Genomic DNA, 144,179 nt, shown 5'->3' with positions numbered 1-144,179 from the left:
TTATTTGCATCTAGTACCATTTTGTGAGGAATTAGCAGGGGGACTTGCTACCGTTGTGTTTAGCTCTTAGTGGCACACATATCCACCTCAAACACCAAAGTGGGAAAATTTAGTAGGGGTTGGATTTCAATTAGGCACAGTCTGCCATTTTTCCTTTTTTATTTTACGTTTATTTTGTTTAATAACTCAGTGTCATCTCATCTGGCATAGTAGTGTGCTTTCATACTTGGCTAGAAAATAGCCATAGGAGAATCCAAACGGCTTACGCCTACAGTAGCGTTATATATTTGATTTCTGGTTGATCTGCTGGTGGCTGTACTTGCTGCAGTGCATCTACTAGCCAATTGTGAGCAATTTGTAGTGAGACTTGCGACCGCTGTGTTTTGCGCTTAGTGACGCACATATCCATTGCAAAGACCGAAGTGGGAAAATTTAGTAGGGGTTGGATTTCAATTAGGCACAGTCTGCCATTTGTCCTTTTTTATTTTACGTTTATTTTGTTTAATAACTCAGCGTCATCTCATCTGGCATAGTAGTGTGCTTTCATACTTGGCTAGAAAATAGCCATAGGAGAATCCAAACGGCTTACGCCTACAGTGGCGTTATATATTTGATTTCTGGTTGATCTGCTGGTGGCTGTACTTGCTGCAGTGCATCTACTAGCCAATTGTGAGCAATTTGTAGTGAGACTTGCGACCGCTGTGTTTTGCGCTTAGTGACGCACATATCCATTGCAAAGACTGAAGTGGGAAAATTTAGTAGGGGTTGGATTTCAATTAGGCACAGTCTGCCATTTGTCCTTTTTTATTTTACGTTTATTTTGTTTAATAACTCAGCGTCATCTCATCTGGCATAGTAGTGTGCTTTCATACTTGGCTAGAAAATAGCCATAGGAGAATCCAAACGGCTTACGCCTACAGTAGCGTTATATATTTGATTTCTGGTTGATCTGCTGGTGGCTGTACTTGCTGCAGTGCATCTACTAGCCAATTGTGAGCAATTTGTAGTGAGACTTGCGACCGCTGTGTTTTGCGCTTAGTGACGCACATATCCATTGCAAAGACCGAAGTGGGAAAATTTAGTAGGGGTTGGATTTCAATTAGGCACAGTCTGCCATTTGTCCTTTTTTATTTTACGTTTATTTTGTTTAATAACTCAGCGTCATCTCATCTGGCATAGTAGTGTGCTTTCATACTTGGCTAGAAAATAGCCATAGGAGAATCCAAACGGCTTACGCCTACAGTAGCGTTATATATTTGATTTCTGGTTGATCTGCTGGTGGCTGTACTTGCTGCAGTGCATGTACTAGCCAATTCTGAGCAATTTGTAGTGAGACTTGCGACCGCTGTGTTTTGCGCTTAGTGACGCACATATCCATAGCAAAGACCGAAGTGGGAAAATTTAGTAGGGGTTGGATTTCAATTAGGCACAGTCTGCCATTTGTCCTTTTTTATTTTACGTTTATTTTGTTTAATAACTCAGTGTCATCTCATCTGGCATAGTAGTGTGCTTTCATACTTGGCTAGAAAATAGCCATAGCAATAGGATAGCATCGTTTGGTTTTAAAAACTCAAAAACACAAAAAAAAACAAAAAAAACAAAAAAAAACAAAAAACACAAAAAAAAACAAAAAACACAAAAAAAAGTTAAAAAAAAATTAAAGTTATAACTCTCATTTTAAAAATGTTTAACCCGAGGGCTAGGGGTAGAGGACGAGGGCGGGGACGTGGGCGTCCAACTACTGCAGGGGTCAGAGGCTGTGGTCCTGGGCGGGGTGAGACACCACCTGCTTATGAGGGAGCAGGGGAACGCCGCAGAGCTACACTCCCTAGGTTCATGTCTGAAGTTACTGGGACTCGTGGTAGAGCACTGTTGAGGCCAGAACAGTGCGAACAGGTGATGTCGTGGATTGCTGACAATGCTTCGAGCAATTTGTCCACCAGTCAGTCTTCCACGCAGTCCACCCATGTCACCGAAATCGCCACTCCTCCAGCTCCTGCACCTCAGCCTCCTCCCCCCCAGTCTGCCCCCTCCCAGGAAAATTTGGCATTTGAACCGGCATACTCTGAGGAACTGTTTTCTGGACCCTTCCCACAGTCACAAACCACTTGTCCGGTTGCTGCTGAGCAATTTTCCGATGCCCAGGTTTTCCACCAGTCACAGTCTGTGGGTGATGATGACCTTCTTGACGTAGTGGAAGTGTGTAAAGAGGTGTCCGACGATGAGGAGACACGGTTGTCAGACAGTGGGGAAGTTGTTGTCAGGGCAGGAAGTCCGAGGGGGGAGCAGACTGAGGGATCGGAGGATGATGAGGTGACAGACCCAAGCTGGGTTGAGAGGCCGGGTGAACACAGTGCTTCTGAGACGGAGGAGAGTCCTCGACCAGAACAGGTTGGAAGAGGCAGTGGTGGGGCCAGGCGGAGAGGCAGGGCCAGAGCTGGTGCATCAGCGCCAAATGTGTCAACTAGTGAAGCTCCCGTGGTGAGGGCTCTTGCGGCGAGGGCTAGATCTTCAGAAGTCTGGAGGTTCTTTAAGGAAACACCGGATGACCGACGGACTGTGGTGTGCAACATTTGCCAAACCAGGCTCAGCAGGGGTTCCACCACTACTAGCTTAACTACCACCAGTATGCGCAGGCATATGAATGCTAAACACCCCACTCAGTGGCAACAAGCCCGTTCACCTCCGGCCGTGCACACCACTGCTCCTTCCCCTGTGTCAGCTGATAGTCAGCCCCCTGCCCAGGACCCTGCCACAAAAACCCCATCGTCGCCTCCACGATCCTCCACAGCATCCACCAGCGTTCAGCTCTCCATACCCCAGACGCTGGAGCGGAAACGCAAATATAGTGCAACCCACCCGCACGCCCAAGCCCTTAATGTGCACATCTCCAGATTGCTTAGCCTGGAGATGCTGCCCTATAGGCTAGTAGAGACCGAGGCCTTTCGCAACCTCATGGCGGCGGCCGCCCCTCGGTATTCGGTCCCCAGCCGCCACTACTTTTCCCGATGTGCCGTCCCAGCCCTGCACCAGCATGTGTCAGACAACATCACCCGTGCCCTGACCAACGCCGTTTCTGACAAGGTCCACCTGACCACGGACACGTGGACGAGTGCTGCCGGGCAGGGCCACTATATATCGCTGACGGCACATTGGGTTAACTTGGTGGAGGCTGGGACCGAGTCTGACCCTGGGGCTGGTCATATACTGCCGACGCCGAGGATTGCGGGGCCTACCTCGGTCCAGGTGTTTCAGGCCTACTATGCCTCCTCCTCCTCCCACCCCTCCTCCACCTCCTCCTCCGAACTACCATCCGTGGGCACGGCGCCATCAGTCGGTAGCTCTAGGCACAGCAGCAGTGCCGTCGCTAAGCGACAGCAGGCGGTGCTCAAACTGCTGAGCCTAGGCGACAAAAGGCACACCGCCCAAGAGCTATTACAGGGCATCACGGCGCAGACTGATCTGTGGCTGGCACCGCTGAACCTGAAGCCAGGCATGGTTGTGTGTGACAACGGCCGTAACCTGGTGGCGGCTCTGCAACTCGGCAGACTGACACATGTGCCATGCCTGGCCCATGTGTTAAATCTGATAGTTCAGCGTTTCCTCAAGACATACCCCAATCTGTCTGATTTGCTCACGAAGGTGCGCCGCATCTGTGCGCATTTCAGGAAGTCCAGCCCAGATGCTGCCACTCTCAGGGCAGCGCAGCGCCGCCTCCAACTGCCCGCTCACCGACTGTGCCCACGAGGTGGAATTCAACACTGACCATGTTATCCAGAGTTTACCAGCAGCGCAGAGCGATTGTAGACTGCCAGATGTCAACTTCCACCAGAAGTGGTAGTCAGGTCAGTCAGCTTCCTCAAGTCTACAATGAGGAGTGGACGTGGATGTCTGATATCTGTCAGGTGCTGAGTAACTTTGAGGAGTCAACACAGATGGTCAGTGGCGATGCCGCCATCATCAGCCTCACCATCCCGCTGCTTGGCCTGTTGAAAAACTCTCTGATCAGCATGAAGTCGGAAGCTTTGCGCTCGTCACAAGAGACGGGGGAAGAAGATTCCCTTGTTGATAGCCAAAGCACCCTCAGGTCTGTTTCTCAGCGCATATCGGAGGAGGTGGAGGTGGAGGAGGATGAGGAGGAAGAGGAGGAGAATGTTGGCGAGACACAAGAGGGGACCATTGTTGAGTCCTTCACTGTTCAGCGTGTATGGGCAGAAGAAGAGGAGTTGGAGGAGTTGGAGGAGGAGGAAATGGACAGTCAGGCCAGTGAGGGGAGTGAATTCTTACGCGTTGGTACTCTGGCGCATATGGCAGATTTCATGCTAGGCTGCCTATCCCGTGACCCTCGCGTTCAAAGAATTTATTCCAGCACCGATTACTGGGTGTTCACTCTCCTGGACCCACGGTACAAGCAAAATCTTTCCACTCTCATCCCTGCAGAGGAAAGGAGTGTGAGAATGCATGAATACCAGCAGGCCCTGGTGCACAAGCTGAAACAGTATTTCCCTTCTGACAGCGCTAGTGGCAGAGTGCGTAGTTCTGCGGGACAAGTAGCGAGGGAGAGTAGGCGAGCAGGCAGCTTGTCCAGCACTGGCAAGGGTACGCTTTACAAGGCTTTTGCCAGCTTTATGTCACCCCAGCAAGACACTGTCACCTGTCCCCAGTCTCGGCAGAGTAGGGCTGATCTTTACAGAAAGATGGTGAGGGAGTACGTAGCTGACCATACCATCGTCCTAAATGATCACACAGCTCCCTACAACTACTGGGTTTCAAAGCTGGACATGTGGCACGAACTGGCGCTGTACGCCTTGGAGGTTCTTGCCTGCCCTGCCGCTAGCGTGTTGTCCGAGCGGGTTTTCAGTGCAGCTGGTGGCATCATCACAGATAAGCGTACACGCCTGTCGACTGACAGCGCTGACGCTTATTAAAATGAATAAAGGCTGGATTTCTCAGAATTTCCAATCTCCACCAGGTGAAGGAAGCTCAACCTGAATAATTGATCCACTCCTCCTCCTCCTCATTTTCCTCCTTCTCCTCCTCTTTGTACAGTAAAGCAGAGGAAACTGGCTATTTTTTGACAGGGCCCACTGGCTCTTGCTATAGTACTTTATGCATTTAATTTTTCTGGAGGGCCACCTACCCGGTCCTCTGTTTGAAACAATTTTTGTGAGTGCCACATACAGGCACTCAATCTATTCCATTTTTCTGGAGGGCCACCTACCCGGTCCTCTGTTTTAAAAAAATTTTGGGACTGCCACATACAGGCACTCAATCTATTCCATTTTACTGGAGGGCCACCTACCTGCTCCTCTGGTTTGAAAAATTTTTGGGACTGCCACATACAGGCACTCAATCTATTCCATTTTTCTGGAGGGACACCTACCTGCTCCTCTGGTTTGAAAACTTTTTGGGACTGCCACATACAGGCACTCAATCTATTCCATTTTACTGGAGGGCCACCTACCTGCTCCTCTGGTTTGAAACATTTTTGGGACTGCCACATACAGGCACTCAATCTATTCCATTTTTCTGGAGGGACACCTACCTGCTCCTCTGGTTTGAAAACTTTTTGGGACTGCCACATACAGGCACTCAATCTATTCCATTTTTCTGGAGGGCCACCTACCTGCTCCTCTGGTTTGAAAACTTTTTGGGACTGCCACATACATGCACTCAATCTATTCCATTTTTCTGGAGGGACACCTACCTGCTCCTCTGGTTTGAAAACTTTTTGGGACTGCCACATACAGGCACTATCCAAATTAAATTGTCTCCATAGCAGCCTCCACACGTTGTCTCCATTGCTACCTCCAAAAGTCGTCCATATAGCTGCCTCCATACATCCTCCCCTTATCAAACGAGGTGTGTCAGGCAGAAATTTGGGTTGTTTTCATGGATTCCACATCAAAGTTGTTAACTTTGTCGCCACCCTGCTGTGTTATCCACAAAATATACTGGCAAACTTTTATGATTAACCGATATTATTTCAGCGCTTCTTGCGCAGCTGTTTACATTCCCCTCACCCGCCATATCCCAAACTTATAAGAACGCTACTACACTTGATCTTATACAAAAGGTTCTTAGAAGTGCTGTTTGGGGAGTAGCCTAGAGACAGGGGCTTGGATTGGCGAAAGCTCGCCTGGCTGCAGAGCGCCAGCTCCATCCCAAGATCCAACTAACATAGTTTTAACTGCAGCACCTTTAATCTACTACTAGTTCACTGCCTCCATAATAATAATAATAATAATCTTTATTTATATAGCGTCATCATATTCTGTAGCGCTTTACAAATCATAGGAAACAAATACAAATGTAATGTAACAGAGCACAACATTTGTATGGAACAACAGGAGTGAGGTCCCTGCTCGCCAGAGCTTACGGTTTATGAAGATGATGGGGTAACACGAGGTAAAAGAATATTTAATGGTCAAGCCATTCTTCTTAGGGAATAGAACAAAATATAATAAATGGAATTGCTGTCGCTTGAACCACTCAGCCGTCATCTTATATACCAGGTCCAGGGTGAATGGGACTGCAGAGAAGTCTGGTGCCTGTTGGTTGCTGGATAACAGATGGGAGGACGACACAGGACGGGTTAGTAGAAGAGTTAAAACTTCATGCAGTTAATGAGTGTTATAGGCTTGCCTAAAGAAATGGGTTTTAAGACCACGTTTGAAACTTTGGAGGTTAGGTATTAGTCTGATAGTCCGGGGCAGAGCATTCCATAGAATTGGTGCAGCTCTAGAGAAGTCTTGGAGACGCGAGTGGGAGGTCCGCACTAGGGTAGAGGTTAATCTAAGATCACTGGCGGATCTAAGAGCACGGGTTGGGCGATAGACTGAGATAAGAGAGGAGAGGTAGGGGGGTGCAGCATTATACAGAGCTTTATGGATGAGGGTTATTATTATTTTAAACTGTATTCGAAAGGAGACTGGCAGCCAGTGCAGCGACTGGCATGAACTGTAAGCATACATGGTCCCCTTATCAAACGAGCTGTGTCAGGCAGAATTTTGGGTTGTTTTCATGGCTTCCACAACAAACTTGTTAACTTTGTCGCCACCCTGCTGTGTAATCCACAAAAAATACTGGCAAACTTTTATCATTTACCGATATTATTTCAGCGCTTCTTGCGCAGCTGTTTACATTCCCCTCACCCGCCATATCCTAAACTTATAAGAACGCTACTACACTTGATCTTATACAAAAGGTTCTTAGAAGTGCTGTTTGGGGAGTAGCCTATAGACAAGGGCTTGGATTGGCGAAAGCTCGCCTGGCAGCGGAGCGCCAGCTCCATGCCAAGATCCAACTAACATAGTTTTAACTGCAGCACCTTTAATCTACTACTAGTTCACTGCCTCCATACATGGTCCCCTTATCAAACGAGCTGTGTCAGGCAGAATTTTGGGTTGTTTTCATGGCTTCCATGTTAACTTTGTCGCCACCCTGCTGTGTAATCCACAAAATATACTGGCAAACTTTTATCATGTACCGATATTATTTGAGCGCTTCTTGCTCACCTCCTTTGGTTCCTCTCTGCCACCCATTGGTTTGAAGCCTGAGTCCATTTAGGGTATGTCGCCATGACACTCTCTAGCCTGCTGCCGCTGCCTCTGCATGCCGTCCCCTATAGTGTCAGGGTCAATTATTGGATGTTTTAGATGCTATCTAGCTTCATTCTGTCACTCTGTCATGGCCATGCTGTTGCCCATAATTTTGGCATAATGTTGCGATTATGCAGCCTCAGAGGCATCCATGCATGCTGCCCCTGCTGTTTCCTGTCCATTTCCGTGGTGTTTTCATCCTTTTCTGAGGTTCCCAGGTGTTTGGCCAAGCTTCCCTGTGCAGAGCCTTGGTCCCCTTGAAAAATGCTCGAGTCTCCCATTGACTTCAATGGGGTTCGTTATTCGAGACGAGCACTCGAGCATCGGGAAAAGTTTGTCTCGAATAACGAGTACCCGAGCATTTTAGTGTTCGCTCATCTCTAATTATAATGTATAAATCAGATGTTACTGGGGTATTATTTGCTTGTTCAGTTGTGGGGTCTGATGTTGAAGTATCCCTTTATATGTGGTTTTTATCTGTCGGAAATTGAATGATAATAATAAAAACAAATATAAATATGTATTTCCATATATAGTTCAGGGGGCACACATACACTGTACATAAAATAAGACGTTACAGAGCTAAAGCATTATCAGATGAAAAAATAAGAATGAGGGCCCTGCTCACAAGAATTTATCTATAATAAAACTGTTGTTTGTTAGAAACTAAAGTACATACCCTGCCACCTATTCCCTCCTCAAAGTGATTGAAAGATTTTAGATTTTATTTAATTGGTTCAGGCTTTCAGTTTCTTGCATCTTCTATGTTTTGCATGTGTTCCTTAACTGGCTCAATTTTTTTTTTACAAAAACAGTCCACAAAAAATTGTGACCCTGAAAACTGTGCTGTTGTTTTCATTGAAAATAATCCAATGGATCAAAGTCCCTTACAAGGGCAACTAAACTCAAGGGGCAATATGATGAGCAGAATAGTATGTTTATGATCTGTGAGTAGTACTATATGTGTGGCACTATATGCAGCAAATTGAGAAATATTGGGCCAGATTTACTTACGCGGTCCTGTCGCGATCCAGCGGCGCGTTCTCTGAGGAGGAAAATCGGCACAAAACGGTAATATTCGGGTAACCCGACAGAAAAACGCGATTTGGGCCCTTAGTAAATGACCCCCATTATGTCACCGATTCATGGGGAAAACAAATGTTTGGAGTAGACGTTTAATGCACTTTAAATTATTATTTAGGTTATTTTACTTATATTATTTATTAATATTTTTGTTCCTCAAAATTCTCAGAAAAAAAATAAAAATAAATAAATATACATGTTACCTTTAACAAGACATCTCTATGATCACGTGTTCACCAGGATGTGAGGCAGTGGAGAGGAGACAGTGGATTTGTCGCTGTTTCTATTTTCTGAAGAAGCTTCTACCTTCTCTCCAGGGTCCTCAAAGTAAAAAGTTAAAAATTAGAGTTTCTGATTGGCTTCAATGTTATTATAATTGATTAAGGGAAGTCCATTAGGTTTAGGTTCTTTATGTATAAATTCAAGCAACTGATCCAGGCCAGAAATCTTTTTGCTCTACTTTTTTAACCAATTAGAATTTTATGTACACTTCAACGTATGTTCTTTTACTGTGTAACAAAGGATTATAAACCAGTATCTGGTATATTCCAGTGCTTCAAAATTTTTACTCTCTTGGTCCTCTGCATACACAACATCTAAATCCTTGCCAAATTGGATTAATGTAGAAGATGAAGGCACTCCAACACTGAGACATAAAAGCCTTCTCCTTGTAGGTTTTCTATTCATTTCAATATAGGTCACAGCCTCAGGGAAAACAGATATAAATATGTAAAATTCCTAATACAGTAATATTTACTAAAAATTTTCAATGTAAAACTAATGTTGTGTCATCAAAAAAATTATTTGAAACCTGGACCATGATATAGTGATATAGAGGAAGCTGAGCAGATTCAAATATTCTCTGTACTTGCAGAGAGCATGTTAAAGCATCTTTTTTTCACAAATCAATAGCTCTTGGAATGTAGTACAACTTTGCTTATTAATTTCCTAAAACATGTCCAAGATTTTCTTTGCTATCCTCCTCAGTTTAGCTCATTGTTGTCTCCTCTCTCTGTGGTGCCCTGTGCTGTGAGACAGTATATTTGTTTAAATAAGAAATTATGTGGATTCTAACTACCGTATATACTCGAGTATAAGCCGACCCGAGTATAAGCCGAGGCCCCTAATTTTACCACAAAAAATGGGAAAACCTATTGACTCGAGTATAAGCCGAGGGTGTAGTATACAGCCAGCTAGCCCCCTGTAGTATACAGCCTGTCCCAAGTAGTATACAATCAGCCTGCCCCCATGAAGTATACAGCCTGCCCCCATGAAGTATACAGCCTGCCCCCATGAAGTATACAGCCTGCCCCAATGAAGTATACAGCCTGCCCCCATGAAGTATACAGCCTGCCCCCATGAAGTATACAGCCTGCCCCAATGAAGTATACAGCCTGCCCCAATGAAGTATACAGCCTGCCCCCAAAAAGTATACAGCCTGCCCCCAAAAAGTATACAGCCTGCCCCAAAAAGTATACAGCCTGCCCCAAAAAGTATACAGCCTGCCCTCAGTATAATAAAAAAATAAACTTAATACTCACCCTCCGACGATACTCACCTTTGAATTGAAGTGGCGGCTCCCGGTCCTCGGCGGCGGCTCCTGGTCCTGGGCGGCGGCTCCCGGTCCTCGGCGGCAGCTCCCGATCCTCTGCGGCGCCTTCTATCTTCAATCTTCACGTGCCGGCAGTCGCGTCCATGCGACTTGCCAGCGGGCGCACAGTGCGATGCGGCGGTGTCGCCGCTGATGACGTCATCAGCGGCGACACCGCTACATCATATTGTGCGCCCGCCGGCAAGTCGCATAGACACGACTGCCGGCACGTGAAGATTGAAGATAGAAGGCGCCGCAGAGGATCGGGAGCTGCCGCCGAGGACCAGGAGCCGCCACCGAGGACCGGGAGCCGGATGGTGAGTATTAATTTTTTTTTTTATTAACTCATGTTTTTTTTTTTTTAATTAACTCGTGTATAAGCCGAGATTAGGTTTTTCAGCACATTTTTTGTGCTGAAAAACTCGGCTTATACACGAGTATATACGGTACTGGACGGAGAGGCTGCTTTTCTCTGCTCACTCTGGAGGGAGGAGGCATCATGTGATGTTCTTTGTGTAGCTCAAAGTAGAACCTTGTGTCTGGGTAACTCTATTGATGCAGAAGTTTCCTGTAATGACATGTCCTATCTTTTCCCGTGATATGACGCCGTGCGCTGTATCTTCCTATGGAGAGGGGCGGGGGTGAGCAGCGCTCATCCCCTGCTCCTCTCTGCAGCGCCGATGTATGCCCGCCGTACTACGGTATGGCAGGCATACATGGTGTGAATGTAGCCAAATGCTGTATTTTTGATAAAAGTGAATTAGAGTATGTTATTTTGTTATCCTGAGTGTATTTAAGAATTGTGCCTTCGTGGGAATATCCCTTTAAGGCAAAGAGAGGAAGAGGAAAATTCTGACAAGTTCAGAATAGAGACATTCCATAACTTTGGAAATATATAGGTAAGGATAACAATATGGAAATATTTTTTTTTTGGTTTTCAAAGGAGGAATCAAATATGAAAATGTGGTAAAAATATTTATAAATCTAGAGTTACATTTTAAGATGTCAATAAGGCGGGACACTATGGAAACCTCCTGGTGCTATGGGTGCAGTTTTATTTTTTTTTCACCTATATGCCAGATTTATTTTCCTCTTCTATCTGCTCCCATACATATTAGACCAGGGTTGCACAACTTTTTTGGTTAAATGATCACATTGTCATACCTTCTAGGGGCTGCATTGGTAGTCAGAACCCTAAAGCCACCAACTACCACACTAAAGCACAAAATGCTATCCCAGAAAATTGAAATAATACAGTACAGCACTAAATACCACCTCAGAAACCAATTAGTGCAAACTAACTAATAGACCCCAGTGTTGGTATTAATAAATAATACAGTTCCCTCACTAGACAATAAATTAATTGGCCAAACCAAACAACTAATAACCCCAAAGCAGACAAATAATAATAGAGATCCCTAGAGCAGACAGTTAAATGATCTTGTAGCTCCTCTTCTGCTCCGTGCACGACACTGGACCTTTGATATGATATGATGTGTCAGGACACAAGCAACTGGAGCAGAAAAGACCCAGAAGTGGTGAGTAAAGCTGGCAAATACTTACCACTCCTTTGTCCACTCATGCTTTGGTTCCAAATGGCAGTGCATACTTTTTGCTTTAGGAGGCAGAGCTGAGTAGCAGAAAATCCAAACCATCTGTATTTGTTCCTGTAACAATCTGTGCTTTTATTAGTGTTGAAAGTGCTTATTTGCTCCTTATACCTCTACTGCCAGGTGAGAGGGTGCGTGCGAAGCTTGTGCATCCCTGTATTACACAGTGTGGCACATTTACAAAGGCTCCACGGACCGCATTTCCGCCAGGTTTCCCAACTCTTTACGTTTTGTGCCGCATTTAACAGGGGGTTTTGGCACACGCGATCAGATTTTGGCGCAATCGTGCCTACTTTCATGGGACACAAATAGGGGGCGTGGCCGTCGGACAACTCGACTGATTCAGATTAAGTGAGGGATTTAAAATTAAAATTGTGTCGCAAGACATGCACTCCGGGAAGAAAAAGGTGAACTCTGGCGGACCTGAGCAGGGAAGCGACACATGCAGGATCTCGGGCGGACGATCTTGTTAAATTGCCGCAGACTTCATCCTCATTGGACAACGCACCTCAGGGATCGCGTAGGGACCGGGTAAGTAAATGTGCCCCAGTGTGTATGTCCAAACACAGGGAAAATGTAGCATTATTCAGTTTTCAAATATTTTATAGATTCTCTGTGTAATGAATAAACAGACATATTGGGACCTGCAGCAAGAGTAAATAAACACATTGGGGCACATTTACTTGCGCATTCCCCGAGCTGGAGTGTCCGATGAGAATGAACTCTGCTGTGATTCACTTACATCGTGCTCCCAATATCCTGCATGTGTTGCTCGCAGCTCAGGTCCGCCAGAGTTCACCATCTTCTTCCCAGTGCATGTAAGTACAAAGCTTGCAACACAACTTTAAAGTTACATCCAGCGCTCTGTCCAAATCAGTTGGATCGTACGATGGCCCGCCCCCGATTTCTGTTGCATGAAAGCCAAAAAAACATTAGGGCTAAGCAGGTCATAACCGTAAATTTCGAGTACACTATCTCAACCCTTCTGTTGTTAATGCCCATGATGGGTGCTGGCCCCCATCATAGGCATATTTAAATTCTGGTGGCCTCACTTGTCAACATTAACCTGCCGATGATGCAGGGTGCCTCCATTTTGGGAAAGATTGTTGCTTCCTGATGTCGCATAATGAGAACTAAAACTGGTTCGATCCCGGAATTTTATTCACTACTCAACATCCATTAATATCCATTTGTTCTAACACTAATAAGAATAAAATGCATGAAACTATACAGTCTATAATCAAAACCATAGTATTGTTAGAGTTTCACTCCAGGTCCACTTCTCAGGAACACTTCTTGTTGTGATTATAAGAGTAGGCTACACCAAGCTGCTTCATGTAAGGATTGAGGGAGGCTTTCATTTGTGGCTGGAGGTATGTATGACAGACAACATACTAAGCAACTAATTAAAAATGTCAGCCTATAGCAACAATTAATATGGTTTAGGCTAGCTTGCAGATTGCCCCTTAGCGAAATGATCACAGCATTCCTTTTTACAATGCATTATTTCATAGCTTTGATCGTCTTATAAAATAAATTGATCTGTCTTATCTATTATGCTTTTGAACTCAATTTTAAATGAGGGTATTAGCACCAATAATGGTTCCAGCCAGGGCACTTATCAGCAGACAGCAATTTCAGCAGCGAGACCTCCATCTTTATTAAAAACAATCTTAAGCACAGCTCTTAAGGAAATCTACATTTCATTCCCCTCTAGCTATGTCTGATTTACTCATGCTGGAGTCCTATAGGAAATGAAAAAGAATCAAAAATCTCTTCTTCCTGTGCTAAATTTTAATTATACTTGTTAAATCAGATAGACTGATAGCGACATATACTTAATTAAAGAGAGAATAAAATTTATTATTCGAGTGACAATTCCCCGCATGCGCGCAAACACTATGTAGAATAATCAGGATATTTCAATTACATTTTAACAGTGTCCTCATAGTTAAGTATCTGAGCTATGCAATAGGAAGATAAGTTTACTTACTGTCATTGGAACTAACATACAATATGTTAATTATTCAAATAATTTTATGGATGGGGGTATTTTTAAAGGGGGACCACTATACACATACATTTTCTTAACTGCATTGTATTACTCCTCTGTTCAAAATACATTATGAATACATTACAGAGGGTGTTACTTGTTGTTGGCGTGTCCTAAATATCAGTATCAAACTGTGACACATAGGTAACTATAGGGGTAGCAGCCAATAGCAGCTGCTATGGGACCTACAGTGTCAGGGAGCCCAGGCATCTGGGATATTTCATGTGAATATGCTGCATGTGTGTATTTTGGATGTGTATATGCTCTAAACGTGTATGTATATGTGATGTGTATATTCTCTTTGGATATGGTGTGTATACACTGTATGTATATTTTTTAAGGTGTAATAGGGGTCCCATTCAGAAGTTCACCATGGAGCCCTGCCTCTCCTAGTTAAACTGCCCAGGTCCAAAGAGGGTGATAACAAAACCCAGTTGTTATTTTACTCATACATTTCAACATTCACTAACAACAAAATACTGTTAGCAGAAAAGATGCTATAGAATTATGCCATGAGATATCTTATAAATTATCGTAATTATTATAATCATTATTTATTCATGCACCACCGTTCTGTGCGTTCGATATTGGGTTCACATCCATTACATTAAGAGGAGAAAAAAATGAAAGCACGAAAGACAGAACAGCATTAAACTGGTACAAGTGGAAGAAGGAACCTGTCTTTGATGGATCTATACAAGTATTTTCTATAAAAAAAGATTGTTTTAAGGCTACTAGTAAATAAGCTCACTGCATAAGGCAATAAATTCAGTTGGTTATGTCAAGCCATTTGCCATAGTCTGGTCATGCTCACCTATATCATTGTTGCCAATGCAATCTAAAATGTTCAGACCTAGTCTGAACTGTGGATTAGTAAGTCTTTTTAGTTTTGTGATACAGCATGTTCATGCTCTGCCCATCATATTTACTTTATTATGTTAGACTTCTATAAATAAATATAAATAAAATATATGGGTGCTGCTGTCTGCACAGAGTCTTGTCTGATACCTCATGTTTGCTCAGTTCAGCCACGCGTGGACATTTTCTAAATGGGTAAAGGGGAGAAAAATTTCACAAGACAGCTCTGCTGTGTCTTCTTTGCTCAAAAGCACAAAGATTAACAAAATCAGTATCCCCACTCTTTCTCTTTTTGCATCTTCTCCTGGTAGAGTCAATAGGTTCACATCCACATCTAATGATCAACCGATGAGTTGGCTGATATGTGTCACGGGTGGTCCCGCGATCCCCGTCGTGCCGTCGGTCCCCCGCCAGCGCACCGCAAGCGCTACTCACGGGTCCCGGCTCCTGCCCCTCCGTCGTCGGCTCCGTCCGCAGCTTCCTCGTCCCCTTCGGCTGTGCGCGCGCGCCCCCGACAGCTAGGGCGCGCGCGCGGCAAGTTCTGTAAATTTAAAGGGCCAGCGCGCCACTAATTGGCGCTGGCCTTTTCCCTTTAATTATTTAACCCTGCCTCTTCCTGTTACCCTTGCCGGATCTTTGTGCCTTGCGCCCTAGAGAAAGCTGTATTTTGATGCCTTGTGCTGTTCTTGAGATTTCCTGTTGTGACCCCAGTTCCGTTTCTGACTACGCTCCTTTGCCGCCTGTCCTGACCTGTTGCTACGACTCTGACTACGAACCCGTGCTGCCCGTCCTGACCTCCTGCCTGACCCCGACTACGAGATTGCCTGCCGATTCTGTACCTCGACCTTGGCTGCCACTGCGGACAAGTCACGCCTGTGGAACGACCTGGTGGTACCACGCCGCAGCAAGTCCAACCCGCTTTGCGGCGGGCTCTGGTGAAAACCGGGTGCCACTTAGACTCCGGTCCCAGGTAGTGGCTTGTGCCATTGTCCGCAGTGGTTCAGAGGATCCACAACCTCTAAGCCTGACAGTAAGATCCGGCCATGGATCCCGCTGAGGTGCCGCTTCCTACTCGGCCGACTCTGGCTGCCATCGTGGGTCAACAATCCCGAGAGATTGTCGCTCAACGCCAACACCTGGAACAGGTTACCGCCATGCTGCAGCAGCTGCTGGCCACCCAGCAGCAACAACAGGTTCCTGAGGCCGCTCCAGTGGCTCCCGCTATCCCGGCTTCTCTTCCCGCCGCTGAACCGAGGCTACGGCTGTCTATGCCCGGGAAGTATGATGGTGATCCCAAGTCTTGCAGGGGCTTCATAACCCAGTGCTCCCTGCATTTTGAGTTGATGCCGTCTCAATTCTCCACGGAACGATCCAAGGTGGCCTTCATTGTCAGCCTTCTCTCTGGTAAGGCCCTGGCCTGGGCTACTCCTCTCTGGGACAGAGACGACCCGGTCACAGACAATCTCACTGCATTTCTGGCGGAGTTCCGGTCCGTTTTTGAGGAACCTGCACGGGCCTCTTCTGCCGAGACTGGCTGTTGAATCTCCGCCAGGGGGGCTCATCCGTGGTAGAATATGTGGTCCAGTTCCGTACCTTGGCCACGGAACTCTCCTGGAACGATGCGGCCCTGTCCGCAACCTTTAAGAAGGGACTTGCCCCTCATATTAAAGACGCTCTGGCCGCTCGGGATCTGCCGTCTACCCTGGGTGGTCTTATCACCTTAGCCACCCGGATTGATGTGCGATTTAGAGAACGTGCTGAGGAATTACGCCTAGAGCAACCGCAAGTTCGCCCACGACGATTTCCTTGCCTGGCTCCAGCTTTTCAAAGACCGCTCCAGCCCCCTGATATACCACCCGTGGAGGAGCCTATGGAGGTGGACAGGCTCAGACTCTCTCCCCAGGAGCGTATCAGATGGCGTCAGGGAAACCTCTGCTTCTACTGTGCCAGTCCTGGACACTTCCTGGGGTCTTGCCCAATCCGTCCCCAACCTTCGGGAAACGCCAGCACCTAGGGTTCTTGGGAGAAGCGCCCCTAGGTATGAGCAAAGCTTCTCCACGTTTGATGATACCGGTGCTTCTCAGCGTGGGCACCGGCACCCAGATCCAGGTCTCTGCCTTCTTGGACTCAGGCTCCGCGGGGAACTTCGTGGATGCCGCCTTGGTCTCCCGGCATCACCTTCCTGTGGTCCGTCTTGAAAGGCCGTTGGTCATCTCCTCCGTCAGTGGACAAATCCTTTCTGACCCGGTCCACTACCGCACCAAGCCACTGTCTATGCAAGTCGGTGTGCTGCACAAGGAGAACCTGTCCTTTTATGTGCTTCCACGTTCCACATCCTCCATCCTGTTGGGTCTACCATGGTTGCAGTTCCACGCACCCGTTCTTGACTGGAAGACGGGGGAGATCCTTCGGTGGGGACCCGACTGCCAATCTCGTTGTGTGGATTTGCCTCGTCCTGTGCCAGTTCTGGTCTCTTCTGTGTCCCTTAAGGCCCTGGAGGGTCTTCCGGCATATTATAAGGACTTTCGTGATGTCTTCTCAAAGCTGAGACGTTGCCACCTCACCGTCCCTAAGATTGTCCTGTGGATCTGTTGCCGGGCACTTCTCCCCCACGGGGTCGTGTGTATCCGCTTTCTGTACCAGAAACCTCAGCCATGTCGGACTATATCCGAGAAAATCTGCAGAGGGGATTTATACGCAAGTCTTCCTCCCCGGCTGGTGCAGGTTTTTTCTTTGTGACCAAAAAGGACGGGTCACTCCGACCATGCATAGACTATCGCGGTCTTAACAAAATCACGGTTAAGAACCGTTATCCGTTGCCATTGGTCACTGAGTTGTTTGACCGCCTTCGTGGAGCTAAGATCTTCTCCAAGTTGGATCTTCGGGGGGCTTACAACCTCATTCGTATCCGCCAAGGGGATGAATGGAAGACCGCTTTTAATACCCGAGATGGACACTTCGAATATCTGGTGATGCCGTTCGGACTCTGTAATGCACCAGCCGTCTTTCAGGAGTTCGTGAATGACATCTTTAGAGACTTGCTTTATGTCTGTGTGTTGGTCTATCTGGACGATATCCTCGTGTTTTCTCCGGACCTTGAGACTCACCAAGTCCAAGTACGGCAAGTACTCAGTCGATTAAGGACCAATCGTCTCTATGCCAAGCTGGAAAAGTGTCTGTTCCATCAGCAGAGTATTCCATTTCTCGGCTACGTCATCTCGGACAAAGGCCTTCGTATGGATCCTGCCAAGCTGTCGCCGGTTCTTCAGTGGCCTCGCCCAGTGGGACTGCGCACTATACAGCGATTTCTGGGCTTTGCGAATTATTACCGCCAGTTCATTCCACGTTTTTCCTCTCTGGTGTCTCCAATTGTGGCACTTACCAAGAAGGGTGCCAATCCCCGACTCTGGCCTTCGGCAGCTGAGGAGGCCTTTAAGAACTTAAAATCTTTGTTTGCCTCGGCTCCAGTCCTGGTGCGTCCCGACGTTGAAAAGCCTTTTCATCTGGAAGTGGATGCCTCCTCTGTAGGGGCCGGAGCAGTGCTCACGCAGAAGGGTCCCAAAGGCCGCACAGTCACCTGTGGATTCTTCTCCAAGTCTTTTTCCTCCGCAGAGAGGAATTACGGGATAGGAGATCAAGAATTATTGGCGATCAAGCTTGCCCTAGAAGAGTGGCGTTATCTCCTGGAGGGAGCTCGGTTTCCGGTCAGCATCTATACAGACCACAAAAACCTCCTCTATCTCCAGACTGCTCAGCGACCCAACCCACGCCAAGCTCGTTGGTCACTCTTCTTCGCCCGGTTCAATTTTCTCATTCATTTTCGTCCGGCCGAGAAGAACATCAAGGCAGACGCCCTTTCTCGTGCTTCGGATCTCGTTGGGGAAGAACCGGTTCCTCGTCATGTTATCTCTCCTGACCGACTTGTACTGGCCGCGCCAGTGGATCTTCGTCTATTACCTCCTGGCAAGACATACGTACGACCTGCGCTACGGAGGAGAATTCTGTCTTGGGGACATTGCTCCCGTGTGGCTGGGCATCCTGGGGTGCAGCGTTCTATCGCCCTCATTACCCGATTCTACTGGTGGCCAGACCTGGCCAGAGATGTCCGGGATTTTGTGGGTGCCTGTACTTCCTGTGCCCGGAATAAGCCTTCACGTCTTAAGCCTGCTGGTCTTCTTCTGCCGTTGCCAATACCCAGCTGTCCATGGACTCATATTGCTATGGATTTCATCACGGATCTACCATCTTCTTCAGGCAATACTGTCATCTGGGTGGTGACTGACCGGTTCTCTAAGATGGCCCATTTTATTCCTCTGCCAGGTTTGCCAGCTGCTCCATGTCTTGCCGAACAGTTCTTTCACCACATCTTCCGACTCCATGGACTTCCACGACACTCCTCTGACCGTGGAGTACAGTTTGTCTCGAAATTTTGGCGTTCTCTCTGTAACCAACTACAGGTGAAGTTGGACTTCTCTTCTGCCTATCATCCCCAGTTGAACGGGCAGGTGGAGAGAGTTAACCAGACTTTGGGCTGCTATCTACGCCACTTTGTTTCTGCCCGTCAGGACGATTGGTCCCAATTGTTGCCTTGGGCGGAGTTCTCCTATAACTCCTTGGACTCTGCATCAGCGGGTTCCGCTCCATTTTTTGTCAACTATGGACTCCATACTCGCCCGCCTCTACCTCTACCCGTGGCTTCTGATCTTCCTGCTGTTGAGGAGTTGGTACAGGACTTAAAAACCATCTGGGAGCAGACCCGCCTTTCCTTATTACAGGCTTCGACGCAAACTAAGATTCAAGCCGATAAAAGACGCAGACCTTCCCCCGTCTTCTCTCCTGGTGACAAGGTTTGGCTGTCCTCCAAATACGTCCAGCTTAAAATTCCTGGCTACAAGCTCGGTCCTCGTTTCCTGGGTCCCTTCGAGGTGATGCATCGCATCAATCCAGTCTCATATAAGCTGCGCCTTCCTCCTACCATGCGCATCCCGAACTCCTTCCATGTATCCCTGCTCAAGCCTGTCATCTTGAACCGCTTCTCCCGACAGCTGTCTCCTCCTGCTCCAGTGGCCGACTCCTCTGACATCTATGAGGTAAAGGAGATCCTTGATGCTAAGACTGTAAGAGGTAAGCGGTTCTTCTTGGTTGACTGGAAGGGGTTCGGGCCTGAGGAGAGATCCTGGGAGCCCGAGGACAATATCCTGGACCAGGATCTCCTGCAGAGATTCCTCCAGCCCAGAAAGAGGGGGAGGCCGAAGGGGGGGGGGGTACTGTCACGGGTGGTCCCGCGATCCCCGTCACGGATCGCGGGCTCACCCGTGCCGTCGGTCCCCCGCCAGCGCACCGCAAGCGCTACTCACGGGTCCCGGCTCCTGCCCCTCCGGCGTCGGCTCCGTCCTCAGCTTCCTCGTCCCCTTCGTCTGTGCGCGCGCGTCCCCGACAGCTAGGGCGCGCGCGCGGCAAGTTCTGTAAATTTAAAGGGCCAGCGCGCCACTAATTGGCCTTTTCCCTTTAATTATTTAACCCTGCCTCTTCCTGTTACCCTTGCCGGATCTTTGTGCCTTGCGCCCTAGAGAAAGCTGTATTTTGATGCCTTGTGCTTGAGATTTCCTGTTGTGACCCCAGTTCCGTTTCTGACTACGCTCCTTTGCCGCCTGTCCTGACCTGTTGCTACAACTCTGACTACGAACCCGTGCTGCCCGTCCTGACCTCCTGCCTGACCCCGACTACGAGATTGCCTGCCGATTCTGTACCTCGACCTTGGCTGCCACTGCGGACAAGTCACGCCTGTGGAACGACCTGGTGGTACCACGCCGCAGCAAGTCCAACCCGCTTTGCGGCGGGCTCTGGTGAAAACCGGGTGCCACTTAGACTCCGGTCCCAGGTAGTGGCTTGTGCCATCGTCCGCAGTGGTTCAGAGGATCCACAACCTCTAAGCCTGACAATATGCATCTAATGTGCATCCCAAAAAATTGTTTTTATTTTCCTAGATACCATAGCTCAGTGGTGGCGAACCTACGGCATGAGTGCCAGAGGTTGCACTCAGAGCCCTCTATTTGGGCACCCAAGCCATCAACATAACACAGAGTTTGAAAGAAAGGACTCAAAGAATCATCCTGCTTTCCCAGGCAACTCCATAAATGCTGCTTTCAGTACTATTTTAAAGCAACACATGAAGAGGTAAAACGTGTGAAAAGGGGCGGATTATCTTTAGAGCTCCTCCTGGACCCACATTTATTCCTGTATAGGGGGACCATGGCAAATAGTCCAAATCAGAAGTTCTTTCAACTGTTGTTAAATTGTTGTCCTCAAGAGGCCGATATGATTGAAAGTTATGGTAGAACAGGTAGCAATTAGAGATGAGCGAACACTAAAATGCTCGGGTACTCGTTATTCGAGACGAACTTTTCCCGATGCTCGAGTGCTCGTCTCGAATAACGAACCCCATTGAAGTCAATGGGAGACTCGAGCATTTTTCAAGGGGACCAAGGCTCTGCACAGGGAAGCTTGGCCAAACACCTGGGAACCTCAGAAAAGGATGGAAACACCACGGAAATGGACAGGAAACAGCAGGGGCAGCATGCATGGATGCCTCTGAGGCTGCATAATCGCAACATTATGCCAAACTTATGGGCAACAGCATGGCCATGACAGAGTGACAGAATGAAGCTAGATAGCATCTAAAACATCCAATAATTGACCCTGACACTATAGGGGACGGCATGCAGAGGCAGCGGCAGCAGGCTAGAGAGTGTCATGGCGACATACCCTAAATGGACTAAGGCTTCAAACCAATGGGTGGCAGAGAGGAACCAAAGGAGGTGAGCAAGAAGCGCTCAAATAATATCGGTACATGATAAAAGTTTGCCAGTATATTTTGTGGATTACACAGCAGGGTGGCGACAAAGTTAACATGGAAGCCATGAAAACAACCCAAAATTCTGCCTGACACAGCTCGTTTGATAAGGGGACCATGTATGGAGGCAGTGAACTAGTAGTAGATTAAAGGTGCTGCAGTTAAAACTATGTTAGTTGGATCTTGGCATGGAGCTGGCGCTCCGCTGCCAGGCGAGCTTTCGCCAATCCAAGCCCCTGTCTATAGGCTACTCCCCAAACAGCACTTCTAAGAACCTTTTGTATAAGATCAAGTGTAGTAGCGTTCTTATAAGTTTGGGATATGGCGGGTGAGGGGAATGTAAACAGCTGCGCAAGAAGCGCTGAAATAATATCGGTTAATCATAAAAGTTTGCCAGTATATTTTGTGGATAACACAGCAGGGTGGCGACAAAGTTAACAACTTTGATGTGGAATCCATGAAAACAACCCAAATTTCTGCCTGACACACCTCGTTTGATAAGGGGAGGATGTATGGAGGCAGCTATATGGACGACTTTTGGAGGTAGCAATGGAGACAACGTGTGGAGGCTGCTATGGAGACAATTTAATTTGGATAGTGCCTGTATGTGGCAGTCCCAAAAAGTTTTCAAACCAGAGGAGCAGGTAGGTGTCCCTCCAGAAAAATAGAATAGATTGAGTGCATGTATGTGGCAGTCCCAAAAAGTTTTCAAACCAGAGGAGCAGGTAGGTGGCCCTCCAGAAAAATGGAATAGATTGAGTGCCTGTATGTGGCAGTCCCAAAAAGTTTTCAAACCAGAGGAGCAGGTAGGTGTCCCTCCAGAAAAATGGAATAGATTGAGTGCCTGTATGTGGCAGTCCCAAAAATGTTTCAAACCAGAGGAGCAGGTAGGTGGCCCTCCAGTAAAATGGAATAGATTGAGTGCCTGTATGTGGCAGTCCCAAAAAGTTTTCAAACCAGAGGAGCAGGTAGGTGTCCCTCCAGAAAAATGGAATAGATTGAGTGCCTGTATGTGGCAGTCCCAAAAATGTTTCAAACCAGAGGAGCAGGTAGGTGGCCCTCCAGTAAAATGGAATAGATTGAGTGCCTGTATGTGGCAGTCCCAAAAAGTTTTCAAACCAGAGGAGCAGGTAGGTGTCCCTCCAGAAAAATGGAATAGATTGAGTGCCTGTATGTGGCAGTCCCAAAAATTTTTCAAACCAGAGGAGCAGGTAGGTGGCCCTCCAGTAAAATGGAATAGATTGAGTGCCTGTATGTGGCAGTCCCAAAAATTTTTTAAAACAGAGGACCGGGTAGGTGGCCCTCCAGAAAAATGGAATAGATTGAGTGCCTGTATGTGGCACTCACAAAAATTGTTTCAAACAGAGGACCGGGTAGGTGGCCCTCCAGAAAAATTAAATGCATAAAGTACTATAGCAAGAGCCAGTGGGCCCTGTCAAAAAATAGCCAGTTTCCTCTGCTTTACTGTACAAAGAGGAGGAGAAGGAGGAAAATGAGGAGGAGGAGGAGTGGATCAATTATTCAGGTTGAGCTTCCTTCACCTGGTGGAGATTGGAAATTCTGAGAAATCCAGCCTTTATTCATTTTAATAAGCGTCAGCCTGTCAGCGCTGTCAGTCGACAGGCGTGTACGCTTATCTGTGATGATGCCACCAGCTGCACTGAAAACCCGCTCGGACAAGACGCTAGCGGCAGGGCAGGCAAGAACCTCCAAGGCGTACAGCGCCAGTTCGTGCCACATGTCCAGCTTTGAAACCCAGTAGTTGTAGGGAGCTGTGTGATCATTTAGGACGATGGTATGGTCAGCTACGTACTCCCTCACCATCTTTCTGTAAAGATCAGCCCTACTCTGCCGAGACTGGGGACAGGTGACAGTGTCTTGCTGGGGTGACATAAAGCTGGCAAAAGCCTTGTAAAGCGTACCCTTGCCAGTGCTGGACAAGCTGCCTGCTCGCCTACTCTCCCTTGCTACTTGTCCCGCAGAACTACGCACTCTGCCGCTAGCGCTGTCAGAAGGGAAATACTGTTTCAGCTTGTGCACCAGGGCCTGCTGGTATTCATGCATTCTCACACTCCTTTCCTCTGCAGGGATGAGAGTGGAAAGATTTTGCTTGTACCGTGGGTCCAGGAGAGTGAACACCCAGTAATCGGTGCTGGAATAAATTCTTTGAACGCGAGGGTCACGGGATAGGCAGCCTAGCATGAAATCTGCCATATGCGCCAGAGTACCAACGCGTAAGAATTCACTCCCCTCACTGGCCTGACTGTCCATTTCCTCCTCCTCCAACTCCTCCAACTCCTCTTCTTCTGCCCATACACGCTGAACAGTGAAGGACTCAACAATGGTCCCCTCTTGTGTCTCGCCAACATTCTCCTCCTCTTCCTCCTCATCCTCCTCCACCTCCACCTCCTCCGATATGCGCTGAGAAACAGACCTGAGGGTGCTTTGGCTATCAACAAGGGAATCTTCTTCCCCCGTCTCTTGTGACGAGCGCAAAGCTTCCGACTTCATGCTGATCAGAGAGTTTTTCAACAGGCCGAGCAGCGGGATGGTGAGGCTGATGATGGTGGCATCGCCACTGACCATCTGTGTTGACTCCTCAAAGTTACTCAGCACCTGACAGATATCAGACATCCACGTCCACTCCTCATTGTAGACTTGAGGAAGCTGACTGACCTGACTACCACTTCTGGTGGAAGTTGACATCTGGCAGTCTACAATCGCTCTGCGCTGCTGGTAAACTCTGGATAACATGGTCAGTGTTGAATTCCACCTCGTGGGCACGTCGCACAACAGTCGGTGAGCGGGCAGTTGGAGGCGGCGCTGCGCTGCCCTGAGAGTGGCAGCATCTGGGCTGGACTTCCTGAAATGCGCACAGATGCGGCGCACCTTCGTGAGCAAATCAGACAGATTGGGGTATGTCTTGAGGAAACGCTGAACTATCAGATTTAACACATGGGCCAGGCATGGCACATGTGTCAGTCTGCCGAGTTGCAGAGCCGCCACCAGGTTACGGCCGTTGTCACACACAACCATGCCTGGCTTCAGGTTCAGCGGTGCCAGCCACAGATCAGTCTGCGCCGTGATGCCCTGTAATAGCTCTTGGGCGGTGTGCCTTTTGTCGCCTAGGCTCAGCAGTTTGAGCACCGCCTGCTGTCGCTTAGCGACGGCACTGCTGCTGTGCCTAGAGCTACCGACTGATGGCGCCGTGCCCACGGATGGTAGTTCGGAGGAGGAGGTGGAGGAGGGGTGGGAGGAGGAGGAGGCATAGTAGGCCTGAAACACCTGGACCGAGGTAGGCCCCGCAATCCTCGGCGTCGGCAGTATATGACCAGCCCCAGGGTCAGACTCGGTCCCAGCCTCCACCAAGTTAACCCAATGTGCCGTCAGCGATATATAGTGGCCCTGCCCGGCAGCACTCGTCCACGTGTCCGTGGTCAGGTGGACCTTGTCAGAAACGGCGTTGGTCAGGGCACGGGTGATGTTGTCTGACACATGCTGGTGCAGGGCTGGGACGGCACATCGGGAAAAGTAGTGGCGGCTGGGGACCGAATACCGAGGGGCGGCCGCCGCCATGAGGTTGCGAAAGGCCTCGGTCTCTACTAGCCTATAGGGCAGCATCTCCAGGCTAAGCAATCTGGAGATGTGCACATTAAGGGCTTGGGCGTGCGGGTGGGTTGCACTATATTTGCGTTTCCGCTTCAGCGTCTGGGGTATGGAGAGCTGAACGCTGGTGGATGCTGTGGAGGATCGTGGAGGCGACGATGGGGTTTTTGTGGCAGGGTCCTGGGCAGGGGGCTGACTATCAGCTGACACAGGGGAAGGAGCAGTGGTGTGCACGGCCGGAGGTGAACGGGCTTGTTGCCACTGAGTGGGGTGTTTAGCATTCATATGCCTGCGCATACTGGTGGTAGTTAAGCTAGTAGTGGTGGAACCCCTGCTGAGCCTGGTTTGGCAAATGTTGCACACCACAGTCCGTCGGTCATCCGGTGTTTCCTTAAAGAACCTCCAGACTTCTGAAGATCTAGCCCTCGCCGCAAGAGCCCTCACCACGGGAGCTTCACTAGTTGACACATTTGGCGCTGATGCACCAGCTCTGGCCCTGCCTCTCCGTCTGGCCCCACCACTGCCTCTTCCAACCTGTTCTGGTCGAGGACTCTCCTCCGTCTCAGAAGCACTGTGTTCACCCGGCCTCTCAACCCAGCTTGGGTCTGTCACCTCATCATCCTCCGATCCCTCAGTCTGCTCCCCCCTCGGACTTCCTGCCCTGACAACAACTTCCCCACTGTCTGACAACCGTGTCTCCTCATCGTCGGACACCTCTTTACACACTTCCACTACGTCAAGAAGGTCATCATCACCCACAGACTGTGACTGGTGGAAAACCTGGGCATCGGAAAATTGCTCAGCAGCAACCGGACAAGTGGTTTGTGACTGTGGGAAGGGTCCAGAAAACAGTTCCTCAGAGTATGCCGGTTCAAATGCCAAATTTTCCTGGGAGGGGGCAGACTGGGGGGGAGGAGGCTGAGGTGCAGGAGCTGGAGGAGTGGCGATTTCGGTGACATGGGTGGACTGCGTGGAAGACTGACTGGTGGACAAATTGCTCGAAGCATTGTCAGCAATCCACGACATCACCTGTTCGCACTGTTCTGGCCTCAACAGTGCTCTACCACGAGTCCCAGTAACTTCAGACATGAACCTAGGGAGTGTAGCTCTGCGGCGTTCCCCTGCTCCCTCATAAGCAGGTGGTGTCTCACCCCGCCCAGGACCACGGCCTCTGACCCCTGCAGTAGTTGGACGCCCACGTCCCCGCCCTCGTCCTCTACCCCTAGCCCTCGGGTTAAACATTTTTAAAATGAGAGTTATAACTTTAATTTTTTTTTAACTTTTTTTTGTGTTTTTTGTTTTTTTTTTGTTTTTTTTGTTTTTTTTTGTGTTTTTGAGTTTTTAAAACCAAACGATGCTATCCTATTGCTATGGCTATTTTCTAGCCAAGTATGAAAGCACACTACTATGCCAGATGAGATGACACTGAGTTATTAAACAAAATAAACGTAAAATAAAAAAGGACAAATGGCAGACTGTGCCTAATTGAAATCCAACCCCTACTAAATTTTCCCACTTCGGTCTTTGCTATGGATATGTGCGTCACTAAGCGCAAAACACAGCGGTCGCAAGTCTCACTACAAATTGCTCAGAATTGGCTAGTACATGCACTGCAGCAAGTACAGCCACCAGCAGATCAACCAGAAATCAAATATATAGAACGCTACTGTAGGCGTAAGTAAGCTGTTTGGATTCTCCTATGGCTATTTTCTAGCCAAGTATCAAAGCACACTACTATGCCAGATGAGATGACACTGAGTTAGTGCCTAATTGAAATCCAACCCCTACTAAATTTTCCCACTTCGGTCTTTGCTATGGATATGTGCGTCACTAAGCGCAGAACACAGCGGTCGCAAGTCTCACTACAAATTGCTCAGAATTGCCTAGTACATGCACTGCAGCAAGTACAGCCACCAGCAGATCAACCAGAAATCAAATATATAGAACGCTACTGTAGGCGTAAGTAAGCTGTTTGGATTCTCCTATGGCTATTTTCTAGCCAAGTATCAAAGCGCACTACTATGCCAGATGAGATGACACTGAGTTATTAAACAAAATAAACGTAAAAAAAAAAGTTAATGGCAGACTGTGCCTAATTGAAATCAAACCCCTACTAAATTTTCCCACTTTGGTGTTTGAGGTGGATATGTGTGCCACTAAGAGCTAAACACAACGGTAGCAAGTCCCCCTGCTAATTCCTCACAAAATGGTACTAGATGCAAATAAAAAAAAAAAAAAGTAGAACGTTATTGTAGCCCTAAGAAGGGCTGTTGGGTTCTTGGAGAATCACTCCTGCCTAACAGTAAGCTAATAGAACACCCTAACGCTTTCCCTGACCAGCAGCAGCTCTCTCCCTAGCGGCATCCAGACACAGAATGATCCGAGCAGCGCGGGCAGCGGCTAGTCTATCCCAGGGTCACCTGATCTGGCCAGCCAACCACTGCTATCGACGTGTAAGGGTACCACGTCATGCTGGGTGGAGTGCAGAGTCTCCTGGCTTGTGATTGGCTCTGTTTCTGGCCGCCAAAAAGCAAAACGGCGGGAGCTGCCATTTTCTCGAGCGGGCGAAGTATTCGTCCGAGCAACGAGCAGTTTCGAGTACGCTAATGCTCGACCGAGCATCAAGCTCGGACGAGCATGTTCGCTCATCTCTAGTAGCAATAAATTACTAATTGACTTGTCATGCTGGCACTGTGAAATAAATAAGTGGGTTTTTGTTGTAGTTTGGGCACCAGGTCTCTAAAGGTTCGCCATCACTGCCATAGATATTTCTCAGAAGGGTATGAGGTCAAATGCATATAACTTATTCAATATATTCTATCTTGATGGCTTTGGTTTACTTGTGGCAGCACCTATTGTTTCTGGTGTTTTGACATAGACCACAATCTTGAATAATTAATTACATTTTGCTAATCTAAAAATGTCCTATTCTTAAAAAAATGGAAAATTACATTTTGTAGTTCCATGTTATGAAAAATAGGCTGTAATAATATGCTTAGTATTGAATAAATGAGAAGTAAAACTCGCATCACAAGAATATGTACCTATGTGAATATAAATGTTGGGTGTAGGTGTGTTTGCTGTCATTTCATGGATAACACATTGATCTATGAATTAAATTTGCAAAGTAAGAAAAACAGCAAAAATTACAAAAAAATGGTTGGCCCTCCCATCTATCAGAATTGGGTCAATATGTCAATTAAGATTTAAACACAATTTGGAAGAAGTTACTCATCCATGGAAAGAGTTGTTTGCATGATTATTTATGGAAGCAGGTTAAGTCAAGATATGTCTGCTAAAAATTGTACAGTGGGTACGGAAAGTACTCAGACCCCTTTAAATTTTTCACAGTTTGTTTCATTGTAGTCAATTGTAAGATCAAAAGCATTATTTCTTGTGCTTATTAATATACACTCTGCACCCTATTTTATCAGAAGTAAAAACAGAAATGTAGATGTTTTTGTTAATTTATTAAACAAGAAAAACTGAAATACCATGGCATTCAGACCCTTTGCTGATCCCCTTGAGATGGTTCTACTCCTTTATTCGAGTTCAGCTGTGTTTAATTAAACTCTTGCTTCTCGCCTCTCCCCGCTCCTGATTCAGGAAATGGCCAGTGTGCCATTAAATGGTGCTGGCCATTTCTCAGAAGGCTATTAAAATCTGCCTCTCCCATAACACACTGCCAGATCTTTATGCCTACACCTTAGAGCAGTGGTTCTCAACCTTTCTAATGCTGTGACCCCGCAATACGGTTCCTCATGCTGTGGTGATCCCAAACCATGCAACTCGCAGTAAAAACACAGTAAAATTGCGGCTCCTATGGCTTTAGGCAACTCCCGGTTTTGGTCGTTCGACCCCCGCTTGGGTCCCGACCCACAGGTTGAGAACCACTGCCTTAGAGAAAGTTCTCCTGCGATATTCCTGTGTTCCTGTGTGTTCCTGCTTCTTAGTTCCTGTGTTCCTGCATTCCTGTATTCCTGTGTCCCTGTGTTCCTGTGCTCCCGGTGTTCCTGCATTCCTGTTCCCGTGCTCCTGTGTGTTCCTGTCCATTCCTGTGTTCCCGTTGCCATCTGCCTGGGCCTCCCGTTGCTGACACCGGATTGGACTTGACCTTGCTTCTCTGCCGCCTTCCCTGACCCTGTGCCTGAACCTAACCACGAGACTGTCTCCTGCTAAGGTACCTCGACCTTGGCTGCCACCGCGGGCTAGTCGCGCTTGTGGAATAACCTGGTGGTACCCCGCTACAGCAAGACCATCCCGCTTTGCGGCGGGCACCAGGTGCCACTTAGATTCCAGTCCCAGGTGTCGGCTAGTACCACCTACCGCGGTGATCCAGGGGATCCATTGATCTTGAATCCTGACAGAAAGATCCGCCCATGGATCCTGCCAAGGTTCCGCTTCCCATGCTCACCAGGTATTGTGGTCCACGGGATCTCACAGATCTTCATCCTTGTTTGGGTCTGAGACTATTTCAAATAATTGTATGTTTATTTGTAGCATTTATTTGTTCAACTTCTGTGTCTGGGTATATCTGAGTTATGTTATGTGGTGCAGTACACATCACTGCCATTAGGAGCTGTGCTCCCTTTGTACTACTCTATATAATGCTGTGTACCCTTACCTGGGCTGTCCATGCATTGTCTCTTCTGGAATTTTTTAGTACATTTTAACAGTATTAACAGTCCGCACTGCATATTCGGATTGGTTACATGCAGTCGGGGAATTCTTCCCTGATTGGCTAGCACATGATGGGTATGTTCACGGGGAACCATGGTAACATACACATTACCTTTCATACATTCTTACGATATGGAGCATGCCATTATAACGATATGTAACACTCATTTCTTGACGGAATTGTTGAATATTTACACTAACATAAGGGTGTACGTATGTTTTAACGCTGTATATGTACCTATGATGTCACAATGTTACTCACATGCTGGTAATTACTTGACTATTATATAAGTCAGCTGACTAGTCACATGTTATGCTTGATAATGCCTTTATAGAAAAGGTGAAACGTTGCTGTTTGATGGTGGAATAGAAAAGTCATTTCTATCGCTTGCTACAAGTTCAATGAGGTTTGTGTCAGAACTCCTATGAAGACCTGCACCCAAAAGTCTACATTCACGGTGCTGCTCTACATTGTTTTTTGATCAACAGTAATAAATGTCGTGCAAACTCTGACTTTAGGTGCACATTTTTCTGTCTTGTCAGACACAGTGCAGCTGCAGACACTTTATAAATACATGTGCAAGCAGTTTGTATGATAATTTCAGTGCAAAGACAGAAAACTGGTGCAAACACTTTAATAAATGTAGGCCAGTGACTACTGCCTTTTCTACAATTCAAAGGAATGGGTTAACCTGAAAGGTGAGTGAAGTAGGTGCATCTCAGTGAGCTGTGAGGAGTAATACCTACTGTAATCCTCTACAGCTGTATTCTGAAGATTTGATTCTCTGTGTATATAAGGTCGATTGTAGCAGAGAACATTTTCTGAAGGGTACAGCATGCGCTCTCAAATCACTGCAGAGCCTGATGGATACTGAAGGGTCAGCTGAGTTATTTGACAAGTGTTATATCTGGTATAACAGGCAGAGACACAACCTTAACACTCATTTCTGCTGTGCCATTTTGAACCTCTCTCTTGTGGCAAATCCGCATATTTCTGTAATGTGAAGCATGATGGGTCCCTGCAGAAATATAAATTTCAAGTTGTGGAATAACAGTGAGGAAAAGGGATCAGTCGCCATCCTAAACACTTAGATAATCCCTCACTGAGCTCTGCTCTCTTGGGGATTAACAGCTCAGTGGGCGGGTAAAATGGGAATTAATAGAATAATATTAATATTTATATACCCTGCTGCTTTATACAAGCAATTGTTATTTCCAGGAAAAGCTTGTGTTCCCGGGTTCCAAGTACCTCTGTTCAGCGAAACAGCAAAAACATTTTTAGGCTTTTTAATTTTCCTCCATTTAAGTAAAAGATTATTTATTTATTTGGTTTTAATATTAGTATTAAAGTTATTACTATGATTACTATTACTAATAACTATCATAATCCCCAATGAAATAGAATGATATGAGTTTCTGTCCTTTCATTTTAAATATTTATCTGGTTATTAACTATTATAATCACTTTTTTAATATTCTGTGGATGGAAATAAATATAGCATCTTGACAAATAAAATAAAAATGTGAGTATACCTGAATTATACAAATTTACAGTAATTCCACAAAGCATTTTTTCTCTTAATAAGTAGGAAAATTTGGGAAAACTTTTTAGCAATTTCAGTAAAGCTTCAATCTTTTAGCAGTAGAAAATGACAAAATACATGGTTATGAGCGGACCCAAGCTTTGCCTAACCTAAGTTAGTTAAGCTTCGCACTTCAGCTGAGGCTGAAGATGCAGCAGATCAGGAGGAGGTTAGATGTAAATGACTGTTTATCCTAGACTGTGAAAAACAGACGTCCATTGTTCATGGGCGATATATATGCATCCCTTTGCAATTTGTTTTTTACACAATTTCTCCTGAACTTTAGTCCATGAGCATTCCATAAAAAAAAGTTCAGACATATTCTTCTTTTTGATGCACAGTCCATTGAAATAATTGACATGTGCATCGATATGTTAAAAGTACTGCATTTAGTGCATCCATGTGCCATCCATTTTTACAGCACATTACTGTTCATACTCTTGCGTGCATGTAATCTAAAGACCCTCATATTATGCCAACATTGATGATTTTAGAGTGGCCACCTGATGCAAATTTATCTAATGCAAAGCTGATCTAATTCAAATGTATTTTATTGTTTTGGTGAGCATGCAGACCTGACTTTGTGTTTTATTGATTAGGTGAGTTAGCAGAGCTTAGTGTGTCATTGTGTGTTATATGTATCTCATGGATCTCATCATCTCTATCTCATCTCTCTTTTTCTATGTGTTACATGTTAGTAAAACCTTCATAAATAAAAATGTAAATAAACCCTGTACAATGACAATCTAGTGACATCGTCACCACATAGCATCTCATAGCACAGAGGAATCATGAAATGTCGGCTAAGAGAGTCCATGCCCACACTCTGAAAATTTTAGACTGACCTGTCTAGGTAATGATTGAACCTAAAACAGCAAGACTTACTAAAACTGTAAAGTAAGGGGCTAAAAATTATCTTTATTGTGTAGATATCACTCGGGGATTAAAACCCCTTTAAGTTTCCATCGTAAAATTCATACATCGGTAAAGGTGTGGAATATGTTAATTCTAATCAATCTTCCATTGCTTTAGTGGATTATTACTTGCTGTATAATGGTTCAATAAATTATCCTTGTAGTGTCAACTATATTGATCCTTCTTATATTGGGCCTATATTGATTTTTCATATATTGGGCCATCTTTAAACTAAGATTTCCAGATTCCCTTAATTATTAAATGTTTGAAATAGAAAAGTTAGAAACAGAAAACTCTGACTACACACAACACTTGAATTTGGTCAAATTGCAAATTTCTGGCCCTGTTTAGTAAGAACTCTCTGTGCTACATTTGCTAGTCCTAATATTGGCAACATGAATTTTTCCCTCCGGCACAATGATGGCAACCAGTGCAAGGATTCCTTGACAAAAATGTGAATATTTATGCACATTTCAGTGCAAATTTACTTAACTGCTTTTCCCTGGTGAGGTTGAATAGTTGAAGCTTAGAAAATGTCACACTTGAGCTGCGATAATCACTTCAATTAAAGTAAAAAAATATGTTTCAGGGGATAGCCTATGAATATGATGAGCCTGTTCATAATGGGAGTCCAGGTTCATGTACTTATGATGGCAGAGTAAAAATTATAAATAGATGATATAAATATATTATAATATCATATACACAGTAAATAGTGTAAAATGTAAAGACATAAATACCACTGAAATGATGATGACCATGTAAAATCAATTCTATGTAGGTCACAGAACCAAAACTCCTAGGGATTGCTGTATGTTATTATACTATTATTTAAACCAATATTGTACTCTGTGTATTTTTCTCATAAACTTTATTAATATTGCACCATCATATTCTGTAAGGGACATATAAAAATAAAATACCTCATTACAGAGTACAAACAGTCAAATGGAACAATAAGAGTGAGGGCCCTGCTCGCAAGAGCTTACATTCTATGAGGACGAGGAGGTATAAGAGCTTGTATAATGGTCCAGACATTTTTATAAGGGAAAAGAATAAAATAATTTAATAAATAAAAATGCTTCTGCTTGAACCAGCCATCAGCTGCCATCTTATATAGAAAGTCGAAAGTCAACAGGACTGCAGAGAAGTCTGGAGCTTGTTGCATATCTTGTGTTTGCTGGATAACAGATGGGAGGAGGACCCAGGATGGTTGGTAAAGTGTCGAAATTTCATGCAGTTAGTATCATAGGCTTGTCTAAATAGATGGGTTTTAAGAGCATGTTTGAGACTTTGGAGGTTGGGTATTAGTCTGATAGTCTAAGGAAGTCCATTCCAAAGTATTGGTGCAGTTCCGGAGAAGTCCCAGAGACGTGTTTGAGAGGTTTGAATTAAAGTAGAGGTTAATCTAAGATCATTGGCAGATCAAAGAGCATGGGCTGGCGATAGACTTAGATGAGAGCAGAGTGGTAGGGATATGCAGCATTTGTGGATGAGGGTTATTATTTTAAACTGTACAGGCAGGCAACCAGTGCAGTGACTGGCAGAAACTAGAAGCATCCATGTAGCGTTTGGTCTGAAAGACAAGACTGGCTGCTATATTAAAGGAGTTATCCCAGGAAACAAGTTAGGCCACCACAGATCATGAGAACGATGAAGTATCTGATGGGGTCGAAAGATGATAAGAGAGAGATCTAGAAAAGGAGACACTGAAAGTGCGGTCAGAGATATAGGAAGAAAACCAAGAGAGTACATTGCCTTCAGGCCTATGTAGCGAAGCATCCTAAGGAGGAACTTGTGGTCTACAGTATCAAACGCTGCCGAGAGATCCAAAATAAAAGGGAAAGAATAGTCACCTTTGGATTTAGTAGTGAGGAGATTATTGGAGATTTTAGAAAGAGCAGTATCAGTGGAATGCATGGTGCAAAAACCAGATTGTAGTGGGTCAAGGAGGAAGTTAGCTGAGAGATAGTGTGTTAGGCCTTCCAGGAGTTTGGACAAGAAAGGAAGATTAGAGACTGGTCAGAAGTTAGTAGCACTGGATGGATCCAGGGAAAGTTCCTTTAGTAATAAGGAAACAACAGCATGCTTGAAAGAAATGACACCAGAAGAAAGAGAGAGAGGTTGAAGATTTTAGGGAGGCAAGCATAGTAAAGGAGCCTGGACACTATTCCTCCATGACAGGCTCAAATGAAAAGAGTGAACAGGGCGTGGTATCGGGGATTAATGGAGTGAGTGGATTTAGAAATTATTTCCTGATGTATGTGATCAATTTTATCAATCAATTTTACCAGATCTTCAGCCCCCAGGCCTGTGACAGGTGGCTGCAACTTTGGTGTTAGTATGAATGAAGAGTATCAAAGGGCCTTTTGGGATTGTTAGAGAGAGGATAATAGATTTGTAAAATAGACCTTTTTAGGAAGGTGAAGGGCTGAGTTATAGGTTCTGAGCATAAATTTGAGGTGTATAAATTCTGCAGAAATGTACATTTTCTCCACAGATGTTCAGCACTCCTGGGGCACTGCCAAAGGAACATGGTTTTCTCTGTGTACCAAGGTTGCCTTTGCCTGTGTTGAAAATTCCAGATGAGAGCAGTGCCATCTCATTATGATTATAATGGGTTGGACAGGTCAGGGAAAAAGTGAGAACTGCAAGGTTTCTGTGAGTCCATAAGAATCAATGGCACTTGGGCTCTGGCTCCAGTATGAACGATGGATGAAGAGAGTCTAAGAAGGTGAAGGCTTATTAAAAGTTTAAAAAGAAGGTTATGGTCTGAAAGTGGAAAGGAAGAATTTGTAAAATTAAATATTGAAGAAAGTTTGGATAATACCAGGTCGAGGAGGTTTCCCTTATTATGAGTGGGGGGAGCAGAGAGTTGTGAAAGACCTAGAGAGGTAGTTAGTGATAAGAGCTGAGAAGAAGGAGGGGAAATGGAAGTGTTAATAGGGATGGTTGGTTTATCACAGGAATGAAAGTAAGGAAACCAAAAAGTAAAGGAACTCAAGGAACTGGTAAGGCGATCTGGGAAAATGGTACACTACAGCCACACAGAGAAAAATGGGTAGAAAAGTCTCAGGGTGTGGACCTCAAAAGATGGAAAAGTGAGAGAGGATACAGTAGGAATGACCTGAAAAGTGCATCATGGAGAGAAGAGTATGCCAACTCCTCCCCCTGCCTATTCTCAGGTATGGTGAAGTAAAAAAAATTGTAATTCGCCATTAGACAAAGCAGCAAGGGTGGCAGTGTCATACTGCTGGATCCGTGTTTTAGTGATGGTCAGCAGGTCAAAGGACTTAGAAGGAAAGAGGTCATGAACTGATTCTACTTTATTGCACACATAGCAGGCATTTCATAGGGCACATTTAAAAGGAATTATGGGTAGAGGAGAAGAAGATTGAATTAATTGAATCTTGATAGGGTTAGCAGGTTTTCAGTGTTAAAATGAGCAGATGGTGGGCCTGGGTTAGAAGAGATGTCCCCTGCAGCAAGCAGGAGGAGAACTAAGAGAGCCAGAAGATGCTTCAGAGATATATAAGAAGTTATTTCTTACTTTACACATACTAACACAGTGATAAGTTAGTATGGCTACATAAAGTATAGAGTGTGTGAGTGGAGTACAAAGGTGAGTGAAGAAGTGAGGCATTGATGTGGATAGTTGGTACTGGTGGAATAGATGGATGATAGGCAAGTAAAACAACCATAGAAAACATTAGAGATAAAACAGAAAATATTTTTAGAAAACATAATTGTTTCTGCCTATGCCCTCGTTCCAGGTATGTGTGCGAAGACAGAGTCAGTCTTCGAAACACGTTGGAAAGTTTGTTCCCTTGGACTTACTTTAGCTTGGTGACGTCACCACATGGAAACCATCAGACTGTGTATGGAGTTTTAGCTGTTGGCCGGGGCTTCACTCGTGCAAATAGGCATCTTTCAAGTCTACAAACCTAGCGACTAGTGGATTGCCCCTGGATACAGAAACCCAGAGGAATTTCTATGTGGATCTACAATTAATTTTGTATCTTTGAACTCTGAACAGACAGTTTCTCATCACGGAGACGAGGTCTACTACAGCTTCTATACAGGTACCAACACATAATCTCACCGTCTATATATATCCAACAAAATGTGCAGCCAGTTTACCCATTTATAGCTTGGTTTTTATTTTATTTTGTCGTTGAGTTATATAAAAGGTATTTTTTCTGTATTTTCTATGTATATTCCATGTTTTTATGTTGGCGCAGGTACCTTTGTTTTTTATATTGATTGTTTTCTCATAGCTGTCTCCGGTCTACCTGCAACATGTAACAGCAGCATACTTTTCAGAATATTATACTTCTCAGAATATTATGCTATGCAAACAATCAAGCAAGCATCCTATGCTACCACTAAATTTATACTGAGAAAAAACAAGAGACCAGATCCACTTAACATATGTGGATCAAGTTTCAAGAAAAAAGCAGTTTCAGTAGAATGCATGGTGCAAAAACAGATTGTAGGGGGTCAAGGAGGAATTTAGCTGAGAGATAGCGGGTTAGTAGCATTGGATACAGCCAGGGAAGGTTCCTTTAGTAATAGGGAAACCACAGCATGCTTGAAATAAGAGGAAATGACACCAGAAGAAAGAGAGAGGGGTTGAATATTTTAGTGAGGTGAGAAGTGACTGCTGGTGAGAAGGACTGTACAAGATGTGAGAGGATGGGGTCATTGATGCAGATAGTGGGGCGAGCAGAGGAACGGAGCCTGGACACTTCTTCCTCTGTGACTGACTCAAATGAAAAGAGTGAACAGGTGTGGTACCGGGGATTAATGGAGTGAGTGGATTTCGAAATTATTTCCATGCGAATGTGATCAATTTTAATCATCAATTTTAATTAAGTGGCCACATACTGCAGCATACTTTTCAGAATATTATACTTCTCAGAATATTATTCTATGCAAACAATCAAGCAAGCATCCTATACTACCACTAAATTTATACCCAGAGAAGACAAGAGACCAGGCCCTCATTTAGATTGTAATACATTTAATCTAGGAGACTTGACACATGTGGATCAAGTTCTAAAGAGAGAAAAAGAAACTTATTATTATAGTTATGTCATGTATGTTATGTTTTATTAGAAAAAGATGAACTAACTAGAGAGAGGGATCCCATTAACAATAGATATATAGGGGCTTCAAAGTATGGTATAAATATCAGCTACAGTTTCCTAACCTGGACAAAAGGTATTTGTGGGTTTCGACTCCGTTCCCCCATTATAACTACTATCCACAAATCTATTAGTTACTATTGGAAGTTATACCCTATCAGCAACAAAGATGCATGTATGTGTGCACATGTATGTATGTATGCATATTTGTATTTATAAATGCATGGATGTGTGATAACATGTGTATGTATATTTCTCTCTATGCATCATTATGTAATTGTAAAGACTAGGTGATTTATTTGTGTATAGGTCATAGATGAACATTATTTATTACAGCTGTATAGCACTTCACCAATCTTTTCTGCTATACATAAAGGAAAGATATCAGATGGAAGCCACATGCATATAACCTTATGGTGAATGGAGACCATCCAGTAATACTATGAGGAATGGCGACCTTCGATACAGTTTCTGTTATTCTCTTAAAAATAGAAGAAAACAGAAACTATAAGCAATGAAGTGTACCGACATTTTATGACTGGTCAGGATCTAACATTCTCAAGAACAAGGTCTATACACACTGGACTAAAATGCTACCAAATTTCCACACACATATCCTGTGTAGAAAATCAGCAGCATTTTACAACAATTATAAGGATGAAATGTGTGGTATCACACATTTGAGGTGTATATTATGAGGTTCTGCAGCACTTAAGGTGTGGACTATGATGTTCTTCAGCAGCTGAGTTGATGCTATGATATGTTTCTGCATCAGTGTAGCTACAGCATTCTCTAGGTATGTTTGGTTCATAATGCATCAAATTAAATGGTAGATTTCCTTTAATATTCAACATCATTATGCTATCCGAAAAGCCTTTACCACCCACCCACAGGTCACAACATGCAGGAAGCCAGCATAAAAACAAGGTTTAACCCAAGTAGCTGGCTCATAGCTTCTATTTGTCCATCCATTTCTTCCTAAAGCTGGCTTCCTCATTCAATAGGATTGCATTGTGATTGCTTGGAGCAACTAATAGATCCATCCTTTCTACCCACTCACAAATATTGAAGGCCTTTCTTTGCATATAAAAGGTTAGTTGTATTTCTGTATGAATCCAGATCCAAGGTACAGTAAATAATATAATAATAGGCAGTCCCCTGGGTTACGTACAATATAGGCTCTGTAGGTTTGTTCTTAAGTTGAATTTGTATGTAATTTGGAACTGTATATTTTATAATTGTAACCCAAGACAATTTTTTTTTTGGTCCCTGTGACAATTGGATTTTAAACATGTTGGGTTGTCATAAGAACCAGGATTAACAATAAAGCTTAATATCAGACACCTTTGATAACTGGTATTGCTGTTTATTGTATCCTAAGGCTAAAGTACCGTAAATTACCAACATCCAGTTGTCCGTTTGTAACTGGGGAACCACCTGTATATATAACAGTCATATATTTAGATGTTACTTGGAGAAAATTATGCACAAAACTGCACCTATTTATGCTTTATGATCAGAAGCCCCGGAAGACGCCTGAAAAGGCGAAAACTGGGTCGGGCAAGGTGTTTGGCATCTCTGTTTTATAAATTTGATATGTGCGCTTTTTATGTTCTCTTGTCAGTATATAAAATAAACCATTTGCACCCTTTTATCCTGGCGTTCTAAACCATCTGTCCATAATCTACAACACATGGACGACGGTGAACCTCGGACATGAGAGAGGGACAGGGTGCACACTTCGATCCAATGAATGGAGACCGGGAGAGGAGCAGTGCACCAAGGAGACCTTTATTCCTAACCCAACAAAGGGGTGATGAGATTCTTCATTGCCTAATGTGAATAAGAGCTTGTTATGGAGTAGAGCACTGACATTTGCATTTTTGCATTATGATCAGAGTCTAAGGCATAGAGTAAAGCTCCTGGTAAGTAATGAACTTACCACGTAAGGTTCAAGTTTGGACTGAACTCCCGCTGGCACCGATCATTGGTGTTATCTCTATTAATGTTGCAGCAAAGCTGGTGTCTATGCGCCACAAGTACCCAGAGATCATCCCTCCCTGTGATGCTATTGAGAGTGACTTAGCCGGGGGCATTAAAAAATTTAACACCTGAGATCTGTGCCAGCACTGATGGTGGGGGGGTGAGCCAAACCTGAACCCAAACTTTTGACTGAAGTTTGGCTCGGGGGGACTGATTCCACAATGTTTGGCACAGATCGGAACATTGCAGGTTTGGGTCAGTATTAGTGATATATTCCTCTACAGCCATTTTGGATCAAGCGACCATTTTAGTATTAGCCGGGGTCATGCCCGGGGTCAAGCACTGTCCATGTGCTGTCATGATTCAAACTTCATTTTTATGTAACCTGTTTGCCTGCCTGCCAGCTTTTCCTTGACATTTAATGAGAGGCAGGTCTGTCCTTCACTCTTGTCCTATATTTTTGCTCTAGCACCTGCTTATCTTATGTTTTGGCTTGTCTTCTTCTCAGGGCAATTAGTATAAACAAGGACTCTGAGAAGAAATAGTTAACCTCTTCAGAGAATGTCCTGGTAAAATTCATTATGGCCAATAGCATTGTAGTATTCTATCTCCTTATCACAACCCCCGCATGCTGAAGACTCTGTATTTGATATATGCGGCTGAATGCTAATAAACTGGGGGGGTGGATTCTACATTTACTCAGAGAGTGGTGTGTCTTGCTTTTGTGCTCTCGTCCTGGGACTGGGCAGCCATGAAAGAGTTAATTTGAAAGTTACCTTTACAACTGATCAGGGCGGTTTAAGCCCTAGATTAAAATCTCGGACAGTCAGCTTATACTTACTCCTGGTTCAGCAACCTCCTTCCCCACTATACCATATACATATGTATAATCTTTGTATATATAAGATGAAAACATCATTCAATTTTGTCAGTAAAATCCCCCCATACCAGTGAGATTTTATGTCGCAGTCAAATTAGGAAACATTTATATTTTTAGGAGTGAAAATGTGACATATTTGTGAGTAATAGATTTTCTTCACTTTGTACATTTTATGATCTCTCTGTAACTTAGAAGCTCATACACACAAGGGAAATGAGTGAATGGTAAGTCTTGGTGTTGGGGCTTATCTTGTTAGTGTTGATGTTTGTTTCTCATAGTCCCAAATTGTATTACGTTAACATGAGCAACTATGATATGATGTTTCCAAGTAAATTCATAAAAAAGAATGTGATTGAACAATTACGGAAGAAAATAAATTCTTTTTTTCAGACCGTGTAAGGTATCTGATACAGCAAATCTCCAAGGGACCTTTGATATAGCTTTGTGTGCTCTATGCCAGCAGATAACGGAGACAGCCCATCACATTTCAACAGGAGAGGTCTTATTCCGACAGATGAAAGGAGAACAAGAAACATGCAAAACAGAGGACATAGCGCAGAGGAATTAACTTTACAATTTTACTCTAATGAAGAGAAATGTCAATTTTCTGTGCATTAAAATACTTGAAATCCTTCCAAAATACCAAAGATGACACTACGTCAACTGTTGGATGTCTATTGTTTAGCTTTGCCCAATTACCTTTCTGTAAAATTCTAGATCTTTATCACAATCACTCAGAGGCCTTGCTTTCAAGTGTTGAATGGGTGTCATAATTATGTAATGTAACCAGTCTGGAAACCAGATTAGTAATTAACTGAACCAAACTGATTGCTGTGACTCCCAGAATACGTCCCTTTAATGTTGAACATTTACTGCGAGCTTGAAGGATTTGTTTGCTCGCCCCTTGTGTGTGATGAGAGTTTTTCTCTAATTAGTTCCTAGGGGACTGCATATACGAACAGGAGAAGAATAATTGCAGGCCTATGAAATGTGAAATGGCTTAGGCTGCTTGGAGTAGCTGCTTAATTGTATGCAACAAGTTCCAGCATCTTTTTATTCTGTATCAAGATAGTTAAGACATTGCTTTCATATGGCAAGAGTGAAATTCTGTAAGAAGTGGTAACTCTGTGAAAGAACAAAAACAATCAGTTACAAGTAACACAAATAGAAACACCTCCTGGGGATGTGTTCAAGGATTAATATCTTATGTTTATGCATGAACTTAATGCAACACTTTGTATTTACAGGTCACTCAAGTCTTGCTCACTCGAAGAAGGTCACACACCTAATGTAGATGAAGTGTTCATACTACCGCAGCCTCTATCTGTAAGAAACATAGAGAATGATCAATAGAAATATGCAAATGACAAGAGAAAAAAAACTATGTCAACTTTACTGTTAGATTTTTTTTCTCAGTCACCAAAGCTGTTAAAATAATTACTAGAGTCCATTACATGCTGAAAGTCTTTTGTAGACCAAATGCTTAGAGCAGTTGTCCATCCTGGAGAATCCAGACATATGTTCCCATGGGCAAACTGCTTGTCAGGACAATCCAATGAGTATACAGGGGAACCTGTGTCTTAAACCCAGGACTCAGACTCTGGTTTTTGCAGCAGTTTCTGCTGTCTATACATTTGTCAATCCATGTGCAGCCACCACATATGTGACTGATGTAATGAAAAGAAAGGGAAGATTATTCAAAAACAATGCAAGACACTTTTCAAGGAGTCCGCAGCAGCGGACATTCTCCGTGAGCCGTAAGCCTATGCTGTCGGTAAGTGCTCCCCTCGCCATACAGCTGCACAGTAATCCCGGCAGGTATAGGACTTGCTCTATGTTTTCCGGCCGCCCGGCTCAGACATGGTGCGTTTTGACAAAAATTTGTGAGTGTGAGATATTTATATCTTGAAAATGTCATTTGCCAATTCAGGATTAACAAAGTGTCACCTTACTAGTACATTAAACAATCAACTATCATAACATGGCTGTGTGTTTTCTAAAATAAAATTAAACATACATAAAAACCACTAAAACCAATGTATTATCTGTGTAATTTAATACAGAAAAGGTCCTGAACAGTTCTAGAGGTTTTGTGTAATCTCACTCTGAGCAGCATGTATGAAAATGATCTTTTTAAACAATACAACCCATTAAAACGTAACTAAACTTTTGAAGTATTATTTTGTACTGCAGAAATAAAAGTGAAGGTCGCAATAGTAAACTGTTTAATAGACTTCATTAAGTAAAGCTGCTTCTCTGTTAAAAAGGTGAACTCTTTCCTAGAGAATATTTCCCTTGATCAAGCTCTCTGGGGTGAACTATCCAGGGACTGTGTATAAGGAGTTAAGTCATTAAACACTTTAACATGTTCCTTTTCTGTCAGCTGTCAGTGGAGAACAGGACAGAAAACTGATTTACATAAACTGCTTGCATAAGGAAAACAGGCAGGGGAAAAAACACAGGAATATGTTTCTTTAAGGAATTAACCCCTAGACGCACCTAGACATTATAGTACGTCCTGGTGAGTGCTTCATTAGCGCACCAGGGCGCACTATAACGTCCTGCTTCTGGCACCGGCTCACGAATGGAGCCGGCACCAGAAGCAGCGGCTGTCAGCTGTGTAGTACAGCTGATACCACGCTGTAACACTCATGGTCCGAGCTGACTCCGATCACGAGTGTTAACCCCTTACACACCGTGGTCAAGCCTGACCGCGGCGTGTAAGGGTCTTCCCCCTATGGATCTGATCCCCCGCGCCGCCTACTGGGGGATCCAATCCTCTTCTGGGCAGCCCCGAGGACTGCCAAGTGCCCCAGGACTGCCCGATGCTGGCAGCAGTCAGATGCCTTCCGGGTCTGACTGTAAAGTGTCTGAGCATGCGCGAGCATGCCAGACAGATTACACTGCTCTATAATGAAGAAGTATTTTAGAGCAGTGTATTGGACTTCAACCAGCGATCAGAGCCTCACTTGTTCAAGTTCAAGTATGTATAAGTTAAAAAAGTTCAAAACACAAAAGTTTAAAGATTAGAATAAATAAAAAATAAATACATAAAAATATAGGCTCCTAAAATGACACTTTCCCATAAAAACAGTATAAAAACACAAACACACAAAAAAAGCCTCATATTTGGTATTGCCGCGTCCATAACAATCTGTATAATAAAACAGAATTGTTACTGGACCCGCACGGTAAACGCCGGGAAAAGAAACGCAAAAAACTTCCCAAAAAAGATAATTTTTGATTAATACCTTTAAAAAATGCACTAAAAAGTGAAAAAAAATGTTACACACTCTAAAATGAGACCACTCTAAAATGAGACCACCAAAAGAACAACGCTTCTGGCAAAAAATAAGCCCCTAACCAGATTTGTCAGCCAAAAAATAAAAAAGTTATGCATTTGAAAAGAAGGTGATGCTTTAATGAACAAGATTTTCTCTAAATGAGTTTTTATTCTGTAAAATTGAATAAAATACACAAAACCCCCACATATTTGGTATCGCTGCGTCCGTAACAATCTGCATAATAAAACTGAATCATTATTAATCCGCAAAGTGAAACCCGTAAAAAAAACCCACAAAAAACACCCCCAAAAAAGATAATTTTTCTAAAATAAGAACATTAACAAGAACAATCCTTCTTACAAAAAATACGCTCTTAACCAGATTTGTCAGCCAAAAAATAAAAAAGTTATGCATATGAAAAGATGGTGATGCTAAAATTAACATTTTTGCCAAATAACTTTTTATTCAGTAAAAATGTGGGAAAAAAAGCTATAGATGCCCCAAAATTATGTACCAGAAAAGTGCATTTCATGTGGCAAAAAAATAAGCTCCTATAGGTCCACATTAAAAAAACAAAAAAATTATAGCCTGTACAATGTGACAATGCAAATCTGCTCTGGATGGCGCCTCCTTCCCTTCTATGCCCGGCCGTGCGCCCATGAAGCAGGATACCACCACATATAGGGTATCGGTGTATTCAGGAGAAATTGCGTATCAAACTTTGTGGAGCCTTTTTTCAATTAATCCATTGCAAATGTTTAATTTTACACCCAAAATGAGTGTATTGTGAAAAAATATTTCAATTTGTAGACCGCGCCTCCATTTTGTTTTAATCCCTATAAAACCCCTATAGGGTTAACAAACTTCTTAAAAGTGATTTTTCATACGTTGAGGGGTGTAGTTTCCATAATGGGGTAAATTGCGAGTCTCACTATTATTTAGGCCTCTCTGTGTCAATTAAAAGCTGAGCAGGTCCATCTAAATACAGGTTTTGCTGATTTTCCCAAAAATTTTAAAAATGGCACCTAAATTCTGAGCCTCATAACATTCTAGTAAAATATGTGGAATCTTAAAAAACCATGCCAACATAAAGCAAACATTTGGGAAAAGTAATTTATGAATTTATTTGGGTGCTATGACTGCATCAAAAGTAGAGAATTTAGAACTTTTTTTTCCAAATTTAGGTTTTTTTCTTAACTAAACACAAAAGATATCATCCAAATTTTTTAACTAATTTGAAGTGCAATGTGTCACGAGAAAAACAATCTCAAAATCCTCTGAATATCTTATAGCGTCCCAAAGCTATAAGCACTTATAGTGACAGAGGGCAGATTTGAAAAATGGGACCACGTCCTTAAGGCCAAAGTAGGGTGAGTCCTGTAGGGGTTAAATAACATCATCTCCTATATTTATTTACATTCCTTTCATTAATATTATTTTAAATACTGTTAAAGACATACATTATTAAAGGTCAGCCAGAGCTCCACTTAAGAAGCTCTTAAAGAAATTTCTGAAAAATATGTGGTCAGTTACACAAAGGTTTATTTGGGGTACCTGATATTTATAAATACTATCAGTCAGTACACTTAAACAGAGCAGTCAACTGGCATCATAATACAGATAATAAACTGTGGGTAAAGATGCACTAAAATTCCACTAAAAGCAGCATTCTGGCCAACTAGTAGAGGCAGAATATCCATTAATCTTGTGCTTGTTAAATTTTTTTTTAGATAAGTAATGCATAAAGTAGCCCCAAAACCTTCGCCCCTATTCCTAATTTTGGAGAACCCAGAATTTATCTCATGTGTGACAGATCCAAGTTTTGTCAATTGGAGAGAAGCAGGAATTTTTCATGCAATGGTGTTTATGATAGATAGGAAAGGGATGACACTGGAAGAGATTCAGCTAAAGCAAAAACCTTGTTCATAGAATTTTTCTAAAGTCTTTCCAGCGATACCATTTTATCCACAGTTTACCACAAGCTATTTCATAGAGAAAATACAGTTTTTGCCATGGATTGTGGATAAATGTTAATCGAATATGCATGTCAATTATTTGTATGAAAAATATTAAATAAAGAATTAATAAAAAAAAACTAGAACTTCACAAAGAGCAGTTCCTGGTATACACAAACTAGAGACCTAAATTACCCAGTTTCCTCTAACCCTTTCTATCCTTCCCAACAAGATTTTGAAAAATAAAAACTTTGAAAGAAACTTGATCTGGTAGGTATTTAGCTTTTTGACAACATACTGGCTGTGGTTTATTAGTTCACTTTCTGCTAACAGGCTCCCTTTATCTGCTTCCATATGTAGGGCTTGAGGTGCATAGTTGGACATTAGGTAGCAAAGAAGCTCAACAGTAAGTTCTTCTCCACTAGACTACTAAGATGATGGTTTAGAGTTAGAATAAAATCTATATAATCCACCTTCCTTTGTGTAGGATTCCTCTTCAAACTTCAATGTCTTCAAGCAAGACTTTGAAGTTAAGACTTTAAGAAACTTTATTCTTTTCTCATAGGACATGATCTGTTCCTGTTGATAACATTACACATTTTATGACATCAGTGCATATGCTGTTAAAGGCCTAGATAAATTCAGACCATGTTATGTGGCCACTTGCATTGGATCATAATTTGGACCGTATTTTATTAAAACAAAATAAAAAATGTTACCCGTAGTAACCAATCCCAATGCAAGTAATAAAGCTTAGCCCTGATTGTTTTTTGTCAGCAATGGTAACTGTGCCCTATTCCGCTTTTTAGAATAGTTCACCATATTGGGGCTCATTTACTAAGGGTCAGCGGATCGCATTTTTGTCGGGTTTCCCGACGATTTCCATTTTGCGCCTCATCACACTGGTGATTGTGTCATACACGATCGGATTTTGTCGCATCGGCACCGGCTTGCACGCAACACAAACGGGGGGGGGGGGGCGGTCCGTCGGACAACCCGACGGATTCGGAATACGTGCGGGATCAAAATTTTCAAGATCTCATTCTAAAAAGTCTTATGTCTTTTTGCAGTGGAAAGAAATATGTTCAGGGTCAAGTGTTGGACATGTAGGTGCACAAAAGAGCATAGTAGAGAAACAGGAAAAAAAACTTATATCTGACTACCCTTTAAACTGCATTCTGTATCTGTATCTGCTACCGTTATATATCACATCATGTTACCGTATGGGTTAAAATATTATCAGCTGGCTCAGTGTACTTCCGTTTTTAAGTATTGATTTTTCTTGAGGATGGAAATGACTATTAGCCAATATGCAACCACAAGCGTTTTATAACTCACTTTAATGCTCTGGTTGTTCAATCAAAATCTGAATACCGGTCAAACACCAGCAAACAGAGCACAGGAATTTGGGTTTAGCATCCTATTGTCAAGCAATCAGTAGGCAATATATTTGTATCCAACCACTAAATAACAAAGTGTTGGCAAATAATGAAAAGGCAATTACAGCACAGCTTTATTCACGTTACAGTACTCATTCTTCAGGCTCTGTAATTACTGCTAGGACTGACGGTTTACTCTAGCATGGCAGTGGCACCCGGGTGGAAAATAGGGTAGTATGGAGCATGGAAATTTCTAAATGTCATCGTTATAGTTATATGGTCTTGTTAAAGATTTCTATAGAGCAAAGATATGCTGTAATACAGGAAGAAAAAGTTTAAAGAACACAGTCAATGGACAGGTTCAGTGATAGCATCAGCATAAAGTCATCAATAGCATCTTGTTCCTGACTAAGATCACCAATGTCTCAATATCCAAATAAGAATTCCAACTTTTTTTGGAATAAAGTATTTTACATGTGAATTTTCATTATACTTTTTTGTGAAAAAAAATATAAATGATAAAAAGAAATAAAACTCCATAAATATAATATTATGTTATAATGTAGGCACAATGAATCCTGCAAATTTAGTAGATAAAGTACTAAACTAAAGGCAATATGTCATCAGAAATGTATCCTTTTTTGACTTTGCACATGTTTGGTTATTTTTGGTTATATTGTTGCAGTTTTCACTCTGTCCACTAGATCTAATAATATAATTACTAGAGATGAGCGAGCACTAAAATGCTCGAGTGCTCGTTATTCGAGACGAACTTTTCCAGATGCTCGAGTGCTCGTCTCGAATAACGAGCCCCATTGAAGTCAATGGGAGACTCGAGCATTTTTCAAAGGGACCATGGTTCGGGAATAAAATGTGTTAATTAATTGAAAAAGAATGTCTTCTGATAAGTTAGCAGATGTATGCAAACATCTGCAATCTATTCTTCACTGTTCCGCGCGTATATTATCTCCCGACAAGTTAGCAGATGTGAAGAACAGTGAAGAATAGGATCATTTAAGTGAAAAACACAGTGAAGAATAGATTGCAGATGTTCGGCACATCTGCTTACTTGTCGGGAGATACGCTGTCTCCGTGCCCCGCTGTCTCCGTGCCCCGCTGTCTCTGTGCCCCGCTGTCTCCGTGCCCCGCTGTCTCTGTGCCCCGCTGTCTCTGTGCCCCGCTGTCTCCGTGCCTCGCTGTCTCCGTGCCCCGATGTCTCCGTGCCCCGCTGTCTCCGTGCCCCGCTGTCTCCGTGCCCCGCTGTCTCCGTGCCCCGCTGTCTCCGTGCCCCGCTGTCTCCGTGCCCCGCTGTCTCCGTGCCCCGATGTCTCCGTGCCCCGATGTCTCCGTGCTGCTCCGTGCCGCTCCCCGATGTCTCCGTGCAACGATGTCTCCGTGCGGCTCCCCGCCGCTCCCCGATGTCTCCGTGCCCCGCTGTCTCCGTGCCCCGCTGTCTCCGTGCCCCGCTGTCTCCGTGCCCCGCTGTCTCCGTGCCCCGCTGTCTCCGTGCCCCGATGTCTCCGTGCCGCTCCGTGCCGCTGCCTGATGTCTCCATGCTGCCGCTGCCCCATGTCCCCGTGCTGCCGCTGCCCCATGTCTTCGTGCTGCCGCTGCCCCATGTCTTCGTGCTGCCGCTGCCCCATGTCTCCGTGCTGCTCCCCGGTGTCTCTGTGCTGCTCCCCGGTGTCTCTGTGCTGCTCCTCGTTGTCTCTGTCCTGCTCACCGTGTTCTGCAATGTGTTCTTCACACATATATATTGTTCTTCACATACTATTTTGTTCGCACCGTTCCGCGCGTATCTTCCGACAAGTAAGCAGATGTGCCGAACATCTGTAATCTATTCTTCACTGTGTTTTTCACTTAAATGATCCTGTGTTCACTGTTTTTATTCTATTCTTCATTGTTCTTCACTGTGTTTTTTTAATTAAATGCTCGATCTCGAGCAGGGGAAATACTCGTCCGAGCAACGAGCCGTTTCGAGTACCTTAATACTCGAACGAGCATCAAGCTCGGACGAGTATACTCGCTCATCTCTAATAATTACACTTCCTCTTCCCTGAAGAAGTTAAATATGTAGCCTTTAATTTGTAGGAATGCCCAGATCACATTGATTGTTAGCATCTATAAATAGATAACATAGAAACCACTGCTCCCACACGTAGACAAGAATTACAAAAGAAGTGAAGAGTGTCATATTGGGTGATAGCAGTCAGCAACAAAAGTATAAAATGGTTCTCAATTTATAAGATTGTGCTTGAACATCTTCTGAACTTGAAGTATCTTAGTCTATTCATGAGAAATCGCTGGTAGTCGCTGGTAAAAATAGAGTAAAATATGACTGTCCAATTTTACTAAGAGTCCATTCCTATTAATAAGTTCCTAAACTGTAGATCTTTTATTAACCCTTTAAGGACGCAGGGTTTTTTCGCTCATTTCTCGCTCTCCACCTTCAAAATTCCATAACTCTTTCATTTTTACATGTACAGATCTGTGTGATGGCTTATTTTGTGCGTAACAAATTTTAATTTCCTGTAATGTTATTTATTTTAACATGCCATGTACTGCGAAGCTTAAAAAATTGAAAAAAATTGCGTCACGTTCTTGTGGGCTCAGTTTTTACGACTTTCACTCTGCGCTCCAAATAACATCTCTACTTTATTCTTTGGTTCTGTATGATCACGGTGATACCATATTTATATAGGTTTTATTGTTTTTTAATACATTTCAAAAATTAAACGAATGTGTACAAAATAGAGAAAAAATTTTTTGCCATCTTCGTACACCAAAGTATGAAAAAGTTATTAGTGTCAGGAGCTGTGTGAGGTGTAATTTTTTGTGAAATGAGCCGACGTTTTCATTGCTACCATTTTGGGGTCTGTGCGACATTTTGATCACTTTTTATTCCATTTTTTATGTGATGTAAAATGGTCTAAAAGTCGCATTTCGGACATTTGGCCACCATTTCCCATTTCGGAGGTCACCGCTGGCGATAACCATTTTGATAGATCAGGCATTTTGGGATGCGGCGATACCCAATGTGTTTTTGTGATTTTTACTGTTTATTATGTTTTATATCAGTTCTAGGGAAAGGGGGTGATTTGAATGTTTTATTTTTTATTTTTTATTTTTTCACTATTTCTTAGACCCTCTAGGGTACATTAACCCTAGATAGTCAGATTGTTCCTACCATATACTGCAGTATATGGTGTTTTTCCATGTGATTCTTTACAATGAGCCACTGGCGAAGATTGGAAGAAAGATGGTGCCGCCAACTGCGGCATTAAAAGGGTTAATATCCGCGATCGATGCAAGCACCGACCGTGGTTATTAGCGGTAGGGGTTTGCTGCAATATGCAACAACTCCCACCCTTTTATGAAGAGGACTCAGCCCGTGAGCCCTCTTCACACACCCCGTGCACCTCTACGCCATAGAGCTATGGTGCTTAGCGTAAAGCGGTTAAAACATATAATATAAAACATAATAATAACACAAAATATAAACCAAACATTATATACAATATATACAAAATATTTACAACAACTTACCTGCTGGCACAGCCCCATTCACACCACAAATTTTTTTTTTTTTTTTAATGAAAAAAAACAGAACATATACACCAAAATAATTAACACAAATAACACCCCCCAACCAACAAATTTTTAACACATACATAAATAAATATGGTATATATATATATATATAGTTCCTAAACTGTAAGTATATTCTATGTCATATTTTGTCTTAAATGTCTTTGTGAGGCTTTCCTGCACAACATTGGGGCACATTTACTAAGGGTCCGAACTCCGCACTTTCGTCAGGTTTCCCGAATATTTCCGTTTTGTGTCGAATTGCCCCGGGTTTTTGGAGCACGCGATCGGATTGTGGCGCATCGCCGCTGGCTTTCACGTGACAGAAATCGGGGGGCGTGGCCGTCGGACAACCCGACGGATTCGGAAAGAACATGGAATTTAAAAGCTATTTGTGACGCAAGATACGCACTCACATGCACTGGGAAGAAGAACGTGAACTCCGGCGGACCTCAGCGCAACAGTGACACCTGCTGGATATCGGGCACACGACCTTAGTGAATCCCGGGAGACCTGAATCCACGTCGGACAACACGCCGCGGGATCGCGACTGGACCGGGTAAGTAAATGTGCCCCATTGACTTTACAGAATTCCATGGAATCCAAATGGTCCAGATTCTAACCTCAGCTGTAACTTGAGTGAGGGATAGCTGAACCAGTTAGCTGCTGCGGGCGGCATCCAGGAACTCCATTATATATCTGCCCAGTTCTCATTACAGATTTCTAGTTTTAATGGTCTTCCGGCACTTGTTCTCTGTGACTAGCACAGTCTGGGCAATCAGGCAGGGACCAGGGTTGTGGGGGAGCTTAGGGCTTGCACCCCTTTCGCTGTCATGGCACCTGCTTGGGATGAAAGAAGCACTGTAATATATCCATGATTAAAGACAAGACCCCATTTTTTAATTATTAATAAAATTAACTAGCCCCATAGAAATCTTTCCATTGACCTATTTATTTTGTACATCATGACTTAATATAATAACTATAACATAACTGTTAGTGTTTTTCTGCTGTTCTCCCAAGGGTTGAAATAATTTGGTTTCAGTGTAATTATCAGCTGCTCTAGTAAAGATGGCCGCCTTCTTAATGCTGAAAGAATAAAAGAGAAAAATCAGAAAATAAAAAGAGATTAAAAAAATAGAATCAGTATTTGCATTTGACAATTGTGAATAAAATTATAAATAAAGTGTATTCATTACATTTTGTAATGTGTCACGGGTGCTCCTGCAACCCACCTCCCGCACCTGTGCCCCTCTCCGCTGCTCTGGTCCCCCGGTGGCTCACTTACCTTGCCACAATCCAGCGCTGACGCCAGCGGTATGGCGCGTGTGTCCCCAACTCCTAGGGCACGCGCCAGCTTCTTTAGATTGAAAGGGTCAGCGTGCTGATAATTGGGTCTTGCCAGCCTCCCATTCTGTTTAAATTTCAGCTCTTCCTGTATCCCCTGCCAAATCTTTGTGCCTTAGAGAAAGCTTTGTCTCATGCCCTGCACTGTTATTGTGATTTCCCGTTGTGACACCGGTTCTGTTCCTGACCACGCTCCTCTGCTGCCTGCCTTGACCTATTGCTAGGTCCCTAACTCCAATCCCACGCTGCCCATCCTGACTTCCTGCCCGTCCCAAACTATAATTCTGCTTAACGTCAGTGTACCTCGCCTTGGCTGCCACCGTGGACAAAGTCGCACCTGTGGAATGACCTGGTGGTACCACACCGCAGCAAGTCTTTGCGGCGGGCTCTGGTGAAAAGCAGGTACCACTTAGATTCTGGTCCCATGTGACTATCTACTCTACAATTCATTTTCTTGTTACCACATGGCTTTTTAAACTCTCAGGTTGGGAATTTAATAGTGAATAGAAGACATCTGTAGTGCATTTTAAACATTCTTGAGACATGTTTGAAAAGATCATGAAGAAACACACTGTGTACAAATCTCCAGTCCACTCAGACCTCCTGAACCAGGCTCATTAATAGAACTACACTGACAGTATGCTACCTGCAAGCGGGCATGTCAAAGTGTAAAAGAAAATATGTTCAACAATGCCTTACTGTCAAGCAATAAGAATCAAGCTAAACTATGCTCAATACAGTTATGGCACAATGAAGAGGTTTTACCTGTTACCTGTTACCTATTAAAACATGTATAATAAATTGCATGAAGGAGACATGTAGCAATAGGACATTAATAGCTAGGAAAAGTATCTGTCCCATTATGTATTTAGTCCATTGTTTCAAATTTGTCACATCGAATAGTTCCTAGTCTTGCAACTTAACACGAAGGAAGGGTCTAATATAATGCCTGTCAGCATTAAGGACTGATAAGCACAATACACTGCAATTCAAGAGTCTGAGTATGATTCAAATTTTTTAAAGGAACCTACCATGAGGAATCTACAATCAGAAGTAGATCTGATGGTAGATTCATACTGTCTGCCTTTGCCCTAACCTGTACTTTAATCATCCTGGAAGCTAACCTAACTTGCTAAAAAATGTTATTTCAGTAATATGTAAATTAACTGAGAGGCTACTAGGGCGTGTAATAGCCTTAGAAAACAGTGCCTGACCAGGCTAGTACTCTCCCCATTAGCCTCTGCTGTTAATTTACATATTACTAAAATAGCTAGTTGGGTTAGTTTCCTGGATTATTAAAATACAGATTAGAATCTACCATCAAATCTACTTCTGATGGTATTTTCCTCATCGTAGGTTTCTTTAAAAAACTGAATAAACATTATGAGAAAAGTTTTCCATGGATGCTAAACTGAGCCATTGTTTTCAATGGGTAGTTTTACCATCGCTTTTTTTTCAAGGATCTGTTGTCCATGGAAAAATTTTGAAATCTGTACAATGTTTTTCACTGATTTGGGTCAGGAAGGCAATAGTAAGTCTATGTGCCCTCAAAGAAAACTGATAACAGTTCAGTTTTTCACTGATGAGATTAGGAAAGCAGGTGTTATATTTTCTAACCAATGTTAAACCATCATATTTTTTGCAGATGTGGAGACAAAACGGAAGCAAAAAAGAGACAAAATGCAAAGGACGCGCAATGGACATGCCCCACACCAGTATGAATCCACAGCCTAAGGGCTCTTTCATATTGCTAATTTTTCACATCAATGATTTTTCACTGAACCCATTTTGGCTTATGGGCACCTACAGATTGGCATTCACTAAGAACCACAGAATCAAGTTTAACAGAAACATGGTTTAACAGAATAGCAAAAAAATAAATAAGTCCAGCATTTTTTTAGAAGTTCTCTTTACCCTTGGGATGATTTCCTTTAGCTATATTGTGCTGTATTTTGCACAAATTTTTGTGCAAGTTCCAAAATTTGCACAATTTTTGGTGCAACCTATACTAAACGGTATTTTACACTTGGTGGGGTATTTTTCGCCTAAAATGTTGCAAAAAAAAAAATGTACAGTCGGTGATATATTATGTGGCAAATCTTCCACTAGGTACAGTTCAAAGAGAAATTTGGCAGAGATCAGGAATAGAGATGAGCGAACACTAAAATGCTCGGGTACTCGTTATTCGAGACGAACTTTTCCCGATGCTCGAGTGCTCGTCTCGAATAACGAACCCCATTGAAGTCAATGGGAGACTCGAGCATTTTTCAAGGGGACCAAGGCTCTGCACAGGGAAGCTTGGCCAAACACCTGGGAACCTCAGAAAAGGATGGAAACACCACGGAAATGGACAGGAAACAGCAGGGGCAGCATGCACGGATGCCTCTGAGGCTGCTTAAACGCACCATTATGCCAAAATTATGGGCAACAGCATGGCCATGACAGAGTGACAGAATGAAGCTAGATAGCATCTAAAACATGCAATAATTGACCCTGACACTATAGGGGACGGCATGCAGAGGCAGCGGCAGCAGGCTAGAGAGTGTCATGGCGACATACCCTAAATGGACTCAGGCTTCAAACCAATGGGTGGCAGAGAGGAACCAAAGGAGGTGAGCAAGAAGTGCTCAAATAATATCGGTACATGATAAAAGTTTGCCAGTATATTTTGTGGATTACACAGCAGGGTGGCGACAAAGTTAACATGGAAGCCATGAAAACAACCCAAAATTCTGCCTGACACAGCTCGTTTGATAAGGGGACCATGTATGGAGGCAGTGAACTAGTAGTAGATTAAAGGTGCTGCAGTTAAAACTATGTTAGTTGGATCTTGGCATGGAGCTGGCGCTCCGCTGCCAGGCGAGCTTTCGCCAATCCAAGCCCCTGTCTCTAGGCTACTCCCCAAACAGCACTTTTGTATAAGATCAAGTGTAGTAGCGTTCTTATAAGTTTAGGATATGCCGGGTGAGGGGAATGTAAACAGATACGCAAGAAGCGCATGATGCGCATGGAGCTGGCGCTCCGCTGCCAGGCGAGCTTTCGCCAATCCAAGCCCCTGTCTCTAGGCTACTCCCCAAACAGCACTTTTGTATAAGATCAAGTGTAGTAGCGTTCTTATAAGTTTAGGATATGCCGGGTGAGGGGAATGTAAACAGATGCGCAAGAAGCGCATGATGCGCATGGAGCTGGCGCTCCGCTGCCAGGCGAGCTTTCGCAAATCCAAGCCCCTGTCTCTAGGCTACTCCCCAAACAGCACTTTTGTATAAGATCAAGTGTAGTAGCGTTCTTATAAGTTTAGGATATGGCGGGTGAGGGGAATGTAAACAGATGCGCAAGAAGCGCTGAAATAATATCCCTAAATGGTAAAAGTTTGCAAGTATATTTTGTGGATTACACAGCAGGGTGGCGACAAAGTTAACAACTTTGATGTGGAATGCCCTGTAATAGCTCTTGGGCGGTGTGCCTTTTATCGCCTAGGCTCAGCAGTTTCAGCACCGCCTGCTGTCGCTTAGCGACGGCACTGCTGCTGTGCCTAGAGCTACCGACTGATGGCGCCATGCCCACGGATGGTAATTCGGAGGAGGAGGAGGTGGAGGAGGGGTGGGAGGAGGTATAGTAGGCCTTTGAGACCTGGACCGAGGTAGGCCCCGCAATTCTCTGCGTCGGCAGTATATGACCAGCCCCAGGGTCAGACTCGGTCCCAGCCTGCACCAAGTTAAGTGTAGTAGCGTTCTTATAAGTTTGGGATATGGCGGGTTAGGGGAATGTAAACAGATGCGCAAGAAGCGCATGATGCGCATGGAGCTGGCGTTCCGCTGCCAGGCGAGCTTTCGCCAATCCAAGCCCCTGTCTCTAGGCTACTCCCCAAACAGCACTTCTAAGAACCTTTTGTATAAGATCAAGTGTAGTAGCGTTCTTATAAGTTTAGGATATGCCGGGTGAGGGGAATGTAAACAGATGCGCAAGAAGCGCTGAAATAATATCCCTAAATGGTAAAAGTTTGCCAGTATATTTTGTGGATAACACAGCAGGGTGGCGACAAAGTTAACAACTTTGATGTGGAATCCATGAAAACAACCCAAATTTCTGCCTGACACACCTCGTTTGATAAAGGGACGATGTATGGAGGCAGCTATATAGACGACTTTTGGAGGTAGCAATGGAGACAACGTGTGGAGGCTGCTATGGAGACAATTTAATTTGGATAGTGCCTGTATGTGGCAGTCCCAAACATTTTTCAAACCAGAGGAGCAGGTAGGTGGCCCTCCAGTAAAATGGGATAGATTGAGTGCCTGTATGTGGCAGTCCCAAAAATTCTTCAAACCAGAGGAGCAGGTAGGTGGCCCTCCAGTAAAATGGAATAGATTGAGTGCCTGTATGTGGCAGTCCCAAAAATTGTTCAAACCAGAGGAGCAGGTAGGTGGCCCTGCAGTAAAATGGAATAGATTGAGTGCCTGTATGTGGCAGTCCCAAAAATGTTTCAAACCAGAGGAGCAGGTAGGTGGCCCTCCAGTAAAATGGGATAGATTGAGTGCCTGTATGTGGCAGTCCCAAAAATGTTTCAAACCAGAGGAGCAGGTAGGTGGCCCTCCAGTAAAATGGGATAGATTGAGTGCCTGTATGTGGCAGTCCCAAAAATGTTTCAAACCAGAGGAGCAGGTAGGTGGCCCTCCAGTAAAATGGAATAGATTGAGTGCCTGTATGTGGCAGTCCCAAAAATTGTTCAAACCAGAGGAGCAGGTAGGTGGCCCTCCAGTAAAATGGAATAGATTGAGTGCCTGTATGTGGCAGTCCCAAAAATGTTTCAAACCAGAGGAGCAGGTAGGTGGCCCTCCAGTAAAATGGGATAGATTGAGTGCCTGTATGTGGCAGTCCCAAAAATGTTTCAAACCAGAGGAGCAGGTAGGTGGCCCTCCAGTAAAATGGGATAGATTGAGTGCCTGTATGTGGCAGTCCCAAAAATGTTTCAAACCAGAGGAGCAGGTAGGTGGCCCTCCAGTAAAATGGAATAGATTGAGTGCCTGTATGTGGCAGTCCCAAAAATTCTTCAAACCAGAGGAGCAGGTAGGTGGCCCTCCAGTAAAATGGAATAGATTGAGTGCCTGTATGTGGCAGTCCCAAAAATTGTTCAAACCAGAGGAGCAGGTAGGTGGCCCTGCAGTAAAATGGAATAGATTGAGTGCCTGTATGTGGCAGTCCCAAAAATGTTTCAAACCAGAGGAGCAGGTAGGTGGCCCTCCAGTAAAATGGAATAGATTGAGTGCCTGTATGTGGCAGTCCCAAAAATTGTTCAAACCAGAGGAGCAGGTAGGTGGCCCTCCAGTAAAATGGAATAGATTGAGTGCCTGTATGTGGCAGTCCCAAAAATTCTTCAAACCAGAGGAGCAGGTAGGTGGCCCTCCAGTAAAATGGAATAGATTGAGTGCCTGTATGTGGCAGTCCCAAAAATTGTTCAAACCAGAGGAGCAGGTAGGTGGCCCTGCAGTAAAATGGAATAGATTGAGTGCCTGTATGTGGCAGTCCCAAAAATGTTTCAAACCAGAGGAGCAGGTAGGTGGCCCTCCAGTAAAATGGAATAGATTGAGTGCCTGTATGTGGCAGTCCCAAAAATTGTTCAAACCAGAGGAGCAGGTAGGTGGCCCTCCAGTAAAATGGAATAGATTGAGTGCCTGTATGTGGCAGTCCCAAAAATGTTTCAAACCAGAGGAGCAGGTAGGTGGCCCTCCAGTAAAATGGAATAGATTGAGTGCCTGTATGTGGCAGTCCCAAAAATGTTTCAAACCAGAGGAGCAGGTAGGTGGCCCTCCAGTAAAATGGAATAGATTGAGTGCCTGTATGTGGCAGTCCCAAAAATTTTTTAAAACAGAGGACCGGGTAGGTGGCCCTCCAGAAAAATGGAATAGATTGAGTGCCTGTATGTGGCACTCACAAAAATTGTTTCAAACAGAGGACCGGGTAGGTGGCCCTCCAGAAAAATTAAATGCATGAAGTACTATAGCAAGAGCCAGTGGGCCCTGTCAAAAAATAGCCATTTTCCTCTGCTTTACTGTACAAAGAGGAGGAGAAGGAGGAAAATGAGGAGGAGGAGGAGGAGTGGATCAATTATTCAGGTTGAGCTTCCTTCACCTGGTGGAGATTGGAAATTCTGAGAAATCCAGCCTTTATTCATTTTAATAAGCGTCAGCCTGTCAGCGCTGTCAGTCGACAGGCGTGTACGCTTATCGGTGATGATGCCACCAGCTGCACTGAAAACCCGCTCGGACAAGACGCTAGCGGCAGGGCAGGCAAGAACCTCCAAGGCGTACAGCGCCAGTTCGTGCCACATGTCCAGCTTTGAAACCCAGTAGTTGTAGGGAGCTGTGTGATCATTTAGGACGATGGTATGGTCAGCTACGTACTCCCTCACCATCTTTCTGTAAAGATCAGCCCTACTCTGCCGAGACTGGGGACAGGTGACAGTGTCTTGCTGGGGTGACATAAAGCTGGCAAAAGCCTTGTAAAGCGTACCCTTGCCAGTGCTGGACAAGCTGCCTGCTCGCCTACTCTCCCTCGCTACTTGTCCCGCAGAACTACGCACTCTGCCGCTAGCGCTGTCAGAAGGGAAATACTGTTTCAGCTTGTGCACCAGGGCCTGCTGGTATTCATGCATTCTCACACTCCTTTCCTCTGCAGGGATGAGAGTGGAAAGATTTTGCTTGTACCGTGGGTCCAGGAGAGTGAACACCCAGTAATCGGTGCTGGAATAAATTCTTTGAACGCGAGGGTCACGGGATAGGCAGCCTAGCATGAAATCTGCCATATGCGCCAGAGTACCAACGCGTAAGAATTCACTCCCCTCACTGGCCTGACTGTCCATTTACTCCTCCTCCAACTCCTCCAACTCCTCTTCTTCTGCCCATACACGCTGAACAGTGAAGGACTCAACAATGGTCCCCTCTTGTGTCTCGCCAACATTCTCCTCCTCTTCCTCCTCATCCTCCTCCACCTCCACCTCCTCCGATATGCGCTGAGAAACAGACCTCAGGGTGCTTTGGCTATCAACAAGGGAATATTCTTCCCCCGTCTCTTGTGACGAGCGCAAAGCTTCCGACTTCATGCTGACCAGAGAGTTTTTCAACAGGCCAAGCAGCGGGATGGTGAGGCTGATGATGGCGGCATCGCCACTGACCATCTGTGTTGACTCCTCAAAGTTACTCAGCACCTGACAGATATCAGACATCCACGTCCACTCCTCATTGTAGACTTGAGGAAGCTGACTGACCTGACTACCAGTTCTGGTGGAAGTTGACATCTGGCAGTCTACAATTGCTCTGCGCTGCTGGTAAACTCTGGATAACATGGTCAGTGTTGAATTCCACCTCGTGGGCATGTCGCACAACAGTCGGTGAGCGGGCAGTTGGAGGCGGCGCTGCGCTGCCCTGAGAGTGGCAGCATCTGGGCTGGACTTCCTGAAATGCGCACAGATGCGGCGCACCTTCGTGAGCAAATCAGACAGATTGGGGTATGTCTTGAGGAAACGCTGCACTATCAGATTTAACACATGGGCCAGGCATGGCACATGTGTCAGTCTGCCGAGTTGCAGAGCCGCCACCAGGTTACGGCCGTTGTCACACACAACCATTCCCGGCTTGAGGTTCAGCGGTGCCAGCCACAGATCAGTCTGCGCCGTGATGCCCTGTAATAGCTCTTGGGCGGTGTGCCTTTTGTCGCCTAGGCTCAGCAGTTTGAGCACCGCCTGCTGTCGCTTAGCGACGGCACTGCTGCTGTGCCTAGAGCTACCGACTGATGGCGCCGTGCCCACGGATGGTAGTTCGGAGGAGGAGGTGGAGGAGGGGTGGGAGGAGGAGGAGGCATAGTAGGCCTGAAACACCTGGACCGAGGTAGGCCCCGCAATCCTCGGCGTCGGCAGTATATGAGCAGCCCCAGGGTCAGACTCGGTCCCAGCCTCCACCAAGTTAACCCAATGTGCCGTCAGCGATATATAGTGGCCCTGCCCGGCAGCACTCGTCCACGTGTCCGTGGTCAGGTGGACCTTGTCAGAAACGGCGTTGGTCAGGGCACGGATGATGTTGTCTGACACGTGCTGGTGCAGGGCTGGGACGGCACATCGGGAAAAGTAGTGGCGGCTGGGGACCGAATACCGAGGGGCGGCCGCCGCCATGAGGTTGCGAAAGGCCTCGGTCTCTACTAGCCTATAGGGCAGCATCTCCAGGCTAAGCAATCTGGAGATGTGCACATTAAGGGCTTGGGCGTGCGGGTGGGTTGCACTATATTTGCGTTTCCGCTCCAGCGTCTGGGGTATGGAGAGCTGAACGCTGGTGGATGCTGTGGAGGATCGTGGAGGCGACGATGGGGTTTTTGTGCCAGGGTCCTGGGCAGGGGGCTGACTAGCAGCTGACACAGGGGATGGAGCAGTGGTGTGCACGGCCGGAGGTGAACGGGCTTGTTGCCACTGAGTGGGGTGCTTAGCATTCATATGCCTGCGCATACTGGTGGTAGTTAAGCTAGTAGTGGTGGAACCCCTGCTGAGCCTGGTTTGGCAAATGTTGCACACCACAGTCCGTCGGTCATCCGGTGTTTCCTTAAAGAACCTCCACACTTCTGAAGATCTAGCCCTCGCCGCAAGAGCCCTCACCACGGGAGCTTCACTAGTTGACAGTGGCGCTGATGCACCAGCTCTGGCCCTGCCTCTCCGTCTGGCCCCACCACTGCCTCTTCCAACCTGTTCAGGTCGAGGACTCTCCTCCGTCTCAGAAGCACTGTGTTCACCCGGCCTCTCAACCCAGCTTGGGTCTGTCACCTCATCATCCTCCGATCCCTCAGTCTGCTCCCCCCTCGGACTTCCTGCCCTGACAACAACTTCCCCACTGTCTGACAACCGTGTCTCCTCATCGTCGGACACCTCTTTACACACTTCCACTACGTCAAGAAGGTCATCATCACCCACAGACTGTGACTGGTGGAAAACCTGGGCATCGGAAAATTGCTCAGCAGCAACCGGACAAGTGGTTTGTGACTGTGGGAAGGGTCCAGAAAACAGTTCCTCAGAGTATGCCGGTTCAAATGCCAAATTTTCCTGGGAGGGGGCAGACTGGGGGGGAGGAGGCTGAGGTGCAGGAGCTGGAGGAGTGGGGATTTCGGTGACATGGGTGGACTGCGTGGAAGACTGACTGGTGGTGGACAAATTGCTCGAAGCATTGTCAGCAATCCACGACATCACCTGTTCGCACTGTTCTGGCCTCAACAGTGCTCTACCACGAGTCCCAGTCACTTCAGACATGAACCTAGGGAGTGTAGCTCTGCGGCGTTCCCCTGCTCCCTCATCAGCAGGTGGTGTCTCACCCCGCCCAGGACCACGGCCTCTGACCCCTGCAGTAGTTGGACGCCCTCGTCCTCTACCCCTAGCCCTCGGGTTAAACATTTTTAAAATGAGAGTTATAACTTTTTTTTTTTTTTTACTTCTTTTTGTTTTTTTTTGTGTTTTTTTGTGTTTTTTGTTTTTTTTTGAGTTTTTAAAACCAAACAATCCTATCCTATTGCTATGGCTATTTTCTAGCCAAGTATCAAAGGAAGCACACTACTATGCCAGATGAGATGACACTGAGTTATTGCCTAATAGAAATCCAACCCCTACTGAATTTTGCCACTTCGGCCTTTGCTATGGATATGTGCGCCACTAAGCGCAGAACACAGCGGTCGCAAGTCTCACTACAAATTGCTCAGAATTGGCAAGTACATGCACTGCAGAAACTACAGCCACCAGCAGATCAACCAGAAATCAAATATATAGAACGCTACTGTAGGCTTCAAGAAGCTGTTTGTATTCTCCTATGGCTATTTTCTAGCCAAGTATCAAAGGAAGCACACTACTATGCCAGATGAGATGACACCGAGTTATTGCCTAATAGAAATCCAACCCCTACTGAATTTTGCCACTTCGGCCTTTGCTATGGATATGTGCGCCACTAAGCGCAGAACACAGCGGTCGCAAGTCTCACTACAAATTGCTCAGAATTGGCAAGTACATGCACTGCAGAAACTACAGCCACCAGCAGATCAACCAGAAATCAAATATATAGAACGCTACTGTAGGCTTCAAGAAGCTGTTTGTATTCTCCTATGGCTATTTTCTAGCCAAGTATCAAAGGAAGCACACTACTATGCCAGATGAGATGACACCGAGTTATTGCCTAATAGAAATCCAACCCCTACTGAATTTTGCCACTTCGGCCTTTGCTATGGATATGTGCGCCACTAAGCGCAGAACACAGCGGTCGCAAGTCTCACTACAAATTGCTCAGAATTGGCAAGTACATGCACTGCAGAAACTACAGCCACCAGCAGATCAACCAGAAATCAAATATATAGAACGCTACTGTAGGCTTCAAGAAGCTGTTTGTATTCTCCTATGGCTATTTTCTAGCCAAGTATCAAAGGAAGCACACTACTATGCCAGATGAGATGACACCGAGTTATTGCCTAATAGAAATCCAACCCCTACTGAATTTTGCCACTTCGGCCTTTGCTATGGATATGTGCGCCACTAAGCGCAGAACACAGCGGTCGCAAGTCTCACTACAAATTGCTCAGAATTGGCAAGTACATGCACTGCAGAAACTACAGCCACCAGCAGATCAACCAGAAATCAAATATATAGAACGCTACTGTAGGCTTCAAGAAGCTGTTTGTATTCTCCTATGGCTATTTTCTAGCCAAGTATCAAAGGAAGCACACTACTATGCCAGATGAGATGACACCGAGTTATTGCCTAATAGAAATCCAACCCCTACTGAATTTTGCCACTTCGGCCTTTGCTATGGATATGTGCGCCACTAAGCGCAGAACACAGCGGTCGCAAGTCTCACTACAAATTGCTCAGAATTGGCAAGTACATGCACTGCAGAAACTACAGCCACCAGCAGATCAACCAGAAATCAAATATATAGAACGCTACTGTAGGCTTCAAAAAGCTGTTTGTATTCTCCTATGGCTATTTTCTAGCCAAGTATCAAAGGAAGCACACTACTATGCCAGATGAGATGACACCGAGTTATTGCCTAATAGAAATCCAACCCCTACTGAATTTTGCCACTTCGGCCTTTGCTATGGATATGTGCGCCACTAAGCGCAGAACACAGCGGTCGCAAGTCTCACTACAAATTGCTCAGAATTGGCAAGTACATGCACTGCAGAAACTACAGCCACCAGCAGATCAACCAGAAATCAAATATATAGAACGCTACTGTAGGCTTCAAGAAGCTGTTTGTATTCTCCTATGGCTATTTTCTAGCCAAGTATCAAAGGAAGCACACTACTATGCCAGATGAGATGACACTGAGTTATTGCCTAATAGAAATCCAACCCCTACTGAATTTTGCCACTTCGGCCTTTGCTATGGATATGTGCGCCACTAAGCGCAGAACACAGCGGTCGCAAGTCTCACTACAAATTGCTCAGAATTGGCAAGTACATGCACTGCAGAAACTACAGCCACCAGCAGATCAACCAGAAATCAAATATATAGAACGCTACTGTAGGCTTCAAGAAGCTGTTTGTATTCTCCTATGGCTATTTTCTAGCCAAGTATCAAAGGAAGCACACTACTATGCCAGATGAGATGACACTGAGTTATTGCCTAATAGAAATCCAACCCCTACTGAATTTTGCCACTTCGGTCTTTGCTATGGATATGTGTGCCACTAAGAGCTAAACACAACGGTAGCAAGTCCCCCTGCTAATTCCTCACAAAATGGTAAAAGATGCAAATTAAAATAAAAAAAGTAGAACGTTATTGTAGCCCTAAGAAGGGCTGTTGGGTTCTTTGAGAATCACTCCTGCCTAACAGTAAGCTAATAGAACACCCTAACGCTTTCCCTGACCAGCAGCAGCTCTCTCCCTAGCGGCATCCAGAGACAGAATGATCCGAGCAGCGCGGCCAGCGGCTAGTCTATCCCAGGGTCACCTGATCTGGCCAGCCAACCACTGCTATCGACGTGTAAGGGTACCACGTCATGCTGGGTGGAGTGCAGAGTCTCCTGGCTTGTGATTGGCTCTGTTTCTGGCCGCCAAAAAGCAAAACGGCGGGAGCTGCCATTTTCTCGAGCGGGCGAAGTATTCGTCCGAGCAACGAGCAGTTTCGAGTACCCTAATGCTCGACCGAGCATCAAGCTCGGACGAGCATGTTCGCTCATCTCTAATCAGGAAAACTAGTGTGCCAGGAGTGTCAGAGAACACAAAGTTGCAAAAAGAAAAAAAGTGCAAAAAAAAAGATACATATTCTCCCTGCTCTCTTATGTGTTCTCCTACGTCACAAGGCTTAAGTCCCTTCTAAAGCAGCAACGTGACATTTCCTCACAAACTATGGGAAAAGTTTATCACAAATTAAAAAGTTTACAGTGATGTCTCTAAAACCATACTGAAAATCCATAGCCAACAAACAATATGAAGTGTGCTACGTTTGATATTTAGTGGAATGATCTCCCACGTAGATCTCAGTTTTGGATACTGTATAATGGTCAGTCAACACCTTGTTTTTTGCTGTCTGAAAATGTCAGTAAATGAAAATATTGACAGGCTCGTCTGACCAAATTTGCCATCATTTTATTATCACAAAAGCACTTTGTTACATTAAGCAAATTTGGCAGAACATAAGAAGAGAGCAGCACTTCTCACATATCTGAGTGCCCCGTCTGAGCACTTGAAGAAATGACTTTCTTCCATTCAAAGTTTCAATCCACTTAAATCTTCCTAATAGTTTTATAAGCAGAGTTCAAACACTGAAACAAAGCAGTAAATGTCCAAAGCTATGACAACAATACATCAAAGTGTGAACATGGATTAATCCGGCCTTCAGCAAAGGAAGGTTAAAATCTTTTTGTATTATAGGAGACTCCTTTTGAAATGATAATTACCTTCTACCTGAGTTGGAAAGACAATTAAGATAATGATGTGTTAATTTTTTTCCATCCACCAATATTTTCATCCTGTTAATTGTTCCTAAAACAGAGATGGTGCACGATAACTGCACATGGAGATGCCAGGCTTGTGCTCTGCTAAGTGCTGCTGTTTATCCTTTAATTAGATTTTCACTGTGTGATTTGCATTGAGCAATTTATTGGATGTTGACTATGAATGAGAAGTGTAAAGAGAGCTGTTGTTTTTTTATCCTGGGTTACACATTCAACCTTCTCATGAAGCAAGGTGACCCTTCTCCCATGTGAGGAGTGCAGATACAGTAGCTTCACAGCCATGGCCCAATGTTTAGCATCTGTCACCATGCAGCTATTTAGCAATTACTTCTGGATAATTGGATTTTTTTCTCCTTCTACCTCCTATTCTTGTTTGTAGTCATGGATCAGTGGGCTGAAGGCCACAATAAATTGCAGAGAGTGTGTGGGTTGTTACTTTAACTTAGCTGTGCAAGTCATAGCATTATCTTTATGTAATACGGGGTTCACTAACGGATTATTATTTCTCAATGGAAACAGGATTGAAGCCTCCCAACTTGACCCTGATAATTAATGGACATGCTCAATACATTTATCTATAGGAGCAATAAGTCTGAACATGCATATTTAAGGAAGAGTTGGGACGAATAGTTTCAAATAAATTGGATATGGAATCCTAAAGGGGTTTTCCCATAGAACATTTAGGCCCTATCCACAGGACAGGGCTCAACTTGCTGATCGGTGGGGGTCTAATTGAGGAGACCCCCACGGATCACAAGAATAGGGATCTCCATGATGTAGGGGTACATCATAGTGTGGGAAGGGTTAAACTGGACAACCTTTAAGGAAACTTTTTATGAGCACAAAAAATAAAAATGGTTCCTCATCTGAGCACAGACCTTAAGATCCTGGGTTCCTGCAATTTACGGAGTTAAGCAATAATGTAAGCAAACAATAATAAAGTCACATATATAATGTAGATACATGGGACATTGTGGAAACAGACGTGAAACACCTCAATTTTGCTTTTGGACTTTGCTTTCTAGACTACCTATGGCATGAGGAAAAAATGGAGGAAATAGAGCACAATACTCTGGATTGACCTACCATATTCCTGTGAACATCCAGGGCCAACAGGAATTTCAGGGGTTCCATACTCAAAAAATCTTCCTGGCCTTCCAAATTATAGAACACCATGGGGCAGATTTACTTACCCGGTCCCGTCGCGATCCCGCGGTGTGTTGTCCGACGAGGATTTGGGTCCGGCGCAATTCATTTCGTGCGTCCAAGTTCCTGTATGTGTCGTTGCGACGCCGAGTTCACCTGCTTCTTCCCGATGCATGTGAGTGCTTGATCTTGCAACACAAATCCTTTCTTAAAATCTGCGTTTCGCCCAAATACGTCGCGTTGTCCTAACACATGCAAGCCGGCATCGATGCACCAAAATCCGATCGCGTGCATCAAAATCGCGGGGCAATTAGGCGCAAAACTGAAATATTTGGGAAACCCAACGAAAGTGCAACGTTCGGACCCTTAGTAAATGAGCCCCCATGTTTTCCACCATGACCATATGATATATCTAGTTCATGAACATTAGAAGGTTAGTAAGCCACTATAGTACTGATCAGACTCAGAGGTCACGGTCTCTTTCATACTTCACAACTTTGTAGTGACTTCTCCCTTCCATGATTTTTCACTGTTGTATTTATCCATAGATGTTTTCAGCTCATTGCAGTAAAACCTCCACACTGTGCAGCTGATATACCACAGTCACTTAGAGTATAATGTCACCTGGATATTACTATGTCAGACACTACACACCTAAGTGTACAGGATTTTCAATTATGGTAGCAGTATCCTCATAGGGTTTCATATTTTTATGTGACAATATATATTAGTAATTAAAAAGGGTTTTATGTTATGGGGAATATGATAATATTTTACAGTTGTACAGTAACAGTTCTTTCACAGGAGCCAGTATATTAACAGAACTACCAAAGCAGCCAATATAGTAACAGGGCCCCATGATAGGCAATATGGTAAAAGATCCCTCACACGAGACAATACTACCCATGTCTCCAGAGCAGCCAATAGTCACAGTATCCCCACAGTAGCCAAAACATTAATAGTGACAAGTGGACCTGTTAAAGAAATAAAAAATCTGCTTGCGTCCCAAACCCGGCTCAAGCGCTCCAGTAACACCCACACCCGATTGGGGTTGTTAATTGTGTAAATGCCACCTGCAAAACCCCTGGTGCTGTTTAAATGTGACATGCTCACCATTGTGGGGGGAGATTAATGCTTCCAGGATCGGCACTCTACGATGATGTTATGACGTCATGACATTATCTTCCCCAAAATGACTCTATACTTTTTTTGCAAGTTGCAGATTTGAAAGAGATGAAATTTGCAATAATCTTCTCCAAGTGGCCCAAAACTACTGACCCGATCAGGATTCAGGGCAAAACTTTTTTTATTATTTTTTTTCTAAATTTGTATAGGCCATTAATGTACCTTGTGATCAAGCTGCAGGAGAGACAAAAAAAGAGATAGCCAGATGAGGGAGAAAACTACTTAAGGATGTTTAATAAAAGCTATATATTACCCCAAAATCATGTTTCTCATCATCTACAGACAAATAGTCATAATACTATTTTATGCATGCCTCTATACTTTCTCTTCACTAACCATAATTCAATATTTTATTCAGACAGGTAAATTCATATATTCTCCCACAACAAATCCACAGAATTAGAATTCTGTGAAATAGTCTGTGAGAAGAAATATGTATTTCAGAATGACCAGACAGTGGGAACTTTCAATTGTATTTCAGGACCTAATGAAAAAAACATATAATCCTATTTATATTTAGATTATTTTGCAGTGTTTTCTCCTTTGAGATTCCCAATTCCACACACTTGCTTACACTGGACCCCTTATCCCTTTTTACTCTGCAACATATCAAAATGCAAACAATTTAATCTAAAGCCAAGAATTATTAGAATGTTATATGATAAATCTATTTATCAAGTCATCTTTAAATGGACAGGACAATCATTCACAATTTTTTTATACTTATATATGTATATTTCCTGGCACAATCTGACACACTCACACATTATAAAAATAATTTATTACTTGGTAAACATGTGGACCTAATATTGTGTAAACATATATTGAAAACACAAATGTCGCACAAATTGTGATAGATTCATCACAATAATCAGATCACAATTTGGTACTTGAAAAGGTCTTTTAGACCTGCAAAGCAATCCTCACAATATAGGCTAGACTAGAGTATACCCTGGGGTAAAAAGCAGCCTAGGCCAGAGTATACCCTGGGGTATAAAATAACCTAGGCCAGAGTAAACCCTGGCATATAAAGTAGCCTAGGCCAGGCTATACCCTCCCTGCTCTCTCTCAGTTACCTGCAGAGTGTCTCCTCAAGCCCGGTTGAGGAGATATGTCTTGCTCATGTAGTTCAACTTTCGCTTGCTGCCTGAGTGAAGTAATGGGGCAACAAGGTAAGTATACCTGAAATGCCCTGACTGAACCTCCTAGAATTCCACTTATATTAGAAGATCCGGACAGCCTGGTAAAGCTGGTGCACCAGTGGTATTACGGGTAATGTCCAGTCCTCTAAGAATACTTGATTTTGATGACAGACTCTTTTAAGAGTGACTTTATGCAGTCATGCCATAGGAATGTCATTAGTTCCACTTCTCCAGAGCTAAACACATTTTGGAACAACCAGCTCCTTCAGTAGAATGGAGCATACAAAATAACAATAATGTGGATTTTTCCAGTCATGGTTGTAAATATACAAGTCCCAGGTATGTCTGAAATTGTGGGGTGGGTCTGATCTGTGATTATCACCAATTACATGTACTTATCCCCAAAAGGGTACACTGTTCCATTTTTCCAGTGTGGGATGAAGACTCCAGATGAAATGTTTGTAAAGTCTTGTAACTTTATTCATTACTGTGTCTATCCATCGGATAAGGGGTCAGAAAAGAAACTGAGCCTTATTGATATTTTGCCTTTGAAGGCCACTTTTGCAGCACATGAAAATTTAAAGGCCATGCATGGTCTTCTGTGGACTCTGGTAAGGAAATATGAAAAGGAACCAATATGCCTATCCAAAGGAGGAATCACTGTGTCCTTCCACAGAAGACATCAGTGTGCCCACCCATAGAAGGAATTAGTGTCCATACATTGAATATAGTTGAAAAATAATTTTTTTACTGGCTGACTATTAAAGGGATGATTGATTCTTCTTCAGATATGGATCATTTTCATTGCACCTGGATCATAAGATCATCAATGTCTCCAAATAAAAAAGATAATTGCAATTGATGAAAAGAACAATTGTGACTAGAAAGATCTCTCTTAGGTAGAGTAGGGTTAAATGCTTACATTTCTCTACTGCTATCCTTAGTCCTACGTGCCAGAGTGAGTAGAAAACACACACCTTCAGCTCAACTCTTACAAGGAGGAATCAAAATGAATTTCTAAGTAATATGCAACAGTCTAGACTCCACAGGTCACGCGCGGAGAGACCGAGGCCAAGCAAAAATTGTCCATCAGCCAGACAAGCGGAACTGATTCTGATGCTAAATAATGGTTGAGATATTCAGTATTCTATATATGCGAAAGGCTTCACTGAGCATTGGATGTTGGCAATACTGCTGCCTCCTTACCTATTTAAACATTAAAATGAATGACAATGCCTAAGAAATTTAGCTCGAGAGTGGTTAAAATTTCGAGTAACTGCTTAAATGCCAGCAAAACCTTATGACCCTATGTAATAGTCTTAGTGTCCACTCACCGCTGTTTAGTAGATCTATATGTATAATGTCCTAATTAGACTTGTAATAGTACTGACACCTTGCTGTATAAATGAATGTAAAGCATAACTTGAATGTTACTTTAAGAGACCAAATAAAGAAATATCTATCATTATATTGAAATAGCTACTTAACTGAATCAGTTATGCATGGAACCCAAAGGATCTAATTAATTAACGCTGTAGTCAAAGTCAAAAGGTACCTACAATACAAAAGACTATGTTAGCCAGGAGAAAAATTCCCAAGCATCGCCCTTCCTTGTGGTCTAAATACTCTTATGGAATTTCCTTTATCATTCAATTCTTGACTTATTAATATTCTTTTCTTTCTCCTCCAAGTGCATTATCATTGTAGATTAGGTTAAATAAAGACATATGTCCATCAAGTTCAACCAATAATTCTTCAGTATTGATCCAACCAAAAAAGCTGATGCTAATTACCCCAGAAGAGGAAAAATCCTTCCAAAATCCTAATATCAGAATAAATCTTTGGATCAACATCCTATTTAAAGAATTAAGTTAAAGTTAAGTTAAATCTGTAGAATAGTAAAAAATTAATTTTCATGTAGTGTCCACATTTATCAAAAACAGTGCAGTCTGTGCCAGATTCAGGAAATGTGGTGCCCATTCATCAAGAATCTGGCACCCTCTGCACTCATCCAACTGAGTTCACCAACATGCAAAATGTGGCACACATTGGAAAGCCCCTTTCAAGACAGAACTTTGTGTCACGTTGAGTATAGTGCAACACATATGTGGCGCAGACACTTCTTAAATACATGTGCAAGCAGTTTGCACTAGAAACAACATGCAAAGTCCAACAGAAAACTGTCACAGAGACTTTAGTAAATGTGGACCAATGTCTTAACATGCCCACTTTAACCCCTACGGGACTCAGCCTCTTTTGGCCTTAAGGACGCGGCCCCATTCTTCAAATCTGACCTGTGTCACTATAAGTGGTTATAGTTTTGGAACGCTATGAGATATCCAGGGGATTTTGAGATTGTTTTCTCGTGACACATTGTACTTCAAATTAGTTTAAAAATTTGGATGAAATCTTTTGCGTTTAGTTATGAAAAAAAACAAAATTTGGCAAAAATTTGGAAAAATTCTTTATTTTCAACATTCTAAATTCTCTACTTTTGATGCAGATAGTCATAGCTCCCAAATAAATTCATAACTTACATTTCCCAAATGTCTGCTTTATGTTGGCATGGTTTTTTAAGATTCCACATATTTTACTAGAATGTTATGAGGCTCAGAATTTAGGTATCATTTTTCACATTTTTTGTAAAATCACCAAAACCTGTATTAGATGAACCTGCTCTAATTGACACTGAGAGGCCAAAATAATAGTGAGACTCGTAAATTACCCCATTGTGGAAACTACACACCTCAACGTATGAAAATCCACTTTTAAGAAGTTTGTTAACGCTTTACGTGTTTTATCGGGGTTAAAACAAAATGGAGGTGCAGTCTGCAAATTGTAATATTTTTTCACAATACACCCATTTTGGGTGGAAAATTAAACATTTACAATGGATTAAATGAATAAAGGATCCACAAAGTTTGTTACCCAATCTCTCCCGAGTACACGGATACTCTATATGTGGTGGTAACCTGCTGTATGGGCGCACGGCCGGGCATAGAAGGGAAGGAGGCGCCATCCAGATCACATTTGCTATGTCACATTGTACAGGCTATAATTTTTTTCTTTTTTTTAATGTGGACCTATAGGGGCTTATTTCTTTTGCCACATGAGATGCACTTTTCTGGTACGTAATTTGGGGGAATCTATAGGCTAATTGGTGAGATTTTATTAACTCTTTGTTGGTGGAGGAAATGAAAATCATCACTTTTCAGGAAGATTTTTATGGGGTTTTTTTTGGCCGTTTCCCATACCATAAAAATAGTATATTATTTTTATTCTATGGGTCGCCACGATTACAAAAAGACCTCATTTATATAGATTTTTTATTTTTTCCCATTTTTACTGAATAAAAAGTAATTTGGCAAAAATGTTGTTAATTTTAGCATCACCGTCTTTCATATGCATAACTTTTTTATTTTTCGCCTCACAAATCTGTTTAAGGGCTTATTTTTTGCGAGAAGGATTGTTCTTTTTAGTGGTCTTATTTTAGAGTGCATAACATTTTTTAAATCCCTTTTTAGAGCATTTTTATAGGGTATTAATTGAAAATGATCTTTTTTCTGGAGCTTTTTTTTGTTTTGTTTTTTTGCGGGGTTCACTTTGCGGATCTAATAACGATTCTGTTTTATTATGCAGATTGTTACGGACGCAGGGATACAAATATGTGGGGGTTTTGTGTATTTTATTCAATTGTACTGAATAAAAACCAATTTGGAGAAAATCTTGTTCATTTTAGCATCACCATCTTTTCATATGCATAACGGCTGACAAATCTGGTTAGGGGCTTATTTTTTGTGAAAAGAGTTGTTCTTCTTAGTGGGCTTATTTTGGGGTGCATAACATTTTTTAAATTACTTTTTAGAGCATTTTTTTATAGGGTATTAATTAAAAATGATCTTTTTTCGGAACGTTTTAGTGTTTTTTTTCTACGGCGTGTACCGTGCGGGTCCAGTAACGATTCTGTTTTATTATACAGATTGTTACGGACGCGGCAATACCAAATATTGTGTTTTTTACACTTTATTAAGTGTTTTTATAGGAAAGTGACATTTTAGGGGCTTATATTTAAATGCATTTATTTTTTATTTATTCTAATGTATTAACTTTAGTGTTTTTGACTTTTTTTTAATTATACATACTTGAACTTGAACCAGTGATGCTCTGATCACTGGTTTAAGTTCAATACACTGCTCTACAATACTATTTTATTGTAGAGCAGTGTAAACTGTCTGAGCAAGCTTGCGCATGCTCAGACAGTTTACAGTCAGACCCGGAAGGGGTCTGACTGCCATGGAGACCAGGCAGCTCCGGGGCACATGCCAGTCCTCGGAGCTGCCCAGAAGTGGATCGGATCCCCCGGTAAGCGGCACGGGGGATCCGATCCACAGCGCAAACACCCTTACACGCCGCGGTCATGTTTGACCGCGGCGTGTAAGGGGTTAACACCCGCGATCAGAGCCGGCTCCGATCGCGGGTGTTAGCGCAGGCTGTCAGCTGTACTAGACAGCTGACAGCCGCTGCTTCTGGTACCGGCTCCGTTCGTGAGCCGGTGCCAGAAGCAGGACGTTATAGAACCTCCCCGTGCGCTAAGCATCTAGCCCCGGGGACGTACTATAATGTCCTGGTGCGCCTAGGGGTTAATCACATATTAGGGGTGATTTATAAACACTTGCGTCACAATTCTGTTGGTTTTGCAGGAAAAACAGTGTCTTATAATTCCTTGCACCATAGTTATCAAGGCTATTTCTTGACTTGTCCGTTCAAGGGCCATGGTCTCCGTGAGATGGTCATGGGTCATGGGAAATGGGCGTGGCTTGTGGGAAATCATCCGTGCACCCAAAATTCAGGTGCACAGTTTAGATCAACTAAAAGTAGGTCTAAAGTATGAAACGACAGTCTTATCCTGCACCAGAATTCATTATTATAGTGATAAATCTGGCACAAGGAAAGACAAGCTAGAAACTGGTGGAACCTGAGACACATTGTTGAATCCATCCTATTGTCTCTTCCTTGATACTGATATGCTAAATTTGCAACATAATGGGGGAGATTTATCATTAGTCCTTTGTAGGATGTGGAGTATTTGGGTCCATTGCTATTACAGGGGTAAGTTTTTGATCAATTGTATGTTTGAGGTATCTGAGAATTTTCTGTGCAAAATTGCAAAAAGACAGAAATTAAGCAGATGTTAAATATAGGTGCGACTGTCTCAGTCTATTCGCATAGAGCACACGCAGCCGAAGGCATTTAACACTGCACATACACCGGACTATAAATCAGAATGCCGGGAACCTGCCAGTCTAACACAACTGCGCAAAATAATATATTTTAATATTATTATTTTAATAATAATATATATATACATATAATAATGATTCTCCCCCAATTTGTGAAAAAGGACCTGAACAATGAGCGCTGCCGTACTACATAGTAGTATGGTGCAGCATTGTTAAGGATTGAAAAGGGTCATGAGCAGAGCCCTCTAAATATATGGCGGTTGGCTGCTATATAAAACAGAAACCCACCGATTACACCTGCAATCAATGCTAGCAGCTGGGAGTCTCTCTAAAAGTTGTGAATTAAAATCTGTATAAAAAGCTTTGTATATTTGGTTTTTCTATGATTGTAGTGACCCAACAAACAAAATGCTTTAAGAGAATGGTGCAAATGTTTTTATTTTTAGTCTATTTCAATATATTTTTTTTTTTCCGAGCTACCCAGTACATTGCATGGAATATTATATAGTGCCACTAGAAATTACAATGGTGAAAATGTATTGTGTACTCTGGAGTTAGGCAAAACTAGCATTGATACATATTATGCAGTGTAAGTGATTTGCACCATCAATTAGTTGGTATAGTGTCTGTGCCAAAACAAGGTGCTCTTTTGCCACACCTAGTTTTCAGAGGCCAGTTTTTTCGACTAGATGGGAATTTGTTAAAAGCCTTGGATGGATTATTACATTTTCCCTTCATGTGTCCAGGGGAAAACAAGCTCTCATATATTTCTGTAAATAGAAAAATAAAATGGTTCTTGCTTTTATGAACAGAAATAAGAGAAGTATGTAGTGGATAGAGGTTAAAGAGAAGAAGTCTTCAGAAAAGCAACTATTATTTCCTCCAGTGAAGGACCATACCTGGAAAACTATCTATAGTCATTAGATTGCTCTAAAGCTGGTAACAGCAGAGAAAAAAACTGAAAAAGTATAGATTGTCTTTAATGTGTTTCAGAAAAGAACAAAGCTGTTTTGCCTTATGTATCTATTTTAATGGTCAGCCAATGTAATGCGATCATTGCGCCGCACTAGAAGAAAACATGCTTAGTATTGGGGTATGGATTTACGAGATTAAAGGGATACTTTTGTTCATGCTTAAATGTTGCTGTTTTATTCTTGACTTTTGCCCTTTCAAGTGCCTGCGCAACTGTCAAGATAAAGAAATAGCACTTTACTCTTAATTTCAACGATTCCTGTGCAAGACAAGTATCCCAGGGGTCTCCAGACCAGCCTCTCCAGACCTAAAATGCATTCCTACACATCAGTCAATTCTTCCCTTGCTGAGCAACAGATGTCATACAGCTATCTGCAGACAACCGTAGAGTTGTGGACACTGTCACTAGAAAGCCCACTGGGAAGCAACTGCACACAGTCATTAGGTTACTTTATAGTGGAATCTGAAGGTGGACAGTAGAAAGACAAGGTTCTTTCATGTTCCATTAGTGAGGGAATGACCTTCATACTTATTTTCTGATAATATCACATATCCAAATACATATGCATATTATAATGCTTCTTCACATATCATGTATCACACTCATTGCTTCCCTTTTCACAATTTATTTTTTATAAATATTTTTTCCATATTTCTGGTAGCGACCATCTTGACTGAGCTGCTAATCTGCACCGTTAACAGCAGTTGTGTTATAGTCACATTTTAGAAATCTATAATTTGGAAATTACTCTTGGCATGTTTGGTGACCTGTGTAAAGGTTAGGGGAAGGGGGAGGTAACATCAATCATCTATTTCACTGATGGATCCTGTGTTATGTACCCTTAGCTTTATGAAGATCTGATTTAGCTATATGATAATAATGACAGGTTTTCCAACATGAAACTAAATTTTAACAAATAAAAAAAAAACCTTTCACATAATATCTTCATTTAAACACTGAGAAAATTCTCTACCATGTCAGATCCTTGGCAAAATCCCAGTGACTGAGGGACTTGTTTATAATATTTTCTTCCTATACTGAATCTGACTACAATAAAAATAAAATGTATAGCTCCTGCTCTGGTTATTGTGCCCATTACACAATATGCAAGAGCCAAGAATGTTTGCAATAACACATAATGCATTTATATATATGGTGCCCTGGTGCATTGCAGGCAGACTTTTCACGGCAGCTGTTATAACAAAGCTGATTTATTAGTGCAACCTGAGAGTCTCATGTTACTGACATAAAAGGGGAAAGGAGATCCGGTAGTGTGCAAAATTATTCTTACTACACTTAAAAGTGCAGCTTTACTTGGCAAGGAGACATAAAGCATAAGGCAACCGGCCATTTAACACCTAACATGTTACTTTTAGCATTAGTTTGGTTTAACATATAAATGTATTAAGTTTTGCGGCATGCACTTAAGTTTTAAGGGAAACCTTTAACCCCTTAACACACCACATCCTAAATGTGCAAAACAAGCAGTTGTGCCATAACTCAGTATGCCATGTATTTATGGTGACACAAGAGCCATCTCCATCCCCAAACAAGAAAAAGTACAATGATTGTCAAATGCAAATATCTGAGAAAAACTAAAATTATTAACATGTAACCCAGAAAAACAACAACATGTAACCCAGCCATGGTCAACAGGGTATACACAAATTGAATAGCCTCTTTCTGAAGGTTATACATGGCATGGTCGTATAAGGGACCTGGGGTTTGACCAGTTTTTCCCTCTACGGCTTTAATGTTTGCAAGGTCTTAGAGGTGGCTATGAAATTGTTGATAATAATAGACAATCATGAAAAACTCTAAAAATAGTTTTTATTAACCCCTTCAAGACCAAGTTTTTTTTGCATATCTGTTCCACACTTGTTCAACAAGCCATAACTTTTTTATTTTGTTGTTTACAAAGCTATATGAGGGCTTTTTATCTGTGAGACAAACCATATTTACTAGTGGCAAAATTTAATATTATGTGTCATGTACTGGGAAGCTTGAAAAAAAATCTAAATGTGGTGGAGCTGGCAAAAAAACACAGTTGCACCATATTCTGATGGGATTTTTACGGCTTTCAATGTGTGGTTGAGATTACACCTGTCCTTTATTCTCTGGATAAGGATGATTATAGGGATACCTCATTTATATAGTGTAATAATGTCTTAATACCTTTGTAAAAATTCTAAAATCTTGCATTAAAAAAAATGCTATGAATTGCCATATTCTGACACCTGTAACTTTTCATACTTCAGTGTGCGGAGCTGTGTAAGGTGTCATTGTTTGCAAGATGGAATGGCATTTTCATATATATAATTTTGAAAACAAAAAATGGGAAAAAAAGTGGCAAATCTTTCATTTAGTCGATATTCTCCAATATGGGGTTCACCGCCGGGAATAGTTGTTTTTATATTTTGATGGATCATGTGGTTTTGTAAATCTAACATGTTCATGATTTTACTTGATTAATTATTTAACATGTGTTCTGGGGAAGGGGTAATTATCATTTTTGTTTTTTTGTAATTTTTAAAAACTTAAAAATTATTTATTTTCTATTATTTCAGGTCACCTAGATTACTTAAACCTTAGGGGGGGGCTGATTGTTATACATATGATTTATGATTTATTATTGCAGTATATTGTGAATATATTATATATTGTAAATGTATTATATAGTATGCAGAGTGACAGCTATTGGTGCCTGCTGCAAGCTAATAGGCTCCCAGATGACATGACAACCATTCAGTGTCCTTCGATGATGTCCTGGGGTTGGTTGGGCTCTCATCAGCTATCCAACAGTAGAGCACATTTTCAGCACTGTTAGGTTCTACCGTGGTACCTAACAGGTTAGATCGGTAGCAACATCAAGCACAGTACTTAATGGTAGTTGTGACTTATCTGGTATTACAAGTATTATACCATGCAGTATAAGTAAAAATCCTAATGCATGTTAACTGGCCTAAACATAAAGAGGTAGGCCAAAAATGTTGTTTTGTATTCATGACACAAACAGCAACTCATTAATTAGACAGCGAGTAATATGCTGCAATCGCTTCTTTCCAAGATAGCCCAAAAGCAGGACTGCCATCAACCCAGCCCTCCAAAACACACTATAGTTTACAATATATAGTATACATTACTATAATAAAATAACATATTCTCTAATTCACTGTTATTAACAAAAATACAGCATTTCACAGATATAAGTCCAACCTGTCTCTATCAGTCCTGGTGTACCCAATTTCAGTTGCCCCTAGAAACGACCCTGTAACTTCTGACTTAGGGTTGGGCCGCCATCTTGGATTTCTGTGTGAGATTGCGCTGCTGAGATTTATGTCTCTCTCTCTGCTCTGTGCCTGTAGCCCTGCCTCTTGCACGGAGCTCAGACACTCATATCCTGCCAGGAGATCGTGAGCAGAGAGAGAGCCTGCAAACTACAAACAACAAGGAGATAAGTGATCCGGAGGAAGGGGGATGCAGGCACATATCTGTGAGATGTAGCAGAGCTAAAAGTGTAACAGTGTAAAAATCTGTCAGCCTCTGTCTGTCAGCTTCTGTATAATCTGATGGATCTCATGCATCTCTGATCTGCTTCATCTCTTTCTATGTGTCAGTGTGTTAGTACAATGTCATTAGCCAAATAAAAGTGTATATGCACCTGTACCCTGATAATTTAACCACATTGTCTCCCCACAGAACTAGATGGAGCATTACACTGAGCAGCCTAAAGAGTGATAGGAGCTAAAACAGCAATAAAACTGAGTAAAATTGTAAAGTAGGGGGTTAAATGATCATTATTGTGTTAACATCACTAGGAGATTGAAATGTGAGAATTTTCTTTTGTAGGGAAAACCCCTTTAATAAATTATGAAACCTCAACCCTGGTGCTGGCAGACAGATTTGGCACACACTAAGACAACCCATACAATATAATTTTAGTCACATTACTGATCAGACAGAGGAAAAAGTGTCATCTACTAACTCACAGGTGATTATCTGTCCCATCAGGTTCTGAACGTTATGGTGATTTCTACTTGCCACGATTTATTGCTTCAGGGTATGCTCCCAGATGTCTTCAACTCTTCCAAGCACATCACCACACTGTGCAACTAAAAATACCAAATTGACTCACAGTATAGTTTCTCTCACTGTGCTCCTAAGTAATACATACCCCTCACAAAACAACTGACCATCTTGTGCCCCCACATATATCAAATATTCCTCTAAAGATACAATATACCACTTAATATACCAATATAAATATAACACCCCTATGATAAATGATAACATTAATTGCCCTCTTAATAAATTATAAATTATACATATTTATATTATAATGTAAGCTACTAATTTACTTAACATTTATTATGGGTGTAATATGTATAATATATAATTTAGATGCTATGGGCCAGATGTATCACTCTTCTGTGCTCAAATCTCAGTGTTGCACCTTAATTCTGGTGATTGTTGCACCAGAATTATCACAAGCTACAACCACCTGTGATGAGTTTAGTCCCTGCCTCTTATTGATAACTTTACTTTAGGCGCAATGTTAGATTTGGACTCTTACATGTGACCCTCCTAAAAGCTCCTCTCTGCTTCTCTCCCACTAAATTATTATAAATGCCCACATAAAACTTTCCCTCTTTATAGCTCATGGCACAATGTGGCCTTCTATTCAGCATGTATATAATGACAACAGTGTGTCACCTCGGCCCTGAAGAGAAGAATGCAGGCGGCCATCATGAATATCAATGTGGCAGTGTCTTACAGGCACTTATACCATTGATTATTCTAGCAAGAGTGCATCAACTTGTCACTCGAGTACTAATAAAGAACTGAATACTCTATTTCTTTATCACTATGATTGGTCTCACTAGTACTACCCTGATAGCTGCATTGACCACAAAGTCCTGTTAGTTGAAACCTTCAAGCCACACCCATGGTGCCCCAAGATGTTTACATCAAAATAAAGATGCATTATTTTACCTGCAAGCTTATTAGTTTTTTTATTTGTTTAGTTTATATGTAACCAGGGAGTAATATGATCCCTATAGTTTTGATGTGATAGAGCTACCATGTGTTTCTTGGGGGTTAATTCAATAGTGGTAATAAGTATCCCTGAATGTACTGCTATCACTTTTCTTGAAAAAATGACCCCCCAATCTGAAGAGAAATTCTAAAAAGACATAATGATCTTATTGTCACTTTAACTTCTGGTTTAGTAATATCTGACCAATGTACATTTTGGAAATATTACATATTATTGATCTGTAGTAGAGATGAGCGAGCACTAAAATGCTCGGGTACTCGTTATTCGAGACAAACTTTTCCCGATGCTCGAGTGCTCGTCTCGAATAACGAACCCCATTGAAGTCAATGGGAGACTCGAGCATTTTTCAAGGGGACCACGGCTCTGCACAGGGAAGCTTGGCCAAACACCTGGGAACCTCAGAAAAGGATGGAAACACCACGGAAATGGACAGGAAACAGCAGGGGCAGCATGCATGGATGCCTCTGAGGCTGCATAATCGCACCATTATGCCAAAATTATGGGCAACAGCATGGCCATGACAGAGTGACAGAATGAAGCTAGATAGCATCTAAAACATGCAATAATTGACCCTGACACTATAGGGGACGGCATGCAGAGGCAGCGGCAGCAGGCTAGAGAGTGGCATGGCGACATACCCTAAATAGACTCAGGCTTCAAACCAATGGGTGGCAGAGAGGAACCAAAGGAGGTGAGCAAGAAGCGCTCAAATAATATCGGTACATGATAAAAGTTTGCCAGTATATTTTGTGGATTACACAGCAGGGTGGCGACAAAGTTAACATGGAAGCCATGAAAACAACCCAAAATTCTGCCTGACACAGCTCGTTTGATAAGGGGACCATGTATGGAGGCAGTGAACTAGTAGTAGATTAAAGGTGTTGCAGTTAAAACTATGTTAGTTGGATCTTGGCATGGAGCTGGCGCTCCGCTGCCAGGCGAGCTTTCGCCAATCCAAGCCCCTGTCTCTAGGCTACTCCCCAAACAGCACTTCTAAGAACCTTTTGTATAAGATCAAGTGTAGTAGCGTTCTTATAAGTTTAGGATATGCCGGGTGAGGGGAATGTAAACAGATGCGCAAGAAGCGCTGAAATAATATCGGTAAATGATAAAAGTTTGCAAGTATATTTTGTGGATTACACAGCAGGGTGGCGACAAAGTTAACAAGTTTGATGTGGAATGCCCTGTAATAGCTCTTGGGCGGTGTGCCTTTTATCGCCTAGGCTCAGCAGTTTGAGCACCGCCTGCTGTCGCTTAGCGACGGCACTGCTGCTGTGCCTAGAGCTACCGACTGATGGTGCCATGCCCACGGATGGTAATTCGGAGGAGGAGGAGGTGGAGGAGGGTTGGGAGGAGGTATAGTAGGCCTTTGAGACCTGGACCGAGGTAGGCCCCGCAATTCTCTGCGTCGGCAGTATATGACCAGCCCCAGGGTCAGACTCGGTCCCAGCCTGCACCAAGTTAAGTGTAGTAGCGTTCTTATAAGTTTGGGATATGGCGGGTGAGGGGAATGTAAACAGATGCGCAAGAAGCGGCTGATGCGCATGGAGCTGGCGCTCCGCTGCCAGGCGAGCTTTCGCCAATCCAAGCCCCTGTCTCTAGGCTACTCCCCAAACAGCACTTCTAAGAACCTTTTGTATAAGATCAAGTGTAGTAGCGTTCTTATAAGTTTAGGATATGCCGGGTGAGGGGAATGTAAACAGATACGCAAGAAGCGCTGAAATAATATTGGTAAATGATAAAAGTTTGCCAGTATATTTTGTGGATAACACAGCAGGGTGGCGACAAAATTAACAACTTTGATGTGGAATCCATGAAAACAACCCAAATTTCTGCCTGACACACCTCGTTTGATAAAGGGACGATGTATGGAGGCAGCTATATGGACGACTTTTGGAGGTAGCAATGGAGACAACGTGTGGAGGCTGCTATGGAGACAATTTAATTTGGATAGTGCCTGTATGTGGCAGTCCCAAAAATTTTTCAAACCAGAGGAGCAGGTAGGTGGCCCTCCAGTAAAATGGAATAGATTGAGTGCCTGTATGTGGCAGTCCAAAAAAATTTTCAAACCAGAGGAGCAGGTAGGTGGCCCTCCAGAAAAATTGAATAGATTGAGTGCCTGTATGTGGCACTCCCAAAAATTGTTTAAAACAGAGGACCGGGTAGGTGGCCCTCCAGAAAAATTAAATGCATAAAGTACTATAGCTAGAGCCAGTGGGCCCTGTCAAAAAATAGCCAGTTTCCTCTGCTTTACTGTACAAAGAGGAGGAGAAGGAGGAAAATGAGGAGGAGGAGGAGTGGATCAATTATTCAGGTTGAGCTTCCTTCACCTGGTGGAGATTGGAAATTATGAGAAATCCAGGCTTTATTCATCTTAATAAGCGTCAGCCTGTCAGCGCTGTCAGTCGACAGGCGTGTACGCTTATCGGTGATGATGCCACCAGCTGCACTGAAAACCCGCTCGGACAAGACGCTAGCGGCAGGGCAGGCAAGAACCTCCAAGGCGTACAGCGCCAGTTCGTGCCACATGTCCAGCTTTGAAACCCAGTAGTTGTAGGGAGCTGTGTGATCATTTAGGACGATGGTATGGTCAGCTACGTACTCCCTCACCATCTTTCTGTAAAGATCAGCCCTACTCTGCCGAGACTGGGGACAGGTGACAGTGTCTTGCTGGGGTGACATAAAGCTGGCAAAAGCCTTGTAAAGCGTACCCTTGCCAGTGCTGGACAAGCTGCCTGCTCGCCTACTCTCAGTCGCTACTTGTCCCGCAGAACTACGCACTCTGCCGCTAGCGCTGTCAGAAGGGAAATACTGTTTCAGCTTGTGCACCAGTGCCTGCTGGTATTCATGCATTCTCACACTCCTTTCCTCTGCAGGGATGAGAGTGGAAAGATTTTGCTTGTACCGTGGGTCCAGGAGAGTGAACACCCAGTAATCGGTGCTGGAATAAATTCTTTGAACGCGAGGGTCACGGGATAGGCAGCCTAGCATGAAATCTGCCATATGCGCCAGAGTACCAACGCGTAAGAATTCACTCCCCTCACTGGCCTGACTGTCCATTTCCTCCTCCTCCAACTCCTCCAACTCCTCTTCTTCTGCCCATACACGCTGAACAGTGAAGGACTCAACAATGGTCCCCTCTTGTGTCTCGCCAACATTCTCCTCCTCTTCCTCCTCATCCTCCTCCACCTCCACCTCCTCCGATATGCGCTGAGAAACAGACCTGAGGGTGCTTTGGCTATCAACAAGGGAATCTTCTTCCCCCGTCTCTTGTGACGAGCGCAAAGCTTCCGACTTCATGCTGATCAGAGAGTTTTTCAACAGGCCAAGCAGCGGGATGGTGAGGCTGATGATGGCGGCATCGCCACTGACCATCTGTGTTGACTCCTCAAAGTTACTCAGCACCTGACAGATATCAGACATCCACGTCCACTCCTCATTGTAGACTTGAGGAAGCTGACTGACCTGACTACCAGTTCTGGTGGAAGTTGACATCTGGCAGTCTACAATCGCTCTGCGCTGCTGGTAAACTCTGGATAACATGGTCAGTGTTGAATTCCACCTCGTGGGCACGTCGCACAACAGTCGGTGAGCGGGCAGTTGGAGGCGGCGCTGCGCTGCCCTGAGAGTGGCAGCATCTGTGCTGGACTTCCTGAAATGCGCACAGATGCGGCGCACCTTCGTGAGCAAATCTGACAGATTGGGGTATGTCTTGAGGAAACGCTGAACTATCAGATTTAACACATGGGCCAGGCATGGCACATGTGTCAGTCTGCCGAGTTGCAGAGCCGCCACCAGGTTACGGCCATTGTCACACACAACCATGCCTGGCTTCAGGTTCAGAGGTGCCAGCCACAGATCAGTCTGCGCCGTGATGCCCTGTAATAGCTCTTGGGCGGTGTGCCTTTTATCGCCTAGGCTCAGCAGTTTGAGCACCGCCTGCTGTCGCTTAGCGACGGCACTGCTGCTGTGCCTAGAGCTACCGACTGATGGCGCCGTGCCCACGGATGGTAGTTCGGAGGTGGAGGAGGGGTGGGAGGAGGAGGAGGCATAGTAGGCCTGAAACACCTGGACCGAGGTAGGCCCCGCAATCCTCGGCGTCGGCAGTATATGACCAGCCGCAGGGTCAGACTCGCTCCCAGCCTCCACCAAGTTAACCCAATGTGCCGTCAGCGATATATAGTGGCCCTGCCCGGCAGCACTCGTCCACGTGTCCGTGGTCAGGTGGACCTTGTCAGAAACGGCGTTGGTCAGGGCACGGATGATGTTGTCTGACACGTGCTGGTGCAGGGCTGGGACGGCACATCGGGAAAAGTAGTGGCGGCTGGGGACCGAATACCGAGGGGCGGCCGCCGCCATGAGGTTGCGAAAGGCCTCGGTCTCTACTAGCCTATAGGGCAGCATCTCCAGGCTAAGCAATCTGGAGATGTGCACATTAAGGGCTTGGGCGTGCGGGTGGGTTGCACTATATTTGCGTTTCCGCTCCAGCGTCTGGGGTATGGAGAGCTGAACGCTGGTGGATGCTGTGGAGGATCGTGGAGGCGACGATGGGGTTTTTGTGGCAGCGTCCTGGGCAGGGGGCTGACTATCAGCTGACACAGGGGAAGGAGCAGTGGTGTGCACGGCCGGAGGTGAACGGGCTTGTTGCCACTGAGTGGGGTGTTTAGCATTCATATGCCTGCGCATACTGGTGGTAGTTAAGCTAGTAGTGGTGGAACCCCTGCTGAGCCTGGTTTGGCAAATGTTGCACACCACAGTCCGTCGGTCATCCGGTGTTTCCTTAAAGAACCTCCACACTTCTGAAGATCTAGCCCTCGCCGCAAGAGCCCTCGCCACGGGAGCTTCACTAGTTGACACATTTGGCGCTGATGCACTAGCTCTGGCCCTGCCTCTCCGTCTGGCCCCACCACTGCCTCTTCCAACCTGTTCTGGTCGAGGACTCTCCTCCGTCTCAGAAGCACTGTGTTCACCCGGCCTCTCAACCCAGCTTGGGTCTGTCACCTCATCATCCTCCGATCCCTCAGTCTGCTCCCCCCTCGGACTTCCTGCCCTGACAACAACTTCCCCACTGTCTGACAACCGTGTCTCCTCATCGTCGGACACCTCTTTACACACTTCCACTACGTCAAGAAGGTCATCATCACCCACAGACTGTGACTGGTGGAAAACCTGGGCATCGGAAAATTGCTCAGCAGCAACCGGACAAGTGGTTTGTGACTGTGGGAAGGGTCCAGAAAACAGTTCCTCAGAGTATGCCGGTTCAAATGCCAAATTTTCCTGGGAGGGGGTAGACTGGGGGGGAGGAGGCTGAGGTGCAGGAGCTGGAGAAGTGGCGATTTCGGTGACATGGGTGGACTGCGTGGAAGACTGACTGGTGGACAAATTGCTCGAAGCATTGTCAGCAATCCACGACATCACCTGTTCGCACTGTTCTGGCCTCAACAGTGCTCTACCACGAGTCCCAGTAACTTCAGACATGTACCTAGGGAGTGTAGCTCTGCGGCGTTCCCCTGCTCCCTCATAAGCAGGTGGTGTCTCACCCCGGCCAGGACCACGGCCTCTGACCCCTGCAGTAGTTGGACGCCCACGTCCCCGCCCTCGTCCTCTACCCCTAGCCCTCGGGTTAAACATTTTTAAAATGAGAGTTATAGCTTTAATTTTTTTTTAACTTTTTTTTGTGTTTTTTTTTTTTTTTTTGTGTTTTTGAGTTTTTAAAACCAAACGATGCTATCCTATTGCTATGGCTATTTTCTAGCCAAGTATGAAAGCACACTACTATGCCAGATGAGATGACACTGAGTTATTAAACAAAATAAACGTAAAATAAAAAAGGACAAATGGCAGACTGTGCCTAATTGAAATCCAACCCCTACTAAATTTTCCCACTTCGGTCTTTGCAATGGATATGTGCGTCACTAAGCGCAAAACACAGCGGTCGCAAGTCTCACTACAAATTGCTCACAATTGGCTAGTAGATGCACTGCAGCAAGTACAGCCACCAGCAGATCAACCAGAAATCAAATATATAACGCTACTGTAGGCGTAAGTAAGCCGTTTGGATTCTCCTATGGCTATTTTCTAGCCAAGTATGAAAGCACACTACTATGCCAGATGAGATGACGCTGAGTTATTAAACAAAATAAACGTAAAATAAAAAAGGACAAATGGCAGACTGTGCCTAATTGAAATCCAACCCCTACTAAATTTTCCCACTTCGGTCTTTGCAATGGATATGTGCGTCACTAAGCGCAAAACACAGCGGTCGCAAGTCTCACTACAAATTGCTCACAATTGGCTAGTAGATGCACTGCAGCAAGTACAGCCACCAGCAGATCAACCAGAAATCAAATATATAACGCTACTGTAGGCGTAAGTAAGCCGTTTGGATTCTCCTATGGCTATTTTCTAGCCAAGTATGAAAGCACACTACTATGCCAGATGAGATGACGCTGAGTTATTAAACAAAATAAACGTAAAATAAAAAAGGACAAATGGCAGACTGTGCCTAATTGAAATCCAACCCCTACTAAATTTTCCCACTTCGGTCTTTGCAATGGATATGTGCGTCACTAAGCGCAAAACACAGCGGTCGCAAGTCTCACTACAAATTGCTCACAATTGGCTAGTAGATGCACTGCAGCAAGTACAGCCACCAGCAGATCAACCAGAAATCAAATATATAACGCAACTGTAGGTGTAAGTAAGCCGTTTGGATTCTCCTATGGCTATTTTCTAACCAAGTATGAAAGCACACTACTATGCCAGATGAGATGACGCTGAGTTATTAAACAAAATAAACGTAAAATAAAAAAGGACAAATGGCAGACTGTGCCTAATTGAAATCCAACCCCTACTAAATTTTCCCACTTCGGTCTTTGCAATGGATATGTGCGTCACTAAGCGCAAAACACAGCGGTCGCAAGTCTCACTACAAATTGCTCACAATTGGCTAGTAGATGCACTGCAGCAAGTACAGCCACCAGCAGATCAACCAGAAATCAAATATATAACGCTACTGTAGGCGTAAGTAAGCCGTTTGGATTCTCCTATGGCTATTTTCTAGCCAAGTATGAAAGCACACTACTATGCCAGATGAGATGACACTGAGTTATTAAACAAAATAAACGTAAAATAAAAAAGGAAAAATGGCAGACTGTGCCTAATTGAAATCTAACCCCTACTAAATTTTCCCACTTTGGTGTTTGAGGTGGATATGTGTGCCACTAAGAGCTAAACACAACGGTAGCAAGTCCCCCTGCTAATTCCTCACAAAATGGTACTAGATGCAAATAAAAAAAAAAAAAAGTAGAACGTTATTGTAGCCCTAAGAAGGGCTGTTGGGTTCTTGGAGAATCACTCCTGCCTAACACTATTCTAATAGAACAGCCTAACGCTTTCCCTGACCAGCAGCAGCTCTCTCCCTAGCGGCATCCAGACACAGAATGATCCGAGCAGCGCGGGCAGCGGCTAGTCTATCCCAGGGTCACCTGATCTGGCCAGCCAACCACTGCTATCGACGTGTAAGGGTACCACGTCATGCTGGGTGGAGTGCAGAGTCTCCTGGCTTGTGATTGGCTCTGTTTCTGGCCGCCAAAAAGCAAAACGGCGGGAGCTGCCATTTTCTCGAGCGGGCGAAGTATTCGTCCGAGCAACGAGCAGTTTCGAGTACGCTAATGCTCGAACGAGCATCAAGCTCGGACGAGCATGTTCGCTCATCTCTAATCTGTAGTCATAGACTTATATCACCATCAATAATACATATAACTGTTACATGTCCCCAATAGCCATCAAAATAACCCAATATCAACGCACAATAATGCACATTTGTTCATCAATTTCTTTTACAATTGACAGAGGGATAAGGTTGTTGCAGCATGAGATATACCTTTTTGGTGTAAAAATTGTAATATATTCATCTTACTTAGCGCAGGTTACTACAATGGCCCACATATATTAAACAGGCTGTTCCAGTTTTCTGTTTTTCTCTCTTTGGAGCTTGTATATATACAGCATTTAAGAAGTGTCTGCACCAGTTTTGTGTCACGGCTGCACTGTGTTTGAAAAGACAGAAAAAGTGTGCACCTAAAGGGGCTTATTAGTGCTTAGGAGGTTGTGACACATTTAATACAACTCTTTTCACATTGTCATATGTGAATGTTGCAGTGTCTATCCCTATACACGTTGGATGTACATCTGTGACAGATGCCATTAGGGTCATGAAGTAAGAGTTCTCCTTACTGCCAATTAAGGCCTTCATGTAGGGGTGTGGAGACTAGGGGATTCTGGGAAAATATGTAGATAAGTTTTCTGGGATGACCCTTTATTGGCAGTCTCCGTAAGGAGAACTCTTACTTCCCGACACTAGTTACAAACCCCTCACTCAGCCAAACCAGTTTTCTAATGTACTAAAGAGACCCAACCAGGTTGAACAGTGCTGTATAAAGTTGGGAGTCTGGTATAGATATAGTGGCTTGGTTGTAATCCTGCATCATGTCATAAGGCCTCTTGAAGGTCATGCTTGATTTCAAGGGAGCTACCTTATGAGATAGCTAAAAAAAGGTGTGGTTTTCCTTATCCCATCCTGGAAAACTTACACGCATATTTTCACAGATGCCATTTACGGACATCCTTCACCTTCAAGCGCCCATACCAGGCAGCACATGTTATGTTACTGGATGCATCTGTATGAAATAATCCATTATCCAAAATTTTATACAGAACTATAGCTGTATGCTTCTTTTTATGATTAAAACTACTGACAGATTCCCTTAAAGGAAACCTACTGCTACGGATCTACCTATTAAGGTATAACCATTGGTAGGTGCATCTAACATATGTAAGGAAACCTACCACTGGTAATGGTAGGTATTAGCTGTAAACACCGGGCACCAGCTCAGGGTGAGCTGGTGCCGGAGCTAGTGTTTTAAACCACTATATCGTGGTTTAAACACATTTTGATGAACAGACCCGAGGTAGCTTCGGCGCTGCGCTGAACAGTTAATACTAAAAAAATGACATTGGGAGATATTCATCAAGTGCTATACTCAAAAACAATAGGATTTAAATGCTCAAAACCCAGGTTTGTTAGTTTTGCTTTACTGTTACAACAATTTTGAATATTTTGTATTTTCATACTACTTTCTTCACATGTAAAATGTGGATGGAAAGGAGGTTTAGTAAACCTTGTGAGCTGATTTATCAAATTAAACTTTAAAAAAATAACAAATATTATTAGGATTTCATTCCAGTAGGGGTGGAGTAAGATCTTAGGACAGAAAGGTCACATTTATAGATGTGCCAAATTATATAAAGTTGAACTTCGGTAAATGTTGTGCAAAGCTAAACTAACTTAATGAATTATAACTAATGATAACAATCACTTGAATAAATAAGTTACTTAAACCCTAATGCAGCTACGGATAAACTGAGTATTTTAGGGTGTGGAATACTCATCTTTTCAATGTCATTGCCTTTAAAACGTTTTTCAAATTACTACATTAAATTACCTTCTAAATACTAGGTTGGCACTGGAAGTGAATGTGTTAAAGAAATCTGTTCTGTTCTCATTGATTTCATAACAAAATATTTACCTTCAACTTAAATATCATTTTACTGCTTTTAGCAAAGTTCAAAGGCGATTGTGTGCATGGGTCTGTTTTATGTCAATCTCAATCCCAAGCTTTAGGGCTGGTTGTCTTGTGCCTGATGATTGCCATGTTATTTTTGTATTTACATGGAATGTGTGGATTAAATTATAAACTGTTTAAAGCTGGTATTAAAATGCATAATAAACCAGTGGTCTTTCTCAGTGATGACAGACAGGCTCCGGCCTCTTCATGGATCCGGCGGCCAGCTGCGTTGGCGCACAATTTTACGACAGGCCCTGTTTGGCGTGGAATTGTAGTTTTACCCATGACTGGTCGGGCTGAATGGTCTCAGGCTATAAACGAGTGCACAGATTCCAGAAAACTGGCGTACAAGCTCTGATAAATCTCCCCTTGGAGTTTCTGATGTTGATACTGTATGTATAAGAAAAAGCCAGAAGTGGATTTAAAAGGACTGAGAAAAGAATGGCTTGTTCTTCTCATTACTGCTTAATTCCTGATTTTGGCTTAAGCTTTTAAGAACATAGCCCTCTACCATTTGCTACTTCCCACCTTTTAAAAGTCATAATTTTGTCATATAAAGTTTGGTTTTCTGCTAACCAAATGCTTTTTTTTAAACTGGCTTTGATTTCACAGCTTTCACTTAACAGTCATGGGTGCAATAGTCACGGTTTTAGGGGGTGCAACCTCTGCCGAGCCCACAGGGAGGGGAGGCCCGTCTGTCACTGTTCAATATAACTGCCCGTGCCCATCGTCAATACAGTCAGAAGACATTGTTATACTGAAATGTAGCAGACCCGCATGGTCGGCGTCAGTACCCGGCGTACTAGGGTAAGTGCTGGGGCCGCAGCAGCTGCCGCTATGGCATACATTTAGATGCCAAAACAGCATCTGCATTCTTAAAATTCAAATATTAACATAGAGAGTATTGCGGCTCAGGACTTATGATGTCATTGCGATGCTGGGCTTCCTTCCGGATGAAGGAGTAACTTGAATAACTTATTTTTTGTTTGTCCCGACATTGTCCTGCACTGGGGATGGAGGGAAGAGAGATGAATATCCATGTGGATTATTAGTATAGGGCCTGGGTATATGCTACCATGGGGGCCTTGGAATTATGTGGGATCTGCTACTGTGGCTTCCCTTTGACTATTGACTACAGTGGGGTCCATATGACTATTGCCTGCAGTGGGGGCTCTGTGACTATTGAGTACAGAGAGGCATTGTTACTATTGGCTACTGTGGGGGCACAAGTACCCTATTGGTTATATATGGGCACCATTACTATATCGGCTAATGTGGAGGCACTGTTACTCTTGGCTACTGTGTGGATACTGTTACTATATTGGCTACTTTGAAGGTACTGTTACTGTATTGGTTACTATAAGAGCACTATTACTATATTGGCTACTGTGGGGGCACTATTTCTGTATTGAATACTGTATGGGCTTAATGGTGATCTATGGGGGGTAAAATCCTCTCTAGAGGAAAGTATTATGTTAAGATGGTGGATAAGATGATGATGACGATGATGAAGTGAGGAACCTAATTAGCCAGAACACAGGTTCTATCTGGAAGAAGCTGGGATGGCAGCCAGGGAGAAGAAGATAGAAGAGATGTCATCTGTCACCAGAATCAAAGTATGTCCTGTTATTACCTATGAGCTCACAATACTGCAGCATCTCTTCTGGGATGTGACTCTCTGTTCTCTTCTCCTATAAGAGAAACCTACATGGAGACAGGGTTTGAGTCCTGTATCTATGTAGTTATCTTGTTTCTTGTTGATTAACTATTTAAGTGCTGCCCTTTTGTTTAGATATATTAAGACAATTTGGAAGGCTTGATTGTGGTCCTGTTTGTATGTAGTAAACTTGGTTCTGATCCTATTATCTTGGTTGTAATTTTAGTTCTACTCCGGTAACTATGTAATTAGCTGCTTGGTTCTGGTATTATATCTATGAAGTAATCTTGGTTCTGGCACCATATCTTATTACACAGGGAAACTGCTGCCCCCACCCTACTCCGTATCCACCACCACTGCTGTGAGCATATATCATATGTGTGTAGTGCATACATGTGTATGTAAGGTGAATGTATATATTTTATTTGTGTTCAGTGGGGACATGTTGTATGTGGGGGTTTGAATAGCATCTGTCAAATTTAGGGCATAGGCAGAAGGGTGCAGCTAAGAAGTGTGGGGGCTGGCAAAAGAAGAAGGGGCATGAAATGTAATAAGGGTTTTTATCCTTTACTGCTTTACTGACATCTTTATCTGCACTGTCTATGAGGCAAAAAAGAGTTGCAGTTATGGAGGTGGTCATGGTTAGTTGGTCACCATAAGAAATTTTCCCCAAGGCCCAGTGGAATCTAGGTATGTCACTACATATGCCCACGACCGGGAAAAATGTCCATGTGCCATCTGGTCAGAACCATTTTTCATGGATGACTCATAAAATAATGGTCAATCAGTCATTAAAGGTCAATCAATGTGTGTGTAGATATAAAGATAAAGCTTTATATAGCTTTCTTATGTTTTATTACCTTTAAAATTGAATTTTAAATTTTTTTTTACTTTTTCCTAATTATATTTTTGACCCCTAGGGTGCTTGAAGAAAATCCAGGTGTGTTAAAGCCTTTGGGAAAACAGAAATCTTTTTAGGATCACATTCATTGCAGATAGCAGTCTGACTTACCTGCAGATCAGATATCTTAAGGTTGTATCCACACAATACATTTTCATTATGGGTAAAAGGCATCAGGTATTGATTAAGGGAAGTTTATCTCGCTCATGGGATGCAGTGCATTGCAGTCACTTGCACTGACTGATATTAATTTTGGTTAATCCAGAGGATGATACTGTAACCTTTTTGCTTGTAAACCCTAAATCCAGAACTAAGCCTCATTTCTAAACCCATGTTCTGTATGTTAGCCCTGCATAATGTATGTACCTACAGCCTGCATCTGAACAAAACAAAAGGTGCCCTCGGGGTATAAACATGTGTGCCTACAAACATATGACCTTAGTTGGTCTGTGAATCACAGAACGTGTGCTGGCTGGATTCCATGGAACAAACACTCTAAGCATCGTAGTGATATAGCCCTTCCATTTTTAAAGAGCATTTTTGTGTGCTCTTTTTTGAATTGAGGAATGACCATTTACATGGTTGTGGGCTAATCATTGGTACCTTTATGCAGGCTTCTTTTTGTCAGTGACAGTCTCAATTTATGCCCCAAAAATCACATGGCGGGAACTTTTATCAATTGTGGTGCAGGGTCCGTGTTTTTGGTGCACAAATCGTATAGTAATTTACACTGGGATGTTAGATTCTGGCGCCAGGGGTTAATGAATTGGCGCATGGGCGAAAGGATTCTGTACTGTCTCCACATCTATGAAGGTGAAACAGAACTTGGTAGACCAGCCTTTAGCTCATATATTTGTGAGCCAAAAATTCTGCCCAAAAAAAGCCTGGAAGCACAAAAAAATTGTTGGGATTACCAAGCTGCGCCCAAAATAAAAAAAGGAATGATTGTTGCAATAGGACTAATATTGAGGTGAAAACACTTCATAAACAGGGTACAGCAAGAAAAAAACTGTTGAAAAGCAAATAATGAATGCCCTCCCATCTAGAGACAGGAGTAGAGGGCTGTATAAAGTCTTGTGTACAGAAGTATAATGTTTCTCTATACTGCCTTCTAATGGCCTCCAACATTTCAACAGTACTGTCACCTACCATCTTCTATCGATGAGCCTAAAAGTTATTTATACGTGGATGTGTGTTAAGAATTCTCAAAATTTAGGGCAAATGTATTAAGGCGAATTGTAATTTTTGTAATTTAGAAAAGAAAATAAATGGCCCACATTTGTGTTTGTGCCAGTTTTGTTCCAGTTTTCTGTCTGACTGAAAAGAATGTGAAATCTGCTTGTACATGTATTTATAAAGTGTTTGCTCCAGTTTTGTGTTGCGTCTGCACTGTGTCTGAAAAGACAGAAAAAATGTGCACCTAAAGGGAGGTGGCAGTGCTTAGTTGGGGTTTGCGCCATAATACAAAAAAAGGTGCACACTTCCAGAGCAGTGCAGGGGGCGCCAGATTCATAATGATGATTTAATTAATCTGGCGCACTCTGTAGACTTCACAGGCAAACTGCACTAGTTTTGATAAATGTGGGCCATAACTTTTTTTGAGTAAAACACAGTTACATAATAGACTTGCTTTCTAAGAAATACTGTATACAGTAGATTAATGAGTTTCTTTTATTTTTCAGAAATATTTGCTGAAATATTTGTGAAATGCATCACATTACATTAAAATGTTGTATTTTTCTAATCAGCAGCAATGAGTTCCCTGGGTGCTTGTAGAATGTGAATAATAGCCACCATAGAAAAGAAATGGCATTGGTGTAGATTTCCTGCAATGTTGATAGGGTTGTGATCACATAATTCTTAACATACTACTGTACTGACATTCAAAGGATTACCCCGGACCATATCGTACTAACAGTAACAGAATCAGTGTTAACCCAACTTCACATGAAGGTGCTTTATCCATGGCAAGGGACCTGTGTGCTGATAGTAACCTAGTATGTGCACAGTACAGAGAACTAGAGTCCTTGTATTATAGCAATATACGAATGTTAGGATTCTCTGTCTGTGGTCCAAACATCAATAACTGCAACAGTGTTGGTTCTGCTGTTCAGCCAGCAGGCAGGGATTCCTTGGATCATGATTCACTATTATACAAATACTCCCATCCACCGCACTATGCTCAGTTTCATTCACAGCCAGACTTAAGAAGCGCCATAGCAAATGTGGGTGAAGAAGTTCATACTTAGTCTCTGGAGCCTGGAGGCCTAAGTGTAACCAGAAGGGGGCTGCCTTACAGGACTGTACTTCCAAATAAAGGAGACCAGTTCTATACAGGTTGTACCTCTTGTTATCACATCTTTAATAAAGAAAACGCAGAAAGTATATTTACCTCCGGTGCCATAGTTTTTCTCTGTCGGCAGAGTACGGCTTAGCTGGCGTTGGTTTCACTTGTCAGTTGTTTCACAGTTTCTTGGGTGAACATGCACTTAACATGTTGGTTGATTAGGAGTTGCCTGCCTTATCCTCCTGTGGTCTGCTCTTCCCAGAAACAGTTAATGTTTTGATTGACAGACTTCACTTCCAATCACATGGAGCAGCCTCCTATAAGTGTTTTATTTCTATTGAGTCCAGTGCCAGTTTTATTTTTGCTTGACCTGCTCATTTTCTGTAAGATTACAGTTTTGCTGTGCTATTGTTTTACTGCTGTTTATTCTTGTTTTCTGATCTTGTCTATTGTACCTACTATCCCTTTTGGACTCGGATTTTGTACTGTATATGCTATCTTCCTTGTGACCCAGACCCCTGACCTTGCTTTCTGTGTTATTTGTTTTGGGTCTTTATTTGTGTCTTTATTGTGGCTAATGGAAGGACAGTTTTTATGATAGTCCTGTAACACCTTAGGGTATGTGAGACAAGTAGGCAGGTGACATTTTTAGGGGTTTCAGTTTAGAGCCCACTTTCCTGTTTCATGGGGGGGGGGGGGTGGCGATCAGGTGCCATGACAGCCTCCAGTCTTCCAAAGATCCAAGGCTGTCTCGTTTTAATCCATTGATTACAATATGCAATTAGCATATTGTAATGAGTGAGGAGGAAAATCCCCATATACTGCCATATTGTAGTGTGGCAGTATGTGGTAGGATAGATCAGACATACTAGGGCAGTGGTGGCGAACCTATGGCACGGGTGCCATACAGGACTCAAAGAATCTTCCTGCAGGTCCAAGCAACTTAAAAGATGCTGCTTTCAGTCATGTATTTAAGTGATACTTACTTCGCTAATTGAGTATGTAGGAAGAGGGAGAATGAGTAGACAGGGCATAATTATCTCTGGAGGACCTCCTGCTGGCCCCACAATTCTCTGTGTACAGAGGGACACAGGAAAGAAGATAAAATGATGTAAATTTTCCATCTTGTCTTCAGGAGGCCAATGTGATCGAACGTTGTTGAAGAACAGGGAGGAATAAGTTAATGCTTTAATTTTTGGTTGGCACCTCACAATAAATAAGGGGGGTTTTGGGTTGCAGTTTCGGCACTTGGCCGCTAAAAGGTTCCCCATCACTGGACTAGGGTAAAATTACCCTAGGAAGTCTGCACAAAATACTAAAAATAAAAAAGTTTTAAAAAAATTATATATATATATATAAAAAAAAAATTCTAATCACCCCCCCTTTCCCTAGAACTGATATGTCCCGATCTATCAAAATATGATAAGGGCTTTTCACTGTGTTTAGCCCCATAACTGGAAAATAGCTCCCAAATTCGAAAACGGCACTTTTTTGCCACTTTGAAAAATATAAAAAATTTTATAAAAAGTAATAAAAAAGTCATACAGCCCTAAAAATGGTAGCATTGAAAATGTCATCAAAAGTTGCAAATAATGTCACTACCCACAGCTTCGTACACCGAAGTATGAAAAAGTTATTAGTGCCAGAAGATAGCAAAATTTAAAAAAAAATTCCTGTACATGTATGAAAACATTATAAAATCTATACAAATTTGAGAAACCCCCGTGATCGTACTGACCCAAAGTAGACATGCCATTTGGGGCGCATAGTGGAATCTCTAAAATCCACCCCCTCAAGAAAACGGCACAATTGCCTTTTTTCTTCAATTTCACTGCATTCCGTACACGGCATGGAATATTAAATACCATCACTATGAACTGCAATTTGTTACACAGAAAACAAGCCATCACACAGCTCTGTATATGGAAAAATAAAAAAAGTTATATATTTTTGAAGATGGGAAGTGAAAAATGAAAACGCAAAAAACGAAAAACACCAGGTATTAATTGGTCAGTCAAGCTTCAAACAAAAATCAGATGTTTACCCAGGAAGGAGTGTTTTGCATACTATAAGCATGCAGTTCTACTTGTGTATATCTCCAATGGATGGCAAGTGAGTGAATGAATTCGGGGCTGACTATATAAAAACCTAGTTATTATACTGTATATATTGCAAATATTAGGCAGTTCACTCATCAACACACAAAATAGGGATCTAAAAACTGAATTACTATAAGCCACAGGAAAATGAACAATACAATACAATCCTTCTCTCTAGCATCTGCTACCCCCGCTACTGGAATAGGGTGGGTCCACCAAAATAGGGGGTATCTATACCTGTCTTCTATTAAAATCTTCTGTTCTTTCTTGAACACAAGATAGTAGGAGAAAATTTGCTGAAAACTTTTGCATTATTATCTGTATATATATTATTGTATAGATAAATAATATATATAGTATATACGAATACCATAAGTCACTTACTTTATATAATAATTTTTTTTTTTTAAATCTGAGATGTTACCATTTAAACAAAATGACCTATTAAAGCTAACATTTTCTTTTTCCCTGCTGAGCAAATAGGGCAACTTGTCATACTGATCTGGTTCAGCAAAAAAAAGGATAATTCTGTGGTATAGGTTAAATTACGTTTTATACAGATTCTTGGTTACCAACCAGGCCATCAAAGAGATTCACCTAAAAGGTGTATTCTCATATACTGAATGTATGCTATGAAGAAGGCAGGAGAATAGGGTGGGCTTCAGGGGTTTGTACCTTGGGGCTGTATATACAGATTTATTACTGGGGGGTGGGCTGTACATAGATGTATAACTGGGGGTAGGCTGTATATACAGCTATTACCGGGGGAGACTGTATATAAACGTGCTACTAGGGAGGGGGGAGGCTGTATATAGATGTATTCCTGGGGCAGGGGTAGACTGTTTATTGATGTATCAATGGGGTGGAGGGAGACTGTATTTACTTGGGTGAGGGCCTTGTATGTAGGAAAGAGATATGTATGCATGCTACATTCAGTAGGGGCCTTGACCAGATTTTGCATCCAGGGGCCCACACTGACCTTAATCCAGCTCGGGCTATAAATATGTTATAGATTAAGATCTCATCTCCAGGATATTCACTCATCGATACTAGCCTGATTCTGAACAGAGAAAATTCCCCTTTCACCATGTATCCATCCTTTTCTTCACCCATCCTTTTCTTTCACCAGCTGTTAATTTATTCACGCCCCCCCCACACACACAAACACACACACACATTATTTATTGTAGACTGCTCCTACCCGTCAATCTTGCAGATAGCCGGTGATGGGAGCGGCCAGGCTACAATGAACAAGGTGGGGCCATGAATAAATGACGTAGTCCTGGAGCTCCTCCAGCTCATTTACATATTTTTAGAACTTCTTTTCTATGATATACGCCCATTCCTTCAAATTAAAGGACCAGGTCCCAGCACAGATTATGAAAATGGACAGGTCAGTAATAGGAATTTGTCTGATGGTAGATATCCTTTAAGACAATAAAATGTTGTCATTGTGATATCCACATCATTTTTTAGACTTTTTTCTCAAAGTTGAGACTTTTTTGTGTTAGTTGAGACAGAAAAGTCTCAAAAAGTAGAACAAAAAACCAGACAATGTGGTGATAAAGTCCCTCTCTGTGTGTCCAATTCTGGTCTAATTTCTAGCACAGAAAGTATAAAACTAGACTATGCCCCACTCCCCTCCACTGCAGTAAAATTACTACTAGTATTCACAGTCCTCTATACCAACACCCCACTATGCCTCCACTCACATACATTAGATTATGACACTTCTGTGCCCTCGAATAGAATATTAACCTTTCTCTCCACCCTTATATTGACTAATACACCCCTATGTTCCTATTCATGATAACACTCCTCTGTACCCACTCCTAAATACTTTTTGGGTCACCTCTCCTTTAGTTTATGCTACCTTCAATCTGCATTGATAAACTAACCAAGTATAAAATAAAAATAGATAAATAAATGGGAAAAATCCCATCATTGACTGGACCCCCCCCCCCCCCCCCCCTAACTGGATGCCCTAGACACAGGCCCTTAATGGAGTATTCCAGGAATAAGCACAATCTATATACAAATGGATCATTAAAATAAAAGCTAATATGTAATTAGTTGTTATTTAAAATTTTGCTCCCCTTAAAGAAAATGCTGTTGACATAGACTGTAATGAAGAACATCAGTAAAAATCATATTTGTATCATATTCCCGGAATACCCCTTTAAGAGCCTAATGGCAAATACAGCCCTGCATGCTGCCAAAACAATTCTATTCACATACTTGGATAAAGATATTTGGGGGTTCCAGTGGTTGGCACTCCACTGATCACTTACCCCTTATTTTGGGTATGTAAGATGTGTATTTAAAAGGCTGTTTGAGTCTGTTTGAGTTTGTTAAATATTCTGTGCATCCCTTCCAGAGCAAACACGTGAATAATGTGAGCACTGCAGTCATTGTGATTCTGCTGGTATTAATGCTTTGAGAATTCACTTTTTTTCTTCTTTTCAATACTCAAAACAGATGCTGTCTGCGCTGGCACCAGAAATGTCAATTGTTTGAATGTGCTGTGGGTTCACAGTTGCATTGTTTGTTCTTTGTTAAAATCTGCGGCCTTTTGTTCTCCACATGATTAGTCAAAGTGTTTTATAAGAGAGAGAGGGAAAGGGGAAAGGTTCCAAAAACAATAGAGAAAGTATCAGAGTTATTGGTTAATCCACATGTTTTGAATAAAGAACAAGGCTTTATATGATGGAGATAATTTCAAAGCCTGGCACCAATAAAGACAAAGATGTTAAAGCAGCAATCTTTCACAAAATTAAAACTGAGCCTTTTACAAAAAACCCCCCACAAAATTCTTATCTTTTTACACTTTTTTTACACTTTATTTTCTGAATGTCTGAAAATTAACACATTAAAAAAAAAATCTAATGAAAATATAAGTTTTAGTTTGGAACAACTTTAAAGGATTTGTCTGTTTTGCAGAAGTGTATCTTAGTATCATGGTTTCATAGTAAATATGTAAAAGACGTTGGTCCCTCTCATGAAAACTATGAATCCTACAGTGTAGATCCAGAGAAAGACAGACAAAAAAAACCCTAAAAGCCTGATTGCAATTAACCAGTAGAGGGGAAGAATTCCTTCCTAGACCCAAATATGGCAGTGAGAATAACTCCCTGGATCAACAATAACTATTAACAAACATTTGCTCCCATAACAGGTGACATGTGATAAAGAATCCCTGTCTATGGCAATGGTCGATCCGCCTCTGCTCTAGGTGTAGGGTATGCCTCCTGTCCTGGTCACAGGTCTAAATCTTTGAAAAAAAACGCCAAGTTGAGTAATTTGTCATTGCATTCTAGTCCCCCAATTTCCTTTATAATCTTGGTTGCTCTCCTCTGCACTCCCATTATTTCAAATTTGCAAAATTGCATAAATCAATAGGACAAAAAACTATGAAACTCTACAGGGAAAATCCATCTTTTTCCATTTGGTTTCAGCAGTAACTGCTGACTTTCTCTTGGTCTCTGAGTAAATTATCCAATTACATGTGACTTAAAGAGTCTATGTAGAGGGAATGGTACTGGTTGGAGGAAGAGCTGAGTAAGAAAAAAGCTGAGAGGATGCTGGAGCTTTGTTTTCTAACACTGTCCAAGATTTTTCCACTGTCCAATAGTTTTAGTTCAGGTTTGGGTGTCCCTCTGGCCAATCATGGCTATTGCTAGTAGCAAGGAGCATCAGTTTGCCTGGATTGGCTGTTCAGTCACCAATTCAGCAATACATCCTGGTTGCACAACTATCGGTCTCCTCAACTCTACTGCTCAGTATTGACTAGGTGAGAGCTACATAGGAGCAGGGGGGGGGGGGTTATAGTACTAAAATACTATTGAAGATCAGCCCCCACTATGCAAATAAGTTACATTAATGTACCACCGTGTAACTGTTATCATGGATTGCCCCTCATATTGACAGCACAAAATAAGTATCTAGAGAGAGGATATGTACTCTCTGAGGTAACTGTAATACTGAGAAAATAGCATCTAAATGTACAGGAAGATCACAGTCTAATGATTTATGCAATGTATAATACTAGTGTCTTCTCATATTGCAGTCTTGCTTTGGGGAACCACCCTCCGGCACTAGAACCTACTCTTGCACCTACAGTTTTTTGGCAGATTTCTTTTCCCCTTGCTGCACCATGTGCACCATATTTCTGAAGTGTCAGCACCACAATATTGCTCCTTTTCCGACACTCACACCTTTTTTTTGGTCGCTCAATTGGGGCACAGCTTAGTGATCATGAAACTGCCTGTACTTCAGGTTACTGAGACTTTTTTTGATACAACTTTTGAAGCACAAATAAACAAGCTAACAGCTATGAAGTTATGTTCCATGAATGTGGAGTCAGTTCAGACCATTTTCAGTTGTGTGCCAATTCATTAAAGATTCATTAAAGGGGTATTCCAGGACTATGAACATCCAATACATAAACTCATGATTCTATAAACAAATGAATGTAAGAAAACTCAATGTCATTAGTAACAAAACGGAGCTTAAATAGTTTGATTTTATGATTCACAAAATTTTATGGCCTCTCTATCGTATGCAGAGTTATCACCAAGATGGCCGCCACTGGAAACTACATGTCCCAAGATCCTTTAGTTGTCAGTAACTACTCCTACCTCTTATGCTCTGCTCCCAGTGACGATCTAACAAGTTTTCTTGCGCTGTTACTATAGTAATGATGTGTAACTGCCATCACCAAAACACAGGCCATACTGGATGCACTGCAACCAACCTGTGATGTGACATTTGATGTGGACATGTGACCAGCAGCCATCTTCTGTCCTGTGTCTGCTCCGTGTGGAGGAAATTAACGGACTGTTTAAAGGGCCAGTTTAATTCTTCATTACAGTGTATGTCAGCAGCAATTTTCTGCTGAGGGGAACAAATTTTTAAATAACAACTAATTACATATAAGCTAATATTTTAAGGCCTCATTTGTATATAAATTATGCTGATTCCTGGAATACCCCTTTAAGCCCTGAACATCGCAGTGTAAAATACCTCACAATTTGTCTGTCATAAATCACAGACCTTGCGGCACAATTGATGAATTCCCCCCCCCCCCCAAAGTGACCAGTGGTTACTCAAGGACAGTGGTGGTTAACCTATGGCAAAGGTGTGACTCAAGGCTTTCTCCTGCAGTCCAGGGTAGCCCTGAATGACCTGCACTCAGTGCCATTTTTAAGAAAAACTTCCTGGGACTGCAGGAGAAGAAAGGAGGCTTATCATTGAAGCTCCTGGTCTGGGCCTCCTGATTCCTACTATTCAGGGAAACTCTGGAGGGATGTTACAATGGTACAGGAAGTCCTCGACTTAAGAACACCCAACTTATATTGACCCCCAGTTACAAACAGACCTCTGTGCCCACTGTGCCTCTGGTGAAGCTCTCTGTATGCTTTTCTTTAGTCCCAGGCTGCAATGAACAGAAGTAAGGTGTCTGTTATGAAGATTAATTGATAATCCTTGTTCCCATGACAGCATGAACTTTTGAAAATCCAATTGTCACTGACAACATATTATTAAAATGTACCTGTTTTAAATTACATACAAATTCAACTTAAGTACAAACCTAAAGAACCTATCTTCTACGTAACCTGGGGACTGATTGTGAATCTGCTTTTTTTCCTACTTATGTACTTTGGGTGTAGTATAGTATAGGGTCCAGTATAGGATTGGAAGCAGTGGCAGAGCAGGGAGTAATAAGTTACTGCTTAAATTGCTGATTAGGCACTTTTTTATAATTTTATATTTGGGTGTAGTTTGGATACTCTGCCTTTAAAAGGTTCACCATCACTGCACTAGGGCATTCTTTTGCCATACATATAACAACAAGAACATTTTGGGGGAAATATTCAGTATACATCTCCATATATTGTTAGTGTACGTGAAAGTATATGATTGATGTAGGCCTTCATTGTGAAATAAACAGTGCCCCTGTTTTCAACATAAGTATATGTGTCATTAGATGTATTAGCTATCTATTATGCCAATTTACATTATTTTATTTAGTTCTAGACATACACCACTGAGAAATATTGAGGGGCATTTATCATTGACTTTCTGCCATAAAACTGGCATTGCTGCTGTGCTTTTCCGACACTCACATTTTTTTTTTTAGCACACAATGTGGGGGCCGCTTGGAAATCTTTTTCTGCCGTTCTATTTCACTATCATGAATGTGGAAACAGTTCTAAAACTTTTTGGTGCAGCACCAATTCATTAACCCCTTGCGCAACCAACTTACATCCCAGTGTAAAATATAACACAATTTACACAACAGTACATGGGAGCTATATAGACATATAGATATGAATAACTTAAAAAAATACTAATATTTGTATTTTTATCAAACGTTTGTAGGGTGTGCCAAATTCAGGTCTAACACACTTCTCAAATATACGTACAAGCAATTTACAAGACAGAAAACTGGTGCAAGGGCCTTAGTACATGTGCCCCAATATTTCATAAATTGAATCATTTTAAGGAAATAATCTATTGATGTTATACATATTTACAATTCACCTAGTTTTATGTGGTGAAAAATCTAATAACATTGTTTCAGATAATCTATAAAGTCTAATAAACTGGAATCTTTTTGCAGTCAAACACTTTGATATAATATGCAATTGCATATGAAAAGTATCTAAGGAATCTTCCTGTCCCGTCAGATACATCAAGCAGCTTAGAACTCTTGATGCATCTGGGCGGCTGGGCAAACTACGTCGACCTTTCATAGCTTTGTGTGATAACATTTGTTCACAGGCTCTTATGAAGTGTGAAGGCATGGGGCAGGAACACCCCGTTCTCCCTTCATGCCCACATGGCATGGAGGTGGTGTAATCGCAAAATAAGCATCATTTCTTGCAGTGCATAAGAAATAGCATTTATATAAGAGCTTCTATGCCAGAAAACTGGTGAAGAAGCACTGATATATGTCCCCCATTATGTCTATGTATTGTGCTTATAAACAGCATTCTCTATTTGGTTTCAGTGGGTGTTTACACCTTTTCAATGACACATGATCCAGAATACTTGGTCATTCATCTTCTATCAAGTTCCATTTTACTGCAACACTAAATATATTTCTTTATTTTCTAGTCAGCAAATTGAACAGGAATGGCTTTTTATTGTTTATCCCAATGATTATTTTACGATGTAATAGTATCCACAGATGTAAAGCTGTTATATCTCCAGCGCGTTTCAGTTTAGCTGCAGGTGAGCAACGCTTGTTAATATGTCCATGCAATTATTGCTGATAAATTATGCAGGGCGACATTCTTTTCATTAATGCATTTTATTTGCCCATTAGCTCTTAATTCAACAGCCTCCCAGTGTATTTCTTTATGATGGGCTATGCACAGATCTAACAGCCAAAAGCTCAATACATTTCCATCTTGCCTCATTAGGGAACATTACAGAGCATGCTGTGGAATGCTAAGCTAGACTAAGGAGCAAGCGCAACAACAGTCTTTGAACACAAGTACCATGTCCCCAGATGGATTAACTGGCAGACGATTGATACTTGTCTGGGATATACTAGACTGGGATAATCCATAAAAACAGAAAATTATAAATACATGCTGCTTTTATGTTAAAAACTTCTGAGCATGAATATGTAAATGTTTTGTGCATTGACAGCACTCCCGGCTCACTCTTTAATGCATCTATTTCTATTGTAGCTCCATTACCAAGAAAAAAAACTATAAACACTGAACATTCACTTTGTGTCACCTACAATAGCTGAAAAGGACCATTAGAGCAGGGAAACTATGAAGCAACTCTAATACCTGAAGAAATAAGAATGTGCCAAACCTATATATATCAACCATCAATCCTGATTTCAATACCAAAATAACAGTTCATATCATACAGTATTAGATGTTCCTCTGGTGGGTCCTGGCTCTAATGTAGTCAGAAGCCTTCAGGGTCCAATAAGATTACTATTTTGTATGGGTTAATTCATACATTAATTTTTAATTTTCAATTTTTCAATTTGGATGGCCTGTCTATCTAATGATAATAACAGAAATCAGACCTATCATATGCACCAAAAGCCAAGTAAAAAACAACAAGAACCATCACAAAGAATGCCATGTTCATGCCAAGCAATCAGCTTCCACATAGAAGGAAATATTTTCAGGGAACAATAAAATATATCTACAATGCAATACCTAAAGGATCATGATACATCTAACATTTAAAATACTCATTATTCATTATCATGTAGTCATTTTTGCAATGGATGCTATAGATATTCACTGTATCAGGTCTTGATAAATTGTATTGTAATTCAAAAATTCTTCAACTATATCTAATAGACTTACTGGTGCACACTGCTTTTTACCAACACTGCAGATGCCACTCTTGGTCTTGGTTTGCATTTTAAGAATGAGGCATTCATTTCAACTCAGTATAGCCCCTTTACCATTTCTTCCAAATAGGGGTTAAAAAACCATTGCGATCTGATATCTCCCATACATGAACGTGAATGATCCTACTTTACTGTCAGCTGTGTGATATGGAATAACTTTGTAACCATGCAAGCATGAAAAGGCAGCGGATACAAGTCTTCAGCCCTTGCAAGTTTGACATTACACAGCAGAAGCAGGAATTAAATTAGAGTGAGAGGTTAGAAATCTGACAGCAACCTGATCTGTAGCCGCTAATTATAAAGTCTCACTCTCACCAAGCTGACATGAATGTTAGGCCAAATTAAATGTTGGCTAATTAGCTATCATACACAAGACTTGAAAGCAGAAGTTTCTACACATAATTTAGCATAGCTAGCAAAAAGTAAAAAACACACAGGTCCAGTCTGGCCAATGCTGTTATTAGCTCCATCAAATTTACATTTGTCTGTCCTGTTTCAATGTTATGAAAGCTGAACATCCCTGGGTGATGTCTAGATTGCTACTGTTTCGATCTTGGCCATTGCCTACTGTGCACCCCTGTAGAGATGATACAGAAGAGTGAAGACTGGAAAGCATACAGGGAGGAAAATGTTTCATGAACAAACTCATTACTAGTTTCATGGAAATTCAAGAGTATCTTGAAATATTGACAACCCATCCTCCATTAATACCTGACCTTGTGTTACACAAACTTACATGCAAAGTTTACGTCACTTAGGACATCCCACACAGGGTATAACTTGAAAATAAATGTGGAAACGGAGCAACATACCCATTCATAGTAACCTTAGAGATTTCATAAGGTGTTTCCTCCCTATAACATTATAATTTCATTAAAGGGGCTGTGCAGGAATATAAGTCTCAGAGGCTGGCAGTAACACGTTTCTACAGCTTCTGTTTACTTTTATAGGCCGGAGGTGATGTGCATGTACAGCTGCGCCAGGCGTAAGTGACGAGCGATGACCTGGGAGGACAGGAGCAAGGAGATAGGTAAGTATGTTATTTTTTCTTTTTAAAGCCCCCAACAATATACATAGAATTTTTAGATTTTAGATTTTTGGAATTTTTTGATTTTGCATTGAGACTATATAGATTAAGACTCTGATGTTCTGAAAGCAGTCAAATGCTGATGTAAAATACTCCACTAATAAAAGACTGAGGTTGCTTTTACATGGTCACCTGTATTTTCTCAATATTAGAAAGGATTTGAATCAGTCTTTCTCTTTGTGTTGCAGATTCCACTTCTGGTTTCGGCCTTCTAATACTAATGAGAAATACTAATCAAATTTCTGATATATAACATTGGCCTTGGGGATGTAATGTGCACAGTTTGGCCTAATCCAGTACGTTAGCTATAAAACATTTGAGATTTCACTATGAATGACACCGCTTACTTCTTATTGTTTACATATGGCTCAGTCTATGCTAAATTTTGGTTTGCCAAATAGTTGCCCAGGATGTACACATTAATCTTAATTATACAAATAATTAAGAATATATACAGGGCAGTAGATTTATCAGAAATCTACTAAGATCAGATGACTGCCATATTTTATGGTGGAAATAAAAGAAATTGTCTAGTCTAAATAATAGATGGTTTTCTCAAAAAAGTGGTCTTTCGGAGAGGTAAATAAAATTGAATTTAATGTACAATTATGTGATTCAATATTGCTAATGTCGCTCTGATTTCGAGAGCACATTGGAGCGATTTTCTGAATAGACGCAAGATCCTTCTTTCTACTTGCTCTACTGTAAGCAATTTAGTAAAACTGATATTATTGCAGATGATGGCCTGAAAATGTGCTTTTTGCAATCTAGAGTGACCTGAAAGGCCTCTGGGGTCAGTCCTGTTACACAAAATTCTAAAAGATGATTGGTATGAACTTTCATTGGAACTATAATTATGCAAGCAAAAAAAAATTCTGTTTTTCCTTTCCCAGCAAATTAGCAGAAAGATATGTTGACAGGACAATCCCCGAGGCTTGCTAAATGCTTGTGATGAAAAATATTTCAGTGTACTTGAAAGTCAGCTGCCTTGATTGCTCACAATTACACGAAAGACAGGATTCGGAATGGCTCAGTTTAACCCTTTAAAGTAAAAATTACGTAAATTTTCGGCAAAAATTTAGATTTTTTGTTGGTTTAATTTATATTATACTACATATAAATATATTATATTTTGGTGCATGTAATCTATATAATATTACAAATTAAGAGGTCACATTTTCTTGAACGTTCACCCTACTCTAAGCCTCATATTTAGAAATATAACAAGAAAAAATTGTTAAGTGATGAATTCTCTCAATGATGGTTAATATTTAAGAAAATATATTCTCTCAATGATGGTTAATATGTAAGAAATATATAGCAAACAGTCCGATTGTGGAGCAGCACAGGAAGTATAATGGATCAAGTCCAATGGTGGCTACACGGCTACAACAAACCCGATCCACTGGTTTGTAAGGTCATATATCCGAAAAAAAATGCAATGAGGCAGCACTCCAGTAAGTATAAAGGTGATCTTTATTCACCCATGGCAAAATAAGGTGCAACGTTCCAGCTCATCCATAAAGCCATTATCAAGATACACCTTTATATGTATTGACAATTCTCTCAAAATTTTCCCTTAGGCCTCATGCACACAAACAAGTTTTGTTTGGTTGTACATCAACACTCGTGTCCATAGGAAATGCCATACTGAAACTGGGGCAGGATTAAGACCAGCTGTATAACTTGTAATACAGCAACTCGGAACCATCCCAGCTTTTCTTATAACTATTCCAGGGCAATGTTTTCTTTCATATACCGTAAGCGATTTTGTTGTCTGCCCTGATGACTTGAAATCAAAAACACAGATCCTTATGGTGTTGTCAATTTGAGTCATTAGATCTGCATTTAGCAAATATTGGTTGCTCTAATATAGGTGCTTAATCAGCATATTATACTCTTGGATGAAACTGACTATAATGTTAGCATTGATTGTTTGACCCTTTGAATGGTAAGAATGAGTGATGAATTTATTCAGGCATTTTGAAGCAGAATAACAGGGAACAGCAGACTGGATAATTCTTACAAACTAATTTTATACATGACCCAGTACATCATATGGATCTACACTGTATAATGTGATAATGTAATAGTAGTAGTTGTTGTAGTTCCAAAAAAATATGCCCCAAAATGGTTTTTCCATGAGTAAGGCCTTAACAACACAGGGATTATTCTGTCCATTAGTCTCGTCACCAAGACTGGTAAAAATCCCTTTGTAAAACCAAAGCCAATGTAGCACATTGATTCACTCTAGAGTGGATTATGTGCGCTAGGTAACAAGCAGCTAGTATTATATGCCTCTAGTTTGACATAAACAGGATCTATCTGTTTAGGTTAAAGGTTTGAATTACCTTTTTGCTTATAAACTTAAAGGGAAACTGTCACATTTTTTAAAATACAGCTTGTTACAGGTTCCCACAACCGACAGCCTTGTTTTAGCGCCCCTCCCCCTCTGTCAATCCAGCAAACCCTATCCCAAAAAAAAAACACTTCCACCCATTTACTCATTATTTTGTTTTTGCTGTTTCTATTCTCATCTACTGGCAAAACCGGAGCAAGAATTTATTTTAAACCCTAGTCCCCATCACGGATTTCAAAGCCACTAAAAGAGGGGGAAGGAAGTGGATGACCCATTCAATTCTTCCATATTCTAATCAACTTTATATTATATTGCCTGTCATCAGAGAGAGCATGTCTTTCTTGGCCAACCCCTCCCATCTACTCCTCCCCATGTCACATGCCTCTTTTTAGCATGTCATGTGACCAGGGTCCTCAGGATTGGTTATCACAGATGATTGGTGGGAAGTCAATATGAGGCTGATATTCTAGTAGTAGCACTTACTAAACTTCCCTGCTGTGGTGCGATGTCTTAGAATGAAGTAGCTACAAGCAATTTTGTGCACATTGGGAAGTCTTTTGAAATAAAATGTATGATAGTAAGGAATAGGTGCAGATTTCAGCTGTAACTCTGAGTATCATGTAGGGTTGTTCAGAATACCCCAAAAGCTCACAGCCTCCATGAAAGGGATTTTTTATGCAGGGCCCCAACAGCCCTCTTGATTTTGTAAGGTGAGTCCTAATTAACCCTTTGAGGGAGGATGAGATACCTGCCGGCAGCGAGATGACAGAGTAGAACAAAGACGCAGACCAGTCTTCAGATGCACTCAAATCACACTGTTTATTTAAAAAAACCACAGTCGTATATTAGAACTGAAAATCAGCATTGGAGGTGTATGAAAGGAGATAAGGTGCTTAGATGCTATTGGCCATAATGAATTCACCAGCACATTCTGGGAAAAAGTTAATAGGCCTTGTTCACAGACATGTTTATCTACAGGATGTACAGAGAATGTCTCCAGAAGCTTCTTGATAACCAAAACAAAAAATAAGAATAGAGGTCGAAGGACATTAAAATGCCAAGGATAATGTGAAAGGCAAACAACAATTTAAATAAGAAAATGTAGCTGAAATAAAACATTTAACTCTATAGCTTCTGAGTGGGCAACATACCCCCCCCCCCGAGGCCAGCCGTCTGTTTAGTTCATTTGGTCAAGATGGCCGCCGTAGAGGAATATATTACCAACACTACATATATGGCATCTCTCTCATAGCTGCTCTTCACTTTCACCTGGATCATTTCCACTTGAAGAACAAATTTATAATCTAAATGAATTTACAATCCATATTTGGTGGATTCCATTTGTAATTAGTGTTGCTATACATGTTTTAGATTTTCTGTTTTAAATGTTCCTTTATATTTTGCAATTATGTGCTGTAATGTAAATCTTAGACCTATAAAGTGTACAACAAAGGACACACTTGTGACTAATGCACAGTAGCACAGTACTACTAGGTTACTTTCACATGATCAGTACTTGCTTAGTCTTTAGCATCAGTATTTGTAAGTCAAACCCTGGAGTGAGTCCAAATTACAAATGTGTAAATATATTCATTATCCTAAGGCCACATGCCCACAAAGATTTCATTTGGATGTGTGTTAGCCTCTTTTCCTCGCAGCTAACACATGATCCCATGGGGGATTTTTTGCCCACTGTATGACCTAAGGCAGTGATGGCGAACCTTTTAGAGACCGAGTGCCCAAACTATTACCAAAACCCACTTATTTACCGCAAAGTGCCAACATTGCATTTTAAGCAGTAAGTTATTGCTACCTGCTCTTCAACATATATCAATCGTATCGGCCCCTTGAGGCCACTAATACAGTTGAAAGAAGGAGGGCACATTCAGGCTATCATTGTAGCTTCTCACCAGGATCTCTCTGTACAGTAAAAATGTAGGGTCCAGTAGGATGACCTACAAAGATAATGCAGTTCTATCAACACCTTCTCACTTTTCCCCTAGTTCCAAACAGCCAATGAAGTGTCGTTTTAAAATAGCGCTGATTGCAGCATCTCTTAAATTGCCTTGGACAGCAGGAAGATTTCGTGAATTTGGTCCTGTTTGGTGAGCTCTGTCTTGGGGTGATGGTCTGAGTGCCCAGAGAAATGGCTCTGAGTGCCACCTCTGGCACCATTGCCATAGGTTCGCCACCACTGGCCTAAGGCATTAGTGGTCCCACTGCTGTGCTGCAATTTGCTGCTAGTGCTGCCAGTCTTTTTCTATTGTTATTGATGGTGTTAGTGGCACTCACACCGATGACATAAATGACATAAGGGCCATCCACAGCCCATTGTTTGTTGCATACAGACAATCGTGTGAGCATGATGCCTAACTTTATGGTTTTGGCATCAAAATACTGATGCAAAATACTAACCATTTGAAAGTGGCCTAAAGCAGGGCTTACATGGCAGAACTCAGACCAAGAAGCCCTAACTCTGTATCTTCTGCATTTACTTTCCTGTCTCCACCTAGCTGAGCTGAACTTACCATGTCTGTTCAGTCCTGCTGAGTTTTTAGTGGAGCTAGGCAATACATAAGACTTGTTTTTGAGCAGCTCACTCTGCCTCTTGGAGGCCCCGTTTCCACTAGCATGTGTATTCCAGCTTATCAGTGTTCATCTAGATCTATATAGTGCAGCATACCCTGTTCTCCTAGGCCTGAGCAAAGGTGTATCTGCTTCTACTAAATACTTGTGTTTGACCCTCAGTTCTGTGACTACATTCCTGTTTTGTGTTCCTTTTTATACAACCCTGGCTTGTTCCTGATCATGTGCTTCCTGCCACAACCCTCTATCTCTCTGACATTGCTTGTTTGCTGCCTGCCCTTAATATAGACTGTTCCGTAATAGTCACCCACAACCTGGGCCAGCTGCTATTGTCACAGAAGGAACAGCCTGTGATCTCGTGAAGTTCAGATCTCTGTATAGGGGTTGAAGTGGTGAAAAAACGGGAAAGGTCCAGGGATGACAACCTTACTGGTGGCCCAGAGTCAAACCAATAGGATAGAACAGTGGGTTCACAACCCGCTACTTGTTACAGCTTGACGAGGAGTCACATTTGTTTCTGTATTATGAAGACCGAGGGAATCTGCTTTGCAGTCATATAAGGTGCTGGCGGGTGATGTACAAATGGAGCTATTCTCTATCAGGACATAATGGGGCACATTTACTAAGAGTGTGGCAAACTACACTAAATGCGGTTTCCCTGTGTATAATTGCTGGGTGTGCCAGATCCACGAAGAATGGTCGCCGGAAATCATGAATCTGGCACTCCGTGCACTGGCCCGACAGCGTTCACCAACTGTTTTTTGGTGAACCTTTAACATAGGGCGAGCAACACACTTCTGTCTTTGACTTTGCATTATAAATCTGGCACACAGTGAGACTGAGGTCCGGAACGCCCCCTGTTTAGTGTTGCGTGATGCCTAGTGCAGCTGCACCACAAAATGGTTGTGTGTAACAGAAAACTGCAGCAAGGGCCTTAGTACATGTGCCCCAATGCCTCTAGAGGAGAATAGTTCTGTACATGCTGAATTAAGCATGCTACATTTTCTATAGTTTAGTTTTTATTAATAAAAAATCTTCTTGTGATTCTGCATAAGATACAGAAGTTAAATAAAGTACAATAAATACATCATGTGTATTTGTAAAGTACGCTATTATAGCTTTAGAAAAACCAGGCCATGATTCAGCATTGTGCAAACATCCAAGGTCTAATTAAATGTATGTGTGTAATGCCCACCTTTCCCTGACCGTTTCTGTCATACCTTTTTGTTTCACCTCTGGCTTTAAATGAGTTAAGAGGGGACATTATTTCTCGAAAGCGAAGCTTTTGATCATCACAATACACTTTAAAATCAACTTGATCACATCTGTTTCCACTGAGTGGCTCCAAGAAAACAAAATCTGTCTAAATATGCTTTAGATAATCAAAAAAAAAAAGTTCACAAGGTTAGATATTCAGCAAGATATGCCGTGATGCCACTATTATGGTGTAACAGGGCACAAGGTAAAAAGGCCATAAGATTAACCAAGCCGGTCTTTAATGTTAAGTACATAGGATCCATATCAACTTGACACTGTTTTTATTAGGTGTTTAGAAGAAAAAGGTAATTTAACCAAGATGCTAATGGCCTCTTGGAATACAGACATATATTCTGAGTGTGACCCTGCCATTTTATTTTGTGTCACAAACCCCACATTAATCGTCATTGTTAATAGCCTCCAAAACAGAATGTGACATATATTTGTGCAGCAGAACGAATGGCTACATAAAAGCTCTAAAATGGAAAGTTAAAACCCCAAAAAAAGGAAAATAATTATAGCGACCAGTTTTATTTAATTAAAAAATGACTTTAATCTGTACGACAAGTTCAACTTTAAACTGTTTTGTCACACTGTGACCAAAACTTTAATTTGTTCCTAAGTGAAACCACTTGCACCTAACTGCTTTCTAAATCTGGCTTTTCCCCTGTAAGAAGGCAAATATAGTCAAATCCCCTTTATTACTTCTTATTAGAGGGTAACCTAATACCTTTTGACAAGCTGAGCGGTTGTAACAGGCGGCTGTTAATACCTCCACATGTCTTGTTTAGAATGAAAACATCCACGAGAACAAGCCATGTTGCTGTTCCTTAGAAGAGTCACACTGCTTCCACGCTAAGTATTCCATTCTATTCACAGTTAATTTAGCACAGGAATTCCCCAATGTCTCTTGCCATACTAAACACCAGCTCATTAGATGCAATATCCGACTTTACACGTTGTATCACAGAAGCCGTCGAACTTAAAAAGTAATTAAACTTTAAACAAACATCTCCAACCTTTAGCAACATCCACTTTTTGTGTTGTTTTTCTTCTCCTCATCTGACAATGCCATGAACTTCCAGAGGACAATTTAGGGGGAAAGAAACAACCTCCATACGTCTCTTAGCACTTACGGCCTGTATCTTACCAAGCCGATCATCCTGTTTGCATTAGAAAACTAAATAGTTGAGGTAATGTGTGTCCAGTGGGAATTAGGCTTGCAGATCTTTTTACAAACGAGTAATGTGGTAAGACTATCTGTCCAATGGGGTGTCTTATTGATATACCCCAGGCCTGTCTGCTTGTCACAGCTGTCGGTTCAACCACTTGCACTTACACTGCAGCGCTTTCATTACGAAAATAGAATTTGGTGTCCTACGAGCGGTTACATTACTAATGCTAAATATTTAATTCCCGGGGGCTCTAATTATGGTTGAGCACTGGCAACATGGGTTCTGCTTCTTAATAACAACTGTAAAAGCAATTTGAGCATTTTTCAATTAATTAGATACATAGGATACCAGTAACCCCTTTGTCAGTCTGCCCTCCAGGACCTTGGCTAATTTGCGTGGAGTAGAACGTTTGTGAAATGAAGTGTTGTGTTCATCCGGTAAAGCACAGTCTGTACGTGATGGTTTGTTCTTGTAGCTGCAGTGCCACCAATCTTACAATTCTTCAAACAGCAAAATGATCAGATTTTCAGCTAATTAGATAAATATGAGGGCAGAATACAAATGTGGAGAGGCTCTGTTAGAAGAAACATCTTCAAGTGCTTCATGTCTTTAAGATGCCTCCTATTCATAGTCATCTTGTCCTCCACCTTGTTAGTCAATGTGCCTACAGATCTTCATATCACACATCAATATATAATGAGTCGGTTATAAGAAAGAAGACATAATAAGTTGTTTCTTGAGGAGGACTCTATTTATGATATCAACCTTCTAGTTGCTTTCATTGCTTTCTTATCGCATCTGTCGTTCAATATTCCCTGTCAGATTTTGTCAAGAGATCCGCAGAAGAAATTTTGATTGTATTGCCTAATCACTAACAAAAACATACCAAGAATTAGTGATCTGAAATTCACCCAAAATGTGGTAGATCACTATATTAAGAAAGTAAGATCACTTCCCCTTTAGATCAGCCCTGGACACAATTGAACTGATACAAGCAATCTCTTGGCAGTTCTAATTTACCAATTGATTACTTGTGCAGCATACATCAATCTATTTCAAGAGAAAGAGGTATATTATTGTCAAACACTACTGTATAACATGGACTGTAGTGGACTGTATTGATTACTTTAACCCCCTTGCTGCTAACCGATGTAATAGTACGACAGTGTGCTGCAAGGGATGTATGAAGGGGGCTCACGGACTGAGCCCTCGCTATACAGACTGGGTGCATGCTGCATATTGCATCAAACACCCAGTGTTAACACTTGCAATCAGTACCAACCCTTTAAATGCCGCCAGCAAAGCTTTGTTATCCATTGCCGCCTCCTTTCTGCAATCGACTTTTACAATTATGCTAATGAGCATAAAGGGCTCCTTGGGGAAATTCCCATAACCCCTCTGTGCTGCAGATTTACAGACAGACTTGTTTCCCCCCACTCTCTGCTTCCTCTCCCTCCTGCGTCTGCTGTTATCTCACCACAGAAAAGGAAGTTTCATACAGTGAGAGGGGAAGTGCTTCTGCATACTGTCATAGCCTGTGAATCTGCAGCATGGAGGGACTCTGGGCAGGTGCGTAACGATCATGGTTGTAGAGTATGTGGTCCAGCCCACTTAGAGGGGATAGAGAATCAATTCTATTTGTATCATTAAGCCTCATAAAGAATTGATTCAGCGACACAGACAGAGATACATCCCCGTGCTATGCCTGTGTCCACTCTATGGCATGGTGGTGTCATGATGACATCATGACGCCACCACATCATACAGTGTGAGTAGGTAGACACGCGGACGCGTTCACTCTATCAGTGAGGACTGGCATGGATAAGAAGACATTGGGAACGTTGAACCAAGGAAGTAAGGTAAGTAATAGGTTTATTTTAAATTTAATGGCTCCTGGAAGATATATTATTGGGGAGGGGAAGCACTGCTGGACAGTATATAATTAGGGGGGGAGGGGCATACGTGTAGAGTATGTTATAAGGGGAGAATGGGCTTATGGATAATATATTATAGGGGGATAGGATTCTGAACAGTATAATATAGGAAGGGATGTGCCTCTGGACAGTACAGGCGGTCCCCTACGTAAGGTCACCCGACTTACGGATAACCCATAGTTACAGACAGACCCCTCTGACCTCTGGTGAAGCTTTCTGAATGCTCTACCATAGTCCCAGACTGTAATGATCAGCTGTAAGGTGTCTGTAATGAAGCTTTATTGGTAATCCTTGGTCCCATTACAGCAAAAAATGTTTAAACTCCAATTGTCACTAGGGCCAAAATGTTTTTGTCTGAATCTACAATTATAAAATATACAGTTTCGACTTAAATACAAATTCAACTTAAGAACAAACCTCCGGACCCTATCTTGTATGTAACCCGGGGACTGCCTGTATATTATTTTTTTGGGGGGTGCACTCCTGGACAGCATATTATTAAGGGGGATGCACTACTGGACAGGACAGTAAATTATTAGTGGTGGGCACGACTGGACAGTATATTATTAGGCAGAGGAGGGGAGGCACTCCTGGACAGTATATTTTTACAGGAGGCACTCCTGAACATGATATTATTGGGTGGGGGGCACTCCTGGACAGTATATCATAAGGCAGAGGAGGGAAGCACTCCTGGACAGCATATATTATAAGGGGGGAGGGAAATAGACTCCTGGAAGCATTTTATGAGGGGTGAAAGGGGAATGTTCTCCTGGACCGTATAATAATAATATAAGAATGTAGAACGTTTGGTGGCTGTTAGACAATATATTTATAACTAGGGGATGCTGAACAATGTATTTATTAGCTAAATTTACTATATTAACTGGTAAGAGAGGGTATTTTATGCTAAATATTAATTTCTGGGGACAATGCTGACTACATATGGATTACTGAGGGGGGGCTGCTCTGGTGAGTTAGTTAATGATGGGGTGCAGGGTTACATATACATTAAATGGGGTGCTGTTTTGGTAAATTGTAATGAATGGGAATAAAAATAAATTAATAAGAGGATATTGTTGCTATATAGCTATTAGTCGATTTACTTGGGTTACGCCACAGTCACTGGCAACATCCCCCAGTAGCCCTACATGGTCATTAGCATAATTCTAAAAGTTGATTTTAGAAAGAAGGAGGCCATGGATAACAAAGAAGATAACCACAAACACAATCTCAGTGCATGGATCTATGAGTAAGTACCCCAGTTTTATCATGATGGATTTTGATGGTAGATGATAGACAACTGAGGAAGCATTTAAAAATTATATGGAAGGTCAAGCTGTTACAAATTAACCGCTTCAGGACCCAGCTCATTTCCACCTTAAAGACCCGGCCCTGATTTTTCAAATCTGCTATGTGTCAATATATGTGATTATAACTTTAGAACGCTTGAACTTACCACAGTGATTTTCAGACTGTTTTTGTGTTGTACTTCACCTTACATGGTATATTTTGGTTGAAATGTTTTGCATTTATTTATGAACATTTTTTACATTTGGTGAACTAATTTTATTCAAAACATTGTCTGTCCCTCAAACTATTCAAACAGCCCTTGTTAAGCTTGTTAGCTGCTAAAGTATGGAAATTGGAATAAAACAAAATAGAGGTTCAATACATAATTTTTAAATTTTGACAATAAAATGTTTATTAACCCCATAACTTTTTCATTTTTCTGTGTACAGAACTGTGTGAGGGCTAATTCTCTGCTTAACAAATTTTACTTCTGAGAGAAGTAATTACTTCAAACTCAAAGTTGCTAAAAGTAGTAATGGATGAACAGCAAAAGCTGACAAACTTTTCATTGTGCTGAGTTAAAGGGAACTTGTCAGTAGAAATTCATCTAATAGACCACTACCAATATGTGGCCAATTATCTGAACATCTTCTAGATGATGTTTCTTTCCTGGTGCAGTGTGGTGTCATCATCCAGAAAATCAACTTTGAATTGAAATGTTAATTGTTAAAGTCAAGGAGGCGGAGATTTTAACAATGAAGTCAAGCTCTCTCTTCCTCAGAAAGTCCCTTCACTGTAATTGATGCTCCTGCATCGAAAGACATTAACCAGATCACAGAGAGGAGGCATTCAGAGCTCCCCACCTTGAATTCAGTGTTAAACTCTCCGCCTCCTTTATACAACCACTTGAGATCTCACTTCAAAGTTGATCTTCTGGATGATGCCACCACACTAGACCATAAAAGAAACAAAAACTAGAAGTTGTTACGCTGTTTGACAATATACTGGTAGTGGTTTATTAAACCAATTGCTGATGAAAGGTTCCCTTTAAGTCACCAAAAAAGTAATGGGAAGGGAGATGTTGCCAATTAAGGTCACCTTGTAGGCGTGTGTAGACTTATAGCCATTGATGATCATCTAGGGAATTCTGGTAAATATACAAATAACTTCTCCAAGGACAAGGGAAACCACGCCTCTTTTGCTACCTTAAAAGGCAGCCACCCTTACCACTAAGCATGACTTTCAGGAAGCCAAATGACATGTGGGATTCCAGCCAAACCAGTATATCTATTCCTGAAGGAGCAATTTCTCAACTGTAGACTGTCTCAACATGGTTGTGTCTCTTCAGTACAGTGTACAGTATAACTTGCCCATCCTGGAAAACGTATTTGCATACCATGGAATTGGACTTTGGTGTAATACCACTCCCTACCGCCTTCTTCCTCAAGCATCTCTGGAGGCTGTCCAAAATCACAATTGATGAGCTAGGCCTATAAAACATATTCAATACAATGTTTCACTCAGCCCAGAAAATCTCCAAATAAACAAGTCATCAAATAGATTGTGAAATATCTCTGTTATCCAAAGCAATTGAAAGTAGTGATGGGTCATCATGTAAGAGGGATGATTTTAGAGGGTAGGTCCCTTTAAAAATAATTAAACCATTTGGATGACAAACCAATGGACAGTTAGATAGCACTAGGACAGAACTAAAAAAAAATTGGTTATACCCCTTAAGATTGCAAGTAAGAGTAGGAATTTGAAACATGAGTCATTATGTTCTCCTGTTACGTTATCCTTTTGGGTCTAGTGCCCTAGGAAGGGATACATCCCATGTGGAAACTGTGTAGCTTGTGCAAATATGATGCGATCAGTGGGGGTAATTTATCATTGGGTTTTTTGTCCATGTTTGGTGTTGTTTTGGCACAGTTGAGGTACAAATGCTGTTTTGCGACTTTCCATTGCACCAAATGAACATAGGACAGTGCCAAGTCCCTTTGACAAAGACCCTGCCTGTGCATAGACGACTGAATTCATGATTTACAATTTGATGCAAATTTCCAACTAGGCCCAAGTTTTGGCACAGTCTGAACCTGGTCCATGTTGCAACTTTTGATGGATTTTTGATTGTTGCAAACAACCAACACAGCAAAAAACACTGCCAAAGTCACATTAATGATTCTGACTGCAGCAGAACTCCAAAGACAGACATAGAACTGTCATAAGAAGCCGGCCTAATAATAAATTACCCCCAATGACTTTTGAATCCACAGGAGCAGATAAACAATTTAAAATCTGGGAATACATCTCATGGCATACCACATCCTAAATATATTATGTGGCATGTGGGTGTGGCTTGATATATATAGGACTCACTGTCAGGGAGTTCAAAATCAGAGTGAGGGAACATTGTGAAGGCCAGTGAGGAGGATGATTTGAGTAAGTTAAAAATGATACCAAGACATTTTAAAATCCAGCATACATGTAATCCTCTTCCTTTCTAGTAAGGGAAATTGATAGAGTACATTTCGGCATCGGAGGGGGAAATGTTGCAAAAATGTTGGCGCAACGTGATACCAAATAGATTGTAACTTTAAGGACAATATATCAGGGCTTTTGCACCACGTCAGCGGCGTAGAAGCCCTGAAATAATCTCAAACGATAGATTATTACTGGCACTTGCAATTATTTTCCCCTTTCCGCCACCTCCACACCAGGGGGACATGGAGGGGCGTGAAGATAGGTGGAACAGTCACTGCGTGTGGGCGAGAGTGGAGCGTTTATGTCCTGCGCCTGTGCACTCGCTGCAGCTGTCAAATTTATAGAATGCCTCAATATAAAGCCTTCCAGCCCATCCCCAATATATATGCAGCCCCTGCCACAGTGTATAAAAACTCAGTATTAACCTTTCTGATGCCTCCCATAGGTTCTCTTCTTTTCTCCTGTACTCTTGCAGCAGTAGGTCCATGCGCATTGGCAGCGCACACACTATGACGTAGCGACTTGTCGACATAATAGTGTGCAACAGTGACAGGTTTTGCGCTGGCTGCGCACACACTATGACGGCAGCAGTGGCTGATGTGTGGACGTCTTGGAGTGGAGTGGAGATGTGGGATTTGGGATGTGATTTCACCTGCATTAAAGTTGAATGAGAAAGGGAATTATTTCAATTTTTTTGTACGCAGACTTTATAGCGAACATTCTATATTTGTAATTTGAGTTGAGATCAACATCATTAAGAAAAAGTATTACAATGTTATAAAATGATCTAGTTAATGTATATTAATGTTACCAGATAAGATCTAGCCTGTGATTGCATTGCCCGTGTCACACAGGCATCTGGAGAGGGGTGTCCAGCTCTAGGCTGTGATGGTGCACATGTGTGGATTCCAGCCCTCATGCGCGTGGGAGATTGGGTTCTGTGCATGCATCATCTCACACGACTGGAAGTAGGGCATGCCACACTTCCTGGGGGGCTTTGCGTGTCTCAGATCTATTTATCTTATGTAGCAAATGAGGAATAATATAAGAGGAATAATACAAGTTATTACCGGCATTGAAGGTAGTTTATACTTGAGAAAGCAAATAACGTGAAACACGTGTCTGGGTTCCAGGAATGCCAATGACTACAATGGGTAAGGAGCGCAGGGACTATTAAAAGGGTGGCTACCTTTTAATTGTTAGGGTAAGCCTAAGGGTATGCCATAAAATATTTTAATCATGTAGTGATTTACCTCTTTATATTGCTATTACTGCACTATACCCAGTTTTTTTGGAATCAAACTCCTTGTTTTTGATGTTGGATTATTAGTTTGGATATGTAATTGCGATTTCATACATTATATAACTCTGTTTTTTGTGTAAAATGAAAAAAAGTATTAACAATGGCAAAGTAACAACTAAACGTCAAATTCATGTATTTCCAGAAGAAAATATGTAACAGATAAAAAGCATGCAACACAATTCTAAAAAAATGGATGCATGAGATGCCTATTACATGGAGGCATGACAGACACAGGCTGACAGACTTTTACACTGTTACACTGTGAGCTTTGCTACATCTGTGCTCTCTAAGATATGTACCTGCCTCCCCCTTCCCCTGGATCACTTATCTCCTTGTAGTTTGCAGCTCCTCTGTGCTTACCATGTGCTGACAGAAAGTCATCATTGTGCGCTCACTACAGGCTCAGAGCAGAAAGACACAGAAATCTTAGCTCGCTGGCTGTCGCACAGAAATCCAAGATGGCGGGCCGACTCTAAAGTCAGAAGTTACAGGGTCGTGTCTAGGGGCAAATGAAATTGTGTACAGCAGGACTGATAGAGACAGGTTGGATTTATATCTGTGAAATACTGTATTTTTGTTAATAACAGTGAATTAGAGCATGTGTTGTTTTGTTATCCTGAGTACATATAAGAAACTTGTTTTCATGGGAATACACCTTTAAGTAGAAGTCCTGGACATCTGTGGAACCATACCTTTATGCATGTTGTTAGTAGTAGCAGAACTATAAAAAAATATATTTAGATATTAGGATTGTTCCTTCACTGAACAGAATACAGCCCCTCTGCTCTAAGTCACTGCTACAGGGGGCTTCTATTTGAATACTGTAGCCAGTGGCGTAACTAGGAGAAGCAGGGCCCCATAGCAGATTTTTGCATGGGGCCCTCCTTAAAAATATTCATACATACACACACGTTTATACAATCACTAACATTTACACACTTAAATACACAACATAACATTCTACACTCCCTTTTATACACTCGTCCACACATACATACGTATACACTCATATGCACACATTTATGTCCTCATATATACATTTTTACACTAATACATATAGTATATACAAACTCCCTGTACATACATTATATATGCATCAAAGTTGCATGCATACTGTTTATATACATACATATAGCATACATACATCATATTCTTTTACATATGGTATACACCCAATGTGTATACACAAACATGCAGTATAAAGACACCATATACACACATACTGAATCTATATACAGTATATACACACGAAATGCATATACATACAACATATAATCACACATTCAGTATATGCAGCATATACACACAGCATATACACACACACAACATGTACACACAGCATATACACACACAGCATATACACACACACATAGTATATACACACACACCATATACACACACACCATATACACACACACCCAGCATATACACACACAGCATACACACACACACACACCATACACACCCAGCATATACACACACACAGCATATACACACACACAGCATGTACACACACAGCATATACACACACACACACACACACACACACACAGTATATACACACACACATACACACATATAACATACATTCATTAACTATACATACATATTTAGGGACTTACATTTCTTGCAGACTGGCTGATGTGTAGTGGGGTGGGTCGGTTAGGCACCCTGCGAGCCTAGCAAGTGGGGCAGCCACGGCAGCAACATGGCGGTCGAGGAAGCAGTGTGGAGGAAGGGCGGCCGCGGGACCACGGTGCCGGATGGGCGGCCGCGGGAGCAATGTTGAGGGCGGTGAGCCACGGGAGCAGTATTGAGGGCCGGCGGACATCTCCCGGACCAGTGTGACGGCCAGGCGGCTGCGGGAGCAGTGTGCCGGCCGGGTGGCCGTGAGAGTATCATGCCAGCCGGGCAGCCACGGGAGCAGTGTGGAGGGTGGGTGGCCAGCTGCGGGAGCAGTGTGCCGGCCGGGTGGCCTTAGGACCAGGTTACCGGCCGGGCGGCCCCGAGTACATTATGCAGGGCAGGCAGCAGCGGGAGCAGTGTGGAGGGCGGGTGACCTTAGGACCAGGTTACCGGCAGGGCGGCCGCGAGTACATTATGCAGGGCAGGCAGCCGCGGGAGCAGTGCGGAGGGCGGGTGGGCAGCTGCAGGAGCAGTGTGCCGGCCGCGGGACCAGGGTACCGGCCAGGCGGCCGCGAGAGGGTCGTGGCAGCCAGGCAGCGGTGGAAGCATTGTGGAGGACCGGCGGGCAGCTCCTGGACCAGTGTGCCGGCTGGGCGGCCGCGGGAGCAGCATGCCTGCTGGGCACCCGCGGGAGTAGCGTTGAGAACGGTCGGGCCATACCGGCCGGGCAGCCATGGCAGCAGCATAGCGGGTGGCCGCAGGAGCAGCAGGGTGGGGCCGGATGGGTCAGAAACTCTGGGGCGGGCGGGATAAAGAGGGGGCGGGCCATGGGATTGATCTTTACCTTAATTCGCCGTATAGCAGGGCCCGGGCGGCGGTCAGACCAGGTACGGAAATGCAGCGCAGTCTGCAGACATTGTGATTGTGCCTCTGCACGGGCCCCTGAAGCTCACGGGCCCCGTAGCAACCACTACAGCAGATATTCATGGAGTAGGGGTTATGATCCTGGGATATAAATGCATTTTTTACAGTCCTCCTGCTCAAGAGCGCACTCAAATATATAGTTCTGAGCTCTACAGGGCTGATAACACTATCTGCAGCTTTGTATACTCAACACAATTGAGAGATTCCCTTCAATAGTTGGGGAAAAAAGGGAGTAGTAGCGTAGTTATTTTTCGGTTAAAAAAAAACCACACAGACAAGATACAGACTAGACACAAAGCAAACTATTGATGTAAAAATTGTCCATTTTAGTGATAAGATGGAAAGGTTATGTGAAACCACTCCAAAAGTAGTTGAATCTGCATGAGAAGCATTACTATTGACTTTTGTGATAGGGTTTACACACATGGGATGATAAACAATTTAGTTTTATAGTGGAAGCTTCTCAACCAATAGTGTAATTATTCCAAAAATAATTATCAGTCTATCATCTATCACCTCGGCAAATAATCCCAGTTAAATCCTGCTTTTATGTCAACTTGAACTTTGATGCATTAAGCTTTCTTAGGTTAAAATATTTTAAACTCTTTCCTTGACTGAATGCAAGGGATTTAATATGCTTCATCTTAAAAAGGAAAATAATACCATAATAGAGACATGTTTAATACATCTTAATTATATACTTAATGGAATAGTTGTTTTCAGAAGAGAGGCAAATTTTCTTGTCATGTGTATTAAGCTGCTAATGTATGTTACATTACTTTTAAATGAAATATTTGTTCAAACCTTATCTGCCCAAGGAACTGTGGAAGTTTCAACATAACCCTTTGGGGACTGGGCCTTTTTGGTCAACTTTTATTGACTCTTAAAAATTGTGCACTTCCACATTATATTTTGGGTTAAGTTTTGCTGCACTACCTTGATTAATTATTAAAGAAAATATAATATCTACCGTATATACCCGTGTATAAGCCGAGTTTTTCAGCATAAAAAATGTGCTGAAAAACGTCCCCTTGGCTTATACACGAGTCAATATGTGCTGCAAAAACGTAAAAAATACTTAATAATAAACTTATATACTCACCCTCTGGTGGCCCCGATGTGCAGTGCTGCTCCCCGAAGTCCGCGCGGGTTCTCTTCTGGCTTCCGCGCCCGTCTTCTGTAAGATCGTGCTGGCGCCATAACTCTCTCCCGCCCGGCAGGCGCATAGTGCGAAGCGCCGCTGCTGACGTCATACTAGGCGCCGCCCGGGAGAGAGCAATGGCGGCACACAGCACGATCTTACAGAAGACAGAAGACGGGCGCGGAAGCCAGAAGAGGACCCGTCTGGACATCAGGGGAGCAGCACTGCACATCGGGGCCACTGGAGGGTGAGTATATAAGTTTATTTATTTTTTCTAATGCTGGGCAAGCTGTATATTACTGGAGGCAGGCTGGGATGGGCTGTATACTACTGGGGGCAGGCTGGGCTGTGCTGTATACTACTGGGGGCAGGCTGGGCTGTGCTGTATACTACTGGGGGCAGGCTGAGGTGGCTGTATACTGCTGGGGGCAGGCTGGGCTGTGCTGTATACTACAGGGGGCAGGCTGGGGTGGCTGTATACTACTGGGGGCAGGCTGGGGTGGCTGTATACTACTGGGGGCAGGCTGGGGTGGTTGTATACTACTGGGGGCAGGCTGGGGTAGGCTGCATACTACTGGGGGCAGGCTGTATACTACTGGGGGCAGGCTGGGATGGGCTGTATACTACTGGGGGCAGGCTGGGCTGTGCTGTATACTACTGGGGGCAGGCTGGGCTGTGCTGTATACTACTGGGGGCAGGCTGAGGTGGCTGTATACTGCTGGGGGCAGGCTGGGCTGTGCTGTATACTACAGGGGGCAGGCTGGGGTGGCTGTATACTACTGGGGGCAGGCTGGGGTGGCTGTATACTACTGGGGGCAGGCTGGGGTGGTTGTATACTACTGGGGGCAGGCTGGGGTAGGCTGCATACTACTGGGGGCAGGCTGTATACTACTGGGGGCAGGCTGGGCTGGCTGTATACTACTGGGGGCAAGCTGGGCTGGCTGCATACTACTGGGGGCAAGCTGGGCTGGCTGTATACTACTGGGGTCAGGCTGTATACTACTGGGGGCAGGCTGGGCTGGTTGTATACTACTGGGGGCAACTGGGCAGGCTGTATACTACAGATGGCAGGCTGGGCTGGCTGTGTACTACTGGGGGCAGGCTGTATACTACTGGGGCAGGCTGTATACTATAGGGAGCTGGCTATATACTGGGGGGGTCTGTGACCAATGAATTTCCCACCCTCGGCTTATACTCGATAGGTTTTCCCAGTTTTTAGTGGTAAAACTAGGGGTCTCGGCTTATACTCGGGTCGGCTTATACTTGAGTATATACGGCAAATCAACCATAAACCATAAGACATTAACTGATAGTTCCAATACCGGCCGTGACTGTGGTAAGCTTTTTGTATTTGTTTTTCGTGGCCTTCTTCCTTCTAAAATCAACTTATTAAATTATGCTAATGAAACAAAAAGACTATGAGCAAATTATGAGAGCCCGTTCGTGCTGTAGTTGCAACAGGCTGCTATAATAATAATAATAATTCCCTTATTTATATAGTGCACACAGATTATGCAGCTCTGCCAAGAGCAGTACAATATGAAAGAGCATTATTTTTTGACAGATCTGAAATTCTGGACGCACTGATATCTGACATGTTTATGATTTTTGCAGTTTATTTTTAGTTATATTGTCAGGATTCAGAGTCTGTGGACCCTCTGGACCACCCCGGGAGATGGTACTAGTCGACACCTGGGACCAAAGTCTAAGTGTCACCTGACTTTCACCAGAGCATGCCGCAAAGCGGGATGGTCTTGCTGCAGCGGGATACCACCAGGTCATTCCACAGGTGTTACTAGCCCTCCGTGGCAGCCAAGGTAGCAATACTGGAGACAGCCCGTACCTGGGGTGACAGCGGGAGAGCAGCACAGGAAGGCGCACTAGGACTCACGTCATGAACACAGGAGCTAGCACTAGGATCAGGAATGCAGAAGCAGGACCACGGGAACACAGGAAGAGGAACTGGAACGCAGGATGCACGAGAACACACAGGAAAGCTGGAGATACACAGGAATGCTTGGATGCACACAGGAACGCTTGGATACACACAGGTACACTTGGATACATACAGGAGGGCTTTCTCTTTAGAGGAATGGCTTAAAGATCCAGAAGGGAATGATGGGAGCCGCCGGATTAAATGCAAACCCGGAAGTGGCCAATGCCAATCACCTGTGCACTGGCCCTTTAAATATTTTAGTACCGCCATGCGCGCTCCCTAGGGAGTGGGGCCATGTGTGGAGCCTAGTCCAGACAGAAGCGGGAACCTGGAGAGGTAAGTCCACGGGAGTGGGGCCGGCGTCGTGGAGAGGGGTACGTGTGCACCCGCGATCTGCGATATGGATCGCGGGGTGCCCATGACATACTGTCTTTTATCTCATCAACCAAACAATCCTGACCATAAAATGGCCACAGATGGTGGGTCATGTCTTCTCTACCTGTCCATGAACAATCACCCTGCCAGGACTACTATCATAAGTACCCGGCAAGGCGATTGCTCATGGACAATTAGAGATCACATGACCCTCCATTTGTGGCCATTTTATGGTCAGGAATGTTTGTTAAGAAAATTATTATAAGATTAAGGTAGGAATTTGTTATTAGGTTGGATATTGACTAAATACATGCTATTTGTACACTCAGTTTGTGTTGTGCCTATGAAACTCATTTGAAAAATTACAATCCTATAATTATTGTGTTATCATAGGAGATTGTCTAAACTTGTAACCCAGCAACAACACTTGTAAAAAAAGGGACGATTACTGGCACAATGTTTTTGTGTGTTTAATGATGTTTTCTGTTTAGGATGTGTGTATTAATGTGTATTTAATTGGCCTCCTGAGAAGGCCTACAAAACAAAAAATATACAGCACAGCACACAGGCTCTTCTATAATAAATTGTTATAAAGCAATGGAATCTTAAAAGAATCTCGGCAGTCACTCGCTATTATAGGGCAATAAAAAATAATACAAGAATCAATGATAATGTCATAACTTTGCGTTAGTGTCAGAAACAAAAGCCTACAGGGCTAAAGTGTGATTGGAAAATCAAATCCATATTTCCATGATATCGTAAGTATTGTTGCTTCAGCCAGAGAAAGTCAGTTTATTTTATGTGCTCTTCAGTGAGATAAATGACTTGCTGACTTCTCTTTAGGAACACAGAGAGATTGAATTTCAGACAGATCTACCAATCTTATAGGAAGTTTCAAAGGACTATTTAGTGCAGATTAAGACTTTGTGCTATTCCCTGATTTACAGGAGTCAAGACGGTTATATTATGAAATCACATTATTCAATAGAGTGCTAGAGCTACAATTTGTTAAAGGGAACCTGTCAGCAGCGGTAAGTAAGTTAAAACAGCACCAGTATCTTTTATAGGACAGGAGTCAAACACAAGACGTGTGGGCAAAGCCTTGTGTTATCTGGCCAATCTCCCTGCCCCTATGCTACGCTAGTTAACAGAGTAGGGTTTTAGTGTCCCAAATCATTTTTCATTAAAGAGCATTAGGTTGTAAAATAAGTTTTACCACTTTCTGCTTGTCCCCTCATACTTGAATGGGTATTTCTCTGATACCTTTTTTACTTAGTAAAATATATGTATACAGGCGGTCCCCTACTTAAGAACACTCGACTTACATACGACCCCTAGTTACAAACGGACCTCTGGATATTGGTAATTAATTGTACTTTAGTCCTAGGCTACAATGATCAGCTGTAACAGTTATCACAGGTGTCTGTAATGAAGCTTTAGTGTTAATCCTGGTTATTATGACAACCCAACATTTTTAAAATCCAATTCTAACGGAGACCAAAAAAGTTCTGGCTGGGATTACAATGATAAAATATCATACAAATTCAACTTAAGAACAAACCTACAGACCCTATCTTGTATGTAACCTGGGAACTGCCTGTATTAGAATATGTTAGACATATACAATGATGAATAAAATATCTGATATTAAATGCACTTAATATCTCATCCTAGAAGCAATCCATGTATTGTAATCAAAGATCTACATATCCTCTATAATCCTCATAATTAGAGATGAGCGAGCACTAAAATGCTCGGGTACTCGTTATTCGAGACGAACTTTTCCAGATGCTCGAGTGCTCGTCTCGAATAACGAGCCCCATTGAAGTCAATGGGAGACCCGAGCATTTTTCAAAGGGACCATGGTTCGGGAATAAAATGTGTTAACTGAAAAAGAATGTCTTCTGATAAGTTAGCAGATGTATGCAAACATCTGCAATCTATTCTTCACTGTTCCGTGCGTATATTATCTCCCGACAAGTTAACAGATGTGAAGAACAGTGAAGAATAGAATAAAAACAGTGAACACAGGATCATTTAAGTGAAAAACGCAGTGAAAAACACAGTGAAGAATAGATTACAGATGTTCTGCACATCTGCTTACTTGTCGGGAGATACGCTGTCCCGGGATCCGCTCCTCTTCTTCCACTGAAGTCTCCCCCGTGCTGCCCGATGTCTGTGTCCCCCGTGCTGCCCGATGTCTGTGTCCCCCTTGCTGCCCGATGTCTGTGTCCCCCGTGCTGCCCGATGTCTGTGTCCCCCGGGCTGCTGCCCGATGTCTGTGTCCCCCGGGCTGCCGCCCGATGTCTGTGTCCCCCGGGCTGCCGCCCGATGTCTGTGTCCCCCGTGCTGCCCGATGGCTGTGTCCCCCGGGCTGCTGCCCAATGTCTGTGTCCCCCGGGCTGCTGCCCGATGTCTGTGTCCCCCGGGCTGCTGCCCAATGTCTGTGTCCCCCGGGCTGCTGCCCGATGTCTGTGTCCCCCGGGCTGCTGCCCGATGTCTGTGTCCCCCGGGCTGCTGCCCGATGTCTGTGTCCCCCGTGGTGCTGCCCGATGTCTGTGTCCCCCGATGTCTGTCTCCCTGCTGCTTGATGTCTCCCTGCTGCTTGATGTCTCCCTGCTGCTTGATGTCTCCCTGCTGCCGTTCCGCGCATATCTTCCGACAGGTAAGCAGATGTGCCGAACATCTGTAATCTATTCTTCACTGTGTTCTTCACTGTGTTTTTAACTTAAATGATCCTGTGTTCACTGTGTTCACTATTTTTATTCTATTCTTCACTGTTCTTCACTGTGTTTTTTTAATTAAATGCTCGATCTCGAGCAGGGGAAATACTCGTCCGAGCAACGAGCCGTTTCGAGTACCTTAATACTCGAACGAGCATCAAGCTCGGACGAGTATACTCGCTCATCTCTACTCATAATCCTTTCCTATGTTCTGCTGTACCAGTACATGATAGTTATTGGGGGCCGCTGTAATCCGCTATAATTTATAGCAAGATTCTACTGTAATGGACAGAGAAGCATTTTGATCCTGAACATTTAACTTATTTCATTGTCACTATGTCCCTGACAATTTTTTAAAAAATCCATCTACCCACTAAGGTATGGTCCTCAGAAGTTTATATGTGAATTTTTTGTGTGCTTTATGGAAATTTCGCCACCCCCTTGGCTATTATAAGCTTATTAATACGTATACAAACTTCCGAGATCTATGTCTTTTAAAAGTGTGGACAGATTTTTCAAAAAAACGTATGCCAAATTGATTAGGTACACAGTGACAATAGGATTAGGTGTATTACTCAGCAGTTTATTTGTGGTAACAGGTCTTTTTCAAATGATGTGATTAGTAGTATCCTGGTAGCCAAGGAACCTCATAGAGGGTGGGGACTCCCTACGTCTAGCCATGGGCAATTATCAGTTCTTCATGGGTCTGCTATAGCTATATGCCCATTATGTCATACCAGTCATCATTGCTATATAAATAAATATAGTCCTACAACATGGTCTGTACTGAGGATTCTGTTCCTAGCCACCTGATCAATAAATTGCATCTTTGCTTCCAATACGTAGACTTACAACGTAGATGTCCACATAATTTAGGTCATTGAAGATCTGGTCACTTCATTAGTTAATAAAGTGACATGCTATAAAAATATAGATTCAATCCTAGATATTTATCATCTATCCAGAACTGGTTAGGAGTATTCTCCGGGCGGCGGCGGTGCCTCTGCTCTTCCCCATCCAGATTCATTATGCTGAATCGATATTCGTTTAGTCAGAAGGGTTATTGACATATTTTAAAATAAAAGTCTACCCTTCAGCAACTGCTCTCATTACAGGTAATTTGTCTTGTCAGTGAGCAGTGAATATTATGCCAGCGCTGTCACGGCCTGTCAGCTTTTAAAGATCCCCTCCTCATGGTTACAACTGTAAATAATTTTAAGGGAAAATATTGGAAAATCAATGACCGCTTCCTGCGAACTGTCACAAACAAATCAATCAGAAGATCTTGGGCTGCGGGGTTAGGAGTCACTGGGAGTACATGTAATTCTTGGCTGGGTTTTCCCTTCCTGTGAATCTCGCTGTATAATAGTGTCATCATAACCGATGCATCTTATCAATGCAGCCTTGACTTAGTACACTTGACATTAAAATACACGCAGGCAGCTCTTCAACTCGCTTGTTCTTCCAACGAGCCATGTGATGGCACACGGATATCTTTGAGGTGAGACGGAATTCTGTTATACTCTACTTAAAGCCACACTAAATCTGCTGTAAAGATTAACCATTCTTGCTTTCTGTGAACTTGATCACTAGTACATGTCACACATTTTCAATATAGAGGACATTACATGCAAAATGCATATTACAAGCTCACTTTAAAAGAGCTTAACCCTACACGCACCACAACAGTATAGTTGTGGTACAGTAAGAGGCTGTAGGGAGAGAGTTCAGGGGTTTGAGCTATCTCCATATATTGCTGGTGTCAGCTGTATTATACAGCTGACACCTGCCTTTAGCTGCCCTTTTGCTGCACGCATGAGTCACCATCTTAAATTGCAGATGCCCCCCCCCCCCTTTTAAAAGAGCTTAACATTACACGCACCACAACAGTATAGTATGTTGTGGTACAGTAGCAGCTGTAAGGAGAGAGCTCATGGGCTGAGCTCTCTCCATACATTGCTGGTGTCAGCTTTATTACACAGCTGACACATGCCTTTAGCTGCCCTTTCGCTGCACTCAGGAGCCACCATCTTCAATTAAAGATCTCCCCCCAACCTCCGCCCCCCCCCCCCGTGATGTCACCAGAGAGAGCCAATCAGTTGCCATGACAGTCTAGAGTCTCATAGGACAGTTATATATTTCTATATGTAGAAGCAATCAGACCTCATAGATTTAATTACTCTATGTGGCTTGAAGTAATAGTAAATGAAATGTAAAAATAAATATTTTATGTATATCTGTGTATCTATCAAAATATAAAATATATGATTATACATGAATGTTGTGATGGTAAATAGCATCTGAATAGAATAGAATAAAAATGTGAGAATCAACACATTGGGTCAGATTTACTTACCCGGTCCATTCGCGATCCAGCGGTGCTTTCTGTGTGGAAAACTCGGGTCTTCCGGCGATTCACTAAGGTAGTTTCGATGTCCACTAGGTGTCGCTGCTGCGCTGAATTCCATCGGAGTGCACTGATGTTCACCAAGCCAGGCTGGGTGCAGATAAGCGTGTGTCAAGTGACACTTTTTTTTTTTTAAAATGCAGCGTTTTTTCCGAATCCGTCGGGTTTTCGTACGGCCACGCCCCCGATTTCCGTCGTGCGCACGCCGGCGCCGCTGCACCACAATCCGATCGCGTGCATCAAAAACCCTAGGCAATTCAGGGAACATCGGCGCAACAGGGAAAAATTCGGGTAACCCGCCGGAAAAACGCGTTTCGAGGCCTTAGTAAATTACCCCCATTATCACCATTTGGGCAACCATAAATTTTGTTTATAAAAAGTGCTCAAAAGGTCATATAGGTTCCAAATCGATATCAATGAAAATGTTGGCTTGTCCCGCAAACATTTCACCTTACATAGGTTCTTGTGATGAACATGTTTTGAGCATCAGAATATGACAAAACGACAACAAGTATTTACATTTCTTTAATTGCACTAAAACATAATAAAACCTATATAAATTTGGCATTTTCATGATCGCACTGACCCAGAGAATAAAGCAAAGGTGTGCATTGGAGTGGACAGTGAAAGTGTTAAAAATAGAACCACCAAAAAAATTACAAACAAAAGTTTTTTGCCAATTTTTGCCATTTTTTTCTAGCACTCCAGTACAATGCATGGAATATTGCATGGAATACTGACACAAGTCAATTTGTTATGCAGAAAACAAGCCTGTACACAGAGAAAGTTATGGGTTTCTCAAAAAGTAAAAAATGGAAACAATTATATACTGTAACCCTTATTATATATGGTGCCCTCCAATAAATTAGACAATATATGTTTCCTCCATGACTTAATTTATATATGCCCCCCCCCCCCCCCAATGAATTAATTTACCTATTTATTGCTATTTCTAGTATACTGGAGTGTCCCATGAATTTTAGATGCTGACCCCCTCAAGTAATTATTTAATATACCCCCCATTTAGTTATTTAATATACTACCCCACCCCAACCTGTAAACTGTTGGGCCTCATCCCCAATAAATTTTATATACTGGTCCACGCTCCCAATAAATAATTTACTATACTGGGCCTCTTTGTAAAATATTTGATATACTGCATCCCCCCAATAATTAATTAATATACTTGCCCCCCCCCATTTGCACCATTTTCTTGGGGGCTCAGTTTTTATGGCTTTCACTGTGCACTCGAAATAACACTTCACTCTTTAGTTCAGTACCTTCACAAGGATTCAAAATTTATACAGGTTTTATTGTGTTTTAATACATTTTTAAAAAATGAATAAATCATTACAAAAAAAAATTGTTTTGCCATTTTTTGATGCTAATAATTTTTTTATACTTCAGTGTATTGAGCTGTGTAATATGTCATTTTTTGTGGGATGAGCTGACGTTTTCTTAGCTACCATTTTCATGACTGAAAAATAGCAAAAAAGCTTTTCGGACATTTTGGCGCTATTTTTCATTACAGGGTTCAACAATGGGAATAACCGTTATTATTTTTCGAGAAACCAGACATTTTCGGATGCAGTGATATCAGTTGTTGATATCAGTTCTAGGGAAAGGGGGCGACTTGAACTTATAGGAGTTATTAATTTTTTTCACACTATTTTTCAGACCCTTTAGGGTATTTTAACCCTAGGTGATCTGACTGAACCTATCATATACTGCCATACTAAAGTATGGCAGTAGATAGGGATTTTCCATATAATCTACATTGTAGAAGATCAGCAGGAATGAAACAGCCTCGGGCCTTTTAACGACCCAGGCTGTCATGTCAATGAATTGTTGCTCCCCGCTGATGTCAAAGGGATGATCGAAACAAAGATGGCGGCACCCATGCGCGCTGTCTCCAAGCCATAATAGAACAGCGTGGAGCATTAAGATGTTAACTCTTTCACGACCTGTGCCGTAATAGCATCTCACGGGTCTGCTGCGGGTGCATGGAGAGAGCTCACGGGCTGCAGACTTTGCTCCATATCGCAGCAAAGACTACCGGTAACACCCGCGATTGGTGCCTTGTTGGATCTATTTTGGAGATCGTCGCTCCCCGTGATTCCGAAGACCTGAGGCTGTCTCGTTTCAAACCATTGATTACAATGTGCAATTTGCACATTGTAATGAATGAGGAGGAAAATCCCCATATACTGCCATATAGTAGTAAGGCCGTATATGGTAGGATCAATCGGACAACTTAGGGTTAAAGTACCCTAGAGAGTCTGAAAAATAGTAAAAGTAAAAATTAAAAAGTTAAAAAAAGAAAAAATTTATAATAAAAAACTAAAAATTCAAATCACCCCCTTTCCCTAGAACTGATATACAGTGCCTACAAGTAGTATTCAAACCCCCTGCAGATTTAGCAGGTTTGATAAGAAGCAAATAAGTTAAAGCCTTCAAACTTCAAACAAGAGCATGATTTATTAACAGATGCATAAATCATACAAACCAAAACGTTATGTTGCTCAGTTAAATTTTAATAAATTTTAAACATAAAAGTGTGGGTCAATTATTATTCAACCCCTCAAACCACCAGAATTCTGTTTGGTTCCCCTAAAGTATTAAGAAGTAGTTCAGGCACAAAGAACAATGAGCTTCATATGTTTGGATTAATTATCTGTTTTTCCAGCCTTTTCTGACTATTTAAGACCCTCCCCAAACTTGTGAAAAGCACTCATACATGGTCAACATGGGAAAGACAAAGGAGCATTCCAAGGCCATTAGAGACAAGATCCTGGAGGGTCACAAGGCTGGCAAGGGGTACAAAACCCTTTCCAAGGAGTTGGGCCTACCTGTCTCCACTGTTGGGAGCATCATCCGAAAGCGGAAGGCTTATGGAACTACTGTTAGCCTTCCACGACCTGGACAGCCTTTGAAAGTTTCCTCCTGTGCCGAAGCCAGGCTTGTCTGAAGAGTCAAGGCTAACCCAAGGACAACAAGGAAGGAGCTCCGGGAAGATCTCATGGCAGTGGGGACATTGGTTTCAGTTAATACAATAAGTAACGTACTCCACCGCAATGGTCTCCGTTCCAGACGAGCACGTAAGGTACCTGTACTTTCAAAGCGTCATGTCAAGGCTCGTTTACAGTTTGCTCATGATCATTTGGAGGAATCTGAGACAGACTGGTTCAAGGTTCTCTGGTCTGATGAGACCAAGATCGAGATCTTTGGTGCCAACCACACACATGACGTTTGGAGACTGGATGGCACTGCATACGACCCCAAGAATACCATCCCTACAGTCAAGCATGGTGGTGGCAGCATCATGCTGTGGGGATGCTTCTCAGCCAAGGGGCCTGGCCATCTGGTCCGCATCCATGGGAAGATGGATAGCACGGCCTACTTGGAGATTTTGGCCTAGAACCTCCGTTTCTCCGTCAAGGTTCTTAAGATGCGTCGTCATTTCATCTTCCAACAAGACAACGACCCAAAGCACACAGCCAAGAAAACCAAGGCCTGGTTCAAGAGGGAAAAAATCAAGGTGTTGCAGTGGCCTAGTCAGTCTCCTGACCTTAACCCAATTGAAAACTTGTGGAAGGAGCTCAAGATGAAAGTCCACATGAGACACCCAAAGAACCTAGATAACTTGGAGAAGATCTGCATGGAGGAGTGGGCCAAGATAACTCCAGAGACCTGTGCCGGCCTGATCAGGTCTTATAAAAGACGATTATTAGCTGTAATTGCAAACAAGGGTTATTCCACAAAATATTAAACCTAGGGGTTGAATAATAATTGACCCACACTTTTATGTTTAAAATTTATTAAAATATTACTAAGCAACATCACTTTTTGGTTTGTAAGATTTATGCATCTGTTAATAAATCCTGCTCTTGTTTGAAGTTTGAAGGCTCTAACTTATTTGCTTCTTATCAAACCTGCTTAATCTGCAGGGGGTTGAATACTACTTGTTGGCACTGTAAATATAAATAAACAGTAAAAATCACAAACACTTTAGGTATCGCAGTATCCAAAAATGCCCATTCTATCAAGGTATGATAACCGTTTTTCACTGCATTTAACCCCTTAACAGAAAATAGCGCCCAAAGTTGAAAATGGCACTTTTTTGCCATTTTGAAAAATATAACAAAATCAATAAATAGTGATAGAAAGGTCGTAAAACGTCATCAAAATTCACAAAAAAGATACCATTCACAGCTCTGTACACCAAAGTATAAAAACAGTTATTGGCGCTAGAAGATGGCAAAATAAAAAAAAAGAATTTAGAATTTTTGTAAATGTATGAAAACATTATAAAACCTATACAAATTTGGTATCCCCGTGATCGCACCAACCAAAATAATAACATAGACATGTCATTTGTGGTGCACAGTGAAAGCCGTAAATTTCAAGACCACAAGAAAACGCAGCGTATTTGTTTTTTCACCATTTTCACTGCATTCCCGCATTCCCGATTCCCAGTACACGGCATGGAAGAATAAATACCATCACTATGAAGTGCAATTTGTTAGGCAGAAAACAAGCCATCACAGAGCTCTTTAAGTGTAAAAAAAAAATGTTTTAGATTTTTGATTGTGGGGAGTGAAAAATAAAAATGAAAAAACAAACTGGGCGAGGTCCTTGAAGGGTTAATATACTGGCCCCCTTAATTATTTAATATATTTCCCATATAATAACTATTTCATATACCCCAAATAACATGTACATGTGATGTCACCACTAAAGAGATTAGCAATAAATTAGTGATGGGGTGGGGTGGGCTGCAGTCTGTCTGATCCGTGCCCATGTTTGTTTACATGCCAGGCGCTCCCCAAGCACACCTTCTGTGCCCAGAGGGGCACGCATCAGATGGCACAGGACATCAGCAGCAACGGAGGAGGTGAGTACACTTTTTTTTTTTAATCCAGATCCAGCCCATCACTAATTTATTGCTAATTTCGTATGACCCTTTTAATATACTGGCCCCCTCTTATTTAATAAATAATTATTTACCATTCTGCCCCACAATTAATTATTTGATATGCTGCCCCCACCACAATTAATTATTTAATTTGCTGCCCCCCACAATTAATTATGTAATATGCTGCCCACCCAACAATTAATTATTTAATATTCTGCCCAGTCCATCCCCCCAATTAATTATTTTATATCTTTTTACTGCAGTTAGATTAAAAAAAGAATAATGTACTCTCCTCACACTCCTACGTCTTCAATCCTCTGCAGCTGGACATGAAAGGGTGTGCGGCCGCGTGATGACGTTGTCATACAGAAGCGCATCCTGGTTCAAAGAGCAATGTGCGCCGGGCTTGTCTTCTGACACACCGTTCCAGCTGCAGTGACAGTACTGGAGCGGACGCATACAGCACTATAGTATCCCGGGCAGGAGCTTCCTGTCCGGATGGACGGAGGCCCCTGCCTTGCTGCCAGGGCCCATTGGTGGTCCCACCAGGACCCTGATCAATGGCACTCTTGGAGCTCCATGGTCGTGTGAATGTAGCCTTATATTGGTTTTGTTAGGATTAATAGCTTTAAAAATGTATCTGCATTGTCATATACTGAAATATCGCCTTTTGTTATACTTCAGTGTATAAAGTTGTCATTTTTTTGTTGGACAAGCTGTAATTTTCATTTAAACCTTTTGGGGAAATATATATTCCTGACCTTTTATTCAAATATTTATGTTTGGTTAAATAGTGCTAAAATAGCAGTTCAGAAATGTGGATATAATATAGCTTAGGTGCCACAGTGAGGCAGCACCCTGTGGCTATTAACGGTAGTTGTCAGCTGTTGTTCTGAGCTCTGTTCATACTCCGTTATGTGTGACATTATAGTACTTCACATGCCACTAAGGAGTTAAAATCACTCTACTATTTGTCCCTGCACTGCCAAATTGATGACATAGTGGCTTTTAGCAGCAAGTCATTGCCACTGGTAACACTGAATATCATACTGCCGAGGATGGGGCAGAGAATTTAGAAGTTAAAGGGGTTTTCCCAATAAACAAGTGAGGCCCTATCCACGGAGGTCTTTGTCAGAGCGACAAAGGGAACTGTGCCGGGCATATGCAGCATATGGACCAGACTGTATGGATCCGAGGGATGAACTACATCCTTCAAATGTGGCAAGGGGCTGCTAATTTAGATGATGTATTTTGTCCAGCGTCTATAACCAGTTAGTGCTACAGGGAAGAAATGTATCCATTCTTCCTTTCAGCTTGTCATAAAAAAGATATTTTCTAGGACCACCTTAGATGCTCATATTATACTATGCTCCTAATGCCAAGTTCTCTGGTGCTCTATGGTAGTGAAGAGACTAAAACAAGCTTTCTATGAGACATAGGGGGTCATATAAGATTTTCTCTTTTTCTGTCCTATATTTGTTACTTTTTTTGGCACATTTGTATTTTTGCGCCTAAATTTGCGATAAATGCATTTGTGACGTTTTCTTGTGGGCTTGGATTTTACAGCTGTGCACCACAAATGACAAGTCTACTTTATTCTTTGGGTCGGCGCAATCATGGGAATACCAAATTTGTATAGGTTTTATAATGTTTTTATACATTTACAAAAATTAAAACCTCCTGTACAAAAGCACTCTCCAAGCACCCGCACCCAGTGTTGAACCTAATATCTTTAAAATCCAGATGTGGACGTATGAAAAAGTTGCAATTTTGGTGAAGAAATCGTAAATAAACTTCAATCTTGCTCAGGCTTAGGAAAAACTTTATAAAAGGTTGCAGAAGAGTTTGCGACTTTCCTGCAAATTATTAACAAAATATCTCAAAAACCCCACAGGCTGATCTGCCTGATATATCAACCTCTAAGATAAATCAAACAAGTCCAAAACTTTGGGAAAAAAATTGCACTAATGTCCTAACTAAAGGTAAATGACCCCATAGAGTAGTACATGGGTAAAGCAAGATTCCCTAGTTGTCAAGGCTACGGTTAAGGGTGAAGTCAGTATGTTTGGCTGTCCAGTGTGGTGCTGAGGACAATGCCTGCTTCCCTAGGGGTCTAAATTAGTGTTAGGATTCATTTTAATTTCCCTGGGGTCTAGGAAACTGGATGGGTAAATGCCAGCTTCCCTAATCTTCCAGTGTATTGGAAGGCTGTTTCCCTAGTGGACTAATAGTTATTGTAGACCGTATCCTGGCAGGCATACACTTACCTTTAACTTTGTGATATAGCAGGATAATAATTATTGGCATTAACTTTAAGAGATCAGATGTGTAGCCTACTTTGTATTATTAGAACATCACATATTATTTAGCAGAAATATTAGTTTGTAAAGCACAAACCTCAAATGTTGCCAAAGGATGATTATGGTTGGCATACTTGATGAGTTTTCAGAAAATCCAGAGCCGGCAAGCAGCACACCACTTGAAATCAAAAATTAGGGTGGATGTAAAGCTTCTGTTAACCTGACTAGCAGTTCAATTTGCATCAAACAGTGTAAAGAAACCAGCATCCATGGGATCCAACAAGCTTTATTCACCCACTGCACATCAGGATCCTTTCTTCTTCTCATTACAGCCCTTTAAAAGCTTTTCCTGAATCCAGAAGATAGATTATCTTTTGTTTTTATATTTCAGCTGCTCCTTCCATGCCAAAACTTTACATTCAAAATATGCAAATAGGGCTTTGGATTCCTTGCACATTTGCTTAACCTTCTGCACATTAGTAAGATCCCACAAAACACAGCCCTACATAACATAGCAGTTAGTTTGTGTAAGTAAATTGTGGTGACCAATTCCTTTTAAAGAAAATCTAGCATAAAAATCAAGCATAATAAATCAGGGACACTTAGTCATAGATCCAGGCAGTATGATTGTGGCAATCTTTTTATATTTGTTATCCATGCCCTTCTTCCTTCTAAAATTCAACTTCAACTAAAATTATGCTATGAATTTGAAGGGCTACTGGGGCAGTTTCTAGAGTCCCTCCGTGCAGCAGATTGACAGGCTGATTGATAGCTCTGAAGCTATCTGTGCTTCAGTGAGATCACATCAGGCAGAAAGAGTGGGGTACTGAAAAGCACAGTGTGGGTGAGACAGTATATCAGCCTGTGAAGCTGCACCACTGAGGGACTCTGGAAACTGCCCTAATAGCCCTTTGGGAATTTAAAGCTGATATAAGAAGGAAGGAGGCCATGGATAACAAATATAACCCAATTACTAAAGTCGCAGTGCCTGAATCTATGAGTAAACACCTCTGGTTTATCCATGTTTGATTTACACAGATAAAAAGATTTCCTTTAAGGTTTAGTTTACATTTGCCCTGTGGGCTCTTTAAAAAGCCCCAGTGACAGATTTTGTTTAAAATAACAGAAAATCCTATGGAACAGACTGCTCTGTAGTTAATGGGATCTTTAGAACAGTGTTGGGTGTCTATTATCGTATCCAATTGGGGGCTTACACTCTCTTTGCCAAGCCAAGAAACGGAAGCTCTCAGTGCCGATCATTTTATTGTAAAATATTTTATTTAAGGAGACTAATTTATACGTGCTCATGTTTTCTGGGTTCATTTCATAAAAGTTATCTATTTTATGTAAACAAATCAACAAACATCAAGATCTGCTATGTTTCAGTCAGCACGGTAGGAGTTAACATTATATTGGCGATCTCCAGGGCTCAGGCTGGATTTGTGTGTGCGTATATTTGCAAATACACTTTAATGTTAATATATTCAATTCACATGGCCCCGACAGTCAGATTTACTTGTGTAGGCACAACTAATATTTGCAGAGTAAAAATACTTTTTAATTTACTCCTAATGTTGACATCGGCAAACTTGAGTAAAGCTTTGATTTTCTTGTGGTGATCCTGCCATAGCCAGAGACAGCATAGCATTATGTATATGTCTAGCTACTTGGAAGGAGAAGGATGTGTTAATGTGTGTATTGTTCTCGGTTGCCAATGTGGATTTTTTTGCAAGCTAAGTTTCACGGGTTATTAAATAATTACATTTCTTGCGGTGGAGTTATTTCAGAAGACATGTCAGAAAATATTAAGTACAACTGGTACAGTAACAATGATACAGTGGCAGCTTTATTATAGCAGGATATCTGGATGTATGTCACATTTCGGATATGAACATAGCGAAAAGGAAAAATCTCCTATGCTCTTACCTTTAAAGATGAAAGCACGTTATCACAGCCTTAAAGTTTTATTGACTGAATATCTACTTCTGAAGTAGCTTCATCTGAGCTATTTACAACCCTAAAGAATTGAGAGAAACCAGCTTCTGCCATCATATACTCCTCTTCTGGACTTACATCATCTGATATTATTCACAAATAATTATTATAATAATAATATGTTTGTTATTTTTGGAAATTATCCTTCAACAAGGTCAAGCAACGCCTGCTATAATATCCATGGGACAACTTATTGATCTCTCTCTTCTTTCCTCTTGCTCTTCAGTCCTAGAATCAGAAGCAGACGTAATATGCATGCCCCATGGATAGGTACACTGCCCTGGTTGGGACTATGCTCCTTGTTTCTGCCAAAGAGTGGTCAATGCGGATTAAACAAAAAGCATAACTTAAAACTCCAGGCCACGAAAAAAATCTGGACCAGGGTTGTCACTTACAATAACTTTAGTTTCAAGGGGAATAAAGTAAATGACACTGTACCTTATCAAAGTTTTGGAAATAGTCAATAACTCTGTCACTTATACAGCATCTACAATAACATCAAATACATCATTATTGTCGATACAATAAGTAGAGTTACATTTAAAAACAGGTGGCACTAAAGAGTTACTAATTTGCAAACTTTATCCAGGATGCATTGCACTAATCTCCACAAATGTAAGTGGACAAAACAAGTCAGAATTTAACTATGCCCATCATTGTATTGCCCTCACCACCTTACCAGTTGATGGTTTCCATTGTCCTTTATATCAATGTGATGCACAAATATGTTGTTTTTCAGGTAATTTTCCGAGTAACATACAAAGAATAGTCAAGCCTGGAACAATGGCCTGTTGTCTTGTTGGTTCTAGAATGAGGGTGGAGCCTATAAGACCACTGGTAGACACCGTCCCCTGTCATTGAGGTTCACAGACATCAATGACTTTAAGAGTGACAGGTCAAATTATTTAACCCCCGTCGAGCAGGAGTTGGGATGATATTCCGTGTGTACTACTGATATACTATATTTATGTGTACTATATATGTATGTACTATACTTCATTCATTAGTCAAAGGTAGGATCATGGCTTGGCATGGTCACCATACTGATATAAATAATTTTATAACCACTGATGGTTGGTGCTTGCATTGATAATATGGATTCTTAAATGTAGCTTTACAACTACATGTAAAAGAATCCTTTGAGGATGTAATTTGAATGGAATAGTGATAGGGAAGATGAGAATAGTCCTATGGAATACTTTGGAACTATTTAAGATACAGATATAAAATAATCTCATGTTCTACTTGCCCAATTCAATACTTTTAACTGATAAAGACATGTAAGTAAAAGAAAAGAAATATTAACATGGCATTTTGTTAACCCTTTACCAATTGTCATGTTCAGATCTCAATTGACAATGGGAAAGCAATGGGAAAGCATTTTGGGAGAAATGTCATATGGTGTAGAAAATAAAGATTTCCCAAAACATTTTGTAAATCTGATGTAAAACTACAATGACAAGCACAGTGACAGAACCACAGGCCTTGTCACTCAGGTGAAAATCATTTTCTCCAATGATATATTAATCTATGCAATCTCTATGCTGTAATCCATGAATACAACTGCAGGGGGGGAATTGTTCTAGAATAGCTACAATCAAATGTGAGGGCTTCACACTGGTGCTGAAAAAAAGAAAAAGGAAGTTAATTCAATCGCATATACAGTAAGATATATCATTGATAAATTTTAAGGTAGTGAAAGGAGCGTTGATGCAATGGATGAATAGACATACAGTTACAAAAACATCCAGTAATATTAGAAACCCCGGGGCTATTATGACCCCATAATATCATTTGTGCTTCTATACAGGTGACTATCAGTAATATAACTATATGACATTTTAGCATTTTCTTCCTAGTAACCCTATAATTCTGAATGTAAAAGTGATAATAAAATAAAAGGTTATACTATATATATATATTACACAGGCGGTCCTTAAGAACACCCGACTTACAGACGACCCTTAGTTACAAGCGGACCTCTGGATTTTGGTAATTTACTTAACTTTAGTCCTAGGCTACTATAAACAGTTATAACAGTTATCACATGTGTCTGCAAATAAGCTTTATTTTTAATCTTGCTTCTTATGACAACCCAACATTTTTAAAATCCAATTGTCACAGAGACCAAAAAAATTTTTGACTGGAGTTACAATTCTAAAGTATACAGTTCCGACTTACATACAAATTCAACTTAAGAACAAACCTATAGAACCTATCTTGTACGTAACCTCCCTGTATATATATATATATATATATATATATATATATATATACACACAAATATATTAGATTATTAGATGCAAACATGTGATTTCTGAATTGTATGTATGGGAGTTTTTACTTGAGATAGGAGAAGGAACCCTAAAACATTACAAAGTCTGAGCATATGAAAGCAAACTGGGAAAAACTTGAAATCTTGACTATGTGGAGATACACTGTAGACGCAACATATGTAAAAGATGTATTCCACAGAGTGAAATCTGCAGTTTGTTACATGATGTGGGTTTTAAATCCTATCCGCACATCAAGTTATGAGCAGAGTGTCTTTTTTAAAATCTCATCAACTTTGCTGCTACTGTAAAACACTGCAAATGACTTATGCATGGTAATTTCAGTTTGTGTTCTGTGTTGAATACATTGCTGTTTTCCATATGCTGATGTCATATAATTGACATTTTAGCCACTGTGACTAGACAAAACAAAAAAGGTCTAATAATAATAAAAAGGAAAGTAAAATGTCACTTCTTTTCTCATCTGTTTCCAAGTTGACACAAAAATTAAAAAAAAAAAGAAAGAAAAAGACATCTTAGATTAAAAAGAAAAAAAAGAATGCATAAAGTAAAACTAATAGGTAACTGAAAAAAGGTGTTTTGCATGTACATTTTTAAATCCAATCCAGATTTGGATACTAAAATCCATTTAAAACTACACATGGATGTTACAAAACCCGCACATATGAAAGTGCTGTGGTCACATCTTCCTTTACTACAGTGAAATATAGAAACCACTACAATTAATATGTTATAGTGCTAAAATGCGTGCTGTTTTTTGTATAAGAGACAATTTCCTTAAACTACATGCTCCGGGTACAGTGTATTTTTCATAGGCTTCTCTGATAAACATGCTTCAATCAAAATATTTTAAAAAACACCATAAGGACACAATTAAAAGCAGTTTTTCTTACAAGTTTTTTGATAAATGCTAAAAGTCCTAACATAAATACTTTCATACTATTTTACCATATTTTGGAACTCTTTAATTTTAAACATTAGAATTAAATTTAACATATATTAAAAGTTGTGTTATGTGAATTATGTCTTAGGGGGTTTACTATAAATCTAAATTAAATGCATATTTTCCTAAGCACCAGCCACTTGGAGACAATATTCTAGATCTAGAATGATTTTCAAAAACATTCTTTGGGTAGGTGATTCTCCACATTTATTTTTATGTTCTCTAACTTCATAATTTTCATCAATTCTTTTAAAAAAATTGATGTGACATATCCCCTCAACAGCTGGATGACAGTATGCCATTTCAGATTTTTTAATATTGTGCAAGATCTTGATTCCCCCTAGTGACATAAGGAGTCGAAAAAAGTGCTTTCTACCATTTGAATTGTGCTAAATTCAGTGGATGTCTGTAATATTTTTCAATATACTCACAGTTCTGAATACATCTCAATTAACAG

At 42.3% G+C, this 144,179-nt stretch overlaps 1 long non-coding RNA gene across 2 annotated transcripts; it reads right to left on the bottom strand.

Moving 5' to 3' along the window:
* Nucleotides 1-41,432: 41,432 nt before the first annotated feature.
* LOC140068940 (uncharacterized) lies at nt 41,433-94,341 on the bottom strand. Of its 2 annotated transcripts, XR_011848641.1 has the most exons (4): nt 94,286-94,341; nt 51,644-51,738; nt 51,273-51,489; nt 41,433-41,767 (listed from the first exon to the last, which is right to left on the bottom strand). It is a non-coding gene; the product is annotated as an uncharacterized lncRNA (long non-coding RNA). The 2 variants fall into 2 exon arrangements; XR_011848640.1 differs by lacking the exon at nt 51,273-51,489.
* Nucleotides 94,342-144,179: the final 49,838 nt, after the last annotated feature.

This window comes from Engystomops pustulosus, chromosome 7 (genome assembly GCF_040894005.1).
Source record: "Engystomops pustulosus chromosome 7, aEngPut4.maternal, whole genome shotgun sequence".
NCBI lineage: Eukaryota > Metazoa > Chordata > Amphibia > Anura > Leptodactylidae > Engystomops > Engystomops pustulosus.
This window is presented reverse-complemented; position numbering and strand designations above follow the sequence as displayed.